Source organism: Gossypium raimondii, chromosome 12 (genome assembly GCF_025698545.1).
Source record: "Gossypium raimondii isolate GPD5lz chromosome 12, ASM2569854v1, whole genome shotgun sequence".
Classification (NCBI taxonomy): Eukaryota; Viridiplantae; Streptophyta; class Magnoliopsida; order Malvales; family Malvaceae; genus Gossypium; species Gossypium raimondii.
This window is the reverse complement of record NC_068576.1, coordinates 55852480-55993712: the sequence shown is the minus strand read 5'-3', so window position 1 is coordinate 55993712 and position 141233 is coordinate 55852480. Positions and strand designations below refer to the sequence as shown.

At 31.9% G+C, this 141233-nt stretch overlaps 16 protein-coding genes and 1 pseudogene across 36 annotated transcripts; 10 read left to right on the top strand and 7 right to left on the bottom strand.

Moving 5' to 3' along the window:
* The first annotated feature begins 1254 nt into the window (after window positions 1-1254).
* On the top strand, window positions 1255-7028 carry LOC105765523 (uncharacterized). 2 transcript variants are annotated; one of them, XM_012584680.2, is made up of 10 exons: window positions 1255-1485; window positions 2809-2982; window positions 3079-3215; window positions 3419-3463; window positions 3553-3606; window positions 3840-3944; window positions 4044-4247; window positions 4456-4541; window positions 5162-6198; window positions 6305-7028. In XM_012584680.2, exons 2-10 carry the CDS (start codon window positions 2844-2846, stop codon window positions 6526-6528), a joined length of 2031 nt encoding a protein of 676 aa, XP_012440134.1. In that variant the 5' UTR covers window positions 1255-1485; window positions 2809-2843; the 3' UTR covers window positions 6529-7028. The 2 variants fall into 2 exon arrangements, with proteins under 2 accessions (XP_012440134.1, XP_012440133.1); XM_012584679.2 differs by having other exon boundaries at window positions 1256-1485; window positions 2756-2982.
* Window positions 7029-11104: 4076 nt separating this feature from the next.
* Window positions 11105-14536, bottom strand: LOC105765522 (uncharacterized). The gene is made up of 2 exons (XM_012584678.2): window positions 14185-14536; window positions 11105-12809 (listed from the first exon to the last, which is right to left on the bottom strand). The coding sequence occupies exons 1-2, from the start codon at window positions 14275-14277 to the stop codon at window positions 11505-11507; spliced, it is 1398 nt and encodes a 465-aa protein (XP_012440132.1). The 5' UTR covers window positions 14278-14536; the 3' UTR covers window positions 11105-11504.
* A 13673-nt stretch (window positions 14537-28209) lies between these two features.
* LOC105765521 (proline--tRNA ligase, chloroplastic/mitochondrial) lies at window positions 28210-33872 on the top strand. The gene is made up of 11 exons (XM_012584677.2): window positions 28210-28721; window positions 28804-28860; window positions 28959-29069; window positions 29274-29360; window positions 29447-29560; window positions 29648-29854; window positions 30550-30687; window positions 31897-32058; window positions 32353-32552; window positions 33238-33321; window positions 33447-33872. The coding sequence occupies exons 1-11, from the start codon at window positions 28368-28370 to the stop codon at window positions 33586-33588; spliced, it is 1656 nt and encodes a 551-aa protein (XP_012440131.1). The 5' UTR covers window positions 28210-28367; the 3' UTR covers window positions 33589-33872.
* Window positions 33873-37102: 3230 nt separating this feature from the next.
* Window positions 37103-40009, top strand: LOC105765520 (probable receptor-like protein kinase At5g24010). Its single transcript, XM_012584676.2, has one exon. It carries the CDS (start codon window positions 37336-37338, stop codon window positions 39874-39876), a length of 2541 nt encoding a protein of 846 aa, XP_012440130.1. The 5' UTR covers window positions 37103-37335; the 3' UTR covers window positions 39877-40009.
* Window positions 40010-40788: 779 nt separating this feature from the next.
* Window positions 40789-43075, bottom strand: LOC105765518 (uncharacterized). 2 transcript variants are annotated; one of them, XM_012584675.2, is made up of 2 exons: window positions 42789-43075; window positions 40789-41992 (listed from the first exon to the last, which is right to left on the bottom strand). In XM_012584675.2, the coding sequence occupies exon 2, from the start codon at window positions 41550-41552 to the stop codon at window positions 40947-40949; it is 606 nt and encodes a 201-aa protein (XP_012440129.1). In that variant the 5' UTR covers window positions 41553-41992; window positions 42789-43075; the 3' UTR covers window positions 40789-40946. The 2 variants fall into 2 exon arrangements, with proteins under 2 accessions (XP_012440129.1, XP_012440128.1); XM_012584674.2 differs by having other exon boundaries at window positions 42886-43075.
* Window positions 43076-44660: 1585 nt separating this feature from the next.
* LOC105765516 (shikimate kinase 1, chloroplastic) lies at window positions 44661-49872 on the bottom strand. Of its 5 annotated transcripts, none has more exons than XM_012584664.2 (12): window positions 49614-49871; window positions 48863-48917; window positions 48478-48715; window positions 47833-47891; window positions 47537-47591; window positions 47375-47447; window positions 46535-46622; window positions 45722-45804; window positions 45487-45619; window positions 45321-45399; window positions 45005-45069; window positions 44661-44926 (listed from the first exon to the last, which is right to left on the bottom strand). In XM_012584664.2, the coding sequence occupies exons 3-12, from the start codon at window positions 48695-48697 to the stop codon at window positions 44864-44866; spliced, it is 918 nt and encodes a 305-aa protein (XP_012440118.1). In that variant the 5' UTR covers window positions 48698-48715; window positions 48863-48917; window positions 49614-49871; the 3' UTR covers window positions 44661-44863. The 5 variants fall into 5 exon arrangements, with proteins under 5 accessions (XP_012440118.1, XP_012440121.1, XP_012440117.1 ...); XM_012584667.2 differs by having other exon boundaries at window positions 48478-48706; XM_012584663.2 differs by lacking the exon at window positions 48863-48917 and having other exon boundaries at window positions 49614-49872.
* A 15734-nt stretch (window positions 49873-65606) lies between these two features.
* LOC105765515 (beta-carotene 3-hydroxylase, chloroplastic) lies at window positions 65607-68010 on the bottom strand. Its single transcript, XM_012584660.2, has 7 exons — window positions 67453-68010; window positions 67297-67356; window positions 67139-67210; window positions 66927-67061; window positions 66607-66732; window positions 66027-66083; window positions 65607-65929 (listed from the first exon to the last, which is right to left on the bottom strand). Exons 1-7 carry the CDS (start codon window positions 67837-67839, stop codon window positions 65852-65854), a joined length of 915 nt encoding a protein of 304 aa, XP_012440114.1. The 5' UTR covers window positions 67840-68010; the 3' UTR covers window positions 65607-65851.
* Window positions 68011-72354: 4344 nt separating this feature from the next.
* LOC105765514 (probable polygalacturonase) lies at window positions 72355-75477 on the top strand. The gene is made up of 5 exons (XM_012584659.2): window positions 72355-72459; window positions 72600-72938; window positions 73964-74084; window positions 74160-74405; window positions 74490-75477. The coding sequence occupies exons 1-5, from the start codon at window positions 72436-72438 to the stop codon at window positions 75182-75184; spliced, it is 1425 nt and encodes a 474-aa protein (XP_012440113.1). The 5' UTR covers window positions 72355-72435; the 3' UTR covers window positions 75185-75477.
* Window positions 75478-76465: 988 nt separating this feature from the next.
* LOC105765508 (heat shock protein 83) lies at window positions 76466-79910 on the top strand. Its single transcript, XM_012584647.2, has 4 exons — window positions 76466-76911; window positions 77552-77693; window positions 77809-78089; window positions 78177-79910. The coding sequence occupies exons 1-4, from the start codon at window positions 76774-76776 to the stop codon at window positions 79725-79727; spliced, it is 2112 nt and encodes a 703-aa protein (XP_012440101.1). The 5' UTR covers window positions 76466-76773; the 3' UTR covers window positions 79728-79910.
* A 1752-nt stretch (window positions 79911-81662) lies between these two features.
* LOC105765509 (protein REVEILLE 6) lies at window positions 81663-86478 on the bottom strand. 10 transcript variants are annotated; one of them, XR_008191947.1, is made up of 9 exons: window positions 86184-86478; window positions 85653-85710; window positions 85153-85276; window positions 84898-85065; window positions 84696-84800; window positions 84501-84610; window positions 84313-84414; window positions 83504-83611; window positions 81663-82047 (listed from the first exon to the last, which is right to left on the bottom strand). XR_008191947.1 is itself a non-coding variant. In XM_052625365.1 (9 exons), exons 1-8 carry the CDS (start codon window positions 86402-86404, stop codon window positions 83534-83536), a joined length of 924 nt encoding a protein of 307 aa, XP_052481325.1. In that variant the 5' UTR covers window positions 86405-86478; the 3' UTR covers window positions 81663-82047; window positions 83504-83533. The 10 variants fall into 10 exon arrangements, 6 of the variants coding, with proteins under 6 accessions (XP_052481325.1, XP_052481324.1, XP_012440106.1 ...); XM_052625365.1 differs by having other exon boundaries at window positions 84355-84414; XR_008191944.1 differs by lacking the exon at window positions 81663-82047 and adding an exon at window positions 83040-83412.
* Window positions 86479-90268: 3790 nt separating this feature from the next.
* LOC105765513 (uncharacterized) lies at window positions 90269-93807 on the bottom strand (annotated as a pseudogene).
* Window positions 93808-102950: 9143 nt separating this feature from the next.
* Window positions 102951-103732, top strand: LOC105765511 (heavy metal-associated isoprenylated plant protein 12). Its single transcript, XM_012584657.2, has 3 exons — window positions 102951-103082; window positions 103180-103255; window positions 103342-103732. Exons 1-3 carry the CDS (start codon window positions 103077-103079, stop codon window positions 103647-103649), a joined length of 390 nt encoding a protein of 129 aa, XP_012440111.1. The 5' UTR covers window positions 102951-103076; the 3' UTR covers window positions 103650-103732.
* A 1540-nt stretch (window positions 103733-105272) lies between these two features.
* Window positions 105273-106236, top strand: LOC105765510 (heavy metal-associated isoprenylated plant protein 12). Its single transcript, XM_012584656.2, has 3 exons — window positions 105273-105441; window positions 105522-105597; window positions 105704-106236. Exons 1-3 carry the CDS (start codon window positions 105436-105438, stop codon window positions 106027-106029), a joined length of 408 nt encoding a protein of 135 aa, XP_012440110.1. The 5' UTR covers window positions 105273-105435; the 3' UTR covers window positions 106030-106236.
* Window positions 106237-112150: 5914 nt separating this feature from the next.
* LOC105765505 (uncharacterized) lies at window positions 112151-117151 on the top strand. Of its 2 annotated transcripts, XM_012584645.2 has the most exons (15): window positions 112151-112379; window positions 112753-112898; window positions 113084-113253; window positions 113385-113531; window positions 113630-113681; window positions 113883-114057; window positions 114245-114327; window positions 114486-114695; window positions 115283-115399; window positions 115647-115791; window positions 115962-116069; window positions 116284-116349; window positions 116427-116555; window positions 116625-116683; window positions 116808-117151. In XM_012584645.2, exons 1-15 carry the CDS (start codon window positions 112298-112300, stop codon window positions 116889-116891), a joined length of 1773 nt encoding a protein of 590 aa, XP_012440099.1. In that variant the 5' UTR covers window positions 112151-112297; the 3' UTR covers window positions 116892-117151. The 2 variants fall into 2 exon arrangements, with proteins under 2 accessions (XP_012440099.1, XP_012440098.1); XM_012584644.2 differs by having other exon boundaries at window positions 112155-112379; window positions 116427-116683.
* Window positions 117152-117462: 311 nt separating this feature from the next.
* LOC105765507 (protein SAR DEFICIENT 4) lies at window positions 117463-118674 on the top strand. Its single transcript, XM_012584646.2, has one exon. The coding sequence runs from the start codon at window positions 117555-117557 to the stop codon at window positions 118542-118544; it is 990 nt and encodes a 329-aa protein (XP_012440100.1). The 5' UTR covers window positions 117463-117554; the 3' UTR covers window positions 118545-118674.
* Window positions 118675-118959: 285 nt separating this feature from the next.
* Window positions 118960-124593, bottom strand: LOC105765504 (dnaJ protein ERDJ2A). 5 transcript variants are annotated; one of them, XM_012584639.2, is made up of 11 exons: window positions 124459-124593; window positions 123733-123994; window positions 123516-123611; window positions 123260-123380; window positions 123043-123149; window positions 122722-122939; window positions 122064-122241; window positions 121841-121960; window positions 121032-121118; window positions 120567-120677; window positions 118960-120002 (listed from the first exon to the last, which is right to left on the bottom strand). In XM_012584639.2, exons 2-11 carry the CDS (start codon window positions 123916-123918, stop codon window positions 119175-119177), a joined length of 2052 nt encoding a protein of 683 aa, XP_012440093.1. In that variant the 5' UTR covers window positions 123919-123994; window positions 124459-124593; the 3' UTR covers window positions 118960-119174. The 5 variants fall into 5 exon arrangements, with proteins under 5 accessions (XP_012440093.1, XP_012440096.1, XP_012440095.1 ...); XM_012584642.2 differs by having other exon boundaries at window positions 123733-123927; window positions 124459-124580; XM_012584641.2 differs by having other exon boundaries at window positions 123733-123943; window positions 124459-124563.
* A 9893-nt stretch (window positions 124594-134486) lies between these two features.
* LOC105765503 (probable WRKY transcription factor 27) lies at window positions 134487-136239 on the top strand. Its single transcript, XM_012584638.2, has 3 exons — window positions 134487-135190; window positions 135291-135404; window positions 135507-136239. The coding sequence occupies exons 1-3, from the start codon at window positions 134682-134684 to the stop codon at window positions 136072-136074; spliced, it is 1191 nt and encodes a 396-aa protein (XP_012440092.1). The 5' UTR covers window positions 134487-134681; the 3' UTR covers window positions 136075-136239.
* The last annotated feature ends 4994 nt before the right edge of the window (window positions 136240-141233 follow it).

The following is a 141233-nucleotide window of genomic DNA, read 5'->3' as shown; positions in this document are numbered from 1 at the left end:
GCCAATTAACGGTTGTTAGATTCTTTAAAATCTCACAAATAAAAATGGTAACAAAAACAACATAAAAAGATTTATGATGGATTAAATTATCACATATAGGAAAGTTACATAAAAATGTAATGGATAAATATTAAATTTATATATGAATTCTTTTTAATGTGTACTTTGACATGAATTTTAATTTGGTGTGTAATTATATATATGAAATTTGAATTGTAGTTCATATGTATATATGAAATTTTGATTTTGATTCAATTGTACACATTAATACATACATTTATTTTCATATTAAATCAATATAATAGTTTGTAGAGGTAATATATTAATGTAAAATAGTGATAATTTGATAATGTTGTTAGTAAATTTTGAAAATTGAATCAAATCAAAATTTCATATCTAAAATTATACAAAATCAAAGATCATGTATGACATTGCAAATTAGATTAAAGTTTAGGTATAACTTTGATATTTGTCCCAAATATATTTATTAGACGTTTATGTAAGAACCAAATACGTTTGCATGTATCTTAAATTTACTATTAAATCACAACTTTATTTTAATTTTAATATTATATATATTTTATGTGTTATTATCATTAAATAATTTTAAATAATATATTTTATTATTTACTAATTATTATTTTTAAATACGTTTCTATTTTTCTAAACACCTAGTTTTTATATGTATACACGTGAAATAGAAATTCTAATAATTATAAATTAAATTTGCTCAAATATTTTATATTTTTTAATTTGAAATCTATGTTGGATATATAATATAGATATGAAGTATAATTTTTAATCTATAGAAAACATAATTTTAAATATATAAAAATTAAAAGTGACCGTATTTATATAAACACGTACATTTATTTGAGATTTACTTCTAATCCAATTCACATAATAATAAATTGAGTTAAAACTACTTTTTTTAGAAATAATAAAGTAATTAAGTTGGGGAATTATTGGATTGCAGAGGTGGTGTTATTAATTATTATTATTATTATTATTATCATTATTATTTGGATGAAGTTTAGTCAAGTAAAAATAAATAATTTTCAAATTGTAGATTTGGCTGGGACCTTATTTCTCAATCTCAGGTTCACGTCCCTCAACCATCGCTTTGCCACCAAAATGTCCCACGTCACCTCTATATTTTTTACTTTCTATAACTATGTTTTCCTCTCTATATGTTTTACCTTTCTTTTTTCATAAATTTACCACACTGTTGAAAAGGGTTCCGGTTCCCACCTTTATATGTTTTTTTTTTCTTTTCTCTGTTACAATTTTGCTGCCTTGAAACTCTTCTTTTTCCTCCGCAACAATTTTCTCGGTCGATCACTTTTTATTTTCTCGGTGATTTTCTCTCCCGCCAAACATTCGCCAATCCTCTATCCTTCGACTTTAAATCCTTGCGATCGCTTTAAGATTCTGTCTCTCCTCTAACCGATCTCTCTTTTGTTTCTCCTTCTCACTCATTCACTGGTACGTTAATTGATCACTTCACTTCTTTATGTATATTGTTTCTTATTTTAAATTAAATAACATGCATTGATTATTGTAGATCACATGAATGGAAGCCCTAACCATGCTTTTTTTTGTTTAATTCGTTTTAGTTGTTTATTATTTTTATGTGGAATTTGATTGTTCCATTGTGGAATCTGTAAAAGAAAATGGAACTTGAAAGTCAGATTTTGAATTTTACTTTAGTTGTTTATTATTTTTATGTGGAATTTGATTGTTCCATTTTGGAATCTGTAAAAGAAAATGGAACTTGAAAGTCAGATTTTGAATTTTACTGGGTGAATAATGGAAAATGGCGGAAAATAAGTTCAATGGTTATATTGTGGCTCAGGAGAAGAAAGTTCTAGAAAAAAATTTCTCTTTTGGAGAAATGAAGGTTTGGAAGGTTACTTAGATTTTAACTTTTGGTATAGGTAGATTAATAGTGTTGATAGGACTCTACTCTTCTGCGATCTTTGATTCTCATTGTTATTGAATTTTGATTTGGTTAATCTTTTCTTGTAATTAAAATTTACATAGCTACCAGCATATGGATTTTGATGTTAATTTCTAGGTTAACTATTTAGTTGTTTTGATGAGAAATATATTGCTATTGGATGAGTAGTCAGTTCCATTGGTGACCTTGGTGGCATATATTACGATGGCTATGGTGCTTGGTTTCGTGCTTGGATGTTACAATCAGATAGTCCTTAGACCTTATTGTTCTCTAGATGCATCCTATGTTTGATCTTTGCGTTGTCTGTCATTTTAGAAATAGTAAGCACGATGATAAAGTTGTTACATTGTTGTCTAGCTTTACCCAATGGCATGCAGGACATACATGTATATTGAGTATTTTAGATGGGATAATGGTTGCAGATCATGCCTCTTGACTTGTTATTTTGATGATCAGGCAGATGTCTGGCGCTATTTTGTTCATTCTTCAGGATGTTTGGTTGCTTCACTAGAATGTGCACACTTAGATTCTAGTGGAGGCACATGATTTTATGTTTATGTTTAGATGCTTACCATAACTAGGTGGCCGGTTGGGGGGGGGGGTAGCACATCAGTTTTAAACATTATCCAGTGTTCCAGATTAGTTAAACTGACTTGGATGCAGAATGGCTATTAGATAGATTGCTTGGAAGCATTCTTTCCTGAATCATTGTCAAAGTACTGTGATTTGATAATGGATGAGTCATGCAATTTAAGCTTCTTTTAGGATCTTAGTTTGTCTTTCTTCCCTTTGCAGTGACACCTCTGAGTTAGTCGTGGTTGTGCTTTGTTTGTATGCATAAATGCCAGTTGCAAAACTCAAGGCAGCCAATTCTGCAAATTTAATGAAATCAGAGGATCTAAATGATTCTTTGGACACCTTCATCAGACAAGCTATTGGAAAAGAACCTTTCCTTCCCTTCTCAAGGACTGGTGACAGCCCGGTTCAATGGATTCAATTGCTCCATGCCTTAGACCAACAAGGTACCTCTAAATTATTCGATGGGTTAAATCGTTGTCCTAGAAAATACTTTATAATGATACATTATTCCTCTATTTTCTTGCCTACATCTATTACAGATATCCCTGGCTGGCCATTACTCTCTCCTCTGAAGGTGCAGGCGCAGAAGTGTGATAAGTGTTCACGAGAATTTTGTTCACCCATTAACTATAGAAGGCATATACGTGTGCACCATAGATTGAAAAAACTTGATAAGGTTTTCAATTCCTTCGAAACATCATTACTCTATTAAGTTGATTTTTTAAAGAGTTCCTCCTGGAATTTGTTTTTCTTCTGCTGCTTCAAGATCCTAGCATCTTGGAAAAATAGATTTGTCTTTTCCTTAGCTACTTTTAATTTTTTTTACTTTTCTCACATCTCTTAGGACTCCTCTAAAAGATGTTGTTTTGCATATCGTAGGATTCTGCTAAAAATAGGGATCTATTAGCAGCATTTTGGGATAAGGTATATCTCAACTGCCCCTCTTCCTCTTTTTTACGTTTTAGGTTTTCCTTTTTCTCTTTTCTATTCTTTCTCATTTATATTATTTCCAGCTATCAGAGGATGAGGCAAAGGAAGTCGTATCATTCAAGGATGTCTTACTGGAGGTAATTGTTTATATTTTCTCACCTGTTTAATTCTTGATACTTCATTTAGTAATATTCAAGTGACATCTGGATCTGGTTTACGGATCGTTGATATTTAACTTGTTAACATTATCTTGTTCCAAATGGTTATTTCTCACTGGGATAAACATGCACATATCACTTGGATCATTGTTTTCAATTGTTCTAGTTTCTGCCTTCTAAACAATTGCTTCCTTGCTAACTATACTTTCTAGGGAGTTCCAGGATCTTCAGTTATAAAATCATTGACTACACATGTAAAGAGGCAGGGGTTTTCTGCTTTGCCACAAGTTTGCTTGAGGGCAGGTTCTGCTCTTCTGGTAAGGGATGTATTCTCTTGTTCATTAAGTGTTGTGTTTAGATCTGAAAGATGCTAATACTTTTTTATCCGATGGATTTCATGTCCTAATTCTTTTCAGGACCTTGTGCAAGCTAGACCTTCAATATTTCCAATATCTTCACAGGAACTATTTAGCATCCTTGATGATGCAAGTGAAAGGACTTTTCTTTGTGGCGCAGCTGTGTCAATGCAAAAATACATTTTTGATGGTGAAGCAGGAAAGATTGGTCTTGAAACCAAAAATTTGGTTGCTTGTACCAGCTTCTTGGTGGAACAGAAATTGGTACATTTTTTGTTTTGTTTTATCTAGGTTTGGTTTACTTAAAAGTTTTCATGCATAGATTTGTAATTTGATGGTGCAAGTATTATGGTAAATCCCTAACAATTGGACAAAGCAGGACCGTTGGATAAGCGCATGAATTTTTGTCTACTTTTTATTTTCTTTTGTATATTATTTCATTATAAATATATATATTTTGTTTGACTTTCAGGTTAAAGAATGGCTTGCGGATAAAGATGCTGAAGCTTTGAGGTGCCAGAAGTTACTGGTGGAGGAGGAAGAAGCTGCCCAGAAGAGGTGCGTATCACTATTTCTCTCTAACAATTTTTTAAAATTCTGATATTTGACTTGCACTTTAAGGTTGGACCATTTTCATTCCTATCTTTCCCCTAATTCTCTATGAATCATCTTTGAATAATTATGTCTAGGAGGAAACAGATCAGAAAAGAATAGAGTAATTTCTTCTTTTTCCGTGAGCGTTAAGAGCAAACCCCACCATGTGGTACAGCTAATAATTTGCTTCCAAAAGATGTAACACAAAAGAGGAAAAAGGAAAGTGAAGATATTGATAAGAAATGTTTTTGTATCTCTTGAAATAAAATGTCCCTATAATTTGTAGGAAAAAAAGTGCACAGCTGGATAAAAAATTAAAATTGCAGAAAAATCTTTAAAGAAACATGCACTGGAGAAGAAAAAATGTCAGCATGTGCCTTTTAGGTTCCTAGATACAAATTACAACCTCGTCATGTGATACAGTTTGGCAGTGGTAACTGGTAGGTCTAACTCCTAGTCCCAAGGTTAGGCTTATTGCTTATCGACTTGCATGTGATTCTTCAGAAATAGTTCTTCAACATCTATTAGAAGGCAAAATTGAAGAAACTTTGCTAACTGATTTATTTCCCGATACATCACTGTAGGCAAGTCGAGCTTCTTGAGAGAAAGAGACAGAAAAAGCTTAGGCAGAAAGAGCAGAAAGCAAAGGAACAAAGACACTGGGAGTTGGAAGAAAGTAAGCCGAACATGGATGACCTGTTGGAGGTTAACACTCTTGCTGAAACATCCAGCCCATCTGCTGTTGATTCTGATGGACAAAATCCCCTCATGTCCACGGATCAAATTATCCCATCTGTGGAGCCCAATCTTTTTTCCAAGCTTGAAGAGAATGTAGATTATGAAATTCAAACGGGGTTCAGCAATGGATATAGTGATCCAGGAATTAGTCAGAATATTGAAAGACGAACGGAACAAGTTGGACATCGGCATATAGTTGTCGCTCGACGACAGACTCCGCCTAATTCACAACGAGGTGTCCTTAATGATTTCCATGCTAGTCAGAATTCTCATGGATTTAAATGCGGAGGCATTAACAAGCATGGAACAAACAGGGAAAGGTTTGCTCCGATAGGTAATGGTAATAAAATCTGGAGCCAAAAACCTAAAGCAGTAAATGAAGGGGAGAGTTTGAAAATTAGAATGGAGAAACAAGCAGCAAATCAACTGAATCAAAATAAGAACCATGAGCTTTTAATTGGTTCTATATCTGTCACGCTTGAAAATTATAGCAATCACGATGGAAACAATCTAGCTGAAGCATGTGACAGGAGCCTGGCTGAATGTCGAATACCAAAGAACAATGTTCAGGAGAAATCCAGCAAACTCGATCCTGTTCAGGGTGTTACGAACCGATCGACTATAAAGTTTTGGAGGCCAGTGAGTCGACATGAAAGCAAAAGTTCATCGCCAGTCCAAAATGGTGCTAGTGAATCTGAAGTGCAAGTGATTGCTGAGAAAGATGGAGCGCGTACCTCTTCCAATGAAACCTGTTTAAGGTCCTGTTCAACAGATGGTATTGATGGTGTGGTAAGCATGGATCTCATTTCAACGTTGAAGGAAAGTGTACAACCAGAGAGCTCGCAGTTCGACAGTCATACTGCCAAGGCCATTCTTGCTCAGAGTAAGTCGGGATGTTTGAACGATTTATCTAATAACTCTATTTCTACGGTTCTGTTGTTACCGAATTAACTTTTTTTCTCTGATAAACAATCTGACTGGCTTTATAGGGTGGAAGGAAGCTCTTGCAGGCGAACACGTGACATTGGTTCTCACCCCGAACCTTGATCCTCCAGGGTGCTCAGAAATTGAAGCTGATTCATCCGAAAAGTTGGTGGTTAAGGCAAGGGCTTTCGAGGCTTCAACTGCCGGACCTGCCCGAGGCAAGTTCAGAAGAAAGCCGGAAAAGGGTGCAAAGATAAAGTACATTCCGAAACAAAGATCCGCCACCTAAGAGGAGGTAACATGGGAATTTTTGTTCTTTTTTGAGGTTATGCACAGTTTAGCGAATCATCTTCATATTCTTACCAGAGGTTCCAGTTTTACCAGTGGTCTTCTGTCGAAAAAAATTAAGAAAATTTTGCTGGAAAATGTTTTATAATTCCCTTTTTTTTTTTCTTAAGGTGGTATAGCAATTTGACTAGTCTTTTAAGTTTTTCTGGTTCTTGCTATTTTTTCCCTTCTCTTAATTGTCCAAATTTTTGCTGTAATAAATTGGGGTTCTTTGCTATTACAAAAGTACATTTTTTTAGGGGGGTCAAAGGTGGATTTTCCATCTTTTCTTTTGTTTTCTTACTTATGTCCTGTGCAGACAGTTTACCATTACTTTTGTTCCATGTCTTCTTTCTGATCTTATAACAGAAAAGCTGCTTAGAACTTAGGACAAACGTGTTATAATGTTTGAGCCCATCAACATTTGTTTATTTTCATGGACTAATGATTTGCTCAACGTAATCTTTTCTTTTTCTTTAATAATTTTCTAATAATATTTTTTTATACAAATTCCTTATGACATTTAGTTAAACTGTTAGGTTTAAATGGGAAAAAAAAAAAAGGATTGTAATTTGCAGTGTTAGTTCTTTATGGCAAGATCACTGGCAGAGCCAACTCTTTTTGGCAAAAGTGAAAAGAAATCACTAATCAAAATTAAGGGTCACGAACAAAACAGCTTCAAGGCATTCCTAAAAAGGAGGATACTTAAAAGTACGATGGAGTTTTTTTTGTGTATTAAAAGTTGAATTATATTATTTTTTTATTAAAAAATGAATAAATTGATCTTTATGCGTTAGATTAAAGAGTAAATTAGTCATTTTGTTAAAAAATTTATTCATTTTTATTGTTAAAAATTATTTTTTGTACGCTAGTATGAGATACTTGTGGTAAGTTACATGTCACTATTTGATTATTTTATTAACTACATTAGTTTTAACAATATAAATAGATGAGTGATTAAAAGAAATAATTAATGCTTTTTTAATTTAACTTATAAAGATTAATTTGTTTATTTTTAATAGAGGAGACAAAATGCAAATTGACTTTTAATATAAGGTCTCCATGATAATTTTACCTCGTTTATATACATCAATGTAGAGAAACAATATTAAGCAAACATGGAATCACTTAAAACTCACCTCCTTGAAATTAATTTACAGCTAAAGGAAGCGTATTTCTTGTTCATAAGGGTGACTTTTATACATTAAAAACAAAGCATGGCCTTGGCTAGTTCAGTAATTGTCGCATTGCTTATAGAATAAGAAACTGGGTAAAATCATGTTAGACAGTTTATGAAATTGAAAGATTAGCAATGTTTTCTATTAATACTAACCACCCACTTAAATAAAGAAAACAAAGAAAAGCTTATGAAAATTTGATATAATATTATCAACAAGCGAATAATGTAATAGCGAATTAAGTTTTGGTTTCTTACCACTTTATAAAAATATTTGACATAATACAGATAAATAAACCTATACCGATTATATTTTTGTCACTCTTAGTTAAGAATTTCTTATGGATCTTATCCTAGATAAAAAGATACCACCTGGGTTCTCCTTTCGATCTTACCTAGGCATATAGATCTCCTCTCGATCTCGTTATTCAGCACAATTATATCAAATTATCTAATGATAAACTCTCCCCTTGGTCTTGTTTATCTAATCTAGATTTTCCACTAAAGACGTCAATTCTAGCCTATTAAGCATTTCGATATAATCAAACAATCAATTAATCAAGAATAAACATTAACTTAAACTAACAATTAACTAATCAACCAACCATTTGCCAATTGTATTTGCATCTTGGAACCGCTGTGGCGGTGTATTGCATCGGTAAAACGAGACGTGGGGTTAGGAACCAAGATTCTTTCTGCTATTCAACTTTCGAAAGGAATCAGAAGGCATGATGAAACTTTTCTTGTAGCTCTAAAGCTTAACGAGCCTTGTGAACCTCACGGGCTCAATGAGTCTATTTCTTTCAAAGTAGTGGATGTCCTAAGGATTTCAAAGACATCATGCCTGAGGAATTGCCCCAAAGGCTACCACCCAAACTTGAAGTGGACCATCGGATTGAGTTGATCACCGATGCTCAGCCTCCAGCTAGAGGCTCGTATCAAATGTTGCCCTCAAAGCTTGAAAAGTGGCAAGGGCAACTTAAGGAGTTATTGGACATTGATTTCATTGGGCCATCCAAGGCTCCATTCGGTGCACCAGTCCTATTCCAAAGGAAGCACGACAAATCATTTCGGATGTGCATGGACTATCGAGCCCTCAACAAGCTCACAATCAAGAACAAGCACCCCATTCCTCTGATTGCCAACTTGTTCAACTAGCTTAGTGGTGCGAGGTGGTTCACCAAGCTAGACTTATGATTGAGGTGCTAGCAAGTAAGGGTCGCCGAAGGGGACAAGCCCAAGATCGCTTGCACCACACGATATGGCTCATATTAGTTCTTGGTGATGCCCTTCGACCTCACTAATGCACTGGCTACCTTTTGCACCCTCATGAACAAGGTATTATAATCTTTCCTTGATGATTTTTTGTTATTTACCTTGATGACACTGTTATCTATAGTCAGATGCTTAAGGAGCATGTGGAACAAAATAATTTTAACACAATATGAACTTGAATTTTGAAATCTAAAAGGTAGAGAGATTAAATTCTTAAAAATCAAAGTATAAGAATTAAATTTTGAATTTACAAAAAATAGAGGGACTTGTGGCGAATTTTGACCTTTTTCTTTTCATTTTAGCACAAGTAATCTAATGTTTTCATCCAAACATGTTTGACCCGAATTTTGATGGACAACCCGGATGTATAATGTATTTGTCTACTCGTAAATTTTGCAATTTTTTTATGCATTTTTGTTTGACCCGAAACCGAATGATATATCATCATCCCATGTCCGGTTCTCAGTTAGGACCAAAAGGGATCATTTCAACAGTTACAAATCGAATTAGCCTGTTTCATTGTTGTTAACATATTATCATGTTAAAATGGGACCAAATTGATAGGTTAAACCAGAAATTAATGATCCAATTGATTTGATCAGTACATTTAAACCACAGAAGCAATGAATCTGCGCAAAATCGATTGAATTGAATAAAAATTCAATTAAAAACCATTTGAATATAATTTAAGCTACTTTTTTATCTTTAAGATTTAAGTTAGTTTAAATATTTAATTTTGTTCTTATAATTTATAATTTTTATGTTTATATTATTATTTATGTTTACTATTTTTTTTTCTTTTTTGAATTATTTTAACAGTTTAATCGAAAATTGATGTTCCTACCGGTTTACCATTGGTCCAATTTTACTTCACTGGAAATTGCTAATCACTGCAGGCACAAATTTAAAGAGGGCACTCAAAAATGAAAAAATTACTACGCAACCCTTTAAAAATGTTTAAAATTGTACTTTAGCCTTCAAGAATAGAAAAAATTCTGTTAAGTCATTATACTTTAATTTTTCCAAAAATTATAATTCGATTCCACCCTTAAAAAAAATTTCGATTGGCCTCTGAATCATTGATTAACTTTGGAAAAAAAAAACAGAGGGACATAAGAAAAGCAACAGAGCAGAAGTGGGCCCCCAAAATCCACCCATTGATCTTACGATTATATGTGATGTGATGAAGCAAAGATTATTTATGTTGGGCACAGCCTGTTTACATCTTTTGTCTTTGATTTTTGTAGACACAAGAAATTAGCTTTGGTTGCTACCTTAGCAAACGTTGTTCTGCTTATCCTTAGCCAGCATACAAATTGCTGGCATCAACCATAAATAAATACCCATTACTTTTATCATCTACTATAAACTTCATTGCATTAATGATCTATATACCCTACAAAAATTTGTCTACTAAAAATCATATAGACTTATCAACTACTATTGTACCAAACTTGTTTTTCTCCGCTTTCAATGCTATGCAGAGCTCTTGTAGTATAGTTCAGTTCTATGCTAACTGGACTCGAGACTCGAGTGTGGTGATCAAAAATGGGATTCCGACTCTTTCCTGGATCACCAAACATACCAGGATTTGGTTTGAGGCAAAAGGATCGACTACCAATTGAGACCAAATTCTGGTACGTGCGGCGATACAAGGAGACATCTGAATCCCGACTATTACATATAGTAGTTACTTAGGAAAAAGTACCAGTACTAATAGTCAGATTGCATCTTGCCCCTATTTTCTAAAAAAGCGGACAAATTAGTTAGACTAAAGAGTAAACGGATCCTTTCTGTTAAAACTTTCATCATTTTTTATTTTTAAAAACTAACATGGTTAACAAAATAATCAAATTGTTACACGTGTACAAGAGCCAGTTTTTAACAATAAAAATAGATAGAATTTGTAACAGAATGACTAGTTTGCTCTTTTGATGTAACATACATGAACTAATTTGCTCATTTTTTTTAGTACAGGGGGCAGAATGCAACCTAACTCCTAGTACGAGGACCTCCATGATTCTTTTACCTAGTTACTTGACAAGAGGAGGATATTAAGCACATAAATCACCAAATGAGCAGCAGATTGCTAGCATGAAAAAAGTTCAGCCTTCTTACTATTACATATTTAAAAGAAGAAAACAATAATACAACACTACATGTAAATACTGGTTTTTTTTATATGGTATAACATTAGGTAAATGAATATTAAAAGAATGCTCTATCAGTACCAACATAATTTGATCCCTATGAAATATTCCCTCACTGGATTACCTTTTAGGTCATAAGGAATAAAGACTCTTTCGACCTCTGAAAACTAGTCTTTTAGTTCACTTCACCATCTAATTATACCAAAGACTATTGAGAGAAAGTACGATCTTCGGATAAAACAACTGAAACGCTACAGGGTTTAGTGTTGCAAACCTATTAAACAAGTTTTCTGACTTTTATGCATGGAGGTGAAACTAAGTTGCATAGTTAAAAAATCAACTGACCTCCGGCTGTAACATAGGGAAGAAAGTCCAATTGTTACCTGGCCTAGCTTCCTTTCCGGCAACCTTTTCGTTAGCCCACCACTCGGACCTGACGGTGGGCTTCTCGGAAGCTTCTCCTTTTCTGTTGTCAAAGTTGAATTCTTTAATTGACCCAAGAGTAACTGAACGATGCTTTTGATAACAATGGTCCTCTTCAGCTTCTCCTGAAACCTTTTCATCTTTTTCTATCCTGCCTTGCGCCACCAAGTCATTTGGATATTCATAATCCGGCATGGTTCTGCTTGATACCAATGATTTGTTTTTCAGACAGCGTGCAACATCTTCGCCGCTCAATTCAAAAGAGACCCTGTGATCAACTATAATCTCATCGTTTTTAGGTCCATTTGGAGGGTTAGAAAGCAACGCAACCTCGGAATTCTGACTCTCTATAGGAAAACCATCTCTTGAGGCAGGACCCAAACCATCAGGTGTCAATGATCCTGAACCCAATCTTGAACCCAACCCCATACCATCTGGAGTTACACATTCAGAACCTAGCCTTGAACCTTGCCCCAGTCCATCTGGTGTCAAAGATCCAGATCCTAACCTTGAACCCCATTTGCGAGTCGTAAAATGTTCGAATCCTAAGGTTTTGGGAGCCTCACCCATGCGGAACTCGAGTATTGGACGTCTATCAGGGAAAGGAGAGGATGTTCCAGAATTAGAGATTACCGACCCAGGTGATATGAGATTACCACCAGGGCTCCCAGGGTATATTTGATAAGATTGGAATTCATAATGGGACAATCCAAACTTCTGGTTGATCCCACTGTTTCTCCGAGCACGCTCCAACGAAGATGTCAACAATTGAGCAAATGGTACTTCAGGGGATGAAGGTGTAGTCAGTTGAACAGATTCAGGAGGGGGTGTAAAAGGAGCAGTGGATGGTTCAGTTGTCAAGGCAGAGAATACAGGTGGTGTGACTAACTGGGTTTCATGTGCATAAGGGCCTATGGCAAAAATGGATGCAGGTCCACGGGGAGAGTAGGCATTAACTGAAAGGGCAGTTAGAGATAGCAATCCAGCCGGTGATTGGGTGGCAGATGGAGGATCCGATTGCAGGAATGATGCAGGAGATGAGGGAGGAGCAATAAAAGGCATTACAATGCCCGTTGGGTTACTTGCATTTTCAGCGGTTGAAACCAAAGCTCCAGGTACCACTGGTTCAGGGACAAGGACAGCATGGCCAATTCGTTTACTGCTCTTATGAGATCCAAAACACCAGTAAAAGCTCCAGCAGCTTCCCCATCTTTTCTTCTGCAGTTAAATGAAAAAAGAGTACGAATCAGCATTCTATAAGACAGTAAGCATTATAGGTAAACCGATTTCAACTCTCGACTGCTAGAATAAGATGTGGATGCAGCACAATAACCCACCCAAATGTTAAGCATCTGCTCTCATGCTGCTGAGTGCATATTTTTTCAAGAATACCATGTCCCACACTATCAACGCAAAACAGTTCAAGTCTATAAATAAACACAATGGCTAAAAGTAAAATCGAGAGTACACTTTACATCTAACGACATCCATGATAATGAGTACACCATGATGATTAAGTCAGCATCAAAAGTCGATAAAATTTTCTCTGCTTGTATTCTATGGTTACATGGCACAGTATAAAACACACAGACAAACAGTAGAAATCAAGCCAAAACTGTTGCTAAGAAAGCAATTTTGAGCAAGCAGTGACTCTGACTTCAATTACTGTTTCAGAATTCTAAGGAAGAGTACATAATAGACTGCAAAGAACACACATTTTGAAAATTACTTTTAGTCCATGAATATACGATGGGTTGGTCAACAATGTTGGCTGATCAAATTGCATTCTTCCCAGGATCTATTTTCATAGGCAGCTCAATAATATAGCAAAAATGACAAAAAAAAACGATATCATTCATATCAAATAACCAATTAAGCTCCTTTTTTTATATATTTTGTTAACCAAATCTACAAATTTTCCACCATAACCTTATATCAGAGACTTCATCGATAAAAGGGCACTATAATGAATAAGAAAGAAGCCACCAACCATCAAAATCGTGAAGGAATTGTCGAAAATTGACCGAACAAACTACCGGAAATATTACTTTTTTACTTAAAAAGAAAAAAAAATAACTTTCTAAACTCAAATCTGCTCCTTAAAGTATAGGCGTAAAGGGGAAAAAATTTTCTTTTTCTTTTTCCTTCTTTTTAATTGAATTCCGATGATAGGATTTTCATTTTTCTGTTTGTTCTTAAGAAGCATGAAAAGTAAAAAAAGGTAAAATAATAACCTTGACTGAACCTAGCTCAGCTAATTCACTTGTCTGATGAGACTAAAACAAGTTTAGAACTCAAGATCCGAGTTTCACTTTTCCCTTAGTTTCTCAGCAACCAACAGAGAACGGAGAAAAAGAAATCTCGATACTGAAAACAGATCACGAATTAATTTCGGACTTTTCAACATCGAGAAAAGCAAGCAAAGAACATAAACCAAAAAAAAAAAAATCCAAAACTGAAGCTCTTCCCCCCTTCGGATTCTCAAATCAAAAGAGAGCTTAAGGAATCTCAAAATCACGAATTTCCAGTACTTTTCTCGGCAACCAATCAGAGAGAAAAAAAAATCAATTGTACTAACAAAAAGTGGATGTACCTGAACGGTGGTGGGCTGAACTCTAGACTCGGCGGAGACGATGGCGGAGGCAGCGGCGTTAACGGTTTCAACGCTGTCGTTTACACTTCTCATCTTCGATTTTTAAGCTTAAATCGATGCGTTAATAACATCAGCTTCATGAAAAAACTTTAAATCTCTCGTTTTTTAACTCTCAAGATTCAAACAAATCTCAACAACGATTTGGAGACGACTTTCAGTGAAATAAAAAATAATAAAACCAAAAAAAAAAATTAAATAAAAACCTTGATTTTTTTCCTTTTAATTAATTCATAATAGATCAAGCTAGCTCAGGTTTGGGGGGTTTTTTTTTTTTTTTTTGCGCCTTCTCTTCCGGTTCAGTTCCCATCCAGTCGTTTTCCTCCAGTTTTCATCCATTTTGCACCGAGTTATTGCCACGTCATCGTAAAAGATGATTGGGACCCACTACTTCTAGTTTTTTCTTTCTTTTTTCGTTTGTTGCTATGCTCTTTTTTTTTTCGGTTGGTCTTTTTTTTTTTTATATTATTGCTTGTTAATATTTAATAATTTATGGACTTATTTGGGAAGTTCATGAATGAACCTCAACCAATAAAAAAAAAGGGAAAAGGAAAACGATATAATGTCTTATATTTTGTTTCAACCTTTTTATGATAAAATGTATCATTTCTTTAGAAATTATGCTCATAATTTATTATGCCCCACTCCCCAAAAAAGGAAATTTTAATTATTTACGAAAATTATGAATATAGAGATTTATTATATGAATAAAATAACTTATATTATTATGATAATTATGAATATTGCCATCTGTATTGTTATTTAAGTATGTGATTAAGTTGGTGTCACGAATCAAGTCAATGACTTGATTAATGAAATTATAAAAATACCCTTACATGTATAAGGTTATTAATTATGCCAATTGAATTATTAGCATGTACCATTAAAGGTATAAAATAATTTCATTAATACCATCGCTATTAGCATGTACCAAAAATCCTAAAACTAATATGTTTTATGTACTAATCATGTTGATTATAATTGAACATTGTATTTTCATACCTGATTGAATTTTAATTAAATTAATATTGTTGTTATTATAACAATTAAAAGGATGTAAATTTAAATGTATTTTAGCATTTTCTAATATCATCTCTAAATTACGAAATAAAATAAAGCTCAATCAACCATCTAATTTTTAAATAATTGAAATTTTAAATTGTACACACATAAAATTTTGAATAAAATATAAACTAAAATCATAATTAAATTGAACCACAACTTGTAATCTATTGACTAAATGTTCATCTTTCATAAGAATAGCACAAGTTTAAATATTCATTTTATAAAAAAACATAATTATTTTTATGACTTAAAAACGTGATTTCACCATAAACTATAACACTTCTCCCATTTTGGTATTTTAGAAAATTACAATTGAATATCACCACTGTTAATCCCATTAGTTGAATTTTATTTTCAAAAGAAAAAAGAAAATTTGTAGAAATTATTTTTTGTAAAAAAACATTTTATAATTATTAAATTTTCTAGAATTTTATTTATTATATGTTTTAATTTTTCTAAATTCAAATGATTTTTCATTTTTAATTTTTAAAATGGTTAGATATATTTTTGTTTTTTGGTAAAAAATTAATTATTGAAATTTTGTCTTTAGAGTTTATGAATATATTAAATTTTGACCTTTTTTTGTGATTCCTAAACTTTAACTTTGTTTTCCTATTTTTACATTTTTCCAAATTTTATTTCTTAATCTATATTTGTATATTTTAATAGTTTCTAAACCTTATAAAATTATTTTTTTTGGAATTTTAGACAGGTTTTTATAAATTTCTAAATTGTCTTGTCAATTTTGTAATTTAACAACTTTTTCAGTTTTGGTATTTATATTGATATATTTTATTATTTCTAAAATTATATTTTACGAAATCAACTTTTTCTATTTTCAAGATTTTTAAAAAATTTATATATTAATTTTATCTACTTAAAAGTTATTTTATAAATCCTCCTTAGTACATTATTCATGATCTCTATCAATTAAAATAGATATATCATCTTCTTTTTTCACATCATCCATGATCTCTTTAACATGAACAATGGAATAAGGAGAGTTTATAAAATAAAATTTTTAAGTGACTCGTTACGCATTTTAATGGTTTGAAAGTTTGTATTTTAGTAGATGCCATGTCTCAACCATTTTTAACATGTTAATTTTATTGGAATCAAACGATTAATAGAATGTAACATTAAATATAAATTTGAAAGAAATAAAAAGTTTTAAAAGAATGGTATAATCAAAAGCTTTTTATTTTTAAATAGTGGAATATAGTCCCACAAGGAAGTTTAACACTGAAGAAACATAACGTTTCGCAAATTTCGTTCCATAGCTAAAAGTTTGACGAAATTACCCTTCGATTTTATTAGAAAATTCACACGATGCCATTCAGTTATTGCAAATAATGCCAGAAGGGTGTGAGAAACTCGTGATTTATTGTAATGTGCTGTTGCTGTGTTGCATTTGCCAACTGTCGCCAATGCCGATGACAAGTTTTGAAACGCTCGTTTTTTAAATTTTAAGCTACTCTGTATATGTATGTATGTATATATATATTTACTTATAATAATATTTTACTTTTTATTAATTTTTAAACAGCGAAAGAGTTTTATGGATAGTCCTGACCTTTAAAAATATTAGAAAACCGGTTACGGCTGGATCCAGTGTATGAACAAATTTACTTATAATAATGGTGTGTTAAAATTTATGATTTTTATTCTAAATTAATTTTAAACTTTAAAATATTTTAATCATATTCTTAAAATATTAATGTTATATTAATAAGATTATTTAATTATTAAAATAGTTAAATGAGGTATTTAATTTTATGTGTTATAATTTGAAATAAAAATAAAAAATATTCTAAAAATATTGATTTTAAGGTTTTTGAAGTTTTTACAAAAGTTATATTTCATTCTCCTTTTTCAGTTTTAATTTTAAAATTATGTAACAATTTTTTAAAATTGTATTATATAAGATTTTATGTGTAATTTAATGATTAAATTAATAGTTTTAATAATATAAGGATGTGATTGATATAATATTGATAATTTAAAAATGTAATTAAATTAATTTAAAATTAATTTAAAATAAGAGCCAATAAAATTAACTCTATTTTAATAAAGAAAAACCAAAAACAAAAATCTTGAAACGGGGACAAAAGACGAGCAACAGTTGGCAGAAAAGCCGCTAAAATTGCTAATATCGGAGAGGAGAGTATTTTTCGATTCATAAGCCCAACAGAAAAAGCAAGCAATTCCGTTACTGAAAAAAAAAATTGCAGTTACATTGGAACAAGGGAACTCTTTTGTCAAAGGTGCGCACGTGTGGTCATCCACTTGTTGTTGAGATTATGGGTTATCGTGAATTACGTAGGACAGTGACCCCCCGTTTTTTTATAACTAAAACTTTGCACGGTTGCTTGCTTTTTGCTTCCCCTTTCTTTCGTTACCCCGTTATCCTATTTTTTTTCTGCATCTCTTATGATAACGATACCTCAACTCCCTTTCTTCTTTTGGCTCTTTCCCCCCCTTTTTCCCTTCTTCATTTCTTTTTTTTCATTATTATTATTTCTTCATTATCAAAATGAAATCATTTTCGATAATGACACTAATTAACACTAATTTTTGTGACCCTCGCCATATATATATATATATATATATGTGACAATATATTTACAAAATAGGTTAAAATATGCAATAAGTCTTTATATTTTTCATAAAATTGAAATTTAGTCCTTATATTTTTCATAAAATTGAAATTTAGTCTCTATTTTTTGATTTCAAAATTTAAGACTAATTGTTAACACTGTTAAAATTATTTTGTTAAATCCAACTTAATTACAATATTATTTTTTAGTTACATGGCTACCAAATGAGATTTTTATATTTCAAAATGTCACGCCAACAAATTTAACAAAAAATTAATGCTTTTAACAATTAGATATAAATTTTGAAATCTGAAAAATAAAGAGTCTAAATTCTTAAAAATAAAAATAAAAATATTAAATTCTTAATTTGTGAAGAGTATAAGAACTTATGGCATGTTTTAACCTGTAAAATATTAATGAAATTTTGGCTTAAATCACAATGTTGATAATTTTAGGTAGGGGTTAATCTGAAAGGGTAGGCAGAGGCTTTGGCCCCCCTCAAATAGAAATTTTTCATAAAAGTCCTTATTAAATTATTAAATTAAATATTAATTTGTAGTAAAATTACATTTTAACTCTTAAAAATAAATAAAATTATGTTTAATCCTTTTAAAATATGAAATCGTAAATTAATACATTGTAAAATTATATTTTGATCTCTCAAAATTTTATTATTCAATTCCAACCCCTAAAAATTATTTAATCCACCCCTAGTTTTAGAAGTTTTATAATTTGAGTTGAAGTATTTTAGGTTTAATTGTTTCCTTATAGTTTTTATTTAATATATATATATATAAACAAACACTCTCATCGCAGTATATTTTATAAATGAATGACAATATAAAAAATTATTTTAGATAATATAAAATTCTAAAATCTGAGAATTTTATATAAAATTATATTTATCTTAGACTTGAAAATAGTAATAAGAGTTAATTTAATGTTTTTAATTTATTATATTATTCATGCACTCTAAAAAACCATGATGTGGTATATTATTATTGAGTGATTAAAATGAGACTTCTTAATATCATCCTATCTAAGATAAATTCTTAAAAATTTCACGTTATAACTTTAATGCCAAATTATAATGTTATCAATTTGCACTTACTAATAATATTAAAAAAACATTATTAAATTATGTCAAACTAAAGTATAAGAATCATATCTTAAGTCTTGATCCGGATTGAGTGATTAAAGCTCTTGACAAACGCTCGTTTGACACAAATTTAAATAATCCCATCATTCAATATTATATAAAATATATATTTTTTAAATCTAAACATAATAAAGGGACTAAACTAAAAATCAGGCCAATTTAATTACAAATGGGTTAAGAAAGAATCATTTTATTATTACTTTTTTACCTACTTTTTACTTTTAATTTTCCTTTTATAACTTTTTACATTGATTTTGTTAGCTTTTACCTAAGACTAAAAGATGATAGTGATGGTGGAAAAGTTGAAATGCACAAGGCAATGATTCATATATCAACTTCTAATCTTATAATATAAGGTTTTTTGTGGATGTGCCTTTTAAATCATGTTTGCCTTTATTCTCTTTCATATATATACATATATATACACATTAATAATGGGCTTATAAAGTTCCAAATTATGATGATTCACTTTCCTAGTTCCCACTCGTGTAGGTTATGAAAAAGGTAAAACTTTTTTTGTTGCAATCAAAAGTAACAAAAGTTTATTTATTATCACTTAAACTAAAATGAAAAAAAAATTTGTATACATAAATCAAAGTTGATAATTGCTTACGAAAATTCATATTTTTCAATATATTTTTGTTATGGTATTCACTTCTACTCGATTCTCAAATTAACTCGATTTTCATACTAATTCACAATCCGGTCAACATGTTTAGTTCATTGATATATAGTTCGTCACCATACAGTTCGCATCACCATATAGGCGAATCCCTTACTCAAGAAACACATATTTACCCTATAACAAGATACATGTTAACCTGCATAAAGTCTATTCAAGCCTAATACATTAAATCATGGAACCGTGCCATATAAATAGGAAATTAGCTTTTACGTTCAACATATTTTTTTTAAGTAAATTCTAAATTTATTTTTTTGGATGAAATAAAACTGATCCCTTTAAAGGGGATGTCACATTTCTATCCATGTGAAATATCATAACATTATGTGATATCTTTGCATTACTCTTAATTAACAAACATCACCTTAAAATAATTTTCACGATAGACGACAAAATTAAAGTTTTGAGTAATAAATTTATTCTTGTGTAAGATTTTAGTTTGAGTTATAGACCAAATTGATTGAACTTAAGGTAATTAAATTATTATTTTAATAGTAATTTATAGTAAAATAATTAATGTTCATTCAATTATTATCTTGCATTAAAATTGGTCACATATAAAATAATGATTTCTTTATAGTTACACACATAAAAATCAACAGAAAAAATGAAGAAGAAAATTTTAATCTATACTCATACTTTTCTTCACCAATGTAATGGTTAACTCCAAATAAATAAATATATATATATTTGCGAAGATAATATTATTTTAAAAATCTTAGAATTTCTATTTATATAACATTAGATTCTGATTTGCATTATATCATGACCTTAAGTCCAAATACGTAAATGGAGGAAGGTGTTGGCCTTGCCCACTTTCAAGGTAAAATTGTCTTGTAGCCCTTCAAACTTTTAAAAGTTATAAACTAATACAATGTTAATTTTACATTTTAATCCCTTAAAAATTTATGAATCATCTCTAGCCTCAATTTTCTAATCGCCTTCCCTAAATAATTAAAAGAAAACAGTTCTTAATATTAGCAAATATTTATTAACAAGAAAAAGAATTATCTTCATTAATTAAAATATTATTTTTATATTTTTTATTTCTATATTAAGTAATTAAGCAAATAAGTCGTTTAAAAGAAAAGTGGGTCCAACGAGAGAGCGCAAAGCAATGGATATTTTAGAAACTGACCCGGAAATTGGGTGGATGCGTGTGGTTATGGGCCTACAAGGCAAAAGCTAAACCGGCACACCACATGTAGAAAGTAGGTGAAAGGGTTTCTATCCAAATTTGTATACAACTTTCAAATAAAAATAAAATCCCAATCCCATCACATATTACAAAAAATCCACTAATTAATTATTTAAATAAAAAGCAAGAGAGGGGATTTATCTCACACCATCGTGCATGGCTTTCTTTTGAAGATAGAATGGAATGTTTTGTGGGGTCTTCTTTTTCTTTTTTCTTTTCAATTTAAACGTTAATGAATTACATTTTGGAAATAAATTATAGAATACATTGAATTTGAATATTATAATGCATGTATTCATGTTATTTTAATATCAAAATAATATTTAATATGCTTTTAAAAATTTCACTTACGAGTAAGATTAAATTCACACAATATATATATATATATTGCAATTGCAGATGATAAGACTCAAAATCGAGTCAACTATGCTAATTATACCGAACTTCATTAGTAAAGTTTCTTTTTGTTTTGTTTTATGTATTAATGATTTGTATTGTATAAATTTTAACATATACAATCAACCTTTTTTATAACAACCACTCGTTATAACGACATTTCGTTGTAAAAATTAAGTTTCTAGAAATTTGATTTTTATGTTTTATTTTAACTCTCTATAATAACTTTTCGCTTATGATAGCAATATTCATAATTATGAAGTACGTTTTTTATTAAATTAGTTATCTATAACAACATATGGTCTAAATTTTTAAGTAAAGTTATAGTTATTTCATACAAGCAAGCATATTAACTTATCATTTGTTAAATGGAAATGATCTTAATTAAAATATTATTTCAATAAAATGATTAAGTTTCACGTGAAGAAATATGTTAATTGTATTTTATTAACTGAAAATAATATTCAACAAGTGGAATTAAAGATACTAAATTCAAGAAGTTATTAAGTTCCCGATTAAATATTTTACTATGAATTTGGAACATCATAAACTTATAAATTGATTACAAACTTGTTAGACTTATGAAGATTATAATTAATCATGTGAAAGAATGTAAAATAATATATGCATAAAACAATAATATATGCACTTGTTATACGTTTTTAATTTTGTTGATTTGATTTTCACATTCTTTCTTAACATAATTCTCGCTTTTTTATTTAATAAAATTCACGATATAAATTCTATAGTAAACTTATAATAATTATCTCTCCACAACAAAAAAAAATATGGGAAACAAATAGGTTATCTAAAACTATGTAATTTATAATCTTTGTTATTTTTTAAACATAATTTCATGTTCAGTTTAAAATGTTAATTATTTCCACTGTGTTATCCAAAACTATCAGATTTAATTTCATTTTATTAAATAGAAACGTTATTTCATATCAAGTACTAGGTTGTGATTTATGAATATGATTTTTATCTATAGAATGGATTATAAATTATTATTTTCTAAATTTAAGTTTAATATTTAATTTAAAGTGTTTATAATTTTTTTAAACTTTAACTTATATCTTTAAATTTACGGAATGAAACTGTTATCATCTCAATCAATGATTGAATGTATTAATCATAAATTTAAAAGAAATTCATTATAAATTAAACCATCAATCTCAACTCTCTCTCTTTTTCATTTTAGGTGAAATAGTACTTATTGTTTTTTTTCTTTATTTTACTATAAATAAAATACATTCAAGAATATAATATCAATATAAAATATATATATTCGAATCATTATAACATAAAATCAAATCAATATAAAAATATAACTGAAATAAATCGAAAAAAATGAATAAAATTTATATATAACATTTACACATGATGGAACTAGATAAATTCATACATCGCAATCAGTAGTGAAACCAAAACCTAGATGCTCAACAACCTATCATAAAAAAAAAAGAATAGAAATGAAAGGAAGCCAAAGATGAACATGATTCCATTGACAGAAGGGGACAAGCAGTTTAGTCCATGTAATTGACAAAAGGGATGTAGCATTTTATTAAGGGGGGAAGACCGACACCAACAAAAACATCTGCTGATGTTTTGTTTTCAAGTCATTTGTTCATTGAACTGCTTGAGAAAAGCCCAATACTTATGCCTGAAATCAAGTCCAGACTCAGTCATGTCTCGGCCCAACCATGTAAACTGAGCCGCACACATCGGCTACCAAGCCTTCAGAGCATGAAGCGCACTAAAGGATTGAAGGCATTCAAAGAAAGCGGATCGGTGCCTGGCTACTCTAATCTATCCTGTCACTTAAAAAAGGCATCAAGAATTTACGTGCTCCTCTATTAAATACTGACTTTTCTAAAGTTGAGTGCTTGGATGCTTAACATGACCGTGTTTTGTTACATTATCTTTACTGCCTTTTATTATGTTATTTTTACTAATGGTGTTTAAACGGTTATTTACACGACGCCGTTGAGGGGTGTCCGGCGTACGTTCGAGGATTGCAACAAGGTGCGAGGGATATTCGAAGACCAACTAAAATAAATTATGAGGTTTCGGATAAAATTAATTAATAATCTAAATTTTAAAAAATATTAATTAATTTTCAACTAAAATAGATTCAATAATCCAACGATTAATCAAATTAATTTGGTTAAGCCTATTAATTTAATCGAAATTTGGACGCGTAATAATGTTTATAGCATAATTTACTCGACGTGTGAGCTGTAAAAAAAAAACACTGCACGCATTTCAACCCACCATTAAGAAAAGCTTGATGTCAATAACAACTGCTTACTGCAAATGTCATGGCCCATGCGCTCCCAAAGACAACATCCATAAAACCAACCCAACAGTGACACGTCATTACATCAAATGTTTTTTTTTTACAATATATTACATTCAATTTGTGACGACATCAATTAATTAACACTAGGTAAAATGTGGAGAGCCGTCTAGAGAATTTAAAAATCATTAGCACCACCAACGCCGTCGTATCCAAGATCATCTTCAACCTTTTTTGCCACCTCATATATGATATGATCCTCCACCGCATCCACACCTTTTGCTAATGCCAGTCCACCCAATGCCCCTGCAACCGCACCCACCGCCAACCTTGTTCCCATCCTTCCAAACTTACTCTTCTTCTCCTCTTGCCCGTAATAAGTATACCCTCCATTTCCCATGCTCAATAGAGCCTGACCATACGGTGGCGGGACGTTGTAATTGTAACCACTGTAGGGATAGCCAGCTGGTGGAGATGCATAGTAAGGATTTCGTGGCAATTGACCGTATGGGTAACCATAAGCTAGCGGAGTTGCCGGTGGTGTTGGAACCTAGTAGAGAGGTGCACGGTACGGATCAGGCTCATGATACCGTAACTCTCTGATCAAAACCTTGACGTCAACTTTGCCTTGCGGCCTCCCGGAGGGATGTTTCAGCTAGAGTGTTTTCTTGTGGCGTTCACCGAAGCCGGCGTCATCGAGAACTTCATGGAGCTTGAACTTAGCTGAGCCGATGAGAGGCTTGGTGTCTTCCTCGGAGTCGGCGTGTACGACGTCGATTAAGAGGGTTGTATCGTCGTCGATGGGAGCAGAGAGAGGGAGGACAAGAGTTTCGTTCTAGGTGGGTTAAATCTATAACGAACAAGACAAAATTACATTGATCATGGAAAATTGGTATTGTATTTCTTCCCTTTACAATCACAGTATTTATAGAGTATATGAGTTAGCTATTGTTCATAACTACTGCTAACAGTTTAACATATTGAAATGAATAACAAACTAACTGTTGAACTAACTCCTAACAATACTAGCAGTTGTTACTTTGTACTTTAACATTCACCCATCTTCCTGACAGGTAAAACCTGAAGAAGACTTTTAAACCGAGCGAAAGATGAAACAGACAAAGGCTTAGTAAGAATGTCAGCAACCTGATCACACGCAGGTACTTCACCCACAACTATAAATATAAAACAAGATTCGCAGCAACTGCGACTGCACTTAAGTTGTCACACCAAACAGTAGGTGAATCATCATATTGGAGTTGTAAATCTTTTAGCAATAAAGTCAGCCAAACAACATCACTTATCGATGCAGCAAGACTTCGATATTCAGCTTCAGTTGTGGATCGAGAAACAACTTGTTGTTTCTTAGAACACCATGATACTGGGTTGTGACCAAAATATATACAGTAGCTAGTTGTGGATCAACGATCATCAAAATCCAGCCCCCAATTTGCATCGACATAACCAAAATATAATCCCATAGTCCAGAGCACCACACAGATATCGCAAGATGCGTTTTAATGCAAGCAAATGTATAGTAGTGGGTGCATGAATAAACTGGCAGATACGAGTTACTGCGTAAGCAATACCAGGCCGAGTTAGAACCACATACTATAGTGCCCCGCAAGACTTCTGTATTCAGTGGGGTCAGGAAGACGTTTCCCGTCCTCTTTAGAAAAAGATGATGAGCTAATCATAGGAGTATGAACACTATTTGCATTAGTCATATGACACCGGTCAAGCAAATCACGAATGTACTTCTACTGGCATAGATGAATACACCCATCAAAGGAACGAGTAACCTCAATTCTATGAAAGTAATGAAGATCACCCATATCTTTAAGTGAAAATTCCTTATGCAATTGTTGAACAAAACTTTCTATACATGTAGGCACGCTTCCAGTAACAATAATATCATCCACATACACAAGAACATATAAAGAGTGAAAGAAGGTGTAACTTGAACAAATAAAGATGCATCAGACTGTGATATAAGAAAACCAGTTGAAAGTAGAAAATACTTTAATTTGTTAAACCAAGCACGCGGAGCCTGTCAGAGCCCATACAATGCCTTCTTTAGACGACACACCAAATAATTGCCATCAGGACTAAACTGAACGTGCCCTAGAGGTTGCTGCATAAACATTTTATAAGTAAGATTGCTATTTAAAAAAGTATTATTGACATCTACCTGGCGAAGCTGCCAACCTTTTGAAACAGCCACTGATAGTATGACTCGAATAGTAACATGTTTGACCATCGGACTAAACATTTCCTTAAAATCACACCCAGGCACCTGAGAACACCTTTTAGCCACTAAACGAGCATTTCGACAGGCAACCGTGCCATTCAAAAGCCATTTACACCCGATCACCTTTCGACCACTTGGTAATGGAACAAGTTCCCAGGTGGAATTGTTAATGAGAGCATCATATTCAGCTTGAGCAATAGCACGCCATTCTGTGGTAGAAGATGATTCCTCAATCGTGTGAGGCTTAATAGCTTCAGCTAACAGTGCCTTAAGTTTAAATATGTCAGCCTTAGTCTGAGTAACCATTGAATGTGTATTAGTTGGGGGTAACGGAGAGGCTTGAGCAGAAGAAGAAGATAGAGGGTTTGTTGATGATGAAGAAGGTAGTGGGTTTGGTGATGATGATGAAGGTAACATAACAGTAGGAAATGATAGAGTGTTAGTAGGTATATTATCATGAAGAGAGCATAACGAAGTACCAGAGTTTAGGTTATCTTGAGGAACTACAGAGGTCAAGGAACTCTGATCATAAGGAGAGGAAACTCAGGAGGTTAAACGAACAAAGGCTTTGTAAGCTGAGAGTTGAAAGGTTGAACAAGTGGAACTTATGTTGGTGAAAAAGGCTGCTCAGACAAGGATGAGGAGCCCCCCAGACTAGACTTAGTAAATAGAAAGCGATGTTCATCAAACACAACATGACGAGAGATAACGATCTTGCCATCTGGTGTGAGACATTGATAACCTTTATGTTGAGAGTTATATCCCAAAAATGTACATGGTTTAGAATGAAAATCCAATTTGTGACGCAAAAAAAGACGCAAATATAGAAAGCAACAACACCCAAACACTTGTAAATGATCATACATTGGATCTTTCCCATGGAGAACCTTGTACGGAGATTGTCCTTTTAACACCGAGGTAGGAAGACGATTGATAAGATTAACAACACAACTGAATGCATAACCCTAGTATTTCATAAAAATATCTACTTTTTATATTTTGTAACTTTTTTTTTTATATTTAATATCTAAAACGTAAATTTATTAATAATTTAATGAGTTGGGTGTGTTTACCAAAAATTTTTTTTGCTCAAATGAGATTGAACATTCAACCTGTTTGCGAATTCAAATATGGACTCAAACATCTAGGGCTCAAAGCCCAATCAAATTGGACACTTCACTCCTGAAAAAAGGAGCTTTGTATTAGATTCGAATGTCAATTAAAAGTGTTCACCGCATTGGATTAGGTTTGAGTTTATATTTTTTTAACTTCGAGTGGCCTAAGTTAATGTCTTTTATTGTCTTGAAATGATAAAAAATATAAAAATAATCTTACATTAATATGTTTATAATTAAATTTATGTAAAAGTAATTTTATGTTTTTAAACAATAAAATCACCATTTAGGCGTGTTGATATCAAGCTTCAATTTTTAAGAATCAAATCACATACTAGCCTATGAATATTTCTAATCATAATGTTATGATGTGCATGAAAGTAAAACTTTTATGTAAAAAATACATTTATAAAAAATTAGTCATTGAATAAATTATTAAGTGGAATGATAAAAGTATTGTACACAAAATATCATCGATATCAAGTTCAACGTTTAGGCTATTGGTTATTTTAATTAATGTTTTTAATTTTTTTAAAAATTATATAAAAATATAAAACACAAGCACCAGTGTAATCATATTTATTATTTATTTAAGAAAAAAAAGCAAATTGTTTTTAATTTTTTTATCTAAGTTGATGCTCATTAAATTCGTGATATTAATTCAATGACACATTCTATATGCGAATAAATTTTTTGTAAATATATATTTATTAAAATTTACAAAATTGAAGGTTTTAAAAACAGTGTCTTAGATTCAATTATCATGGATGAGTTTTTATTTATGAATTTTATATAAAAATCAAATATATTCATAATAATATAATTTAACTAGTTTATTATCCATACAATTTTAATTTTATTTATTTAATATATATAAATTTTAGTTAATTAAGAATTAATTTTTAATATTATAAATAGATAAAATTTTTAATAGAGAATTAATTTACGGGTGTATAATACTTTATTAGTGTAAATTTGGAAGGATGGAAACTAGTAAATTGAAATTAGGGTAATTACACAACGAGATGAATTCATAGAAAAAATCAACAAACCCGAATTAACCCGACGTAAGCAACCCGAATTAATCCGTCAAGTTGACTGGTTTACGCGGACATGTTAAGGTGTTTTTTATGTGTAGGATTTAGCCCCTCTTTGGATCAACCACGGCTATTCAGCCCAGCTACACATGATCTTGTTTGACAAATACTAATTCAGCGACCAAAAAGATCGAACGATCATAATCCTCAATGTACACGGGCGCACCCAATCCCTACCTCTTTAGAAATCTCATCTCTTCGACCATGAAGCAGGCTTCAACACTCGTGAACACTGTAAATTGAAAAACTCCGAAATCCCCAACGGAAATGGTGTCGTCTCTAAGACTACCGGCGCTCACCTCCCTCATCTCTCCTTCCTTTACCCGCCGCTCCACGGTGTCTCTTCGGCGGCGTCTCCATCTCCGTCTGCCTCTGGCTGCTGGGTTCTCCGCCCAAAGCGCGGCTTCGAGTCCAACGGAAACCGAGGACCGAGTTGACAGTAAGAAGAGCGGCCGAGTCCAAGACCGGGGGAGTACTGACCGAGTCATCACGCCTCGGTCTCAGGACTTCAATGCTTGGTATCTTGATGTTATTGCTAATGCTGAGCTAGCTGATTATGGTCCCGTTCGTGGTACCATGGTTATTCGACCCTATGGTTACGCTATGTGGGAAGCAATTCAGGTCGCTTCATTTTCTTCCAAATTACACTAATAATTGCTCTTTTTATCTTTCGAAATTTTAGTTGATTTTGAAAATTTTGCAGGATTATTTGAATGTTAAATTCAAGGAGACTGGGCACAGTAACATGTACTTTCCACAGGTGATTTTTTTTTTTGGATAAGTTTTAAGCTATCATTTTGTATATTTGCTTTACCTACTTTAGCTTAATGGTTTGTGAAATTTACTTTGTGACTGCAGTTTATTCCATACTCATTTATAGAGAAAGAAGCTAGCCATGTTGAGGGATTTAGTCCTGAATTAGCTCTTGTTACGATTGGAGGAGGCAAGGAACTCGAAGAGAAACTTGTGGTACACATTTAGTATTACTTAGCTTAACTCTTTTTGTTTATAGTATTACCGAGTGTTATCAATGCAATTTTATGAATTAGCTTAATTATATTCAGTGGTATACGAACTGAATGACTTTTTAATGAAAATGCTGGTTCATGAGTAACCATGATGACATGACCTGAGTTTTGCCTTTGATTGTTATACTTCCTGAGGTTGTGACAGGTTCGACCTACCAGTGAAACTATAGTAAATCATATGTTTACACAGTGGATTCACAGTTATCGTGATCTCCCTCTAATGATCAATCAGGTATAAGCTTAGTTATATATTTGGCCTGTTTATACAGTTATGCAGGGTTGCCACTTACTGTGTTTCCCTTGTTTTATTCCATTCAGTGGGCAAATGTCACAAGATGGGAGATGCGGACGAAACCATTTGTAAGGACCCTTGAATTTCTTTGGCAGGAAGGTCACACAGCTCATGCCACACTGGAAGAGGCAGAAAAAGAGGTTTATGTCACTTTACCTATGGCTTAGACATGATGAATTTAGATGGTATTGTTTTTATTTAAAGGATTGGATGCTACTGAACTGCAGGCACTGCAAATGATTGATGTCTATACAAAGTTTGCTTATGAGCAAGCTGCAATACCTGTAATTGCAGGTAGAAAATCTAAAGTGGAAACATTTGCTGGTGCTGACAAAACCTATACAATAGAGGCTATGATGGGTGATCGCAAGGCCTTGCAAGCTGGAACCAGCCACAATCTTGGGCAAAACTTCTCCCGTGCTTTTGGGACACAGGTGATTTATACATGGGGTGCTCCTTTTTTTATCTCTTTTTCATTCCTGATATGGATATGCATGCAGGGAGCAAATAATTTGTTTACCGATGAAGTTTAATGTTAAGGAAATTGCTGGCAAGCAATGCACTTCTGTTATTTACTTTCACATAGATGAAATATGTACCTGCTATCTTTTTGTGGTTAACTCTTTAAACCTTCGGTTATTATTGAATATAGGCACTGTCATGGATTTTTTCCACTTAATGACACATTTGTTTTTGGGAGACATTTTCCAGGATTACACAGGCTTCTGTTATTGGTTGTCTAGGGTTGCTTTAGGTTTTTTTTTTTCCTCATGTTCTCGTTGTTGTAGTAATTTATTGTTTTACTGTCTCTGCTCTTGGTCCTAGCAATTTCAGAAAGCCAATCCAAAAGCCAGGCAAGGTTAGTATATATTTTTAAAAAGATTATAACACTGCTTAGACACTGTAGGATGGAGGACATTTTTGTACTTAGCTGTCCGTTTTATTCATTTATGATTGTCCTCCCACAAAGGGCTTGCAGCAATTTTCTTTTCTATTTGTTTCTGGTAGGCATAGGCCTTTCAAATGCTAAAGTGAATGATCGATCCCTTTTGTTGCATATTGTACTGGCCATTGTATTGGTAACTCTATAATTAATAAAGGCTTTTGACTGAAAGTTATGCTTGGGCAGTTCGCTGATGAAAATGGACTAAGGCAACATGTGTGGCAAACATCTTGGGCAATCAGCACAAGGTTTGTTGGTGGTATTATAATGACCCATGGAGATGATGCCGGCCTGATGCTTCCTCCGAGAATTGCACCAATACAGGTATGTAACGATAAACTGTAATAGATGGCCTGAACTGTTGCTGGCATTAGTTGATTGGTCCTTTTCTTATCAAAGGCAATGGTAAATATGCTGGTGATATAAAATTATGGGGCTGAGACTGCTAGTCAATTGTAAGCGATCTTGGGATTCTGTTTGCTGTAGAAGAAGCATGTTATTCTTTTAAGAAGTTACGCAAAATACAATTCAGACCCTTTTGGTAGCTATGGTTCAGCCTGTAAGGTGGAGCGTATAAGTAGAATGATATTTATGGTGGAACTATGTTTGCAAACAACTTTCTGGATATTAGATTATCTTCATGCGATTTATCGATACACAATGTTGTTCTGAAGCTAAATAAATATTGGGAGAACCACTTGTGTAACATGTTTTAATAGTTGAGAGAGAGTATTTTTTTTTTTTGATTTAAAAAAAGTAATAGTGGGTGTTGTTGTTATAGCTGTCTTGACAACAAATTTTGTTGGTTTATTAAACCTGCATATGGTCATTCACTGGGCTTTGGGTAACAAAATGGAGTATCTTTCCCATCTATAAAAGCCTTGTCCTCCTAAGAATTGTACTTGAGATGTCCAAGTTCGAATTACCAGATCCCAACCATCGAGGTGTCCCTTAGAGATACTTCTTTTACCAATAATAATACTCAAAAAAGAAAGAAAAGGGAAGAGGAAAATATGTATATAATTGGAGTCTATATCACCACATCCATTTTTATAAGAACTCAATTATTTTCTTTGAGACAAAACAGTCTCCCTGCGTGGGCTTACCAGTTCCGAAATGATGTCTCAATAGGGCATTAATGAGTCTGATGCTTATCTAGACTTCTTGATCTTAAGGGCAAAGATGCTTGTAAGTATTGAGGTGCTAGTGGTCTATTCTCCTTGCTTTCCTTGTAATTACTGGCTTTTAAACTAATTAGAGTTTTGGCTTTGCATATGATCTTCATTTATATCTTTTACTTGTTCCAGTCAAGTGTATGTGATAATGCCAGCCGTTGTCTGTTCCTACAACACATAATCATCAGAATATACTTATCTTCTTGGTTCAATTGTTCATCTTTCAAGTGGTAATGCTTAATAAATTTAAAAAAAAAAAGAAAAGCCAAAAAGGAAAAAAATGCCTTGAGTCTCTCTTACAATTTTTTATTATTTTTATGATGATTGTCTTTTTGTGTTGTCTACCATACGCTTTCAGGTGGTAATTGTACCTATTTGGAAGAAGGTTGATGAGAAAACAGGAGTTCTAGATGCTGCATCTTCTGTTGCAGAAACTCTGAAAAATGCTGGACTTAAGGTTAAACTTGATGACACAGATCAGAGAACACCAGGATGGAAGTTCAATTTCTGGGAGATGAAGGTATCTTTACCTTAAAATGGGCAGAACTTATGTTGGTTATGCCGAAGTATAAAGCTTATTTCTTAACTCTATGTTCTTCCTCAAGCTAAAAAACCGGGATAAGGAATCTCCTAGGAAGTTCATACAACTTCTGTCCATGATCCAGAAAATGTGTATGGATGAAGTTGTGATCCATCCCTTGAGTTTTTTGGGTGCTTATATTATTTTATCATGTGATGTAGTCTGATCTTATTTGCTTTGCAAAAAATATATTTAACTTTCATCTGCCTCAAGCTTTAGATAATAATTTTGTAGGGAGTGCCTCTGAGGATTGAAATTGGTCCCCGTGATGTTTCGAGTGGGAGTGTTGTCATATCTAGAAGAGATATTCCTGGGAAGCAAGGGAAAGTTTTTGGAATATCAATGGAACCTTCAATATTGGAAGCTTATGTCAAAGACAGATTGGATGAGATCCAATCATCTCTTCTTCAGAGGGCAATATCTTTCCGGGACAGGTTTGTTTTCTTTCTCAAGCAATTATTAAGAGTTTTAACCCAAGGAGAACTTGACTGATAACAAATTTTTTGACCTTTGATGTTCATTATGGCAACCCGGTAGCTATTTGGGTTGAATCAAGCTTATAAATGTACTATGTATGTGTATATGATGAGTTTGTGAAGCTTTAGCATGACCATTGAATTGGCAAACCTGCTCTTTCATTTGTAAACAACAGATAAACTGCATAACTAGCTTCTTGTTTTTAGAGCTTACAAGAATAGCTGCCTTCAGTTCAATGGTAGACCTTGAAGGATTTAGGGATTGGTAGAATTGATGTTTTGATTAAAAGCACATTGTTCTGTAATTCTTACATCTACTTAATTAATTAAACCTGCAAAATCTCTTCAAAGTGTTGCCATTGCAAATTCTTATTATTGGCATTTCTAGAAACTATAAATAATAGGACCGCTTTGGGGATATTCAATTTCTGACAATGTCTTCGCTTTGTCTTAATAGATGTTCATCTGATTGATCGAATGGTTCATGTTTACTAGATGGATGTATTCTTGTATCTATCGCTCTTGGAAGCTTCAACTTCCTTGAGAGCTTCACAGAATTTTTTGAGTTGAACAGAACCCATATGCTTCTCTTCACTCTGGACTTCTTTGCTCTTATTTCTAATGCTTCCTGGACTCTTTGCAGTAACATAGTGGATGTGAGCTCTTATGAAGAACTCAAAGAAGCAATATCTTTGGGCAAATGGGCTAGGGGTCCTTGGTCTGCTAGGTATACTACTCTTTTTCATTGATGATAGCCATATCAGAACTATTTGACTATTGTTCATTTGACTATATATTTACTGAAACATGTGCATTTGTGAGTCCGACAATATATTTCTATTGTGGCTGCAGTGATGCAGATGAGTTACGGATAAAAGAAGAAACAGGGGCAACGATTCGCTGTTTCCCCTTCGAACAGCCTCAGGGGACCAAAGCATGCTTGATGACAGGCAAGCCTGCTGATGAAGTTGCCATTTTTGCAAAATCTTATTAAGACTTGGGTAAAGTTTATTTTCAAGCTCACAAACTATCTAGTTTTGCAGTTATATGTCCTGAATTTTGTCCAGGTTTTTTATACCCTCTTCCTCTCCTATATGAAACACGTAGCTTTGACTACATTCACTGAAACAGCACACATAACTGTTTATACATTTTTAAAGCTGTCATTTGGTCATGTTCTTGCCTTGCTTTGGGGTTGATCTAGGACAACAATTTATACATCCGGTTTGATATGTAGTGATATTTATGTATAATAATTGAGGGACTAATTTAATCAAATTTCTGTAATAGGACTTGGTAGGTACTTTCACTTGCAAAATCATAGAGAAAATGGAGGAGCTAAATTAAGCTCCATGAGGAGCAGAAATTTGCTTTTATTTTATCCTGATGCCCGAGAATGAACAGAACATGACATTATACATATTGAGGTTATTGAAATTTTATGAATTAAAACGTTTAATTAGAAAATAAATAATATAAAAAATATGCAATATCTATCTTTAGATTTGTAAAAACATAGAAATATTTTTAATAATATAAAATATATATTATAGTAAATGAAATGATATTTTGAAGTTTAAATATTTTATTTTATGGCGAGACAATGTGTTAAATGAAATATGATGATGAGAAATTTTGAGTTACTCAAATCTTACTTAAATTTTCTTATAAAATTTAAAAATAATATATTAATAAAAATAATATATATTAAAATTTTTAAACCTCTATAAAACCGAAACTCTATTTTCATGAGCGGGCAGAACAGTGTGGAGAAACGTTGGTAAAAAGAGACGCATTTGTCGGCAGACATAATACAATATATGCCCGCAATCATATCATATAATTTAGGCAGTAGGCAGCGCCGATACAGTGCCTTATAATGAATTTCTTATTTGAAAAATAATAACTAAAATCACTTTGATTCAATAATTGAGTTTAGAAACACTGTTTCAACACATTCTTATATTCATATTATAATAATAAAAGGCAAATTTACGATGTATTTGGAAAGGGATCAATAATAGGCGAAGAATAAAGCACCAACCAACATTAAATTTTCAAACAAATTTGAGCAAATTCCACTACCGTCTTGTTACAACAAAAACAAAATTGGGCAAATTCCACCACCCCCACTGACTTGTTGGCGACAGAGGATTATGCAAGCACAAAGTGCAGGCGAAGAACAAAAATAATTGAACAAAAAGGACATGGTAGTACTTGAATTTGAGTGCTTAAGGATGCTGGGTCTCAACGTTAACCAATCATGCCAAAGTCCCATCGGCATTTGTGCTTTAAATTTTAAATTGATTCTGAATTTTAAATATTCAAAATATCATTTGTATCAATCAAGTCTCATAAACAATTTGAATTCCAAGTGAAAGAAAACATGTAATATGTAAGATCTAATCTATACTTGCAATAGGTATATTAGTATTTATTCATCGTATTTAAATTGTAATTTAATACTTAAATTAACGACTAAATTAAAGAAAACAACTAATTTATGTAATTTTAATAATTTTAATTTTTAATTAGAATGCTTTGAAATGTAGAGATTAAATATAAAATGTAGTCTACAAACTTTTAGTTCGTTTAATATAAAAATAAACCTAAAACTATTATACCAATAAATTCTTGGTTAGGGGTGTTTATGAATCTGACCGGTCTTAGGCCCAACTTCAAAAAGAATTCAAACCCAAGCTCAACTTGTTGAAATAGAACATTTCATTGTTTAAAAAATAATGAAAATATTTTTATTTAAATCTAATTATAAAAACATATGAATATTAATATAACATGAATCGAGCCGACTAGCCCAAGTTGGAAAACTAAATCCAATCCCATCTCAAAATGAATTAGGCCAGTTGGACAAGCTAGCCTTCCCACTCATGAACACTCCAACCTTGATTTAATGACAAGATTAAAGTCTTGTGATCATATATTTAAATTTCACTATATGTAAATAAGTGAATTCTCCTCCAAATTTACTTTAATTAGTTGATTAGAATTGAGTTGATTATACAACCATAATTGTAGAGACTATTAAATTAAAACTGCTATAACTTTTAAATTTTAAAATTATTATAATAAATAATAATAAAGATAGAGCATAGCAATGATTTACTTGGGAAATGTATAGATAAAATGGATGACTAAGTTTGGAATATATAGAAAAATGGTTGCCAGTTGCCAACCATCCACCATGCACATTCTTATTGGGTGTGCACAAGAAGCTATTATAATCATTTTAGGTTTTTAGCTGGCTTGGCCTGGCAAGCACCACCTCGCTTCAATGACGTATTGATTTCGTGTTATTTTAGCCCATCCATGACCACCAACTTCCTTTCCATATTAGCCACCTGTTTGTTCCTGATTTTTGCATCTATTATTTTACAAATTACAACCCACCATTTGACCCTTTTTTTTTAAAAGAATAATGTCAAATGAGAGTAATACAGTATCTATACCGTTGTAAAGGTCCTATACTGAGAAATCTGTACATAAATATATTTCAGTGTATGTTATATGTTTGGTGGGGAAACTTAATTCATACAGTGCCATTTTAGAAAACTCCAAGGGGTCTACATTGAACTAATGCAATAAAAATTTGTAGACATGTGATGCATAAATAAATGCTCCCATGAATAGGGCACAGGTTGCCCTACGCTCCTACCTATACCTAATTTATGATGGTAAATGTCTGGGTGAGTTAAAACAACCCACAATGCTGTCATTACTATAAGGAAGAAAAAGTAAGCTAAAAGTTCCATATTTTCTAATATACGGTTGTTGATGGGAAAATACAGTTTTGGCTGTTGATGGCAGCTCATGGGAGGCCGAGAGCCGTTCATTGTCTTCTAAGGGAAGGGGAAGACTTTTGATGGGGATTTTTTTAAAGGAGCGAGTTTTTCATTTGGGTATTAAAAGACCGAGTTATACAGTCTTTCGAGATAAATGTTAGATCTTTCGAGATAAATGTTGGATACATAAGATCACGTGTAAGTCGTATGTGATCTATGTATACGTAGTCATGTAACACACTGATAAGATCATTTTTGAAATTAATCAAATCAATTTAAAAGTATTATGAAAGTCTTTGTATTAAGAGTTAGATTGTATTTTGCTTCTTTTATTCAAAAATTGATAAATTAGTCCTTATATGTTAGATTAAAGAACAAATGAGTCTTGTTAAAAATTTTATCTATTTTTTACTATTAAAAACTAATCCCTATAGGTTAGTGTAAGGTACATATAACACACCACATGTAATTATCTGATTATTCTGTTAATCATGTCAATTTTTAATAATAAAAATGAATAAAATTAAAAAAAATAATTTAATCTTTAATTTAACATAGATTAATTAAATTATTTTTAATAAAAAAGTAATGTAGTAGTCGGTGAAAACATACAACATAAGTTAAAAGTTAAAACTTATTAAAGTTTAAACATGAGAACTTTGATAAAACGAGCAGCTTTGTGTAGCTTTGTTGTCGTCTCAGCGTCCTTCAGCAAGCAAGCAGTGTGGGAAGACAAAAAAAAAAAAAGAAAAAGGTCAAGTTTCTTGTACATGTTTTTTTCTGACATTGTTTATTGGCATCAACTGAAAATGAGTTTAAAGGTGATTTGTCGATGCTCCACTGGATCATACTAGCCAAAATAAAAAGCACTTTGCACGAATGTGAACGGTTCAAAACAAAAATGCCTTGAAATATTACCAAAAAAAAAAGCATCAACTTCCATGGCCAAATCCAGTTTCTTCAAAACCATTCTCTCTTCTTCTAAACTACCTTCAATGGCTACTCAAAGCCTTTACCTTTTCTCTTTAACTTTGCTTTCACTCCTTTATTTAGCTAAACCTTTCGTCCCCACAAACCAATTTCTCCTCAACTGTGGATCACACGCCAACGCTTCACTTTTCAACCGTGTCTTCGTCTACGATTCGGCTAATCCCAGTTCGGTTTCCCTCTCGGCGGACCGATCCGTTTCAGTAACCGACCGAAACCCATCTCCGAATTCACCCATTTTGTACCGTACGGCCCGAGTTTTCACCGCCGAGTCGAGTTACAAGTTCATCGTCAAGAAAAACGGGACGGGAACTCACTTTGTACGCCTACATTTCTCCCCGTTTCGAGCTCGAAATTTCGACTTGGGTTCTGCTAAGTTCAACGTTGTGGCTAATGGGTTCTTGCTAGTACGTGGTTTTAGTGTTTCCAATACGGTTTTAAAAGAATATATTTTGGAAATCGATGGTGAATTCCTTGAAATTACGTTTAGTCCTGTGAGTGATTCTGGGTTTGCTTTTGTTAATGCAATTGAAGTGTTTACAGCTCCTAAAGATTTCATAATCGATGATGGAGCTAGGTTGGTTAATAATAATGGGATTGAAAACTACAAGAACTTAACATCCCAAGTTTTAGAGACTGTTCATAGGATCAATGTTGGGGGATTAAAATTGACTCCTTTTAATGATACTTTGTGGAGAACTTGGATCCCTGATGATGGGTTCCTTGTGTTTAAAACAGCTGCGAAACAAGCTGTTACTACACATGTACCTAATTATCAAACTGGAGGTGCAAGCCCTGAAATAGCACCAGCTAATGTTTATATGACTGCACAGCAAATGAACAGAGATAATTTAACATTGAATGGTATATTCAATGTCACTTGGGATTTTCCAGTAGGTTCATTTGGTGCTTCATATTTGGTTAGGTTGCATTTTTGTGATATTGTTAGCCCTGCTCTTAATCAGCTCTACTTCAATGTGTATATCAATGATTATGCTGCTTATAGGGATTTGGATTTGTCGATGCTTACGTTTCATGTACTTTCTTCTCCAGTTTATTTAGATTTTGTTGTGGATTCGGAAGATTCCGGGGTCATACGTGTGAGTGTTGGACCTTCAGATTTGAGTACTCCTTCGAGAATTAATGCTATTCTAAATGGAGCAGAGATTATGAGGTTGGTGAATGTTAAAGGCTTGCATGGTGAGTCTAAGAAGGGAAACGTTTGGATTTTCGTGGGTCTCGTTGTTGGCGGGTTCGTTATCGTTTGTTTGGGTGTGGCTGTTGTTTTGCTTATATTTAAGTGCAAGAAGAAGAAACCGAAACCACCGAGACGTGTGGAAAGTGCTGGTTGGACACCGTTACGTGTTTTTGGGGGCAGTTCATATAGTAGAATGTCTGAAGGGACGGCTACTACGTCTCCGGGTCCTAATGGTAGCTTGAGAATCCCGTTTGTTGACATACAAGCATCAACTAACAATTTTGATAAGAGTTTGATTATTGGAATGGGTGGATTCGGTATGGTCTACAAAGGGGTACTTAAAGACAATACTAAGGTTGCTGTGAAGAGAGGTGTCCCGGGGTCAAGGCAGGGTCTTCCGGAGTTTCAGACTGAGATAACTGTTTTCTCAAAGATTCGTCACCGGCATCTTGTTTCACTCGTTGGATATTGTGAAGAACAGTCGGAAATGATACTGGTCTATGAGTACATGGAAAACGGACCATTGAAGAATCATTTATACGGTTTAAAACATCCTCCATTGTCTTGGAAGCAAAGACTTGAAATATGTATTGGCTCGGCTCGAGGTCTTCACTACCTTCATACTGGTTCAGCACAAGGTATCATTCACCGCGACATTAAATCTACCAATATATTGCTTGATGAGAATTTTGAGGCCAAGGTTGCTGACTTTGGTCTCTCGAGATCCGGTCCGTGTCTCAATGAAACACATGTAAGCACCGGAGTAAAGGGTAGCTTCGGTTATCTTGATCCCGAGTATTTCCGGAGACAGCAGCTTACTGATAAATCTGATGTTTATTCATTTGGGGTTGTGCTTTTTGAGGTACTTTGTGCTCGGCCCGCTGTTGACCCATTGCTTGCCAGGGAACAGGTGAACTTAGCTGAGTGGGCAATGCAGTGGCAGAAAAAAGGCATGCTCGGCAAAATCATCGACCCCAACCTCGTGGGACAAATAAAGCCTAGCTGTTTGAAGAAATATGGTGAAACAGCTGAGAAATGCTTGGCTGATTATGGTGTTGATAGACCGACTATGGGTGATGTCTTGTGGAATTTGGAGCATGCACTTCGGCTTCAAGAATCAGGGCCCGACGAACCATGTGATGCCGAAGACGGCAACATGAATGGAATGGATCATCCAACACCTAGCATTATTACTACATCCGGTAATAATGACACAGAGAAAGACGATCCGATTGGTAGTTTAGACTTAACGACAGGCCAAATATTTTCACAATTGATGACAAAGGATGGCAGATAGTTTTAAGTAGTCAATTCTGCAGAGATACAATCAAAGGTCAATTTTTCATTCCCGAAATTTCTAATATACATATGTATATTGTATATGTATGTATCCATATATATAGATTGGAAGCTTCACCTTCTCTCTTCAATATTTTATTCTATTGTAGCAAAGTTGAATCCTAGCTGTCTTTTTTTTTTTTTTTATCGTTCTTATGTAGTAGTCCGAAGTAATTGGTTTAAAATAGTTTATTTGCTTGATTATGCTGATGTTTTATTTGGATACTTGCATGGTTTAATATAGTCCAAAGTTGAACCTGTTTTGTCTGAGAAAAAAGGAAGTTTTGAAATGATGAAACTGAGACAAAAATGACCTGTCTAGCATTGTAGGCACATTCAAATTCATTTGATTATTTTGGCGATGAAAGCGGGACAGTTTTAATATGGTGGCCACTCGATCATTCAAGATCATTTTGCTTTCCTCCATTTAAGTTGGGGCAAGAGCATCAATACGATTAGAGCAAGTTCATTCATGCCTCAAGATGAAGGTTTTTGGAATCATTTGTGTTTTGCTTCTATTACTTTGAAAAATAAGCAAGTTAATTCTTGTACATTAAATCAAACAGTAAATTAATCTTTTAAATTAAAAATTTAATGCCTGCAACATATATCTCATTCCGACATAGAAATAAAATTCGAACCATAAAAAATGTTAAATTTTTTAACAAAAACAGTTTACTCTTTAATCTAAGATGTAATAATTAATTTATCTATTTTTTGAACATAAAAAATAAAATACAATTTGACTCCTAATATAAAACTACTTCCATTGTACTTTTACCCTCAAAAGCATCTTGAAAATCATTCATGTTGGGGAAAATGAAAAGGAGGGAAATTAGAACACTACCAAGAAACAGACCATTTGACAGTATGGTGCAACAAAGTTTAATATTTAAAGAAGCAACAAGAACCAGATGCGTGACAAAGTCATCACATATATATACAGATCCATTATTCAGATTTATGAATAAAAGATAAAAAGACAGCAAGCAACATGGAAAGTGGCAAATACAACAGCAAAATGCTAGGCTAGCCTCTCAACATTCTGTCAAGCACGATGGTGTCTACTACTTCTGCGTCCTCTGTGATTTGCAGCGCTGATACAGCCTGTGCTGCTATAAGACCAGCTGAAAGTTCTTCATTTCCCCAGCCTCTATCCTCAAACCATGGTGCATGTAGATCCCTTCTGCAAGCTCCATACGTGAAGGACCAGTCACTGCTTCCAAACTCAGCCCACTCGCATCCACCACTATACGCATTAGCGACCCACCCTTGAGAGGTTGTGTGAGCCTGATGGGGAAGCCTAGCTCTCCTTCCCCAATCCCAACGGTTGAACCCCTCATCCTTGTTTACCATAATCTCACATGAATCCCCCGAGTCTTCACCAATCAGGACATGCAAAGCAACAGCCTCAGCAATTGCAGCACCATCCTCATCAAGCCTTTGCTGTTCTTCCTTCTTTTTCTGTTTCTTCTTCTCTAGTTCGGAACGGATGGCTGCAGAAGTAGCAAGAGCTTTCTCCAAACGCCTTTTTTTCTTCTCGGCCTGTTTAATACGATCCAACTCATCCTTCACCTGTTTCTTTTTTGCTTTTCTCGCTACTGGTTGCACTTTATTGCATCCCTTGTTATCCATTAAAACTTAAACAGCTTTTAAACCCACACTTCTGTTTACTCAGATTCTTTCTTTTTTCTGTAAAAGAGTTCCTCTAAATCGTATACATTTCCCTATAAACCTATCTGTTTTCCTCTTTCACCTTTTTTTTTCTTTAAAAAAACACTTTGACGGCTACGTATTCCTAATATAAATTATATAAAATCAAGGCTACACAAACTCAGGTCTGCAAGAATATCTCATCTTACGGACAATGCAATCCCAAACAGAAACAACAGGGGAACACAGAAATGCAGAATGGTAAGGATTCACAGGCTCATCCCTTGGTAGAATCCTTCCTAATTTCCCACAACCCTTGCATCTACCCATCTTTGTGCACACTTAGAACAACAATAAGCTTATCCCGTCGAAAAACGTCAACAACAGTATTTCAGTTCAAACAACTCACATGGCCCTCGTCACTGCAGTGAAACAGGAAATCAGAACAAAAAACCAAACTTCATTGCAAATTACACTGACCCTCATGCATGGGAAAAGAGGCATCTTATACACGGAAAAAAAAAAAAGATATACTAAAACAATTATAAAATTGCAATCTTTGATGATTAGCAGCTCAACCATAGAAACTCTTGAAAAGAAGCAATAGATTTGACTTAAAGAACACACCAACAAAACTATCTGGCATCCATAGCCTAATTAAATAGAGATGGACACTTAGATGAACTAGTACTAGTCGGTCACGGACTCATAGTGACTGTATGATAAGCAACAGGTCAACGGTCAAGGCTATGCTGGAAGCATGTAAAAACCAGGCACATAGCTTTCCATTCAGTGTTAACATGTAAAGCCTCAACGGGTAAATAGAGGAGGAAAATGGAAAAGATATATAGTATAACCAAGTGAAATGAAGACAATTCCAGATAACTTACAGATCCCATAGTTTTAAATCTTTGCAAAAGTAAGATGAATTGAATAACCCCCAAAACGATCTATAAAGAGGATTAGACAAATTTATTTAATTAACAATTTTTCTTCCTTTTTACCTCAATTTTCATTTTCAATGCTTCTTTCCCCTAATTTTCTCGCAAAACAAACAGACGCAATAACTGGATCCATCCTATTGTTCGTAATAAAACCCTAAATTCAGATTGAATATACATACAGTTACTTAAATTATGTGCTCTACTTCACCGAGATGCAAAAAAAATACAAAAAAAAAGCACTTTAAAAAATAAAATCAGCATCAGATCCAAATACCCGTTACTAAGAAGCACACAAATCGAGAACCAAAGAAGCGAAAGAAACTTCGCCAGCCAAATAACCAAGAGATAAGATTTTAGATGAAAGTACTAACCTTATCAAGAAAGTTAAAAGGGGGAAATGGATCTCCACCGCTCCTTTAAATTTTGCCAAAATTAGAAAGCCCAAAAGAGATAGGTAGTAACTAAAAAGAAATATATAAGCTGTTTGGATCTAAAGAAAATAAGAGAGAAAGTACAGAAGGGGAGAAGAGGGTTAAAAATAACTGGGGCGGAGCAATCAGTGAGTAGAGAGCGAAGTACGCAGCGGTTGTATTCAGCCAATGACTGTTCGACACGTTGTGAATGAATTTCGACGGTAAGTCTAGAATGTCTTGACTTTTTCTCCCACGGATGTTTCCCGTGCGCTGTCACGGCTGATATCATGCCACGTGGCGACTATTTACGTGAGAGCGTTGCGGGCCAGATTGGGTTAGGATAATAAGAACCGTCCCATGAGATTTCTTTGGGTTCCAACGGATGGGATTATAGATCTGAAACGATTCAGGACACGGAAAGGTTAAGTTCCGTAATGAACGACTCCAAGTCTCTAAGGGTAAAACTGTAAAGATACACGACAAGATTAAAACTGAAAAAAACACACACACAAGATTCCAAATCTTATGCCTTTTATCTTGATTTGGTCTCCTTAGTTCCGATTTCGGGCCATTAGTTTTAAGGGTGAAAGTTGCGGTCAAAACCTGTTTTTCACTAAAATGAAATACAATAGTTGAGCAACAATTATCAAAATATTTTTATTTATATTAATTATTTAAAAGTATATGAAAAATAGATTAATTTATAATTTATGAATCATTATATTACACTATTTAAATATCATATAATTTAACTAATTTCTAATTTTCCACAAAAAGAAATTTTAACTTTCAACTACAATTTTTGACAACAATGAAGAACACCAAAACTTAATAAATCACACTTTTTCACAACACTTTTCTGCCGTACTTTTTAAAATGATTTTTTCTTCTAAAAATCACTTTTCAACCGCAACAACAATGGAGAATTAGACCTTAGTCTTTTTACTTTAATTTGGTCATTTTCAATTTCTATTATTTTTAAAATCTTTTACGGTAAATATGTCAGTTTACTATTTTTACATAACACTTAGATAAAAATCACATTATTTTACTTAATATATTTAGTGACTATCATTTGAGACTTGAGTTATAGTTAAAATTTCAAAATTTGAAAAATATAGAAACCAAAAATTAGAAATTAGAGAACATAAGCTAAACCCACAACTTACTAGACTAATAGCAGAACTTCACCAAACAGAATTAATTGTGGTTTTAGTACTGAAATTTCAAATTTCAGAAAAAAAATACTATTAAAATTGACTAGCTCAAAAAAATGTAAAGATTAATATTCACAACTAAAAGATTAAAGGTTCAATCCATGCACATAAGATTTGAAGAGTATAACGTTTATATGTTTATATATTTTATCAATTTGACGTTAAATTTAATCTTTAATATTTTTAAAAATATTATTTGACCATTAACCTTTCAAAAAAATTTAAATTATTATTTTTAACGAAAATATTTACTAAACATTAAATTTTTAAACATTGATTCCAAGGCATTCATGCCACTATAAAAATTCAGAGCGGATATTATTACAGAGCTGAAAGTCTGAAGCAAGACTTCTTAAACTTCTATCTCTAGTATCTAATCCAATTAAGTCCCTAAGGTCTACCAATTTCGCCATCACCGATTTAAATCTCGAAATAACATGTCTCACTGAAAATACAAACCTTAAAAGACAAAAAGTTGGAAAGAACAATCATAGATCGTACAATGAACATGAAAAATACTAAAACAAAAATGAATTAGGCAAACATATACAAGTGCATCATGTTCATGATACTTAGTGACAATACATTGGGAGTTACACAACTTAGTTGTGGAAACAAACTACAACGGTGCAGAGATGGAAAAAAAAACTGGTCAATTTTGACATGCTATGCCACAAATAAAACGAAATTCAATCACCATATCTATAGCTTTTTCAAAACTATAATCCAGCAATGACCATGCCACCTTCCTCCTTTAGATACCCTTCAATTTGTTGCAATGCCTAACAATACAGTGATACCCTTTAGCCAAACATTGTAATCGGACAAGAGAAAATATAGGACAAAGAGAAAGAAAAGACCTCGATTGCAATCTCTGTTGGAGTAAGATCTGATACATCTCTATAACCTAGTTTGCCTGCAATTTCTGAATTTTTTGGAACACTAGTTTAAACAAAAATCATCCAGAGATAAACGTAAACACAGCAGCAACAAGTCAAGATACAAGGAGAATATGGCGGAAAAAGAAGTAAAGAAGGAAAGACAATGACATCACATGGTATCTCATATCTTTGAAGAATGTAAACAAGCTGAAGGTAAATGAGCATTGATGCATTTCAATTAACCAGCTAACAGAGACTTCACACAATCTCGTCTAAACATAACATAGTCTCATACCTTCCAATGAAACCCGGGCATTTGCTTTAGCATAATTTTTACCCCTCAGTTCCAAAAGGTAAGACAGCCGTTTTAAAGCCTGTAAAGGGTCAGAACGTCAAAAACTTGCTAGACCATGTAAACCAAGTCCACACAAGGAAAGAAAATAAAATCAGCAACAGACTACCTTTGTATAGGGATCGCCATGTTCATAATGCAAAAGGGGACGAGAATGAGTACCTACTGCAGCAATCCTCTGTGCCAAGGCTTCCAAAGGTACATCTAACCAGACAACAACCCCCTTCTTTTGCATATAATCCCTGATAAACCAAATAAAAGGGTTTCAGATTGTTATAGTTTATGCAACAGAAAACCGAACCGATGGAGAGAGAAGTATCTAAACTAATTAAATTCCTGTTTACCAGTTCACATCCCATACAACTGCACCTCCGCCAGTAGAAACAACAAGTTGTTTCTTTGAAGAGAGCCTCTGCAATACCTCAGTCTTGTAGTCAAGAAGAAGAATATAAAAGATTCAGTTCAATTGGAAAAATGCGCAATATATTATAATGACAAGAAGTATGATGACCGAATTGGTCCTACATGCAATCATAAACAATGGTCCTAGAATAAGTGATGATAGAGACTAAAATCAGTTAGCAACTTGTCTAATGCTTTTCTTTTGGAAATTTGCTATCTCCGGCTTACAGTGGCCTCCCCTTTATATTAGTGAAACTCAGCCAAAACCAACTTCTGAATGTTGGTCAACTTCACATGTCTGCAATAATATTCTATCGCAAATGGCTTAATAGAAAGGTTTCTATTGACATAATAAGCTAATTTCATACTTCCAACATGTTAAAAAAAGAAAAAAAAGGGCTGAAAACTCATGTCATCCAATTCTGCATATGACCAGCAGCACACATCCTACTTAAGTGAGATTAATACTGGTTTACAATCTTCGACCATAGCACATAAAGGCAGACATTAACCCTTGTATCTACACTCAGTTTTAGCTAAAGAAGACATTAAAACAAACTTAAAAATAAATAAGTAAAGGCTCAAACCAACTCAACAAAAAAAAATTAAAATAAAAGGCATAATGCCAAAAATATAATTTTAGGAAATCGATGACTTACTTTCTACATGACCATCAACATAAGTAATGATTCAAGTAAGATACACTGAAGAAATGAAAGAATATGTGCATACAGAGAGAGAGTTTGCTAGCTTACCTCCTTTTTTCTGAAGAATCTCTCACCATGAAGCTTAAATATTTCGGCTACAGACATTCCATTCACCTCCTGCTCTATTAACGCGTCACTGAAAATTGTAGAATAAAGATATTCTTGAAACACAGATTAAAAAGTCCATTTAGCAGTCTTACATTGGTAATTGGTAGACATCAACGAAGAAATACCACTTCTAATATTCAAGCAAGACAATTAATGTATCAAAAATAGACCAAGTTCATGGACAGTGGGGTCTAATCTGAGCATACCAATGCCTAAATAATTCAATTAATGCATGATCACCCATCATTAGCTCTTGTGACCAAGACCACTAATTCCAACCTACAAACTATAGAGGACAATATGCCATAAAGAAGAACTAGTAAACTCATGAGGAATGTTTCCATAGCTTCTGCATGTTATTTTCTTCTTTCCAGTATCTTGTTGGAGAATGAAGATGATGAAGGACCTTCTATTTATATTATAATATTTATTTCATGTATTAGATAGACGGCTAGGGTTATTAGTTATATTTACGATTTAAACCTAGGGCCCAATAACTTCACTTGCAAGGAAGAAAGCCTATATAAATAAGTTGTAGGCTTTATAGACGTAATCATTATTCTTATTATTTTTCTTTGAAATAATATAAAGAAACTAAAGGTTTTTTTAAACCCTAAGTTTTCTGGAGTTCTAGCTTCTTCCTTACCTTTTTGTTCAGACCAAATTCTTTTATTGATTCACTGGTGCATTTCCCCCTTAAACCACATCAATTTTGGTATCAAAGCATCAGAAGACTGCAACTATAGGACTCACAACGAACAAACAATTCACAGTACAAACCTGTCACAAAATGAATAACTGAGTACGTTAGACAGAATTTTTCCCACTGTAGTTTTTCCAGAACCCATCAATCCTGCACATTCATGTTCATAAAGTTTAGATACCAAAGAAAGTAAATCTTTGACAATATAAACTTAAAGAACTTGGACAAAAGAAACTGACCAACAAGATATATACTGTGCCCATTTAAATATGGCTCAACCTCTAGTGACTTATTCTGCAAATTTTATTCACATCATGTAAGATACAGTGGCAGAACAAATCTCAGATGCAGCACAAGTTAGCTTCCGTTCTCAGTGGTTGAGGCCTTAACTAAAAACTATATATATTACCAGAAATAGAAGCCAAAACACTAAATGGAAGAGATAAAAGATTAAAAAATAATAAGAGGTATCTAATCACCATATTATAATTTATAACTAAAATTTTTTAAATAATTACAGGGAATTTTATCATACCTTTAACACTAAAGCTTCATCATAAGGTGCATGAACGCTACCAGTTTCAATTGTTGAAGCTGTGAAATAACATTTTAAAACATAACATCATAGGGGTCAATCATATGTGTGGTAAAATTTAAAATTCTCTAGAACAATTTAGCCACCTAGGATCTGAGTTGTACTGCTCTCACTTTGGATAATCTCAATATCAACATAACATGCTAGTTATCCTATGTTAAAACAACATGAAATCCAAGAAAGATTAAACAGTACAACTTAGCAGAAAAGCGAGAACATGAAAGGAGATTTACATTTGACAGAAAGCAGAAACAAAATGAATTCTGATCTATGCTCCAAGTATTACAAATAAAACCTTGCATCATAATCTGTACATAAAAAAAAAAGGACTTTACTACCAGTTCAATAGTAAATTTATAGTGTCGTTTGCAAAGGTATCCATAATTTCTTTCCTGTCTATTTTCTTTTAAAATGTTGTTATTCTTTTATTCCAATATGATACCTTATTTGGCCCATTTAAGAGAACTTGAAATAGATTTAGAAACAGACAGGACTTGAATACTTGAATCAATTGTATAAAATATGATAAATGACATTACAATAATCATAAAACTGGCATATTAATTTTTTTTTCCATTTAAGTACCTGAAAAGTTCTTAGAGGAAGAGCAGGAAACCTCGAAAGAGACCGATCTAAACCGATTAGAAGATGTCAGAACCGGAAAGTGCGCCGAAACAACCAGCCGGGCCTTGTGTTCTTGCTTTGCTATCCGACCGAACCGCAAAGAACCAGTCGAGTTCCTCCCAAACCTTTCTGACTCAATCCATGTCGGATAATTCAACTTGCATGCAACTCCAGCCTCCATTCTCAGCCCCTAACCGCCCTCGATTCAATAGAATTTTCAAAAAAATAAATATTCTCAGTTTTTCTTTTACTGTTTAATTCAAGAGAAATTTTATGCAGAAATTAGTTAATAATAAAGCTAATTAAAATTTAACAATAGGATTTCAAGGAAAACTTATGAACTTACCTTGGATAATTAATAAAGAGAAAATGAATTTTGTGAAGGGCTTTGCTCTCTGACTCTGTGTATTAAGCGGTAAAGGCTCTTTTATCAGTCTATTTATGTAACATTTTAATAAATGCAATTTGCTTTTTTATTGACATTGATGCATTTTAAAGCGGAGACTGAAGAATGGAAACTGAAAACAAATTTTATATACACCTCTATTTAGCAGCTCAACCAAAGAACCTCTTAAAAAGAAGCAATAGATTGAACTTAAATAACACACCAACAAAACTATCCGGCATCCTAGCCTAATTAAACAGAGATGGACACTTAAATGAACTAGTTCAAGTTGGTCATGGACTCATAGTGACTGTATGATAAGCAAAGGGTCAACGTTCTAGGTTATACTATAAGCATATAAAAATTTGGTACATAGCTTTCCATTCGGTGTTAACATGCGAAGCTTCAACGGGTAAATAGAGAAAACAAAAATGGAAAAGATATATAGCATACCCAAGAGAAATGAAGACTATTTCAGATAACTTACAGATCCCATAGTTTTAAATCTTTGCAAAACGGGTTCGGTTCATAATAAAAACCCTAAATTCAGATTGAAGTTGCATGCAATTGCTGAAATTATGTGCTCTACTTCACCAAAAAAAAAAAAAACTGAAAACAAAGCACTTTAAAACATAAAATCAACATCAGATCCAAATAACGGAGAGAAACATCACCAGCCAAATTACCAAGAGATAAAGATGAAAGTACAAACCTTGTCAAGAAAGTTAAAAAGGGGAACCGAATCTCCACCGCTTCTTTAGAATTTGCCAAAACTAGAAAGCCCAAAAGAGATGGTAGTAACTAAAAAAGAAATATATGCTGTCTGGAAATAAAGAAAATCAGAGAAAAAGTACAGATGAAAGAGCAAGAGGGTTAAAAATAACTGGGGCGGAACAAATCAGTGTGTAGAGAGCAAAGTACGGTGGCATTTTTGCCAAAGGGGGTTCGACGCGTGGGGTTAATATGTCTTGGTGCGCTGCCACGGCCGATGTATGCTGTCTACCGTCTAGTAGTTTTGGCGGGAAAGAAACGAGTGCAAAACTCGAGGGACTGATTTGATAATTCAATAACTCTTTAAGTCTTTGGGCCTAAATTGCGGGTCTAATGGGCTGAAGTTGCTTCAAGGAAGTGACAGATTGACCCAAAATATGAATGTTGCTGCAATAGCCCAAAGTCCTAATCTAATCGCAATTTTCGTTTGCAAATTCGAGTCAGTCTGATCAAATACAGGTGATGTTCATCTATATTTATATATCGTAATAATTAATTTTGATTGTAATTTTACAATTTCTTTATGATTTTATTTATAGTTATATGTCGAGGAGGAACGTGCAAAAAATATTCAAACCCAAGTGAACCGAACCAAAAATTATTAGATATATTTTAAAATGTGATTTAATTGGTTAATTCTGTCAGTTTTCAGTTTTAATATTTTAAACGATTAAACCCATAGGGTCATAACTCATTTCAGATCCAAAATTAGACCTTAAACTTAAATATTCAGTAAAACTCATTACTCTTAAAACCAAAATGCATTAAAATTTTAAAACCAAATATCCATTAAATTTTAAAATCCAAATTGAAATGATTATTTTATTTTATTTTATTTTATCATTTAATATATAAGCTAAATACCAAAAAATAAAAGCTAAGACTTTCAAATATTCAGATTAAATTTAAAAGTGATATGATAAAAAAACCTAAAAGAATTAAATTTAAAATTGAAAAAAGACAATAAGGTGAAAATTTAAAGGAAATAAAAATATCAATTAGAAAATATTTTTTCTGTACAACTCAAACATCATTAAAAAAATTCTAAAAATTTAATAAATTGAATCGAAAATTTTGGTTTGGTTTGATTTTTGCTTCCTAAATTGAATACATAGATAATTCGATTTATTTAATTTTCGATATAAAAAATTAAATAGACCGAATACACACCGAGTCATGAGTTTTATTGTATGTGGAAAACCTCACTTTACCCTTTGCATTTTTAATAAGAGGAATACTTATTTGATATACAAATGATCGAATTTTTAACTCCAAAAATAGAGTTAAGAGATACGCATGTGTCTCATTTATATTTTTTAAATATCTATTAGGAAAATGTTTGATACACTATGGTAAAGTTTTTAAACTTCACAAGTAAGGTTAAAGGGTTGATAAATGTTTTATAGGGATATAATAAAATATTTAAAATAGATGTTTAAAAAAGATACACATGTCAAATTTTTAAGGTTGATTGTGGAATAAACAAAGTACACTACTAATGTACCAAATATTCACCCTATCTATTAAGGAAACAACTCGTAATTTGATTGATCCAAATTTAATTAATATTATTGTACTGGAGAATTTTCATAAATTATGAAATTAGTTAGGTAAATTTTGTAAAAAAAAACCTGTAAATAATTTTTAATGCAAATATTATTATGATAAAAAGAAAGGAATTCTTTTAAATTAGATAAAAAATATTGTTCATAAGTTCGTAAATTTTATCTACAATGAACTGATATAGAATCGAGAATAATTAAAGAAGATGTGATGTAATGTTTTTAAAAATATAAAAAAAATTAAAAAGCTAATATTATACCAAATATTGTTATTCTTTATAAATACGAACTATAATCCTAAACAAATATTCAAGTGTCACTCTTATGACTCTATTTTTTTTTTCTCTTCAACTGTTAAAGAAAAAAAAATTCAACCAAAACATAGAAAAATTCAATATATAGCTTGCTTGGGTGCCGGCAACGAGATTGTCAGCACCCAAAAAGATATTTTTTCAAACACAGGTGTTGGAAGATGGAAGGTCGGCACCAAAAAATATTTTATGCACAAAACAACCGGTGTCGGCATGGGAAAGGCTGACACCAAAAAAAATTGTTTTTTTGCTCCAATGCCGGCCACAAGAAACATGGGATCAAAAAAAATAAAAATTTTGAACAGGGGTGCCGACCACCACTGTGTCGACGCCAAAAAATACAGAAAAAAAATTACTAGAGTGTCGGCCACTAGAAACATGGAATCAAAAAATTTTACCTGGTTGACACCAAAAAGTACCGAAAAAAATTAATTTTATTTTTGACAGTGTCAACCACTTGCACGCCATCACCTAATAAAAAATATTTTTTTGGACTGAAAAATGCCTATATTTTTGAAAAAGTACACAAAAAATATGCATACTGGGGCGGGTGACTGCACCGCCGGCACCAAAATTTTTTTTAATCCCCAATTCAATTATGGGATAATTATTGGCAAGTGATTGAGTTGGGTGCCGGTACCGCCCGACGTTGTTCCTTTCAGGTCATTCCTGTCATTATTTTTGAAGTTGGATCATTCTTGTAAATATTTATTTTTGGGGGTTAGTTGAGTAAAAAGACCCATTAATCCATTTATATGCTATTTGTAGTGGTTTTATATTGTAATCTTATAGCAAGAACTTTGAATATAGTTGAACTTTTGGATATGCTTTCAAGTCTTGTGGTCTTTATCCTTTCACTTTAAAGTAGTTTTCTACTTAAAAGGTACATGTCTTGCTTATCTTATTGTTTGTGTTTTATTGTGATTGATTTTGTGTTGATAGGATAAATTGTATCACTTGCTATTTGTCAACTTGTGTTTATTAGGAAAGAAAGAATACTGGTCGTGCTTTCACGGTTTTTTGATGATTTAGTATTTCCCCATCAATATAGATGTAATAATTAGAATTATGATTGTAATTGTAACACTAAAAAAAATTAAAATTGTATCGACAAAAAACATTTAATAATTAAATAATTAAAATTTTAAATAAAATCAATCTTTCCATATCAATTGCCCGGTAGGATATGAAGTTCAAAGTTGTATGTAGTGGTATGTTTTGATTTGTACGGAGCGATAGAGAAGAGTATAAGTCAGTTAAATTAGTTTGAGGATCAGTTAATTTGATCATGTTAGTCGATTATATATTATTGAATTTGATAATCAAACTAACAAACTTAATCGACTAAATGTTTAATATTTATTAATTATTTCAAATATATTTATATTTTATAAAATATAAATTGGTTATGTTGGTTATTTTCATTATTTTAAATATATTTTATAATATAAAATATATTTATTTTAATATATACTTTTTAATCTATAGTATTAACAAAATTCATGACTAAATTGATGTCACGAGTCAATCGGGCATCAACTTAGTTAGAAAATTATAAAAATGATGTTCATTCTTTAAATCAAATTATATTAGAAAGGTGAAAGGTTATAACAACCGGGCATCAATCTTTAAGGTGCGAGCTATATTATATATAGCAACCCTTGTTCTTTTATGCTATCCCACCTAAAAACTTATAACAACGTGAAAAGTTAGGATTAGCGATTAAGTATATTTCAAATTCGAAATTGAGCAAATTGATTCTTTTAAAAAAAATCAGAGTAATTTAATCCCTGTCAATTTCAAAAGTGAACAAATAATCATAATTAGTCACGAGTCAATATTTTCAATCAACTGTACATGATTTTGGTTGGCATAATAACAATTTAGCCCTTAAAATTTAAACATTATATCAACTTGGTCCTAATTTAACAATTTTATCTTGCGACATTTGTGATTAAATGCTAAAGTTACATATTTTATGTAATTAAATTGGTTAATTTATGAAGTGCACCACTAATTTTTCCATGTTTTTATTGAATTTTGTGCAGAGGTGCAAATTGGGCTAAATAGAAGAAAAGGGAAACAATTGGGCTAGATTGAAGAAAGAAGCAAAGAAGGAGGGCCAAAGAAGAATTTTTCCAAGATTAATTAGCTGAATTTTTTGTTGACTTAGTGGGAGATTATTTTGGGATTTATTTTATATCATGGAATATTTTTTCTTGATTTTCTATGTTGGTGGCTCTTAATTTAGCAATGCTATTAGTATAAATAGATGCTACATTGTTCATTTTAATCATCAATTCATCAATTCATGAATCAAGCTTTCAATCAAGTCTTTCATTAAGTGTTTTTCTTTCTTCAAGTATTTTTCATTTAATTCTTTTATCAAATTTTTATTTACCAAGTTTTCTATCAAGTTTTGTAGCAAGTTCTTTTTAAGTTTTTCATCAAGTCTTTTCATAAAATTTTCCATCAAGTTTTTAATCATTTTGTTTTTAAATTAAGCTTTTATCTCTTGCAATTCAATTTTTTCTTTTTCTTTTTTTGTCAGCAATTAATTTCCAACCTTGCGTCACCTTCACCACTCACTTTCATTTTTTTCATTTATTCAATCTTATTTAATTATTCCAATTACAACATGCCTCAAACCTTAGCCAATTAAACCCATTTTTAGCTTTAGGCCGAAATTAGCCTCGTCAAAACCTGTGAGTTACGAACCCGAGCAAATTAACTCCTAAATTCCAGTATTTATTATTTCTCCGGATTAAGAGTATGATTTTGTCAGCTCATAAAGTTAGATCAACACTAAGTCAAAAAAGACGTCGTTTGATTTAGTGTGATTAGACGTACAGACGGAATTCTGAAAGGAACGTTTCTAATCGGTTTTCTGTGAACACATTGGCGTGCCAAGTGGAGATTGTTGTTTGGTTCCGTCAAGAGAAGTAGTAACCGGATTTAAATGTCCCACGCGGTTGAGGGCATTGGTTCGAGCTAGGCTCTTCTAGAACGCAAAGCTGCCGAAGTTCTAAATCACGAACGTTTCGTGGTTGTTCGATCGGTAAGGGTTAGTTATTGGACGTTCCATAACTAATTTACACAATGAAGAGTTGGTGTCTGAGGCGTCCATGGTAGCTATAACTAGCTTATTGGAAAAGAGGAGTTCATCCAGTTTCGAGGATCGGTTCAAAGACGAGAAAAATTTATGCCTAAAGCTGAGCTTATTCTAATTAATTTTTCTTAATATTTATTTCACTATTTTTATTTTCATGTTTTCAACTTTTACTTTTTACGTTATTTTTCTGTTTATTTCAGGTCATCAAATTTTATCCCCCCCGAATTTCTTGGGCACGATAGCTGCCTCGACAAAAATCTGGTCAAGAGAGCAACAATTTAAAGTAAACCAGTCTCCGAGGGCTCCCTATACTGCATAATTTGCAAATTAAGGCGTAGGTTTATATTGGTGGATTCGACACCCATCAGTTTTGGCACCGTTATCGGGGACTGGCAACACTTACAATTGTTTAAACTATCTTCATGACCAGATCTTCATCCGGAGATCTCGAATACGACCCAGAGATCGAGAAATCAGCACGAGCACGACGAAAAGAGACAGAAGCTCTTAAACATGCAAGTAAAACAGAAGTTAAGCTAGGACAAGGGATCCTAGAATCCGACGTCGAAAGGTTGAGCCAAGCAATTCGTGCAGAGGCTTTCGACGTGGGAAAGAAGTCGAAGTGGTTGAACCTGAGACTGAACCACTTTTTGAAACAAAAGAAGCAGAAGTCGTTGAACTAGAAAGGATGGCGAACTGAACCATTCGTCAACTAGCCGCTACTCCCAACGAGCAAACACCGTTATGCATCAACTATCCAGCCGGAGAAACCCCGTTTGAGTTGAAGTCAGACCTTATTCACCTTTTTGCCCACTTTTCGAGGCTTGAAGAACGAAAATCCACATACCCATTTGAGAGAATTCCACATGGTCTACTCAAGCATGAAACCACAGGGAGTAACCGAAGATGAAATCAAACTTCGGGCCTTTCCTTTTTCTTTAGTTGATACAGCAAGAGAATGATTATTTTACTTACCCCCCGGTTCTATTACAATGTTGGATAACTTATCTCGTGTTTTTCTTGACAGATTTTTCCCAGCATCGCGAGCAGCTGAACTTAGGAGAGACATAGTGGGAATTAGCCAAATGGAGAGTGAATCGCTCTACGACTATTGTAAGCGATACAAAAAATTGTGTGCAAGTTGTCCTCAACACGGTTTGACCGAACAATCACTTCTTCAATATTTCTACGAGGGTTTGCTCCCAATGGAAATGAAGATGATTGACGCTGCTAGTGGATGGGCGCTTGTCAATATGACTCCTCAAAGGTAGGGGTGAGCAAAACTCGATTCGACTCGAAAAAATCGTACTCGAGTTAATCGAGTTATTCGAATCAACTCAAATTTTTTTTTCGAATTTCGAGTTCGAATCGAGTTGAGTTTTTGAATTCGAATAATTCGAATATCAAACTATAATATTTTACATTTTTACCCCAAACTCCCAAACTTTTTTACTTTTCCCTCAAAACTTTTACTCCTTCCCACTTTCCCCCCAAAACTTTTACTCCCCTCCCCTCCCAACCCCTCAATCTACCCAAAATTCATTTCCCACCAAAATTTTACTCTCCTATTTATTTTTTCTCAAAATTTTAACTATTTATTTTTTCTCAAAATTTTACTCCCAAAACCCTCAAAACCTTTTATTTTCCCCCAAAATTTTTACTCCCTCCCACATTTCCCCTAAAACTTTTATTCCCTTCCCATCCCACCTCCCATCTATCCCAAACCCTCCCCCCTCCAATTTTTTTTTTAATATTTTCCCTCCAAAATTTTACTTCCCCCTATTTACTTTCCCTCAAACTTTTATTCCCCAAAACTTTTTATTTTTCTCCTAAACTTTTACTTCTCACCTTTTACTCTCAAATAAAAAATCAAAATTATCCAAAAAAATCACATTTTATATTATTTATATTATTGAATTGTTTAGTTATATTGAATATTTATATTAAAATTGAATTATTAATTATGCCATAAAATATTCGTGTTAAAATTTTATATTGGTATCAATTTCACATTTTATTTTTAAAATAACTTTTATTAAAAATCATATTTTTACATTTAATATATTTTTAATTCTAAAATACATAGTGACAAGAATCTAAAGATAATTGAAACAACTAAGCAAGCAAAGAAGCTAACCAAGATATAAAAATTAATAAATAAATTATGAAGTGATGAAAGTTAATAAAAATTTGATTAAGGTGGACAAATTTTATTACGATGGGTGACAATGGTTACAAGGACCCAAAATTATTTTTTAAAATTTAACTCGAACAAATATATTCGATTCGAATTCCATCTAAAGTTACATATTTTATGTAATTAAATTGGTTAATTTATGAAGTGCACCACTAATTTTTCTATGTTTTTATTGAATTTTGTGCAGAGGTGCAAATTGGGCTAAATAGAATAAAAAGGAAACAATTGTGCTAGATTGAATAAAGAAGCAAAGAAGGAGGGCTAAAAAAGAATTTTTCCAAGATTAATTAGCTAAAATTTTTGTTGACTTAGTGGGAGATTATTTTGGGATTTGTTTTATTTCATGGAATATTTTTCCTTGATTTTCTATGTTGGTGGCTCTTAGTTTAGCAAGGTCATTAGTATAAATAGATGCTACATTGTTCATTTTAATCATCAATTCATGAATCAAGCTTTCAATTAAGTCTTTCATTAAGTGTTTTTCTTTCTTCAAGTATTTTTCATTTAGTTCTTTTGTCAAGTTTTTATTTACCAAGTTTTCTATCAAGTTTTGTAGCAAGTTCTTTTTAAGTTTTTCATCAAGTATTTTCATAAAATTTTCCATCAAGTTTTTAATCATTTTGTTTTTAAATTAAGCTTTTATCTCTTGCAATTCAATCTTTTTTTTTTTGTCAGCAATTAATTTCCAACCTTGCGTCACCTTCACCACTCACTTTCATTTTTTTCATTTATTCAATCTTATTCAATTATTCCAATACCAACATACCCCAAACCTTAGCCAACTAAACTCATTTTCAGCTTTAGGCCGAAATTAGCCTCGTCAAAACCCGTGAGTTATAAACCCGAGCAAATTAACTCCTAAATTCTAGTACTTATTATTTCTCCGGATTAAGAGTATGATTTTGTCAACTCATAAAGTCAGATCAACACTAAGTTAAAAAAGACGTCGTTTGATTTAGTGTGATTAGACGTACAGTTGGAATTCCGAAAGGAACGTTTCTAATCGGTTTTCTGTGAACACATTGGCGTGCCAAGTGGAGATTGTTATTTGGTTCTGTCAAGGGAAGTAGTAACCGAATTTAAATGTCCCACGCGGTTGAGGGCATTGGTTCGAGCTAGGCTCTTCTAGAATGCAAAGCTGTCGGAGTTCTAAATCACGAACGTTTCGTGGTTGTTCGATCGGCAAGGGTTAGTTATTGGACGTTCCATAACTAATTTACACAAGGAAGAGTTGGTGTCCGAGGCGTCCATGGTAGCTATAACTAGCTTATTGGAAAAGAGGAGTTCATCCAATTTCGAGGATCGGTTCAAATACGAGGAAAATTCGTGCCTAAAGCTGAGCTTATTCTAATTAATTTTTCTTAATATTTATTTCACTGTTTTTATTATCCTGTTTTCAACTTTTACTTTTTACGTTATTTTTCTGTTTATTTCAAGTCATCAAATTTTATCCCCCTCGAATTTCTTGGGCACGACAGCTGCCCCGACATAAATCTGGTCAAGAGAGCAACAATTTACAGTAAACCAGTCTCTGAGGGGTAGACCCTACTCCCTATACTGCATAATTTGCAAATTAATGCGTAGGTTTATATTGGTGGATTCGACACCCATCAATTTGTGTAGATGTTAGGGCTAAAATTGTCAAATGGTTTAGAATTAAGGCCAAAATGACAAAATATGTAAACATTAAATGCTAAATTTGTTATTACACCAATCAAAATTATGTATAATTAACATAAGATATTAACGTCATAATTAATTATCCTCTGTTACTAACAACTGAAAAAGACGTTTTACCAAATATTTTAAGTTGGAAAGAACTCCCTTATTTGTAGAAACAAAACATGCATTCACCAAATGACTTGCATAAAACGCAACAATAAAAATCATTTTCAAGATTGGGACATTTGCAACAATGAATTTGCTAGTTTCAAGTTTTATCCAACTTTTTTTTATTTAAAAGTAAGTCATAGTGGACTTTACTAAAAAGAAAAAAAGCAAAAAAAAAAAAAAAATCCGCAGAAAAATGGGAGACCGATTGATAGAAAATGGGTCCAAAACATCCCCCACTTTAGTGGGAGGGTGAGGTGTTCGGTAGGGCGGTGGGAAAACTCCACTTTCAACAGCCCAACTTCGTTATATATATACATATATGTGCTAGCCAATTATCTAAAGCCACCTTCATCAACAAAAAGTGTATATATGTTTATAAATCAGTGCTTTGGTTAGGGATATTTTGGTAATATCAGTTTATCTGTGAATTAGTATGAATTGATAGAATTGAGTTTAAATATCGATTAAAGTGGAGTTTGAACCGAATTCTATAATATGTTTTTATTTATGAATTTTTAGTAATTTATTTGAATCAGACGGATTGGTCGGACGAGTTAGACCGAAAACATATGGCTTGACCAGTTCAACTATCGATCTGATTCTAAAAACACTGATATTTTATTCCTAATTAGGTAGATATGTTTTGATATATATTTGATGAGTAAATTTTGATTCAGATGTAATTCATATATCAGTGGATATTTAATGCATTGTTAGTGAACAACGACATGACACCTCTTCACTTATGAAAAAAAAACAGTGGATGATTAATTGTTTTAAACATAAATCTGGAATTCAAAATCTGAATCCCATTAGGAGGGTAAAGCCATAACAGTAACGCAATTAATGTAACTCAAACTTAGGCCACACCTAGAACAATGAACACCCTTACCATCAAACCAACACATAGAATTTATAAATTATGTATAATTGAATCTAAATTAGAATTGTATATGTATACTTTTATTAAATTAAAGTTTATATATGCTACACATTAAACTAAATTTCATAAATTATTTGATATTTAATCTAAAAAATAATATTTTTAGATTAATGAAAGCATATACTTTTATAATTTGTTTCCTAATATATATATATATATTAATATGCTATCAGTGGATTAAACTATAGCGTCATTTTAACTCTCTTTTTAAGTTTCGTTATCATAGTTGACTTATAACCATAAATATATATTCCATCAACTATAATTATTGTTTTTAGAATTAGATTTGAGTGGTTGAGATATTAATCCGAAATAAGAGGTTAGATAGTTAAACTGATTAGATTGACCGAATCGATTTTTTTCTAATTTTTAATATTTATGTTTTTTTTAATAATTTATTCAATCAAATCAGACGATGAATTGAACCAATCAAACTGGTGATTTGGCCGACTTGATCCACTAGTTCGATTCCGAAAACTTTGACTATAACACGAATTCAAACAAATACAAAGTACAATGGAAAGAACAGAACAAAACCCATCCATGACATACAGACATATTAAGACTTAAGACCCACACATCGCAATTACAAATGGTGAGACTCGAACCTGAGTATTTAAAGACCGAAGGCCTCCACTTTAACCAACAATATCAATAAATAAGGGCGGCTGGGGGTGTCTAGTAGGGGCTTTGACCTCCCTAAAATAAGAAATTTTTATTTTTGATTATTTATAATTTATAAAATTTTAAGTTAGTATATATAAAGTACACTTTGACCCCAAAAAATGATAAAATTTTTATTTAATCCTTTAAGAAAATATAAAACACATAAACTATTAAAATAAAGAAATTGCATTCTAATTCTCATAAAGACATACAATTTAATTCCGACCTCAAAAAAAAATTTAGCTTCACCCCGTCAATACATATAATTTTATTATACTAAAATAACATCTGATTTATCTACAATTATAAACTTACAGTACTAACAACATTAAGGATGAAATTGAAATGTTCAACGAATCAACTCAGTGTCAAACTCAATTCCGCATGTGACACAACATAGACCTACAAATATCCATTATTGATTTGGAGTTTTAGGTTATAGTCAATATCAAATGGTCAGTCGATCGACATATATATTATCATATAATTGCAAACTTCGACATTGGACTTTAGCCATCCAATATCATATAGTATATTTTAAATGCCAATCCCAAAAGATGGCTTTTTTTTTTTTTCCTTTGTTGACCTTTTAGGTTTCCACCATTATTAATGACTTAAACGACGTGGTATGTTTTCCAATAACTTGTTTAATTTTAATTGGCATTTTGGTTATGCAAAAACACAGTGCAGATTTATTTAAGGGTTAATTTCACTAAATGTCCTTAGTTTATTATTAGGACTTTATAATTTAATCCATAAATTTTAAAATGTTTTAATCGAGATTTTAAAAGATTAATTTTGTACCAGTTATGTGATTTCCTTAACCTAGCGATCAAACTAAGTGTTAAATGTTAAGATATGTTGTGAAGCGTATTTAAAACATATGGATTAAATTGTTAATATGTGTGTGGGGTTAGAAAAAAATCAAAACCCATGCGAAATGTGGTGTTTGAACAATTTTTATTTAATAATTTAAAATTGATGTTGTTTGAAAACAATGGAATTTTATTTTATTTAATTCATAATTAGTTATCATTTTTATTATGGAAAAATAAATATTTTGTATTTGAAATAGTAAAATAACTTAAAAATATTATGTACATAATTACTTTTTGAAAAATAGTATTTACAAGAGTTATAATTTTTTATTTACTTAAAATATATTTTTTAAATATGAAATTTTACCAAATAATGTCCAAAAATTGTAAAACAAAACCTATATCGTCCAACAAAAAAACCTAAAATCAGTATAAAAAGACCGAGAACCAAATTGAGCCAAGCTGAATTATTATAGATGGTTCGAAAAATTCAATAAAATAATTTGAATCGAACTGAACTCAATTTTACATGTATGTACTTACCTCGTAGATAATCTAGATATGACAAATGAAAAAGAAGGGTTATGTTACTAAAATTTAGGAATTAGAAGGGTATATATTTTCTTCTTTTAAAACACATATTAGATCAAAATTAGACAATATATATATATATAAACATGTTTACAATTTAACCCACATTAATTTTAAGCTGGCACCGGCTAAAGTAATGACTATGCCCATAAAAGAACTTGATTAATATAATATTAATATTTTAAATAAAATATTAGTACTAAATTATTTTAAAATATAAAATTCAGAAGTTGTAGTGCAATTAATCCATAGTAAATAAATTAAAAATGTATTTTGTGGTTACAAAGTTGAGTGCAAAGGCCACTATGCTTACGTTTATCTGCATTATTTAGCTTTGGAGGGGGGTCCTCTAAGTCGGAGATCGGCCGGTGCGCTGCTGAGTTTACACGTCGCCCATGAAATGAAAGCAGGTTTCAAGAAGAAAATCATGACCAATGCCGGTGCAGTCGTGTCACCGCCCACTAGCTATCACTTCCTTTTTTTCTTTTGTCAATAATAAGTTTTACGTTTGGACTCTAATTTTGGACAAATTCAGTCTTGTCGTCGAGTTGTCTTGTTTATGGCCGGCCTGTTTCTCTAATTCCTCAAGGATCAACGTTCTCTCTCTCATACCATCTGCATGAGATTTTTCATCATACAATAAAGATAAAAACAAGCTTACCTTTTCTCTGTAGTTTCATATATGGTTTAAAAACAGTTAAATACCAAAAAATAATAATAACGTAAAATAGTTAATAACCGACAAGTGTTCGGTACAATTTCAATGAGGGACTCATGTTTAAACCCCGACATGATATTGTTGGGAGAGATAATCATAAACCCCGAACATATAACGCGTAAAATAAATTTGAAAAATACAAAAAATATAAAAATAATAGTTTTAATCTCTTATTTATTAATTTAAAATTTATTTAGTTCGATTATTATATAATTAATTTTTTTAAAAATTTTTATTCGTAATATAATTATTAATATTTATTTTGATTATTTCATATAAAAATAAATAAAGAATATATTTATTTTTGCTTTTAAACGTGTTTGTTTATCGTTAATATCGTTAATGACATGTTCATTTAAATGAATAAGTTTATATAGTTTAAATGAACTTATATATATACAAATAATTTTAAATAAAATAAAGGTATAATAATTTTTCAGTCCTCCAACTTTACAAAACAATCAATTCAGTCTTCCATTTAAGTTTTAGTCTCTTTTAATCTTTAAATTTGTATTGTTTATTAAATCATTCTAAAATAGATTAAAAAATTAATATTTGTTAACTTTACTAAATTTTATGGGAAAACGATAAAAGCACAATCCTTGAAAAGTTATAGTAAAAAATAATTATATTACATAAATTTTATGCGAAAATTAAGCAAATGTAGGTAATTATGAAGTTAGGGGTAAGTAAAAAAAATGATGAGAAATTAACTTTAGCTAATAGCTTAATTAGAGAGGCCGACCCTTTTCTAGTAGCCACTCCATTAGTAAGGGCCCCATATCAAGATTTACTGACTCCCTTCCACTACTTTAGTTTTTCCTTGAATCCTAGATGTTAGGAGACGTTAGGATTTCGAGTTTTTTGTTGATCAGGCAACACCCGGTTTTGAACCTTACCGCTCGGCCATGTCGCCAAAAGGCTACAAACAAAAAAAAGGAGAGTATCTCCCTTTTCTTTTTCATTTTTAGATCGGATCCATACCTTCAATTGGTTATAGTATCTAAAGACACACAATATCTAAAAACTTTCCCTTTCCTTTCTATTAAAAAAGAAAATGTGAATTCTCAGTTACAAAAGTTAAAATTCAGGACAAATAAATTGGAATCATTAACTGTTGACTGTAAATTTATGGACAATTCTTCTTCACTTGTCTTTTTCTAATGTATAAGAAAATAAAATTAGATACATAAGTAATAGTTTAACAGTTTGGTCAAAGACATAAAATAGATAATGGCGATGTGATTAACCACCTTTTGAAAAATTAAATATTTCCCAATGATAATATATTAAATTAAAAGTTATTGATTTCTATTTTGGCTTCACTATGATTACTCCAAATAATAATAAAGTCTGTGGGCTTAGCTTTGGCCAATTAAAATAATTTAAGCTTATAAAATTTTAAAATAATTTTTTAAAATAATTTCGTTATAGGTTATGTTATTTATTTTTTACACAATATTTAAATTTATTTATAATTCTTTCTCAACTTATAAATAGGAGGATAATACGTTTCAAAGCACTCGAACTCACGTCTTCTTGTACCATGTCAATCAAGTTAATACAAGGAGGTAAGATGAGTATAATAAAAAACATAACAAGAGTTAGGTGAAGTTAATACTTTCTAAGTCCATGGATTAATTTATATTAATTCGACTATAATGCTATTAATTAGATAATTAAAAAAAGTTAACTTCCTTTCCCAATATCTTTTGGCTCTTACCAAGCCAAACTCGACAACTCATCAAATCAATTCAACACATTGGAAATTAGGGAGTAAAAGATAAAAGATAAAATATTAATCCAAACGAACCGTTTAGTTTGGTTGACAAAGTATATATTATTAGTAATTTAACGAAGTTATAAATGGTTGATTAAGTCTTAGCTCGATTGGTATTGATATTATTGTCAGTATGAGAAGACGTAGGTTCGACTGCACTGAAGCATATTATCCTCTTATTTAATGGTCGGGTTGAGGCTATGTAATTTTAAATATCATATTGAAAAGAACATATATTATAAGAATCTATAATGAAGTTAATTAATGTTCAAAAAAGAAAATAAAGTTATGTAAAACCATTGATAAAATATAATCAATAAACCATTCTATGATAAGGCTTGCCAGGCTCACATATACCTTCTTTTTTGTGTGAAAATAATAATAATGCAGAAATTATATCAAATTAGTTTGGTCTAAAACTCTCTTAGCTTTATTTTGATTCAGAGCTATTAAGGCATCATGAGGACAATTGTCATAGATTTGGAGGCTTGTTTTTCCTTCTAAGCTCAATCTGACCAAATAGTCAGCAATCCAATTTTTTTCTCTAGTAACATGTTGGATTTGGGTCAATTTTAATTTCATAATTATTATCATCAATGGCTTTTATTTCCCACTAAATGAAATACAATAATATTGCAAATCAAGCCTTGAATGTGTTGACAAAGAGATTTTGAGTACTAATATTGGTCAACACTATTTTGAAATTTTGTGTGGGGATAAAGGTGTTGTGGAAGTTTTTGTATTAAGAGTTTAGATTGTATTTTGTCTCATCTATTTAATAAATGGGTAAATTAGTCTTTATACGTCAAATTAAAAAGCACATTGATCCATTCTGTTAAAAATTGCATCCATTTGTATTGTTAAAAACTAGTATGACTGATAGAATAACCAGAATGCGTGCCTCATTCTGATATACAAGAGCTAATTTTTAATAGAAGGACCAGTTTGGTATTTGATCTAATGCACATGGACAAATTTGCCATTTTTTAAAGTAGAGCGGGCAAAATGTAATTCAACTCTTAGTACAAAAGCCTCCGTAGTACTTTTACATGTGAGATAGTTAATTAGTTAAGTTATTTAATTCAAAAATTTGAAATCAAGATTTTACTATGGAGAATGAATCATTAATTGGTGTGAAAAATGATTTAAATTAAATCATTAATTTTCTAGAAGAGACCAAAGATGCAATTATCCATTCATTTAAGTGGTTAAAATGAACTAAATTAAAATATTATATTTTAAGATGGACTAGGAAGGAGTGGTTGAAATAGTTAGTTAATCATTACAACTTAAAAAAAACAATAAAACTAAATCTAATTAGCAAGAGTACTAATTTTGTCAATAAAAGATTTTACAAATAACTGTTTTTTTTAAGGAATTACTTTTAGTGGAAAAATGATATATATGTACAATATATATAGTTATTTGATTGCAAAAGAAAAGAAAATTGTATATATATTTATACATGGGCCCCCTAGTAGGGTATAATAGGAAAACAACAATGATAAAAACAAAGCTATTTTCCATTTTATGATAATGACAAAATATTTTTTCTCTACACTAATATAATTAGTTAGAGCGAGAGAGAGAGAGAGAGAGCCCCTTTTAAAACAGTGGAATTATAATTATAATAATTCCATCATATGATTCATAAACTCTTGCTAGATTTTATTCTTCTATTGATCTCTTTCTCCAATTCTTCAAGTCCACCCACTTCCTCTAGTTCCTGTTGCACATGATCATATAATTAAATTCAAAAAAAAAAAAAAGAGCAAACTTTTTTTTATTATTTATTAAAATTAAAACTTTAGGTAATAGGTTACCTTAGGTCCTAGAAACAGCCCATATGGGACACCTTGGAATTTTTCTGAATGATGGAGCTGAAAAACGCCAAATAAAAACCCAAATAAATAAACTTTTTTATTTAATTTTTAAAAGTTAAAATATGTATATACATATAAAATTGTGTTTTTTTTAATTTAGATTTTACAAAATAGTCACCTAACTATTCAAAATTTTTTTTGTAGTCACTAGCTGGCTAATGTAAAAATAGAAACACCCAAAAATCTAATATAGTTAAGTGACCAAAAAGATAAAATTAAATAATTAAGTAATTATTTTGTAACTTTTTATAGTTGGATGACCAAAAATAAAAAATAGTAATAGTTAGGTAACTATTTTCTAATTATAGTTGAGCGACAAAAAACTATAACTAAGTAACGACTAATGTAGTTTAGCCTAAAATTTACTCGCATCATAACAACCATATAACTAAAAAATAACTTTATATTAAATTTAAATTTAATAGAAAAATTTTAATGTTACTATCAAATCAACTTTTAAAATAGAAAAAAAAAATTAAAATTGAACTTTTTTAAATAAATGTGGTGCATGTTAATTAACCTGGTGAGCCGCCGCAACTTTTCTGAAATAAGGCACGTTGGCAATAGGTCCCACCGGGAATCTCTTGTGCACGAGACCATCGTGGACGAACATGTAAGCCATTCCAAACACAGTAATCCCAAGACCCTGAAAGGGTATTATAGTCTTTTTGTTACTGAATAATAAACATGCAGACAAAAAACAGTTTGCTAATCCCAAGCCATTTTAATCAGGAAGTAAACCGTTAATCAAGGAATAATATAAACATGAAAGATTCAGAAAGATTACGATAATGAAAAAAAGTAATAATTAAAGACCAAAAAAAACACAAACAAACTTACAGCACCAAAACATAGACCAGGTACAAGTCCTTTGTTGAAGAAACCGTAAGACAGAAGGGCTATAGCTGGAACGGCGTTTATAATGGCGAAAACGTCGTTTAGTTCGAACGGACCTTCTCTTGGTCGATGGTGAGACTGCCCAATAAAAACCCTAATTTAGTATTTCATTTATATTGCTTTTTGATGGTCGGGTCGGGTCGGATTCTGTTTACCTCATGCATATGCCATAAGGAAGCATGCCAGAGAGCTCGATGTGCCCACCTAGCCCAAAACTCCATGCCTACCTGAAAACCAAGTGAAACCCATTTTTTTTTTCAAGCAATGAAATAAAAGGTTTATTACAGAGAAAAATGGAAGACATTGAACTTACGGCGGCGCCAACAGATAGGGCAAATGTGCCGAACATTTCAGACAGGGGCACTTCTCCTCCCTTACCAAAAAAAAAAAAAATGAAACAACCTTGTTCAGTAATTTGATCGTGGTATTAAAAATAAAAAAGAGAGGAAAAAGGGAGAAGAAAATGGACCTCCATTTGCCATGAAAATCTATAATAAACAGCCATGATAGCCATGGAAGTGATACCGAAACTAGACATGACAGCAGCGACCAAGTAAGTGAACCTTTCGGATTTTTTTCTAGCTAATTTCTCCGCCACATGTGGAGGTATTAAGATCTGTTTGTTCCCAAAATCCTCGGAACCAGATCCTTCTTCTACGAGATTCACTACGGTCAGGGGTTCAACATGTTTTTGTTCCTCCAACACGAAACAAATGGAAAGCCTTGTCTCCTTTCGAGCACCGTGTGTTAGCTGTGGGAGGCGAAGTAGAGGGTTGAAAACTAGCCTTGGCTTGGGTGAGGGATGAAATGAACGGAAAGTTTTAAGGGGTACGGCAGCGGATAAGCCGGCCGCCATGGGAAATGAACTGCGAGAAGATAAAAAACGGCGAAGCAATTAAGCTCCGGCGGAGGAGATGAAGGAGAAGAGAGATGGGTCGGTGCGGAGAGGGTAGAGGTTTTGGGTCTTTTATAGAGGGAAAGGTTAAGTGCACGAAGACCACAACTTTGTGTGTGATTTTTGGGTATTGGGGAAGTTTATGGAATTAAAACACCCGCTTCCTCGTCATCGCATATATATTTTTTAAAATTTAAACAATAAAGTTTAAAAAGGGTAAAAAATTGTTCTCTTCATTTTTCCTATCATATTGGTCATTACCACTATGATAGTATAATTCCACTCTAAAGGTAACACGTGGAGTATATGTTAACTTATAAACTTATATTACTTATTATAAAATGATTAATTTTCAACCCTCAATAACTTTTTGTATGGCAATTCAACTCACGTCTTTAGTTAGATTATCAATCTAATAAATAATTAAAAAATTAAAATTGCTGATTTAAAGATGGATCCAATCTTTGTTTGGGTTAGTATATTTCTAAGTTCTCGATTCATCTGGCTTCGATAGAGATGTTAATGTGTTGGACCGAATTGAGTCAATTTTTAATATAAAATATAGGGTTAATATATTTTTTTGTCATTAAACTTGACATTTTGCTCTACTTTAGTACCTATATATGTTTTTTCACTTTGCTACTTGAATTTGGCAACTAGATTCATTTTGATTTTTGGATTTTGATTTCGTTAAGATTTGATGATGTGACCAGTGTTCTTGGAACACGACAAATAATTTGGATTGAGAATCGATTGGTATGCTAGTCCGAACAAAGTGGTTGAATTGATTGAATTGGAAACTATATCATGTTTATACTTTCATTTTGGTCACCCAACTTCTAGATCATTTTCGTTTTAGTCACCCTAAAAATATCATTTTTTAAAGTATTTATTAGGACCAAAAAAATTAAGGATTAAAGTGGAAAAGCGGGTGAAACTAAAATAATACATTAAAATTGGTCAAACTATACTTGTTTATCCCCCTGCCAAAAGTTCTATTTTTTTTCAATATTGAAAATTTAAATTTCTAAACATCAAAATCGATTAAATAAATTATTAAAAATTAACTTAATTAATTAAATTAATCTTTTATAAAATTTAAAATTTATTTTATGTTTCCAAACAAAAATAAAGTTAAATAATTCATATTTAATAATTGTCTACAAAATTTCTTTTAATTATATGATCTTGAATCTTCTATGCTAAGCTAAAAGCAAAGAAACAATCTTTGCAATTAATCTAATTATTTAATTTTATCTTACTTGCCGAGCAAAATCTAGAAAAAAATTCATTACTTCTTTACGAACGAAGAACAAGCAATTAATTTAATTAATTACAATAAGTTTTTTATTTGTTTTAGCTTAGTATTGAAGATTCACGACCATATAATCAAAAGAAATTTAAGTTTTATAGACTATTATTAAATATGAGCTAATTGATTTGATTTCATCAAGGATAATCTAGAAATATAGAATAAAACTTTAAAATTTAGAAGAGATTAAATTAATTAATTTCAATATTATAGTAACAAATCGGTTGACATTATCGAGGATAAAATCATTTTCAAAATTTATTTAATTTATTTTGATGTTTTAAAATTAAAATTTTAATACTAAAAAATAAAATTTTCGCTATGTAATAGGTATAATTTAACAAAAGTTTAATGTATTATTTTAATTTCTATTATTTTTACCTTCGATCGATACTTAAAATATTTATATTTTAGTGACAAAAATGAAAGTGTAAATATGATGTGGCATGTATAATTAACAGCTGTTAAAGATTTAACGCTTAGATGACTAAAATGAAAACGGCTTAAAAGTTGAGTGATGAATTTGCAAGGATTTCATTTAGGTGTCCTAAAAGTTGGATGCGCAACTAGTGAATTTACCCTTTACTTAAAAGTGTTTTCTGAATGGAAGGTTAAGCAGGCAGGTAAGGGAAGTGGGGACCATTTCTGTTAAACCAATCAAATGGTAGCCTTTAAAAAAATAATTGACCGCACAACCTGAAGTGAACTTTGTCTTAACTGTCATGCCACGTAGTCAGTAGTACAGTTGCCTACCTATCAGTACCTTTTCGGAGATGTTGTGGTTTCCACGTGGGATTCGTTTATTGGGTATTATTAAAACACGCTTTCTCCTTTTAGCCGTTGAGTCGACCACCTGGCCGTAGGTTCTTCCACCCACAGATTCCCTTTGGATCACGTTATACTGCTAACACTTTTTTTTAGACCAAGCTTGAGCTCAACTTGTTGGCTCAGCTTGTCTTCGGTCCGGTTAGGGTCCTGTCTGCATTCAACAAGTTGTTTGCTGGACTCGGGTTTTTTTTTTCAGTCAATGAATTTTTCAATGGTTGTTTGAATTAGGTTAGATAAAAAATTAATTGGGATAATTTAAAATTTGATTTTTATTTTTTTTATATTTATGATTTTTAATAAATTATTTTATAAAATCAGACGGACCGTTAAAATTGATCAACTAGTAATTTACTAAATCTGACTCTTAAGTAAAATAGGTTATGTGTTGGAATATATTAATATAAATAATACAACTCTTCAATAAAATAAAATAAAAATATTGAAGGAGTTATACATGAATATTCTTAAATTTGTTATATATTTATTTTTCATTTTTTATATCAACAACTATTGGTCTAAAATTTGAAGGTTGTATATAAAATCTTTAGAAAAAATGAAATCAGCTTTGTTTGATTTTTGAAAATATTTTATATTTATATTTTCATTTTAAAAATAATTTTATTTTCGAATTTTAAAAAATTTAAAACATGTTTCATAAATATAATAATAAAAATTTTCAATAGTGGAAACATAAAACATGCTTTGTTACTATTTTTTTATAATAAAAATATGAGAAATAAAATTTAAAAATCACATTTATATGAAATTTTGAATCATTATAATTAATTTTTAATTACATTTAAATAAATTTAGAGATATTTATTTATTAATCTTCAACTCTCTTTTTCACCAATGAGGTGACGGAATATTATTCAATGGCCTAACATTAAATGCAAAATCAAATTAAAACTAGCAATACAATTTTTGATAAAAAGAAGGTTAAATTCTTACTTTATCAAAGTTATAGGTTTATCATTTTTAGTTATTAATTCTTACTAAACGATAACTATTAAATTTATTAATTTAAGTTTTATTATTTCTAAAATTTGATGTGACAAACATTTTATTATATATATCATGTCACTTATTATTTCATTACTCACCAATTAATGGACTAATGATTGTCAATTGCGTCAAAACTGAAATTTTAAAATTCAAAAAGCATAAAGACTTGGAACAATTCAATCAAAAAGTATATACTAAGTCTACTACTGTACATGCAGTAAAAGACTAGTAATTGAATCAGGGGCGGATTCAGGGGGCTGGCAGGGGCCGCAACCCCATAAAATAGAAATTTTTTTATTTAGGTCATTTATAATTTATAAAATTTTAAATTAGTAATGGTAAAATTGTACTTTTACCCCTCAAAAATGATTAAATTTTGATTTAATCCTCTACAAATTATAAAGATATAAGCTATTAAAATGTCAAAATTGTATTTTTACTATCATAAAAATATATAATTTAATTTTGTCCCCCAATTTTTTTTTGACTTCGTCCTTGTCCCCTAAGTCATATTTTTGAATCCACCATTGGATTGAATTAAGCCATGTAAGCATAAAATTACCATCCATTGAAAAAATAGTAACTAAAAGGGTAAACTGCACAGATAGCCATCCAACTATTAGCATGTTTCCTTTTTGGTCCAACTATGAAAAATTACAAAATAGTCATCAAACTATTCGATTTTTTTTTGGGTCACAAATTGTTAAATAACTAATGGGAAGATGAGATGGAAGCTTTCAAAATTAGCATAATAGCAACTTTAACCCTCAGCATTTATATATTAAGTCAATTTAGTTTTGATATTAAAAGTTTAACACTCAATGCTTACACATTGTGTAATCTATTTTTTTTCAATTTTGCTTTTATTTGTGATACTTTCACCTAAAGAGCTAAAAATGTATCTACTAAATTTGATCGGAAATTTACCAAAATTGAAACACCCAAAAATCCAGGATGATAATTTTCATATTTTTTTATTCTTTTAAAATTAACCCTTAATGTTACAAATAAAGTAAACTGCAAAATTAACCCTTAAATTATACAGTGTGTAAATATTGAGGGCTAATTTTTTGAAATCAAGACTGAATTGACACATTTTTTAATTGTTGAGGGTTAATGTTGTTATTATGTCAATTTTAAAAGCTACCAAATTATTTTCTCATTTGTAATTTAATGACTGGTGAGCAAAAAAAAATTCAAATAGTTTGGTGACCAAAAAAAACAAGTCAAATAATTAGATGACCATTTTATAATTTTTCATAATTAGGCGAGAAAGAAAATATTAATGCTTGAGTGACTACCGGTGAAATTTACCTAAAAGAGATTCGCTTAGGCACGCAAATGTAGGCCTCGTCCTTTTTATTCCAATGAACGTTACAAATTGATTCTCACAATAGAGCTCACATCTCAACATGGAGTTTTCAAGAAAATCTCAGGTAATGTATTTCTTTGCAATTTGCACTTCTTTAATTTATCTTTTTCCTTTCTTGAAAATATTGATGTTCTATTATTTAACTTTGATGGTGATCGATAAAATGCGACAAAGAAACTGAAACCTGTTCGTTGATTTGATTAGGTGTTTGAGACACTGATCTCGGCTATATTTTTATTGGAATTACTGAGACCGAATGTAGCAGAATTTCGAGCAGTGGGGCTTGCGACGAGCACCATCACGTTTCCGGCGCTGAATTGCCGCAAACATAGCGCGGTATTGACTGATTTTGGCGGGATCGGCGATGGTAAAACATCTAACACGAAGGCGTTCGAAGCTGCGATTATGAATCTAAGCCAAGTGGCGCCGGACGGTGGTGCACAGCTTATTGTGCCGCCAGGGAAATGGCTAACAGGAAGCTTTAATCTCACCAGCCATTTTACGCTTTTTGTACATAAAGATGCTGTTATTCTTGGATCTCAGGTACCATTTTTGAGCCTTGAATATCTCGCTCACTCATCTCAATACTTTGCTGATTTAATTGCAAGCGTGGCTACTAAACTTTAAACCATTTGAAGTAAGCTTCGTATTTAAAATTTGTGAATTCAAATTATAAACATATTTGTACGTAAGGATAGTTTGGATTTGATTTTTTTTTTTAATTTGTTAGATCTAATTACTCAATATAATAAGTATACGCGTATTTGTTTTAAATATATTATATGTCAAATTTGAATAATCATTTAATGTCTAAGCTAATATTTAGGTCGACAGTAAGACTTGATTAGTACTATGAGCACTTAATTAAACATTTTAAAATTTAAGGCTAATTTAGAATCTGAGCTAAAATTTGAGGATATTTAGTGAAACTAACTCTTTTAAGTTTTTTTAGTTGTTTGCTTTGGCGAAATTTGCCACTTTCAGGTTTAGAAATACTATCTACTTCTTGATGATTTTAAAATTCTATAATTTCTGGTTTTGATTTCAGTTAGGTCATAAAATTATCGGCCTCTTCCGTTAGTCAAAACATTTTAGGCCACTGCTACCGAACATGGCATCAAAAGAGTGTGTGTGGGTCAACAAACTACCAAATTTTCAAGGACCAGAAATTTGGTTTGATCTTGTTGAATTTGCTACTTATGTTAAAAACTGTAAATATTTGAATCAAACCCAATTTTATCATTTATTTTTTGATTAATTTTAAATTTTATATAATGTTTTATTTTTAAATAACAAAAAAAACCTATGTAAGATGATATTTTTTTAAAGGCGCTTTGTGAATAAATAAAAGTTTTATTTAATTTAATAAATATAAAAAAAAATTATTTGTATATTAACAAACATAGCATGATAAAACATTATCACCTTCACTTTTTCTTGATAAGAAATTGAATAACTTTGAAGGAGATACATAATCTAGTTTGATCTTGTTTAAAAGCAATGTGATGGTGATAATCATTAATCCTGCTTGATGCTTGCGTAAACTAATCTTTGAAAATAACAAACAGGATGAATCGGAGTGGCCGCCTGTTGCGCTTTTGCCTTCATACGGTAGGGGAAGGGATGCCCCTAGTGGAAGGCTCAGCAGCCTTATTTTTGGCACCAACCTCACTGATGTTGTCATTACAGGTAACCCAAAAACACATTTAGCTTCTCAAGCTTTTAATCAAGTGGGGGGATTAATTATATGGCTTGTAACACAAGGTAACAACGGCGCCATCGATGGCCAAGGTTCATATTGGTGGAAATTGTTCAGGGACAATAAAATGACTGTAACCAGACCTTACATGATCGAGATCATGTACTCGAAACATGTCCAGATATCGAATCTAACGTTGGTTAACTCCCCATCATGGAACGTTCATCCCATATACAGCAGTGATATAATAATCCAACACTTAACGGTTTTTGCACCGGTTGATTCTCCCAACACTGATGGAATAGACCCAGGTTTGTTTTGTTTTTGGATTCGCAGGTACAACATGTCTGTCATAGTTGATATGATGTTTTGACGGTGTATGTTTTTTGTTTCAGATTCGTGCACGAATACGCGAATCGAAGACAGTTTCGTCGTCTCTGGAGACGATTGCATCGCTGTTAAAAGTGGCTGGGATGAATATGGGATCAAATTCAACATGCCGACCAAACAACTAGTGATCAGAAGGTTCGCTTGCATTTCCCCGAGCAGTGCCACCATTGCTCTTGGGAGCGAGATGTCTGGCGGGATTGAAGATGTAAGAGTCGAGGACGTAACGGCGATCAATACGGAATCTGGTGTGAGGATCAAAACTGGGGTGGGAAGAGGAGCTTACGTCAAAGACGTTTACGTTAGGAACATGACGTTGAATACGATGAAGTATGTGTTTTGGATGACGGGTGACTACGGCTCGCATCCGGATGCGGAGTTCGACCAAAACGCGTTCCCTGTGATCAAAGGGATCAATTATAGAGACATTGTGGCCGATAACGTCACCCAATCGGCACAACTGGACGGAATCGGAAAGCATCCATTCACGGATATTTGCATTTCCAATGTCAATATCAAATTGGCTGCAAAGCCAAAGGGGGTGCAATGGAACTGCAGTGATGTTCAAGGAGTTGCCAATCGTGTGAGCCCTGAACCATGTAACTTGTTGCCTCGAAAGGAAATTGATTGTCCCTTCCCTAAGGATAGACTGCCCATTGAAGATGTCCAGTTAAAAACTTGTTCGATCAGCGGCAACTTTTAATGATTTTATCTAATTTATAGTTTGAAATTAATCTTATTCAAGTGCAGCTAATATTATAAAACTTTTCCGATTGTGATCAGTTCTAGGAACGTTTCAGTTCTTATATTAGGTGCTTAGGCAAAGGGTTGATAGGTGTTTTTTTAAGCTTTAGGTATAGAATATAGTGTGAGTTAAACATATGGGCCGGTAAGCCTAGCTCAAATTCTTCTAATTTTATTTGGTCCAAGATTTCTGCCCGTAAATCGACCTGGGCTAAGTCCAAGCTATAAAATGAATATTATTATATTAACACATTGTATGAGTCCGGAATCCAGATCAACTAGGCTCACGGACAGCTCAGCCCCTGCTCTAAATGAAATAATATATTTATAGATTTAAATCTAAAAATTCTGTTTTTTTATTACTTTGATTAAAATTAGATAGATGTCATATTTCGCACCATTTTTTCCGATTATTTGTATAAAAATAAAATCTTTTAAAATAAATATTTTAATAGAAGCCAAATCTTTTAAAATGATTAAATAAAAGTTAATTTTCATATAAGGCTTCCGAAATGTCGTATATTAAGTCTTAAATTATATTTTTATTTTTAAGTAATATTTTATTCTAAATCCATTAATATTCATTCATGGGCGAATTTAGGGGGCTGGCAGGGGCCTCGGCCCTCCTAAAATGGATTTATTTTAGCTTATAAAATTTTTAAAATTTTAAATTAGTAAATGTAAAATTATACTTTGATCTCCCTAAAAATAATAAAATTTTAATTTAATCCTTTAAAATTTATATTTTTACTATCATAAAAATTACAATTTAATTTCAGCTCCTAAAAAAAGTTTCTGACTTTGATTTTTACTTAAATTGAGTTGAAAAATGTAAACATTTTTATAAAGATTAAACCCTTTTATAATTAATTTATTTAAACCTTACATTTACAACATTCTAAGTTGAATGTTTTGCGGTTAAAATTTAATCCCTCATACAACTCACAATCTTGTGCGAGCTTATACTTTTTTAAAAAAAATTATTTTAGAAGTATATTATTTTTTATCAAAAAATTTAAATTTGAAAATACAACATATGTTTAATACTTATTATTCATATTAAAAACATAAGGATAAATTGAACCAGTGGAGCATACACTAATCAACGATCATCCAAAAAAACGGTTACCTGAATGGGAACATTCGAGATAATCATAGCTGGCGCGAACATTCTCGACTCTCTTCCTAAACCGCCGGTTCACCCAGCCAAACAAAAACGTCACCGCAAAAAACAATTCGAATTCATAAACGACCACCGTTGACTCGCTTACAAACAGAAAGAAAATCACAGAAACGGCATCCTTTCATAGAACCATCCAGAACCCCTCACCCGCCCCCTTCTTTTTCCCTCGCTAAAATAATATACGCTGAGAAGAAGGGACTAGAAGAACTTCATTCAATATATAAATACCTTCAAATTCTTTTCTCTGAAATCAGATCAGTTCTCTGTTATACAAAGCAAAGTATAAAACCCTTAGCTTTCTTTGCTCACCTTTCTTTTTCAAATTTGCTTTGTTTTTCTGTTCTGTTTGGTTGTGTACGAGGGAAATGGCGGACGTGAAGATGGCTGATGTAGAGACCTTTGCCTTCCAGGCTGAGATCAATCAGCTTTTGAGTTTGATCATCAATACTTTTTACAGTAACAAGGAGATTTTCCTTCGTGAGCTTATCAGCAATGCCTCTGACGTACGTATTCTTTATCTCTCTGTTTTTGCGTTTTCTTTTCTGTTTAATAAATATTCCTACGCCTATGTTCTCTTATGTGTGTTAGAATGAAAATCTGTACGCTAAGGTTTGCATTGGGATGCTTGATGTTTGAAATGAACTTTTTTTCTGATTGGCCCAGTGTTTGGCTTCCTTTTTTGTTCAAAGTGGTGATTTGCTCTTTGATAATATTTTGTGGATGGTAAATCAATTTGTTTTACCGAGTATTTAGGGATCGTAATTCGTAGTGGTTAGGTAACTTCATTTTCTGTAGAAGATGCGGATTCATGTATCTGTTTGAAGTTCAGATTCCTTTATTATCTGCAATTTTATTTTGAGTGCTACTACTGGAATTTGAATTAGTGATTTGATAGATATTCGAATAATTTTGATCTTCTGGAAGTTCAATGTATAAACATTTTATAATAGATTTTGATGTTTTAATTGTAATTGCTTTTTTTTAAACTAAAATTTTAATTGTAATTGTTACTCTGGAAATAAAATGGATTTGAATAAGGATATTTCAATCAAAATTATCCCTGATAGATGTGAACTCGATTTGAATTTTGCTATAGATCTTAGAATATTCCGATCTAAGTTTTCTTTATGTGATGGTGTGTAGGCATTGGATAAAATTCGATTCGAAAGCTTGACTGATAAGAGCAAGCTAGATGCTCAACCTGAGCTTTTCATTAGGCTTGTACCAGACAAGGTTAACAAGACCCTCTCCATTATCGACAGTGGTATTGGGATGACTAAAGCAGGTAATATGTCGCTTTATATTCACATTCTTAAAATCGCCTGCCATAGTGTTGATAGTTTGCGGTAATTGGTACTACCATAGATTCTTGACTTGAGCTTTGTTGTTCGTATATGCAGATTTGGTGAATAACTTGGGTACAATTGCAAGGTCTGGTACCAAGGAGTTCATGGAAGCATTGCAAGCTGGAGCTGATGTTAGTATGATTGGACAATTCGGTGTTGGTTTCTACTCTGCTTACCTAGTTGCTGAGAAAGTCATTGTGACCACAAAGCACAATGATGACGAGCAGTACATTTGGGAGTCTCAAGCTGGTGGCTCTTTCACGGTCACCAGGGATGTTAATGGAGAGCAACTCGGTAGGGGTACTAAAATTACCCTTTTCCTTAAGGAGGATCAGGTAAACATTTTGCTTTTTTAATGAAAATGAACTTTAGTGTTTATAATTTAGGAAAGCTAAATGGTTGTTTCTAAATTGAATTTACAGCTTGAGTACTTGGAGGAAAGGAGGATTAAGGACCTTGTGAAGAAGCACTCTGAATTCATTAGCTATCCGATATACCTCTGGACCGAGAAGACAACCGAGAAAGAAATTAGTGACGATGAGGAAGATGAACCCAAGAAAGATGAGGAAGGAAATGTGGAGGATGTTGAAGAGGATGAGTCGAAATCGAAGAAGAAGAAGAAGATCAAGGAAGTTTCTCATGAATGGCAGCTCATCAACAAGCAAAAACCGATCTGGTTGCGAAAACCCGAGGAGATCAGTAAAGAGGAGTATGCCTCTTTCTACAAGAGCTTGACTAATGATTGGGAGGATCATCTTGCTGTCAAGCATTTCTCTGTTGAAGGTCAGCTCGAGTTTAAGGCGATTCTGTTTGTACCGAAGAGGGCTCCATTTGATCTCTTTGATACGAGGAAGAAGATGAACAACATCAAGCTATATGTTAGGAGGGTGTTCATTATGGACAATTGTGAGGAGCTTATCCCTGAATACCTTGGGTTCGTGAAAGGTGTCGTGGATTCTGATGACTTGCCGCTTAACATCTCTCGTGAGATGCTACAACAGAACAAGATTTTGAAGGTGATTAGGAAAAACCTGGTGAAGAAATGTATTGAGATGTTCAACGAGATTGCTGAGAACAAGGAGGACTACAACAAATTTTACGATGCTTTTTCGAAGAATCTGAAGTTGGGTATTCACGAAGACAGCCAAAACCGGGCTAAGTTGGCTGATTTGCTCCGATACCACTCGACGAAGAGCGGTGACGAGTTGACGAGCTTGAAAGACTACGTCACCAGAATGAAGGAGGGCCAGAAGGATATTTATTACATCACTGGTGAAAGCAAGAAGGCCGTTGAGAACTCTCCGTTCTTGGAGAAACTGAAAAAGAGGGGATACGAAGTTCTTTTCATGGTGGATGCCATTGATGAGTATGCGGTCGGACAGTTGAAGGAATACGACGGTAAGAAGCTTGTCTCTGCCACAAAGGAAGGTTTAAATCTCGAGGACGAGACGGAGGAGGAGAAAAAGAAAAAGGAGGAAAAAAAGAAGTCTTTTGAAGACCTCTGCAAGACAATCAAAGATATCTTAGGTGACAAAGTGGAGAAAGTTGTTGTCTCCGACAGGATTGTCGACTCACCTTGCTGTCTGGTCACCGGAGAGTACGGATGGACTGCTAACATGGAAAGGATCATGAAAGCACAAGCTTTGAGAGATAATAGCATGAGTTCTTACATGTCCAGCAAGAAAACAATGGAGATTAATCCCGATAATGGAATAATGGAAGAGCTAAGGAAGAGAGCTGAAGCCGATAAGAATGATAAGTCCGTTAAGGATCTCGTACTGTTGCTGTTCGAGACTGCTCTATTGACCTCTGGGTTCAGCTTGGATGATCCGAACACATTCGCAGGTAGAATCCATAGAATGCTGAAGCTGGGTCTAAGTATTGATGAGGATGAGACCGGTGGTGATGATGCGGACATGCCTACTCTTGAGGAAGATGAAGCTGAGGGAAGCAAGATGGAAGAGGTGGATTAAAAAAATCATAATTAATTTCACTTTTCTGCTTTCTGATGATTTCATGGTTTTGGTTTTTGTCAAAAAATGGAGTCCTACAGGGAGTTGTCTGTGTGTCTTCTCTCGTCTCTTTTTTCTTTTTCTTGCTGTCCAAATGTTATTAATGATCTAAAATATTAAGCAAATTGCTGTTCAGTTTTCGTACTTTTTTCTGTAACTTGCATCATAAATTAGAAGGTTAAAAACGTAGACGATCAAGTCAAGCTCAATGAAAAAAATTTTCAAAATCCTATTAGCATTGTTAAAGATTGGACCAGATGGTACGGTACTATAGCTTCACCCACCGCGTCTAAAGGCCGCCCTTTCACCGAGGATGTTATTATATATTTTTATTTAAAACTATTAAAATCTTGACTATAATAAAATTAAAACTCATAACATTTTAAATATTTAATTTTTCTAATCAAAAAATAATTATTTGATTTTATATCAAATATCATTACAGTGAAACCTGAATTTTCTCAAAACCTCATCATTTTAAATCAAATGATTTCACCGCCTACCCAGATTTCAAAGCAAGGAAAAAGAAATTACAGCCAACATATCGATGGTAAAAGGGAATAAACTGGAGCCCATTTAAGCAGTAAGGCCGATATAACACATGAAATTTACCCTGAAAGCGGGCTGGGAATCTGCTGGGGCACCTCCGTTATCACCATCCCCTCGCCGAGGATCTCCACGATAACCATTTCTATCACCCAACCTCGAATGTTCTTGTTCAAATCGAGGAAGCTCCCTAAACAAGCCAAATACTTCGTTACTGAGAGCAATCACCGGGAACGATAAAAGAGAACTAGAATGATTTACAATCTAAAAGAGATTTTACCAAGGGTTATTTAAATTAAAATTTTCGAATGTCAATTTTGTAATTTTTTAAAAATTGTTTGACCAAAATGTAAATTACTTTTTTTAATTTGAACTACTTGTTCTCTAAATAATTATTTTTCTCAATTTGATACTTAATTTTTTTTTAGCTGCATAACTGCTTTACATAAATAGAGCGCTTGAAATGAACTTTAATGTATCAAAGCATGATGAAAAAATATTTTAAATACTAAATTGAGAAAATCTAGATACTTAGAGGGCAAATATTGCATTAAGCCATATTAGAAATCGAATCAATAAGGCTTTTTTAAGAAAATTTGATCTGTTTATTACGGAAAATAAATTTCAAGTATCAACCTTTCCAATTTAAGACATTAATTTTTTGAATATTTAAATTTGTTAGAAACTGCATTTAGTTAGTTCAAACAAATTAAATTTAAAAATAAAATAAGTTTCTAGTAATATGAGCATCCTAAACTAATATCTGCATCCATCCTGTATCACAAATACTATATCAATCTGTTTTATTTTGAGTAAACTATTAAAATAGTCACTTTTGTTTATTTCGGTTATATTTTAATCACTTATGTTTAAAATATTACGTTTTAGTCACTTATGTTAACATGTAATATTTTAGCCACTGAATCGTTAATTACCATTAACAGTGAAATGGTAAGTTGACATGGTACGATAAATCATCATTTCAAACAAAAATTTAGGTTAAATTATACAATTAGTCCCCATATTTTTTCATTTTGAGCAATTTTAAATTTTTTTTATGTATTTCTGACTTTCCTTCTTCTTCTTTTCGTTCTCTTCTGCTTCTCTCACTGTTTTCCTTCTATCTCCATCTCTTTTAAAGTAGTTTTTCTATGTTTTCTATTTGTTAAAATTAAAGGAAAATAAAAAAACTAAATTGTTTAAAAATAAAAATATAGAGGCTAATTTTAACGAGTAGTATACCAATCTGTTTTATTTTTAGTATGAAGAAATATATAATTGCAAATATCAAAATCCATAAATATCCTTGCAGTAAAAACGTAAAAAGCTTTAAGTGTAAAAACATATATATAGAAATAAATAAAGCGAAGATATTTGTGACTGGAAAAGAATGAGTTATTTACAATATGCAATATATGTTGATGGCAATTATTAAATTCATAAATATCTAACTTAATGTTCAACTAAGTAAAACAAATAAAAATATCTCTGGGCAAAATAAAAATAAAAATTCTTAATGCAAAAAATCTTCTTTCGGGGTCTTCATTCTGAGAGTGGTGAAAATGTTGTCACTGATCTTAAACAATAGAGGGGAGAGATCCCAAAATAATGGGCACTACTCGGAAAAAGCCTCCGACGAGAAAGGCAAAGCCCTGCCCCTAACGCAAAGCTAAACATTATTTTTCTGAAAGCGATTCCCATGACGTCGAAAATACAATCGGAGAGTGGTGAAGAGCTGCCCAACAATCAAAGTAAAGACAAAAAAATAAATGGTATGACTAGTCCAGAAGGTTGCCAGTGACGTTGACAATATCCCAAAGGTGAAGGAAAAATAGAATGAGATACGACTGACACAAACCGACGACGATGCAACCCCCGATTAACCAAATAAAAGCAAAATTCCCGCAAAGAAGTAAAAGTTTATGGGTTTTGGAGACAACAAAGCATTGGATGATCCATTATTTGACCATATTAGGTGACCTTTGCTATTTTCATATCTTAAAATTTCAATCCTGCATTTCTGAACACTTTATTAAGATACACCTTGAATTTACCCTATCAAATAAAATACTAACATTTCCAGTGATTTTTATTATTAACGAATATGTAATTGAATTTATTTTATGTATTCCAAATTAAAAGTTAATGCATTTATCTCACATGATTAAGTATAAAATAAATTTTAAATATTTAATATATATTTGTAATAAAATATAATTTGATTTTGAATTTGACAACATTTTAAATAAATTTGAAATAATTTTTATAATTTTATAGTAAAAACGTATTGTGCAACAAATATGAAAAGCAATTTTGACTAACAATTTATGGTTGCGTGAAAATAATTCCCACAAATATATATATACAAAACCAATCTAAGAAAAAAAGTTTACCCTTCACTCAAAACCCCAAAGAGCCATGCTAAACCCCAAATCTCACCCCCAGAAATTTCTGGGAAGAAAGGAACAGCTTTATACAGCTCTATTCCGCTTAGAGCTGTCCAATGACCGAGCTTGAATAATGTTTTTTCTATCTCACAACCGATTCAGCTCGAATTCAGTCTAAATAATAAAAAATACTATTAAATTTATTTAATATTTTGGATAGTGAAACAAGCTTTTGGGCTGGCCAGGTTGGCCCCAAAACGGGCCTAAGTTTGAAACTTTTTTAAAACCAAACAGCAACTCAACCCGACCCAACTATGGACAGCTCTAATGCAATAAACAATGAAAAAACAGATTTTTGTATATAATATAACCCAAAGCAGCATTAGCGGCAGCTTCTTACATAAATACTATGTGCATATACCAACATAGCATATATATAAAAACAAGCAGTCAAAAAATGAATACACGAGACACTGTATTGTACAAAATACCCCCTTCAAAAAAATAAAAAAAACCAAAAAGATAACCACTGTACACTCTCTTTGCCATTCTTTTTCCTTTCATTCTGCTGCACCCAGTTCTCTCACAGTGTATATACACGACCGCAGAATGGGGGAAATTATTCGGAAAATTTGCAGCCGGTGATCCTAAGAAACAATAAATATACTAACGGAACATCATATAGTATATGTCGCTTTTTGATTCTAGAGCTTCTTGGCATGAAAATAGAGTCCATATTAATTATGTATGAGATAAAAGATGGTATGAACAAAGAAGAAATTAAAAGCAAATGCCATCACCTACCTTATTAAGTAATTTCCAGACAGGTCATTGTCAAGTACCGACAGCTTTACACGCACCACCATGATAATTTGTCTCTGTGTCAATCTCGTAGGAAGAAAGCAGCTTTCTCTGCATCAAAAGATAAAAATGTAACTAACTTCTTTTTTTTTTTAATTATGAAGGGAATGAAAGATTTTAAAAGTCCCACAAAATAAACCAAAGAAAAGACTCCAAGCAAGAACGTTAAAACGAAACTACACCTTTTACCAGATGACAAGCAGGGCTATGCTAAATAGTCATGCTACATCAAGGCAGGGCTATGCTAAATAGTCATGCTACATCAAGACTTCACACTATAACATTAAAAAAGAGAGGCATGCCATTATTCATTCCATTCTATTCCAGCCAAACAGCCGAGCCGTGATGTTTTAACAAAACATTTTGTGTTTTAGAGTATGAGAAAGTATCATGGAACAACTTTGAACAAGCCAAATAAATCATACAACAGAGCATTACACTCGAGATAGATCTATAATATCAAAAGAATTCATCATTTCTTAGTCAAACTGTCAGATTTATAACATAAAACTCATGGCAGTTTACATGGCAGAAAGCACAGGGATGCAAACTGTCGAAACCAAAGATGATGGCCCACTGATTTATGCTAGGCAATAATGCAATTCAAATCATATCTGCCAAAGGAAATATCTTGGTATTCAACCATTTGACCCATTATAAAAAGAGCAACACTACTATGAAGAGATCTACCAAAGCAAAGAAGGATACCAAGTACCAGAGCATTACAAATTTCACTAATCTAGTTGCCTCACCCTGGAGGAAGAAGCAACCATCAGTAAGAGCTAGAAACTCACATGATCCTCAAAATCAGGACTTGTCAGATTGATGGAGAGGTTTCTCATCAACAACAGCACCTGAATAAAAGAATGAAAAATAAGCAATGACAAATGTTGCATGATCAAGCAAGATTGTATAAAATGTCATGGTTACACATATATACCGTTTCAATGTCTATGGGATCCATCTTTTTAAGTTTCTGTAGATGACCGGTAGTGTTTGGATCAAAGACACTGCCAATAAAACTGTATACTTGAACAAAGTCAGGCAACACTGCATCAAGCAAAAAGCCATTTTAAAGGATGTGAGGATAATATAACTTAAAAAATTAAAATATTCAATTAGCACTAACACAAACCTCTTAGTGCATGACCATGATTTCCCTGATTAGTCATCTCTCCAATTTGTCGCCTTTGTGGGGTGCTCATTGAGCTGCCCCTAGATTTATTGGCCATTCCAGAACCTATAATTGAAAGTATACATCAAATAATCAAAACCTTGACTCCTAAGGGGTCACTGCCACCATAAATGAAATGATAGAATTAGGAAGAATAAGAAACCTTTTTTAGCTTCTGAGAAACTGATGGTTTGTTCATTGTGTGTCCAGGAAGACGCAGCAGTAACAGGGTTCATAAGCATCAATGAGGGATCAGATCTGAGAACACATCCAGTGTCAACTAATGCATTTGATGATTGAAGAGACCCTGATGCTTGTGGCTGTACATGAACTGCCAGATGTGACACAGAGAGTCAGGATTTCTTATGCTGAGTTTTTTCTGTGATCACTGATCATACTTTGGATAAAATATTCTCACCATTTTTTGAGGCTTTCTGCGGATATGGATGAGCTGCTTTCCTTTTAGGTCGAGGTGGAGGTAGATGTTCATTTGTTCCATTCTTCTGAACCTTTAGAAAATATTTCTGGGCATGACTACGAATCTGCAAAAAAAAGGGCACGTCATTTTAAATGTTTGTTATAGGCATTGTCGCCCACAGATAATTGTTAAAAACAAACAACCTCTAATTAGAAACTACACTGGTTTTCACATCATCACAAATTTGTTGCCTCTTACCGAAACATTAGAAAGCCTAGGATCCAGGGGAGAGATTACTAACTACGATTGAAAGGAATAAAAGATACCCTTCATTCCTCAACCACCCTCCCGCTTCTTTCCTTTCAAACTGCAAAACGAAACTCGACTGAAAGGAATAAAAGATATCCTTCATTCCTCAACCACCCTCCTGCCTCATTCCTTTCAAACTGCAAAACGGAACTTGTCTAAAGTAATAAAAGGTTAGATACATTACAGCTTACCTGAATAACAGTCTTTGACCCGACAAATGCTTCGATCTTTTTCCAGTCACGGTCAAATCTGAGCATAATCAATCGAACAGCAACAATTAGCAAGAGCAGGAAAATCTTTTCGATGAACAAACTCATGCAAAGTGCATAATTCAAAAACTCAGAACCAATGATACATATTATACTATAACAGTTTTAGCCAGATTTGGTGCATGAATTCAAATATATGCAAAAAAGGCTTTATCAAAATTCAGTGCCTTTTCACTTGTCCATAACAAATTACAGTCATCCAAGTATCCAATTTTCAACTAATAAGTATAAAATTCTTTTCAACAAGAACCGATTTAGAAATTTCAAATCAGCTTCTTAGTAATTAAGGGAGAAAAACAAAAGCCTTCAATATCAATTTCAAGTCAAAAGGTTAAAACCGACGCGCAAAATAACAAACGTAAACAATTTCCAAACGAAAAAGGGAAAAACCCTAATTTGAAAAGAAGCAAAGGAATTTCCTATAATTAGAGAGAGAAAAGATTTAGAATTTACAGCTGGAGAGCCTCGAGGAACTTGTCGTGTTCAGGTTCAGTCCAGCTCTCTCTGGACTTGGTTATGGTGTAGGGCTTTCGGATTTTCTTATTCGGATCCTCGGAAGATGAAACGGTGGACGCCGCCGCATCTGTGGCGGCGAAGGGTCCCAGGCCTGGCAACGCCATTCCGGTAGGATCCAGGTAAAATCCCTCAGCCGGGTTCGGGTTTTTCGATACCATGTAAGATTTTTGGGAGGGTTTCTTTTTTTTTCCCCTTAATTTTAGCTTTTTTGAAGTACAACGAACAATGTGGCGTTTGGAGAAGGCAGTTGAGTTTGTATATAAAGGGCTCTCAGGATGTGGATTAGATGCTACGTGGCCTCCATTCGAGATGTAAATATAGCGAATACCAGTCTGCCACGTGTATGTTGTTATTGTTTATACGTTCTTGTGAGGCATTTCATAATATTACCTTCCATTTTAATTTATAATTAGAAATAATTTATTAATTACTATTAAAAAATATTTAGATGCCTTATAAGCAATATATATGCTCATCAGAAATTATGTTATCTATTGTAATTAAAATTAATTCAGACAATACATTCAATTTTTAAAAATAACTTTTAAATTATTCCAAATAAAACGTTATTAAAGCAGCATCAGCAACGACAACTATGTGTAATTTATTAGTTTAAGAAGACATTCCAACAACCTGCGGCATCTTTGTTTTAAAGTAAATCAGTTATTAAAAGACCCTTTCTGGCCAACTTTATGTTTTACCTTTTCTTCTTTTTTTTTATATCGAACCAAGATTATTTTTAATTAAATAGTTGAACCAAAAAAATTAAATAAATTATTTTTTTATTTTTTAAAGATCATAATATAATTTTACTATATAAATTTACAAGGATGCGAAATTATAATTCTTCGATTTAGGTGTAGGGCCCGCCTGTCCCCTTTAACATTCCTCTGTAAAGATATGGATACACATGATTTCAACTATGTTCGGGCAACAGGATTCAACCATCAGAAAATTCATAGTCTTTGCTTGATAGAATGGAAAAAATAATTTCTCTTTTCATACGTATTGCTTGGTAGAAATAAAATTTTCTTTCCATTCATTATTTTATAAAATTGAAAAATGAGAGTAAACAATAAAGAAAATAAAAAATTTGAACAACGTATCATTTTAAATTAACATGCATTTTCTCTCCTCTTATAATTTTGAAAAATAATCATCCATCATATTTTTTTCCCTCTCACTTTTCTTCTCAACTAAGTACACTCAAAATTCATTATCCTTCTAATTTTCTAATCTTTATCCCGTCTCTCTATTTTTCCATCCAATCAAGCACACCTTTAATGCGAATGCAATGTCATGACTTATTATACAATCGATACTATGCAGGAAACTTGCTAATGTTAAATTGCTCGTTAGTTGTACGTTAACGTGCAATTAAGAAACGATTAGAAACTCAAACACAAACTTGCTGATTGTGCATTTTGAAATTATAAATTGAACATAAAACAGGTTCTTTAATGGTATAGAAACTAAATTATTTCATTTAATAATAGATGGATTAAATTGAGTCGGTTTATGATTTGGATTTGGGCAATGAGGTTTCGGTACACCAGGATGCGTAGGATTTTGTCTACACCAAACTAATCCAAGTGGAGGAGAGGGCCGGCGCTAAGGTGAAAAGGACAAGAAAAGAGATAGGACTGGTTTTCACCAAAGGGCACGTGTCGAAAACAAGAAGCGTAGGAGATGAGATGGATGGTGATGATGAATTCCAATGCGCTAAGTGGCCAGCAGAAAACCACGTGATTTTGCGGCATAAGATATTTTGGTGTGGGACCCAATTTAAGTTGCCCAGTTCTTGCTTTTAATTTATATATTTCTGTCTTGAGATATTTTGGTTCAGCCTTTCAATTCACCCCATTTGGGAAAGCCCGACAATAAATTTTGCTTTGCATTTATCTTTTACTCACGTTTGTGTACAAGGAATATCCCTCTCCATCTCCAAATCATAAAATTTAAAATTTGAAATAAATTAACATTAAAATACAATATAATCATAAATATAAATACATTTCGAACGATTTTCACGTGAAATCAAATCAATAAAAAGTATAATAATAAAAAGATTCAACGAAACTAAATAAAAACCCATCACAATTATATATGAGAGTACAGGGGCTTGACCATGACCAATAATGTCAACATTTTATTGTTAAATTTGAGTTTATTTAATTTAAAAACTTTAAGAGCACGTTTGGTTCGCTGTATTGGAGTAGAGGTGTAATAACAAATCAATTGTTTGGTTGAATGTAATGGAATAGAGGCGTAATAGTATTCTTGTGTTTGGTTGAATGGAATATAGGTGTAATAGCATAATGGAAAAAACTAAAATGACTAGAATACCCTTAGCATAAATTTGTCTGGGTAAATGATTATTGTTATTGTTATTTAAATTTTAATAAGATTATTAAAATCAATAATAAATAATTTAATCATATTTAAACATAATTTACTCAAATCATAATATATGATACTATAAAAGATAATTTAACATAATTATTATTAAACATATATTAATTAAAATATATAATTTAATAAAATTCTTGATAATTAATGTTCTTATATGAATTTACTCAAATCATAATATATGATACTATATTATATAATTTAATAAAATTTGAAATAATTAATATTAAATATATTTTAATTAAAATATATGATTTAATAAAATTTAAAATAATTATAACTAATAAATTTTCTTATATGAATTTGTATAATTTAAAATAATTATTATTACATATAATTTAATAATAATATATAATTTCAAAATATTCTTGAAAATAAATTTTCTTATATGAATTTATACAATTTAAAATAATTAATATTAAATATGATTTAATAATGATATATAATTTCATAAATTTCTTAATAATATAATGTTCTTATATGAATTTACTAAAATCAAAATATAACTTGAAAATTATATTCTGCATAAACATAATTAACTTATATTAAGAAAAGGTTAGATGAAAATGAAACTCTACATCATAATCCATATGTTGTATAGTTTTGCAACATCAACAAGTTTGAACATTGATTTTTAATGGTCAGAAAGAAATCTTCTGACCCATTCCATTCTATAAAACTTGGCACATACAAATGTTGCATTTATCACATAGCTCGGGCCCTTTCATTCTAACATGTAGATGTTTTACCACACACATTAGACATATGCTTATTTAGTTGTGGTGTTTTCCCTGCTTTGATATAAAACTTCCTCTCCCTCTTGTTTTATTTATAAATTCAGACTAGGGGTTACCTTGACATAAGAGACACGGTTCAATGCATGGAACTTGCCATTGCAAATCCAGCAAAACCTGGTGAATTTCGGGTGTTCAATCAATGCACCGAGCAATTTTCCGTCAATGAACTGGCGCCCTTGTAACAAAAAGGTGACGAAGTTTGGACTTGACGTGCAAACCATATCATGCCCAACCCAAGAGTTGAGGCAGAGGAACATTATTACAATGCAAAGCATACTAAACTCATTGAGTGGGACTAAAACCACATCTCCTCTCGGACTCTCTTCTCGACTCATTGCTCAACTTTGCTATCGAGTTCAAGGATCGCATCGACACAAAACAGATTATGCCCAGCGTTTCATGGAAAAAAATTGGGGTGAAGCCACAGACTGTACCAGCTAATTAGGTGGTTGGCAATGAGAGGAACTTCTTGTTTATCCTGTTGTATCTTTCTGCGCTTCGTAGATGGTGCTGCAGTCCTCTCTACTCTTCATGTTAAGCATGGTCTGTATGTGCCATCAAAATCAAAACTCGGTTATGAATCAATTGAACGTGAGAGAGTAATATTACTTGAGCTCCTGAGTCGTGACTTTTTGGTCTAGGAACTACTTGTGAGCTTGTTTTGTATTTATTTGCTTATTATGTACGAAACATAAGCATTTACTATAAGCCGGTGTTCAGTAGTAATAATTTGAAGTACCAAATTTCTGCAACGGTAATGTCTTGCTCATTGTGTATTTCGGAATGGAGTTCAGTTTTTCAAGTACAACGATAGACAACTAGGGAAATAAAAGGGGCTTCAAATGATTAAGATTCAAACTTTAGATTTGCTGAATACTTACATGAACAATTTGAGTTCTATTTTGGATTTAATAGCGTGTACTTTTCAATACAATGTTAAAACCTTTGTGTACAAGTTCCCACAATCTTCAGATTCGAGCTTTGATGAAATTAACTACTCTTTCGCATGATTGCAGAAGTTTAGCTGTGTTTCTGTCTTCACGAACTGCCTTTACAAAATCGAGCACAACTGTAGCTAACTCATCCTGGTGTGCAGATACTCATGATCACCTCCTTCAATTATGTGCGACTTGTGATTTCGTATAAACTGGCAAATTCCGGGCATCTTTGGTGGTACAATTTTATCCATGGATCCATGAATGGTTAATACCACGAATATAATGGCAAACAAGTAAGAAATCAATGCCACTAATCACATATTTAGTGAAAATGCATATTAATAATTCCAAATGCAAACTGCTGAATCTGATATAGAGGATGGGGATCAAATTTAAGTATATCCAGGACATTGCAACCGATCCGGTTGTATCATGAACATCAGAAAAGAAATCAATGCTAGCATTTTTCCTAACCTGCAATTTTGATCAATCGAAAGACATGTTGCACGAGTGTCAGTGGTTAATCGGTCCATCAAACTTTCTTGAGTTACACGATATTCAAACTGTCCTGTAAATGAATGAATGAATGCTTGGTTTCGGGTAAAACGATAACTAGTTTATCACAAAAATTGTCCATTGGAGGGTGACAAAAGAACCTCACATAAAAATATTGGGGAAAAATGAAGCATAATACAGTAGCTACATTTTCTATTCTTAACATCAATAAACCCATTCTGCTTAATTCTTTGTAAAAAATATTTACCCAATCGACCTTCCATGCCTTTCTCCAAATGGAACCGACCAGAAATATTGATGATGGTGGGTACATCATTGTACTTTGAAGCATAGAGAAGCACCACATTCCCCCTACAGGAACCCTATTCATCATTAAAGAAACTTAAAAAATAAATGATAAATGAATCAAAACATCAGATTCTCTCAAAGAACAAGAGAAAAAATATAAGAAAGCATGAAACTCTATCATCAGCAGATTGCATTTACTTTTCAGCAATAACAAAGTAACCCTTCTCTTATGGTTGAGGGGCGAACTTTTGATTTCCTAGAATCAAAGTCCTTCATAGCACTGAGTTCAAAAACTTGACTGAAAATTTTCATGCACACATAAAAAAGAATGGAAATCAACAATTCTCTCCCTTGCTCATTTCATATAAAGTTTGATTACATTGACTCATGTCACAATTATATATATGAAACAAACCTTTACTGTGGCCAAGAATTGCAGTTATTAGATGTTGGTAGTTGCGAAAATGTCGGATGACAGCTCGTAAATCTTCGGCTTCTCTGCGGTAGTTACCATACATAAAGGAACCTTCACTTTCCCTGAAAGCCAACAGCACAAATAACCTTAATAACCATTGTTTGTATCAACAACTTGCAACTTCAGAAATTTCAAAACATTTTATTTTACACCAAGATTTGTTTCCCAATTAACACTGTTCCAGTTATCTTCTTACTGTTCCCAAAGAAAGTCAAAGCGAAAGATCGATTCCTCTCTTCCCAAAGTAGTGGCAAGAGTCACAATGGGTATTTGTTCCTGAAAATGAATAAAAACCCAGAATTATTCTGCAGAAAAGAAAAGAAAATAAACTGGGAGCAAATCGGCAGAAAAAAAAAGAAAATAAATTGGGAGCAAATCGGCTGACGCTAGGAAGAACAGAAGAGAAATAAAGGGGATCGGGGGAGGGTAAAACAGGGAGGGTAAACTGAAGCGGCAGCTAATCTGGGCAAAAGAGAGGGATTAGAAATCGGTGGTTTTCACCGATTAGGAAAGTAATGTATTACACACGTATTAGCAATACATTGAACCAAATGACGGAATAAAGAGGGATTAGGTGGGGCCCACCGATTAGAGGTGTATTGGCATAGCCAATACACCCAACCAAACATGGTGTAAGATTAAATGCATCTTTTTTCGATCATTTTACCATTAAAAGCCAATTTCTAACTTTATTTACGGAAATAGGTTAATTTTTTCATTATTTATCGAAAATGGTTGATTTTAGCAAAACGCATCCTTAGGGGAGCGATTTTACCATGTCATGACAAAATGCGCCCACGTAGACGTGCTTTGCTGACGTGGCAAAATCGCTCCTCCAAGGACGTGTTTTAGCCCGTGTTTTTCTAAGGTTAGGGATTTTTGCATGTTTAGTCCCTATAGGTTTTTAGTTTAGGGTTTTTAGGGTTGTGTTAAAATAATTTAAGGTTTTTGGTAGGTTTAGGGTTTATGGTTTTTAAGAAAATTAATTAAATTTTGGTTTAGTTTTTTTAAATAATTTTGTGTTTAGGGTTTAATGAACATTTGAAAATATAAAAAATTTTATTTTTTTCTACAGTAGTTTCTAAAAAAATAATTTTGAGAAGACGGTTCTGAACAAATAGTGTCAAAAACGCTTCAAACAGGATGCACTGTCAGCAAAATTACTAAAAAAAGTTTCCACATGGACGCTCTTTTTCTACAGTAGTTCATGTTTGACCTTAGACTATAAATGAGCCAAATTTCATTCTCAGGTTGCATAAGTTACAGCAAGAAAAATTGAGGCTAATTAGAATAGAAATTGAAGATGAGTGAACGTATTAGTGTTGTTATTTACTATGATTGTAAGGTTCGTGACACCGAGAACGACGTTTTTTATCAAAGAATACAATGCAACTCGTTTTTAACTAAAACATAGATTTGACAGAACTTCGTAAAAGAATTAGGCGTAAAATCTTCGAAAAGACGCGAATAAGTTTCATTTATTAAGTATCGATTTTGTGCTTCAGTTGAACCCGTGACATATGACTCATTTGATATCAAAGGTTGTCGTAGCTTGGAGGCGATGGTGTAAACTCATCTCGCTAGTGGATCAGTCTATCTTGAGTTATATGTACAATTTTCATCGCCAAATGAAGCATTTGCGACTTCAACATCTACTACTGTTCGAGAGGAATACACGACCCTTGCCCGACACTCCGTCAATGGAAGGTAGAACATAGAAGCGCTCGTGTTTGGTAACAGGATGGAATACACAACCCCTGCACGACACTCGATTAGTAGATGGGACATGCACATCAGTGGGTCGATGTTCGATGCTAGAAATACGTACTGGGAATAACATCAACTACTAGTGGTTGGCAATCCACATCTGATTGGTGACGTTAAGAAACGTCCACAAGAAGGGATGATGTACTCCCTACGACGTCCACCGGCGATGGGACCTTGTACGTTACAGATAATGGTGGGTTGGATGATGAGTCTAATATGGATCCACCTCGAGAGCCTAGCCTCGATGATGCAGAAGTTGCATTATTTTCTGAATCGGAGCCTGTTTTAACCGAACTTGAAGATGTTAAAGGGCGTTCAGATGAAGAAGAAAAAAATTCGCGATTCAAGGCGTACTTACTTTCAGCCCACATGCATAATGTCGATCTATCGGCAGATGATGCATTAGAGTTTCCAGATCTACCACACAGACTGCGTGACCGTACAAGTTAGTCATTGGATTTGAGTGAATTAGAAGTTGGTAAGGAGTTTTCCAATAAGGATAGTTTTGTTGGTTTATTGAAATAACTTAACATCATGAACGGGGTTAACAATAACGTGGTTAAATTTGAATTCGAGAAGTTCGAGGCCAAGTGTGCAGTGCAAGATTGTACATGTTCATGGAAAATCACGGCTTCGGTTAAGAAAAAATAGGCTTGTAGGAAATAAAAAAGTACAAATGTCCACATACATGTGTTGCCGGTACAGTATCACTAGTGTTTAGGGTTTTTAAATAATACTGTTATTATGTAATGTTGCATTATTTAACGTACTTCGTTGATAGGTGTTTCAAAAGATCATCCTAAGATTAATTCAGATATGTTAGCTCACTTAATACTACCGACGGTGAATGCGAATCCCAGAACTTCAGTGTCGGTCTCAATTGCCAATATTCGTATCCAATTGAGGTAAACACCCTCTTACTACAATGCTTGGATAGCTAACCAAAAGGCGTTGAAAAAAATGCATAATGGGTGAGACGCTTTATATAATGAGGTGTGGCAGTGGTGTTAGGTGCTGGAGAGGTATGTCCCAAGTTGTATAATAGACCTTGAAACGACACCTGCGTACTACAATAACCAATTGCTCCGTGGATGCCAAGTGTTCAAGTGTCTATTCTGGAGCTTTAAGCAATGTCGGGACACATTTGTGTACTGCAAGCCATTGGTACAAATTGATGGTGCCTTTATATATGGTAGATATACCCATCGACTATTGCTAGTTGTGGCATAGGATGGCGGTAGGAGAATCCTTCCAATTGTATTTGCAATAACATCAAGGGAGTCAGGTAATGACTGGGATTTCTTTCTTTCTAGGTTAATGAGGCATGTCTGCCTCCAACCTGGTTTCTACGTTATATTAGATCAGGGCATTGGAATACTAGTCGTAATTGAGCGATAGAAAAGCCTATGGGATCACACACACCATCGGTATTGTCTAAGGCACGTTATGTCCAACTACTACGGGTAAATCAGTCTACTATTGAACGACGACAAGTGACCAACATGGGTATTTAATCTCTATTAATATAATTTCGTTTGTAATGTTCAATTTTTTTAGTAGAATAGTGGTATGTAATTTTCGTTATCAACTTATATTAGTAGGGTACGAGATCAATAATGACCATTTCCATGAGATGTTGGCGACTTTGCGTTCAGTTAACGAACAAGGTGCAGACTACCTCTGTAAAATACCTTTCGAACAGTGGACACAAGCATATGACGGTGGCCTACAATATGGTTATATGACTTCAAACCTGGCTGAATACATAAATTTTGTTCTAAAAGGAACGTGTCATTTACCGATAACCTTGGTTGTGCGAGAGACATATTTTTGTTTAGCGGCACTATTTCTAAAGTGAGCAGAGAGTTATAAAAGCCAAATGCAGGGAGGCTATGTATGGTGCCAGGAGGTATTGTAAGAAATTAACAAGGCGAAGTCACGGGCCAACACCATGCACAAAGTGTGTTACAATCGCAACAACCTATGGTGTCGTGTGACGGAGTTTGACGGACCGAACCAAAGTATTACAGGTAGACAATATCGTGTACACTTGAGAAATAGGACTTGCGACTGTGGGACGTTTGACGCACTTCGGTATCCATGCGTTCATGCGATTGTAGCTTGTCAGAATCTCCGTTTGGATCCCATGAGATATGTCGACGAAGTGTACAAAATAAAATATATGTACAATGTGTGGAGACACGTATTCCCACCTATCCCAGATAAACGTAAGTGGTTATCTGTATCGCTTGCTCCATTTAAGTTGTTACCGGATAGAGAATTTCGTCGCAAACTAAAAGATCGACCTTGCTCAAGTAGAATACGTAACAATATAGATATCCGTGAAAGAATTAACCAACAAAAGTTGTGCGGATGGTGTAAGAACCCAGGTCATACAATTTGATCTTGTCCAAATCAAAATAGTTGATAGTTGTTGTAATAAAACTATGTTACATTAATTATATTTTATTAAAAATATAAAAATATTAAAAATATTTTCTTATTCAAAAGAACTTTTATTTTATTAAAATATAAAAATAAATTAATATTAAAATATTAAAATAACTTTTATTTTATTAAATGAAACAATATAAAATAATTTATACAAATATATTAAAAATATAAAAATAAATTACTATTAAAATATAAAAATAAATTACTATTAAAATATTAAAAAACAAATTTTATTTTATTAAATGGAACAATATAAAAATAGTTTGTACAAATATATTAAAAAATTCAATGTTGGTGCGGGTCGGAATTAGTGTCACATGGGGGTCGTCGACGGTTACGCGCTGGATTCCTTATTGGTTCGACTTCCGGCGGGGGTTGTGGTTGTGGGTGTTGGGAGGATGACCCACTTTGATAGGATAAAGAATGCAGAGGTGTTTGCATCACCCACTGCAGAGGTGTTTGAATTTCATAAGGCGATGGGGATTGGTAATAAGAAAAGCTCCTCGACGGCGCCTCGTGCGATCCCTCCTGCGACGGTGGCCAATATATTATCGATTGAGTCGGAGTAATCAAGAAAGGATATGCATCAGCCCATACATTCCAACTTGGCATAGGATTGGGAAAAAGAAACATATATAGGTTAGGATACATATAAGGGCTAGGATACACACCTGGTATAATCTGAAAAGGCTGTGATGTGGGTGTCGTCGGTTGAGGTGCTGGGCACGATTATTATATGGGTGTTGTTGACGAGTCTGTGCCATCATCATTTCTTATTGGATTTAAAGGTCTCTGTCGTTCCCTTTCAATGAGAATTTGCCGACGCCTCTGCTCTTCTGACAGTAAATATAGCTTGCCATGGATCCTAAACCATGACATGTAATCTGGCATGCACGCTAACTCTCGAACGATAAACGGTTCCCAGGTAGGTATACGATCATTCTGATTTTTCCACATTTCGATATATTCCGACCAGAATACCGACCAATTCATATTCGGTTGTCGTAAGTTAATTTTGTACTCATCATTGAACACCTTAGGTGCCACGGGAATTAGTTGTCGAAATCTAAATTACCGCAACACTCTATCCATCTGGTGCATCTCCACGGTCGCATAGTTGACCAATGGGACCTTCATGTGCCAAATGTTCGGATTTTGAAAGAATTCATCCGGAATTATTGCTCGAATTTTCGAATCCTCGTATGGTGTCCATTGAAACTAGATGAACATGATAAAAATATTAGTTATATACATAATACTAAATACTAAATATGAAACGACTATTTTATGTATATATATATTATTTAATACTTACTTGCGCTTCTGACCGTTGGTTTAATAAAAGCCATATATCTTCAAGAGTGGTAAATATTCCAACATAACTCGTCGAATGGTTCCACCTAATTAAATGCATTTTTAGCATACAATTATATTTTAAATCTATGTAATAATTGTAAAATCTAATATAAATTTTACCTCGTTATGAGTGGGAATGTATATGGGTGGTCAACTCGAGGACGTAAAAATAGAAAAAGAAATCGAGCCCATGATTGTAGTAGTGATAGGCAACCTTCGATTTTGGCTTTAGTTGGTGGCGTCGCCCCGCACATCTCCCGATACTATATTGCCAACACGGCAGACCCCCAACTAAATTCGTCAGCTGCTCTAAGATCAACGAGTTTCAATACCCACCTTAGATTTATGAGGTTTCGTGACAAGTCCGACATCAAATAACCTCTAATCATCTCAAGAATGTATGTCCGAGCATATCATATTCTTTCTACTTTAGTCGAATTATTCCCCGGCTCCGGGAATATGTCTCGTAACCAGCCCATCTCGATCTGACCTCCGTAAATATTATCCGAAATCGCACCCAAAATATCGTAACATACGGCTCCCCAATCAGCAGATTGAACGGACCCGGTAAGTGCGGACCCATCCATCGACAATCCTAATCGTAACTGCACGTCCTCCAGAGTGATGGTACACTCTTAGCATGGAAGATGAAATGTGTGCGTCTCAAGTCTCCACATTTCTTTCAACACGCTAATGAGTTTCGGGTCCAACTTGCACCCTCGGTCTATAGTGGCCACGTGCCAAAAACCCGATTCCCGCAAGTAATTCTCTATCAACGATGATGGAAGACCAGATATATTACGAATATAACATTGTAACACCCGATCTATAGGCTATTATAAAAAATTATAAAATAAAAATTCATTAAAATTACACAAATGAAAATAATATTAAATAATATTGCAAAATTAAAATTAACCTTTACCATTTTCATTTGTTCAACGATGATATGTTTATGATCGAGACGAATTAATTCTCCAGTGATTGCTAACACGATCAAATGTTTTTGAAATTATAAAAAAAATACTAGTTCAGGGAAAAAAATTAAAGAGAGCTTTTTTTGCCAAAAATTAAAGAGAGCTTTGAGAAATTTAAGAGAAAATTGAAGAAATAATGTGTGAAAAAATAGGAAGGCGATTTTATAGGTTTTTTTTTTTACCGTTGGACCCCCCAATGGTCAAAAAATCAAATAGTCGTTGGGGAAAAAACACGGGCTAAAACACATCCCTGGAGGAGCAATTTTGCCACGTCAACAAAGCGCGTCCATGTGGGCGCGTTTTGTGCTGACATGGTAAAATCGCTCCCCCAGTGACGCGTTTTGCTAAAATCGGCCCTTTCTGGTAAATAATGAAAAAATTGGCCCATTTTCGTAAATAAAGTTGGAAATGGGCCTTTAATGGTAAAATGGTCTCTTTTTTTATCACCAGTGAAAAGTTCATTGAAAAGAATGTCCATCTGAAAGGAAAAATGTTATATGAAAAGTAAATATTCAAAAATTGAATATTTTGATAGCTAAATCATATATTTTCATAAAAAAATTAGGTAATTATTTTAAGAAAATTTATATATTAAAAAGCTCTTGAGAAATTGCGAAAAATCAATTAAGCGAGTATTAATTTTGCATCTAATTAAGCTCCGCTTATAATTAAAATAATTAATTAAACCTCTTTATTAACAATTTTGTTATTGACCATGTTCGTTATTAAAATAAATTGACGAGCTAATCGATGATGACAGTGATGACTTGAGTTTAATTTAATATTTTCTCAATAAAAATAATTAAAAACATAGAAAATATTTTTAAAATAAGATAATCAGAAAAATATGGAAAAAGTTATAAAAATTATAAAAATATAAAAGTAAAATTTTCTAAAACTTTTAAATTGATATAAATTTATAAAATATAAAATATTATAAATATTACAATATAATATAAAAATATAAAATTAAATAAAACATATTTAAAATTTTATAAGAGCGTATTAAATTTCTATAAAATCATAAAAATATTTAAAATTATCGAAATTGATGTAAACTTATAAATATTATTTAAAAATCATAAAAACTTTAATTGGACTAGATTAGTCAGTTAGATTGAAATCAATAAGGGTATGAGTCCGAAGAAAAATATGAAGACTAGTTGGCCTAAGAACTGAACGGTTGAATCAATTTTTTTATTTTTTAATGTTTTATTTAATTGAATTGGATAGACCAGTCGAACTAGCAAACCATTGGCCTAATCAGTTCGACTACCGATTCAGTTTTGAAAATATTGGTCAGAATATTTCATTTTGGCATATGCTAATAGTTAGATAATGAAATTTTTGTTTGATAAAATATATTGAAAAATAAAAACCAAAACAGTTCAATTGTTTGATTTCTAGGTCAATCGATCTAATTGCTTTCTCCGGGCTGGTTTAACCGGTTCAACCAACTGATCTGATCCAGTTCAAGTTTTTATAATTTTTTAAATAATTTTTATAAGTTTATATCAATTTTAATACATTTTTATAAAAATTTAAATATGTTTTATTAATTTTATAAAAATATGCTTTATTAGAATTTTTATAAATTTATATCAATTTTAATAAAAAATCAATATTTTTTATAATTTTTCTGATTTTTTAATGTTTTTTTAATAAATTTTATGGTTAAAATATTATATTAAACTAGAAGTTATCACATGTCACTATCTGATTGGTTTATCAATTAATTTTAATTGTGAACATGGCCATTGACAAAAATCATTAATGGAAGGGAGTTAATTGATTATTTTAGTTAAAATATGGACTTAATTAATACAATATATTTTTCTTCCTTATGAGCGTAAAAAAAATTATTATTATGGGTAGTTAAATAACAAAAAAAAAGGTCGAGATAAAGGAGAAATCACGGCCAATAAATTTATAAATTAAGATTGAAGGACTCATGGGCCATTAATGGTGAAAAAGTAATTAATTTTTTAAACCAATCAAACATGAAGACTTGCACTCTAATTAGAGCCCAATGAAACAAAAGCAAAAGCAATGCATGTTTTAGATTGGGCTCCCATAATCACATTAGAGAGGCCAGTCCATCTTAACATTTGCCACGCCTTCAAATAATTATAAAAATTAAAACCAAATAAATTAAATAATAATCAATAACTCTTATATAATATTCCTTTTTAAATAATAATCATCAACATCCGCCTTTGAATATATGTATATATATCAAGCAATAAATATTGCTTAAGAAAGAATATCTTTCAAAAAAAGAAATGCTTTGATGGCAATCAAACAAAACGAGACTCAAAAAATTTTACTCAAAACCCGACATGTCTAATTTCTTTTGTTCAAATTAGTTTTCGGCGTTCTCTTTTTAATCAAACTTTGTCATATTTCGAGACGGATCTTTTAAGTTTTGATGTGTAACTCAACTATTGAACAATTCTACTTCAATTTCCAACTCTATTTCATGAATTCAGTTATATTATTTTTAGATTTCATAGATATTATTGAAAATATGATGATGACTCGTTTATTTATATATATTTTTTATTTTGTACTATACACGTATGCCACATCTAGGAGCGAAGCTAGAAATTTTTTTTAAGGGGTCAAAATTAAATTATAATTTTTACGATAGTAAAAATATAATTTCACTATTTTAATAGCCTCTATCTTTATAAATTTTAAATGATTAAATCAGTTTTTATTATTTTTAAAGAGTCAAAATATAAATTTATATTTACTAATTTAAAATTTTAAATATTTAAAAAAAATTTCATTTCGCCCATGACCACTCCCTAGAGATTGGAGACAAAAGGAGGGCTCACAGTCCCTAATTTCTAATTCTAAGTCTACAAAACCCTTACGTTTACAGACAAATTCTCACAGAATAAATTATTAATGAAGCCGAGGCTATTCGGTATGGGTAAGTGTAAACACGTTGACAAAAGGGTTGTAAATGAATTAAAAACATAAAATTACAACTGGAGTAGTTTCCTTGTCGTTGAAGGAGACGATGTTGGAAACCGACAGATCTGTCGAAACAAAACTACTACTTATAATTAAATCTCCAAAACAGCCTTCAACGAACATAGATTGGGAAGACTCTTGTAAGAACAGACCATCTTCTCATCATCTCCGTTTTACTCTATTTATATTCATATTTTAATTAATTATATGTTTTTTAGGTCTTATAATTTTGGTTTTATATATATATATATATATATATTTGCAAGCATTGATGTTTAATTAGAATAATTGATGTGACCGAGTCGTGGTGTCACATGTGAGAAAGGACCTTTTCTAGTAATATCGTTAAAAAGGAGAAAGAAAATAATATTTTGACCCATCCACTACTTCCATCATCGCCTTTGAAAGTTAAAGGCCCAATGGATGATGAAAGATGGAATATTTGAGGAAGGTGTGAGTTTGATATTTAAGTATTTAAATATCATGAATTTGGATATTTTATTTTATTTTGTTTATAATGAAATCTATATATATAATTCGAAATTGAGCCTTAGCTTAATTGATATTATTATTATCATAGTAATAAAAAGGTGTGGGTTCGAGCATATTATAATTATGTATTTTTACTTATATTTATGAGTTGAGAGATTATGGATAAAAATATGTATTATATAAAAACAATTGGTATTGTTAGAAAATATGGCTTCAAGTGCACTTAAGCATGTTTTTTTTTTATGCATGGTATAGAAAAAGGTAAATTATACTAATGCACTAAACTAATAGTAAGCTTACATATTGGCCACTCAACTTTGAAAAGTTACAAAATAGTCATTGAATTATTTGGAATTTTTTATTTAAGTTACTAAGCTATTAAAATCGTCGCTATATAGCTTTTTTGTTCACGCTGTTTACGCCAATTAAAAGTTATCATTCCTCTCTCTATTATAATTCGGTTCTTTTCATGAAATAGCTTCGAATTTTACAAATCTACAAAACCAAATTCCAAATAAACTTTTTCTCCAATCTTCGACACTAACCGTTAGATCGAATTGGATTTAAAATATTTTCTTTCACATGTCGATGTGTACTAGTCCACCGTACTAATTATCGAATCATCACTTAAAGCTCATTAATTAATTTTTAAAAAATACACTTAATAGTACATAAAGTTAAAAACTTAAATAAAATTTTTTAAATAGTATAATGATTATTTTATAATTTTTTTAAGTTAAGTAATCGAAAGTCCTTGCTTTCATCCGAAAAAATGAAACAGAATATTCATGATTACACATGCAGCAGTTCCTTACATTTCTTTAGCTGACACCAATTCTCGACCAGATTTTCCTTTAACACGTGATTGAGAAAGAAGGATGAAGATCAAAACCTACCAAACCCTGTTCTGTTGTTTCAACCCAAATTGTTTATCGATTCACAGAGGAAGAGGAAGAAGAAGTTGGGACTCAAGAAAATAGTATAAGTTGACTAAACTCGTCCACTTGCTGGACCCCCAATAGTGAAAGAAAAGAACGCATAACAGTCACAGTGCCCCACTTGACTTGACCCAGTAAACTGGAAGGTTTTTAGAAACTTCAGGTTTCCTTTTTCTGTATATGTTCTTATTCAAAAGAGTTCAAAAAAAGGGGCTTGAATTTGATTGTACGAAATGACGTCATTTGGATGGACGTATCTTCGAGGAACAAAGCAAGTAATTGGCAACGAAATTGCATTAAATTGGCCGAAATGGTAGTGACTTGACTTAAAGGTTGACTTGGCTCTTTTATAAAGTTTGCTCAACCTTAAGGCTTTTCCATCATTACCCAACCCACTTTACTTCTAATTTCCACCTCTCATTTCCTTCCCAAAGCTCCAAAATGAAGGTTAGATTTTCATGTCTTTAATTTGTTATTAATTTTAATTATCTAGATAAAATATTACGTACTCCTTTCGTTTTCTTAAAGGTTTTGTTTTCGACAGAAAATTGTGTTGAAGTTGGATTTGCACAACGATAAATGCAGACAGAAAGGCATGAAGATGGCCTCTGGTCTTTCAGGTATTATATCTATTAACACAAATTCTACAAACCCTAAATCTTGAACCTTGCCAAAAAACGAACCAACTGTTTTTTTTTTTTTGTAGGGGTTGAGTCGGTTGCAATAGACAAGGACCAAAAATTGACAGTAATAGGAGATGTGGATCCAGTTAAGGCAGCGAAGAAATTAGGCAAGTTATGCCATACTGAAATAGTTTCGGTCGGACCGGCAAAAGAGCCGGAGAAGAAGAAGGAAGAACCCAAGAAACCACCGGAACCAAAGAAAGACCCACCGAAAGAACTTGTAGTACAATACCCGTATCCAATGATATGTCACCCTCCATACTATCCTCCGTTTCCCGATTTTTACTATAAACCTATCGAGGAACATCCACCTGCTTGCATTATCTCTTAATTTTTTTGGTGTTTTAGATATCAAAATTGTAATATTATATAATAATTAATAAATAAGAAAATTAAAAGAAATATTTTTTCTAATTTCTTTAAGTGCTGTCAATGTTCATTTGCAAAAGTTATATAACAAGGAAGTAATATTTTGGATATTTTATGATTGTGATATTTTATGATTTTACATATTTTTGGATATTTTATTAGTAATGGGAAATTAAATTACTATTTTTGGATATTTTATGATTGTGATAGTATTTTTTTAATATAATTTTCATCAATTTTATTAATAACAAATTTAGCTCTTGTAATTTATACATTCTTTCAATTTGGTTATAATAAAATAAATTTAAGACACAATATTTTTTAGAATCAATATCAAATTAATAAAATATATAAATATTGAGAGTTAAATTTATTATTATACCAATCATATTTATGCACAATTGACTAAAGATATTAACTGTATGATTAATCTATGCTTAATTGCTCACTTCCAAATTTGGTAGGGAATAATTTGCTTTAAGTTTTTTCTTTTAAATAAACTAAGTTGCCCAATTCAAAAGTGAGAGAGACTTTAAGGACTTTTTACGTAAAATTTTCCAAGTGTGTATATTTTCATCTTCAAAAAGAAGACAAACGTAATAATAAATTACAGTTTTCATATTTTGTAAATTTAATTCTTATTTTAAAAAATTAAATTTACCCATTAATCTTTAAAAAGAATAAAATCACTTTTTTAACGAAAATATTGATTAAAACATTAAAATCTTAACGATTTTAGTCCTTTCCATATGGTTACAATTAAATCTGTTTGGTTAAGTTTTGCCACTAGTCTTGTATTGTGTGTTAGTTATAGATTTAGTTCACATTCACCAACTAAATCTGTTTGGTTAAGTTTGACACGTCAAATTTTAAAAATAACATAACATAACAAATTTAGTGGTTATCATTTAGTTAGGGCTAAAATTTTTAAATTCTAAAAGTACTAAATCAAAATTCAACCTTAAATCTGCAAAGTAAAAGGTCTAAAGCAGAATTTGACCTTAAATTATTGTTCCATCACTTTCCTCTTAGGTAACAAGGAAGTAAAATTTCAATGCATACAATCATTAAATTTTGAAATTTATAAAATTCATTTTTTTTGGCTGCGCATAATTTATATAATCACGTAAAATTATTAAAATATTTAAATATAAATTTAATTTATTTTAAATTTTAAATCCAATTTATCTCAATAATCTCAAACATTTTTACAATATTACTAGAATGGAATCAGATCAATTGGATTATGAAACTCCGATATATTAATTTAAACAAAAAATGAATAGTTGTCTGAACGAATTGCTTGAAATTAATAAACGATAAATAAATAAAAAATTAAAATTAAATTGATTTAACCAATTTATATTGTTATAATTTTATAGAAACCGAGCAACGTGGAAGGTTTATAGAAACTTCTTCCACTATCAATTTTTCAAAGCGACCTTTTTTTCTTCTTCAAAACTGAAGGCGGCCCTTTTGCTTTCAAAAAGGTTGATTGCGTTAAACGACGTCGTTTTGTCGACGTATCTTCCACGAACCTGAACGAAGTTTTTAAAAAAGGCAAGCACCCATGTGTATAACTTGACTTCAGTTTGACTTGTCTCCTTATATAGTTTGCAAAAACCTTCAGCTATTTCCCGTCAAACCCAAAGCTTCTCCTACTCCTACACTTCTATTTTCCTCTCTCTTTTTTCCCCCTCTATTTCTCTTTCAATCTTTGTTACACAAATTATCCCCAAAGCTTGAAAATGAAGGTTAGATTTCCATTTCTTTAATTTGTTTTCTTACATAATATATATATATGTTTACTGAAACTGGTTCTGTTTTCTTACAGAAAGTGGTGCTGAAATTGGAGCTTCACGACAACAAATGCAGACAGAAAGCCATGAAAACAGCCTCTGGTCTTTCAGGTATTGTATATTTGCATCTGTTATCACCAACTTAAAAGACCCAGATCTTGAAGCCAGACAAAAAAAAAAAAAACTAACTTAACTGAATTTTTTTGGGGGGTTGCAGGGGTTGAATCAGTTGCCCTGGACAAGGACCAAAAACTCACACTCACGGGAGACATTGATGCAGTCGTGGCAGTAAGGAAACTAAGGAAGGTATGTTACACTGAAATAGTCTCGGTCGGACCGGCGAAAGAGCCGGAGAAGAAGAAAGAAGAGCCCAAGAAAGAGGAACCGAAAAAACCGGCGGATACGAGCAAAGATCCGCCCAAAGGCGCGGTGGTACAGTACGTTTATCACCCCTCAATGCCCCAATACTATCCGCCGGTACCCGATTATTACAGTTACGGTAAAAGTGTGGAGGAAGATCCGAATGCTTGTGTTATCTGCTAAAATTTGCGTTCTTTATATATACATATATTAGTTGGAAAACTCAATGAAGAAGAAGATGAAAAAAAATAAAACACATTTTGGATTGGTTTTTTTTCTTTTTAAATTCTGTTTTTGTACAGCATGGTGGATTGATTTTAGTTTTGTTCTCACATATGTTGTATTCTATTTTTATTAGTAATGGAAAATTAAAATTATTAGTTTTGGGTATTTCATTTCGGATTAAGTTTTATCTCGAATAGCATGAGTATTGATTAATATAAAAGAGTGTGAGTTTAAATATATTGAAATATATTATTATTCTATTTATAAATTAAAGAAAACAGAAATGATCAAAACCAATTTCGCGAGGGTAATTATTTTTCTTTCAATTTTAAACTCTTGTTGCATCATTTTCTGCTTAGGTAACCAGGAATTTGCACAAAAGGGTGAGTTTTTAAATTTTATATGTGATGATGCATACAATAATAATTGAATTAGCTGGTTTATTCATTAAATTAGTAAAATCATTATTTAAATCCAATGATTTGTTAAATCGATTAACAAATCAACAATTTGAAGGATGCGTTGAAAGGTGTTGAGATTTGGTCTACGATATATATATAAATATATACTTTTCCGCTTGACACAAAATTTTAAATGGGTAAATTACACCTAAGGTCATTAAATTATTAGTTAATTTATGTTTTAGTTACATAATTTTAAAAAGTTACAAAATAGTCACTAAACTATTCAAAAAGTTTTTATTTAAGTCATTGAAATTTTAAATTCGTTATTGTATGGCCTTTTCTATTCAAACTACCTGCGCCAATCGAAAACTCTAATTCTTCTTATTTTCTACAATTTAGTTTTTTTATGAATAACTTTAAATGTCACTGACCATCGGTTTAACTTAGATTCAAGGTATGTTCCTCTACTTTACAATTGGTACTGATTCACCATACTAGTCGTTGAATCGTCGCTTTGAGCTCGCTAGTCCGACTTAAAAAAAAAAAACTTAACAGTCAGTGACTTAAATAAAAACTTCTAGATAGTTCAGTGACCATTTGTAACTTTTTGAAATTGAATAACCAAAATATAAAATTACTAACAGTTTAATGATATTAGGTGTAGTTTACCTGTTTTAAATTGATCTCTAAACTTTTAAACACTTTAATTAAAGCCTCGAAGAAATATTATTGTACCAATTAAGCCTTTTTATAGTCTTGTCATTAGTTTAAGAATTAAGCATCACCCAAATCTAACCTAAAACACATCGATGGAATTGTAAATAGTGTGTATTTATTATATTGACAACTTAAATATGAAGGCGTTCAAAATATCTTAAAATTTTTAGTCTTATTTAAAAAGAAACCGTAGTACTCAAAATAAACATGTTATAAATTAAAGGTATAATGATAATTTTAGCCTCTAAAATTGATTTATTTTGTCACTGTGGCTCTCTACTGATAAATTTTAGTCAATTTGCTCGGTTTTGGACAGAAAAATTGATTGAACTATTAAAAATTTAACAATATTGATGTGACCACTAGTTTGACAATCCACGTATAATTTATAAAAAGTACTTTAAAAAACGAACAAATTTCAAAAAAGTTAATAAAAACTTTTAGAAAATTTATCCATATTAAGAATGAAGTATATGCAAAATGTCATGTGAGCTGTCATGTCAATATTATTAAAATTTTGATAGTTTAATTAATTTATACCTGAAAAGAGTAAATAATTAGATTCATTTTTAAAGGTCGAGAGCCTAAATAACTCCAAAAATTAAAAATTAAAATGACAAAATAAATAAACTTTATAATATAAATTTATCTGTATATCTAAATTAAACCATGACTATAACTTGCTTTATTTTTTAAGTGTATCTTACGTTAAAACCAAACTGATATGAAAATATGACTAATTAACGAATCGTTTAAAAAATGGAGGGATAGTTTTAGAGGCTTTTTGGGGTTAAATCAATTAATTTTCTTTTAATTTCGTCGATTACGTGTTGATTGGTTCAAAGGCTAAAAAATAGGAAAAGCAAGCGAAATAGAACACGTTTGATGAAAAAGATCTGACAGCGGAACCTTTCCATCTTTATCTTCATTCCCTCCTCTGCTCCACGTGACGTCATAACAATAATTGTGGTTTTTGGTCTTTTATATAGATAGCTCATTTATTGTCTTGTACTATCATTTGGCAAGTCAAATATTGCACAAACATTGCAACCACAGACGGGATAGCACTATGGTGGTAAGAATTACGGTGCGTTTAGTTTACTTTTTTATCTTATATTATAGTATTTAATTTTATCATTATTGTTATTTTTACACTAATAATAGGTAGACTTATCGTCCGTTCAAACTTACACTAAAAGACCCAGGTGAGTCATGATCTCCTAAAATAGTAAAATTTTAATTTAAGTTTTTATAATTTATAAAATTTTAAATCAATAATTATAAATTTACACTTTGCCCCAAAAAGATAAAATTTGATTTAATCTTTTAAAATTATAAAGATATAGACTATTAAAATGATAAAATTATATTTTTGTTATCGTAAAATATACAATTTAATTCGAGAGCCTGAACAACTTTAATGAGATGAAAATATATATCAAGTCACTTTATAAGATTTTATTATTCATATATTCTTTTTTATCTCTTAAGGTATTTACTGGAACGAGTCTAATAATTAATCTTTAATAATCTATAGGCTCATTAAGGGGATAGATACTGGCCACAAGTTTTAAAACTGCTCCATACTCAATGCAAGGATCGAACCTCTAATCACAGGTTAAAATAAAAGAAACTCTTACTATCTTACTTAACTCCTGTAACTTTTTTTATTCGATAATGAAAACGATATACATTTGTTGAATACACTAAAAAAGATGTAAATTTTGTGTTAAAATCACTGAAAAAGGAGCAACGAGACCGATGTTGATTGACCCAATTGGCATTTACTAGTGCCCATTGTTTTCGAAAGTGTCCATAATTTATTTTCTGAATGGGTCGCAATCAATCCCTCGTCTCAGGATTGATGAATGATGGATTAATTTGTTTTAAAATAATAAGTGTAGTAGTCAATAATGGCAGCCAAGTCTTACACAATCTTTTTATTATATTTTGGATTGAATTTTAATTTTTTATTTTTAAAAAATAAATAAATTAATTTCTGTACTTTAAATGTTGGTTTTGCTGTTATACGATAAATTTTATTCTTAACTTTTACATATTTATTCAATTTAATTTTTATTTTTATTTAAACTAATTAATCCATTCAACCAACCTTCCTACTCCTTTGAAATCTAATAAATTTAAAGGTGTGAGGACAATTAGACAATGAAATCATATTGTTGAAGGAAAAAAGTTGAGAGCTTTTTGATATTTTTTTGGGGTCTAAATTTCATCCAAAAGTTAACACTTTAACATTATTTTTCTTTTACACTTTTAAAATATATTATTTTTAAAGTAAACTATTAAAATAATTATTTTTGTTTATCTCAGCTAAAATTTTAGTCACTTATGTTTGAAATGTTACATTTTAGTTACTTACATTATCGTGTTATAATATTTTAGTCACTGAACCCTTAAATGTCATTAATGATGTAACGGTAAGCTGATGGGACACGTTAAATCATCATTTCAAACAAAAAAATTTAAGTTAATTTATTTAATCGGCCCTCGTTTTTTTATTTCGAACAATTTAAATTTTTTTCTTTTATGTTATTTTAACTTTCTTCTTTATCGTTTCCGTTATCTTCTGCTTCTCCCTTTGTTTTCCTCCTTTCTTCATTTCTTTTAATATAATTTCTATATTTTTCATCTGTTAAAACTGGTCCTTATATTCTTATTTTTTTGAACAATTTAATTTTTTGAAATGAAGCGAACCTGTGGACTAATTTTTATATAAAACAACTTTTGGTTATTTAAAATAATAATAAATACGTTCCTAATAGCAATACTGATGCTGTCTAAATCGAATGCACTGCACACTTAACCCTGCATCATTAACATTATTAAATTAAACATCCGATTTTGGCCTAAAAAAAAACTTAAAACAAGAAGCATTGGATCCATCACAACAATTGGGTAATTAACATAATCCAAATATTTATGCATATTATAACTCTTCAGATCCATTAGATTCCAAGATAAAAATATTGTTAGTGATTAGGGAGGGAAAAAGAGAGAGGATTAGGTAGGATTAAAATGGTTTTTTAATTATTTTATTTAATTGCGAACGTGAAAATAAAATCAAATTCTCATGGTCTAATTATAAAGTTAAACTCTCTATTTTATGAAAATTAATAAATTAATTTGTTTCCTTGAATTTGTCAAATTTTAATTATCCTATTTCAAGAAAAATCAAGGCATTCGTCGAGACTTAAACAGAACAATAATTATCAGTGTCAATTTATATTTGATGGTACGGAAAAATAAAAAATTCAGCCATGATATTTTGAACAATTTTGGTTCACAAGTTAAAAGACCATGATTATCTAAAACTAAAAGTGTCTATGAGATTCCAAAATAATTCTAGAACTCGAGTCAGACCCATAAACAAGCATCATCTTATTTTAATTTTTTAGTAAACATATATTTTTATAATTAAATCTAATATAAATATTAAATCGAAATCGGGTTGGATCGATCAATTTGAGCAAACCACCCAACCCATGGATAAAATTACCCAAACTGAAATAAAAATTTTTAGTTTTATGGCTAAAAGTAACACAAAACTTCTTATATTATATCATTGATTGTGTTTTAGTTATTTTATTTTAAAAAATAGGGAAATTAGCTCCTGCATGTTAGATGGGTCGGCAAAACAGTCTCTCCGTTAAGTTGTGTTTATATATAAGGTATAACAAAAAATTTAGCCCTCAACATTTACACATTTATTCAAATTGACCTTACTCTTTTATTGGAGGTAAATTAGAAAATTTTAAAACTAATAAAACTAATGTGTTAAAAGGGCTTAATAACAAATTAAAAAAATCAATTAAGCCCTTTTAAAGTTTAAAATTATTTAAAATTATAAAACTATAAACAAAAGTTATGAAAATTTTAAAATTATAAAAATTTATTAAAAAATAACAATACCGACCCATTAAAATCTAATGATTATAATATTTAAAAAAATCTTCCCTACTCTTTTATCGGGTTGGTATTACTATTTTTAATAAAAAATTATAATTGTAATTTTTTATAATCATTTTTAGCTTGTTTTAAATATAACTATTGTAAATTTCAACCTTCAAAAGTACATTTTAATGCAAATTTTTTAGCTTTGTACCCTACCACCCAAATTTTTTAGTTTTGTCTTGGCCCTCCATCACACAATTCCTAGTTTTACCTCTACATGTGTATGTGTCACAGGTCACACTTTGAAGCCTATGACCAAGGCACAAAGAATGTCTCATGGAGGTCTACATATTAAATAAGACTCATTTGATTCACTTGAACTGACCCAATTTGAGGAACTATTGACAAGACTCATTTACTTGAAACTTTAGTGGCTCGGCTCAATGAGGTAATTATGGGAAATTAATAAATTAACAAATTAATTCATTTATTTGAATTTGTCAAATTTTAATTATCCTATTTCAAGAAAAAAACAAGGTATTCACCATGATTTAAAAAGAACAATAATTATTTGTGTCAAATTATATTTGGTGGCACGGCAAACAAAAAATAATTTCAATCATGGTATTTTGAATAATTTTGGTTCACAAGTTAAAAAATCATGATTAAAAAGTGTCTATGAGATTCCAAAAGAATTCTAGGCTTGAACTCGAGCCAAACCCATAAAAACATCATATTATTTTTAAAAATTTTAACAAACACATATTTCTATATTTTTACAATAAAAATAACAAAAAATTCATAAAACTTCAAACAGATTAGCATGATGTAGATTTGTCGGGTTATTATGTTTAAAATTTTAAAATTTTAGTCAAATTTTCTGTTAAAAATAATAATGTCTCTTTTTAAACATCGCTAATGAAATTTGGTGAAGACAAAATTTAGCTTTTAAAGAAAGAATAAAAGTGAATTTTAGAAAAAATATATTGTAAACTTTAAGTGATACATTCATCTTTAATTTAAATGTACTTAACATTTGGTATAAATTTATGAAGGAAAACAATAAAAAATTCATAAAACAAACTAGCGTTAGGGATTTCCACTAAAGTTAGCAGTGAGATTGAAAAATTAAATTCCCGCTGAGTTAGTAGCAGTGGAGGGAAAAAAGTAAAGGAGAACAAACAGAAAGAGAAATGGGAAAGAAGAGAAATGCGAGCACAATGGACGACGTTGATCGATTGTTCGAATGTTTCAAGTGTGGCATCTCTCCTCCTCGTAAGTTCCTCTCCCTTTTTCCTTAATATTGTGTGTGTGTGTTTTCCCCCAATTTTTTTGTATATTTGTTAAGTGAATTACACTGCAAAATTTGAAATCCGATAGTCGACGATGATTTTCATGAAGCGTGATAGTTTATCAAATCGTTTATGAGAGATTCGTTGTATTTTCATTGAATTTCAAATTTTATTAGTAAAAAAGTTTCAAGTTAGGGCAATATATTGCAATCTTCATCATCATTGGTTATCGAATTAGTGTATGAGTTGGTACCGATTTTAGTCCACTGCAAATTTACGTGATTTTAATGTGTTTGTGCAAATTAAAGAAAAGCAAAAGAGGGAATAATAAAGTGTCTTGATTTATTTTTAACTAGAATCTGCTGTAAGGGAAAGGAAAGGGTGCAGAAGCAAGATGAACCAAGGAAATTCAACCAGAAAGGTCTCCGCGTCACCTTGTTCGCCTTCCCTGTCGGAACAAAGAAAGGCAACTGCAACCAGTGAACAACTCTCTGTCGAGAAGGTATTTTAAGTTGAATTGGCTTTGTTTTGTTTGAACTTACAGTTTACTAGTTATGCAAGATTTGTGTATTTGGGACAAACAGAGTCCTGAAAGGTAGTCTCTTTAACTTAGACTTGTTTGTTGACAAATCCGTTTTTCTTTGCTATATTAATGTAGAAATTGACTTAACTTTATGTTTCCTTTAGTGTGTTTCAACAGCAGTTCAGCCAGGAAAATTTAGCCGTGGGAAACAGTTCTCGCCAGTTATATTTTATGGGTCTCCACATGGCGTTCCTCCAAAAAGACCATTGAGTTTGCTGCGCTTGTTACGTGAAATTCACATTGATCTCAGTGAACAAGAAAAATTGAATTTAAGGTAGTTGTTTGACTCCATTTCAGCACTTCTAGGATTCATGTTACATCAACTATTTTGACTAGAAAGCATTCATTGTCTCTTTCCTTATTATTCTTTTTTTATTGACTTGGCTCTTGTTACTCATTCCTTAGAACACAAGTATGGGCTACATTTCCAAGACAGGATGAAGCAGTAAAGTTTGCTAAAGTACATGCAAATGCACATGTTTTTAGTTATCAAGATCACTATAGTGGACAAAGAAGATATCTTGCTTCTACATATGAGGAGTTCTGGAAGAGGTCTTTAGTATTTTTTCTTGCCTGTTCAGATTTGATTACTTCATGAGAATTATCCTTTTAAACTCTGCTTTTGTTGCTTTGTTATCCTGTCATTCCAGGTACAAAATAATGGAATCAAAACTTCGCCATCACTATGAAGTGATTCAGGAGGTAGAAATCTCTACACATCTGTCCGTAATTGAATGAACATGTGTAATATTATATGATTTCAGTTTTCCATCCTAGCCAATTTCCATTCATACAGTTTGTCTGTGCTTGAGTAGTAAAACCTGAAACTACCATGAGGAGATGTTTGACTCTTCTTTTTTGTCATTGACATTATTTTATTGATTGTGGCTGCATTGTTTCTAGAGTTTCCCGTGCCACTTGTACTTTGATTTGGAGTTCAATAAGAGAGACAATTTGGGAAGGGATGGAGATGAAATGGTTGATCTCTTGATTTCTGTCATTCTAGAGGCCTTACTTGAAAAATACTCTATCAATGGAAATCAGGATTGGGTGGTGGAGCTTGATTCCTCTACTGAAGGTACCGTTCTGGGGTGTCTATGATTTGTGCCCCTTAGAATTTGTGATATCTTTGTACTTCTGATAAGAACAGCGAACATCATAGAAATGTGCATCAAATCATTTATTTTTCAAGACAAATGATTTGTTTTTATACCGGGGTTTGTTTCTTAAAATTATATCGCATTGGTATAAATACTCAAATGCAGAGAAGTTTTCTCGCCATTTGATCATGCGGATGCCAAAGACTGCTTTTAAGGACAACTCACATGTGGGTGCATTTGTTGCAGAGGTATGCCTTACTTAAAAATTAACTGTGTTAATTAGTGTTATATATAGCATTGTTTTGTTGCCACCATCAGGGGAAACCTGCTATAGTTAATTTTCTTTCCTTTTTACTCTTATGCATCAAAATGCTAACCATTATCACTAGTTGTTGACATTTATCAGATATGCTCACGCATAGCAAGTGCAAAGGAAACGGATGAAAGATTTGAAAAGTTATATGTAAAAAAAGATTCAACCTCTGATTCACCTGACCAACTTTTTGTGGACACTGCTGTCTATTCTAGAAATCGTTGCTTTCGCCTGGCTCTATCATCTAAGGCAGGAAAGAATTCCTTCCTCTTACCTACTGGGCGTTTCAAATGTAAGGACATGGTATGCTAATTTACTCGCTTGAATCTTAAAACTTATATTGCAGTGACTTTAATTCTTGACAAGGAATTCTGCTGCCTTTTGTGTGTGTATTCATGCATGTTGGAAAAGATGCTTCATATACAGTACTAGCAAATTTATTAAAATTTTCTAAAAAATTTCTCTGTGACCATTTATATATGTCTTTAGTGCATGATTTATCCTTGCATGCCAGTAGAATGGGCATAAATCATAATTGTTTTCTCAATATCTTAATCAGTATCTTATTTTCCTAATGATGGCATGTCCCATTGGCTTACCAGGGCTTGCTTTTGTTTACTAAGGAGATCTCATTCCCATTTTTATCCTTGCTTATCCTTAAAGAACAACAAAAAAGAAACAACAACTAATGTTCGGTGCAAAAATATGCATTGTTCAGAATTTTACAGCCATGGAAATGTTGAATGAACACCGGTGCTGTAGGATGACACGCCATGAAGAATCGCAAACCAAAATATTCATTTCCTTATCAGAAGCTAACTGCTATAGTTTAAGAGATAGAGCTGCATTCTAACATTAATTTTGAATAAACATATTTCGTTGAACAACAGGGTGAGGAGGACATGTTCATGACATCCTTGATTTGCAAAATGGATGATGACTGTGCGAAGCTTTTGGTCTGCAAAATGGAACTAGATTGTGTGAAGACTCTGCAGTTTGAGACAGAGGTAGTTTGACCTTTGCCTTGGGTTTCATCATTGTACTACATTGTCGTTTATTTTTCTGTCTTAGTATACGTTTTACATTAATTTACTTGCAACTTCCAATATTTTTGGTTTCAAAAGAAAAGCCAAACTTCAAAGCAATCAGCATTTACCCTTACATCTTGACTATACAGAAGCTTTTATGTCCTCTTTATTTTACTATTGTATTGAGACATTGTCTGTTCACCATCCGAATTCTTCTGTTATGCAGGTAACTAGTAATTTTGGAAGATATTGCAGAGCTCCAGAAAACACTGGCATTAGTGATGTTTCTACAACATACCAAACGGGAAAGTCACCCTTCCCTTATTTGGATGAATTTATAGTATCGATTGCCTCCACCGGCAATGTACCAGGTTGTATTATGTACTTTTAACTTAAAGAGCAAATGAATCAAGCATGCTTCAGTAATCTGGGGGGATAGTCTAATCCGTGATTTCACAACGCTTAACAAAAAAAAAATGTTATCTTTTTTCCTTCACAAATCAAATACTGATTACCCCGGTTAAATTTGCTGTGATTATAGGGAAAATACGCTGCTGGTATTGGTTCTCTGAATACGGATTAGTCATCTACAGCATGTTGAGAAATCGATACTGTGAACGAATTGGTAGAGAGCATAAGAGCAATCATGGTATACTTCATTTATTTTAATCTGCAAGATGAGAACCAAATTGTCAATATTAGTTATAATTATTAGGTTCATCAATGCCATACGTTATCATATTTATCTTTTATGTTCTCGGTACCGTCAAACCCGTAGAGTATTAAAAAGTTAATTACCAAAGTATGCTGCAGTTGATATATTTGTGTATGTGACAAAGTTCATCTTTGTTGTACTGCTTCAGTTATGTATGTTGTTGATATGAGAAGGGCAGCTTATTACCAGAAGTGTTACGATCCCGATTGCAAAGGTGCGAGAAACTACTCATTGCCATTAGTTTCCCCTCTATGCATGACTGCCAATTTGCAATGTTGCCGATGATCGCAGGTTACCGATCTCCCCTACGTCCAATCCCGACAGATTGCGTTCCTGATTCTTCATTTTTCTTTGATTCAAGTGATGACGGTTCGTTTACAAGTAACAATCTTGAATACCGATATGTCAACAATGACGAAGGTAGAGTTTTGCTTTACAGTAACGAAGGTGATTTAGACTACTGTACTAAAGATTCATGGTGGCTTGAAGCTATAAAAGTTGCAGACCATATCGAAAGTAAGCCGGAAAGATTAATGCTTGATGACACGGTTAGTTTACTTGATACAAACTAAACTTTCAACTGTTCTTTATGATGATTATGTTGCTGATCTTACCTTATTATAATGAAGCAATGTTATTTACTAATTTTTCCTAAAATCACTTTACCATCAGGAGAATATGAATGACGAAGATGATGAGTGGTGGATGGCAGCGGAAAGGACTGCAACACAGTTTGAACTTACGCACTCGGGTTAATTTAAGGATTAAAAGTACATAGTTGATAAAATATTCATGTCTAACACATTCGAATACATAGCTCGAATTTTACCAAATTGATTGTAAATTGTAATTGTACATACATATTTAGATAGTTATAACACCATCCATAAGAGGTAGAGTCGTGAGACTAAGAAAAGTTCTTTCTTTTTTTCCTTTGATATTTGTAAAATTATGTTGGAAGTGAGATATTTGTGAACTAGATAAGTTGATGCCCATTATTTAAGTGAAATTATATATTTTGAAAGTAAAAAAAGATAATTGTAGGGTAGATTTTTATTTTCAGTATTTAGTTAATCTTAATTTGAATATAATTTAATCAAACAGCCCAAAAACTCGAGAAAAAAGCTAAAAAACAAACTCAATTCGCACGCTGACACCATCTAAATTTGGTGAAGTAGAACCAAACCGGCCAACCCGCGATTCTGAACCGAATTGCATTTTGGCTCTGCTAGCAGTTCGATGAAGGCGGCTGATAGTTGTCGTATCCACAACTGGGTACCACCAATCTTATACACCTGACACGTCTCAACATCATTTTCCCTTTTAAATCGACAAATTGGTGGGATTTCCCCAAGTTTCAACCACTATCTGGTCTTCCCCTCCTCCCCCAATTTTCATCCTTCACCAAAGCTTTCACTAATGGCATCGAATCCTAACCCAATCTTTATTTCCTCCGATTCTCTTCACTCAATCCTTTCCCACAGCACCTTAATCCAACACTTCCATTCTTCTCTCCCCACCGTCTCCTCCGCCATCAACACCCCAATCCGCCAACACTACTCTCTTTCACCTTCCTCCTCTCTCCTCCTCATGCCTTCCTGGTCTTCAGCCCCATCTCTTCCTTACATAGGTGTTAAGCTCGTCACCCATTTCCCTCAAAACTCCACCATCAACTTACCCGGCATCCACGCTAATTACGTCCTCTTCTCCTCCACCACCGGCCAACCTTTAGCTTCAATGGACGGAACCCTTTTAACCCTTTACAGAACAGCTTCCGTTTCAGGCTTAGCTTCCAAAATATTAGCCAAAAAAAACAGCAAAATCCTCATCATGATCGGTGCAGGTGCTTTAGCACCTCATTTGATCAAAGCCCATTTATCATCAAACCCCAGTTTACAAAAAGTGATAATTTGGAACAGAACGATCAAAAAAGCCATCGATTTAGCCGGAACTCTACAAAAAAGCAACGAATTCAAAGGGGTTAGTTTCGAAACCAATGAATCGTTAGATGAAATCGTTCCATTAGGTGATATTATTAGTTGTGCTACGAATGCTGAAACGCCGCTTGTTAAAGGTGAGAGGTTGAAACATGGAGCTCATTTGGATTTAGTGGGCTCGTTCAGGGAAACCATGAAAGAATGTGATGATGAAGCGGTTAAAAGAGGGAGAGTTTATGTTGATAGTGGAGCGGCGCTTGTGGAAGCTGGGGAATTGGTAGGTGCTTTTGAAAGAGGAGTGATCGGGAAAGGAGATGTTGGGGGTAATTTAGTGGAGTTGATTGAAGGGAAGAAAGTTGGGAGGAAGGATTGTGAAGAGATTACAGTGTTTAAATCTGTTGGTTCGGGTGTTGTGGATTTGTTGGCTGCTCAATTGGTGTATGAGACTTGTATGAAGAAGAATAAAGGTTGAAGACATGGTTTTTCTTTTCTGGGCTCTTGGTTTGATTTTTGTTGTTGTGTGTTATGAAAGGTATGGAACCTGTTTTTGTTTTAAGATGGCTATGAATGAAAATAATTCAGCTTTCATGCTTTAGGGTTAATTCGTATCTGCCATTTGCATTTGTTGCATTGCCTCGAATCATTGTTTAAAAGTGGTTGAACCGATGACATCCCTCATTTTCAGTTTAATTGATCAAATTTCGGTTTAATGAGTTTAAGTTCAACCAATTTTATCGGTTTTTGATCCAACGGATGTAATCAACTAATTCAGTCTAATTCCAATCTAAACATTTCCAAATTCAAAATGATATGATAAGCAATCTGGATTATCTAAGCTTGAAGCTATTGCAATCCCCAAAATGTTTGAAATCAATAATCACCGAATCTGAAAAACTTAAATTTTAAACTACTCAACTCAAAATAACACGAATCCGACACATCCAACTAATTTTTTTTAAAAATAATACACTAGTGTCTAATCCCTGTAGTATCCTCCTTGATTTAATCACTATTTAAAAAAAAAAAGTTAAAAGGATATTCTTAAAGAGAGAAAAAAAAGTAGGGTTTTATTCTTCTAAATGAAAATTGGAATTTATTTGTTTCATTCCTCATCTGAGCCTGAACCTTCAGAGCTTGAGCCTTTATTATGCACTGCACCATTAGCAGCAGGGCCCTTCTTTTTCGTATCCTTCTCCTCTTCCTCCTCTTCGCTGTATTCACTCTCATAATCGTCATAGTCCTCTTCGTTCTCCTCTTCTTCTTCGATTCCATCCTCCACAATAGGTCCTTCTTCCGATACGAGACCACCCCGAGTGCCGGCTCTTGTTCTTTTCAGGATTTTAACCTTCAAGTTTGTCTTTTTATCGCAACCTATCCAGGAGTCGCATAAGCAGAAACAAGTCAAGTTGTAGTTTCCTTCAGTTGGGGCAGGGAATTTGCCCATCACCAATCTGGAACCATCTCGAACCTTCTCTATGGTTCTTTTGACAGCTTCGCTTGTCTCCTTGGCACTTACTCCAGAAACCTCCATTGTCTCCTGAATTGTTTTGGAAGCGGCAGTTATTGCTGTAGCTTCGTCCATGAAGCTCACCTTTTGGGAAAACCAAACATTGTTTGAGACAGAATCTGCAAGCAAGAACCAGAAATTTTCTTCCTTGTGGAATGGGAAATAGGGGGCATGGGGAAGAGCACCGATCAAGCCATTGCCGCGCTCAAGGGTTATCCAAGCTTGAACTGTCACAACATCACCCTCTTGTATACCCTCTTCACCCTCGGTCTCACATGTGACTTCAACAGTTAAGGAAGGCATCATTTCCAATACCATCTCAACATCTTGTACTTCAGCGGGAGAAAATCCAGCTACTTGAGTTAGAAGTTGAGCACGATCCTCCATAGTCATGTCTCGAAGGTCTTGAAACGTTCTTACCTTCTGTAACAGAGAATAAATAACTCCTAACCATGAGATCAAAGGAAATAACAAAAAATAAATATGTAAATAAACTGGGGAAGGGGCCTAAGAGAAAGAAAACCTTCAAGCAGTTCTCTCTATTTTGTTCGTACGGATACCCCATTTACGTCTAATTATGGAAAGATTCAGTTGAAGCTCCCAAAATGAGTAGTATCTTCCTATGTATTTATCATTTTGCTACTTTCTAAGAGCCACGAAGATCGGTTACTCTAAGTAATCCACAACTAATACAAAACAAGATCAAACCTCTCTCTAAGTAATCCAACTAATGCAAAACTAGAAATATATGGCAAAGCTTAGCAAAAAAAATGGCATATGGCAAAAACCTAGACTAGAGCACAACTGATATCAAAATTTTGGGTATATTGCCCAAGTCCAAGTCCAACATCAATTTACAATATCTCAACCATAGAGAAAAAGAATGCACGAAAGCTTGTTGAGATCTAGCTCCTTTGACAATTGACAGCTAGACCTAGAAGGTGAAATGTTAAGTAGTAGCATTCCTGCTAAACGTTTCAGACTTACCTTGCGAGCTATCTTTTTTACGACAGCCTCACTAAAATGTGGCAGCTGCAAGAAAGATGCAATGCCTTCACTAGATCCTCCAGTTGCCTTTCTTGCACTGAGTGGAACAGCCTGTGTTGCATCAATCAACATAAATAACTCCAAGCATTAATATGGACTAAAAAATAAGGCAATTGCAGCTTATCTCATAAATTAATTTTTCCGAGCTAGTATATTAAAAAATAAAAACCTTAGAAGGTACAATGCAATTGAGCTTACATTGAGAAAATTAAGAGATTTGAATATGACAATGGAAATGTTTGTTCAAAGCAAAAAGGGGAGGACATACTTAGACCAACTTTAATTATTTCAAAAATAGTTTAAGCTATTATATTGCGCTCAGAATTTTAATAGATGAAAATTAATAACAGGCTTATGCACGACTTAAAAATGATAAGCAGTAGCAAAATTTCCCAAGATAAGCACCTGAATAATACATTGAGAAAGCTCCACAACTCCTACAGCTGGTCTCAGCCATCCATGACCTTGAGCAGTACGAGGTATAAGTGCCATCTGCAATAGAGGATACATAATTAATAACAGAGAAATCGCACATGAAAGATACATATATCTGAGATCAATCTGAACAAAGAAAAAGTCATAAGCATATAAAATACAAGCTAGGAGGCTAAAGCATGACAACTTAGTCCCGTAAGAATGCCTATTTTTATCTTCCAGACGAACTCATACTTAAATTTGATTACTTGTAATACTAATTGTTTGCAGTGGTTTTTCATAGAGCTGCTTATACATTTGTCTATAATTTGATCCTTCGCTCCAGAATCGATCTGCCCATCTGACTCTCTATTTCAGTGAATTTTCTTAAGGTCGTAAATATCCAAAATCCCTAGACAGTGCAAGTTTTGACTTTTCAAATAACACTGTCATCATGCACATAGCCACACATGACTTTATTCAATATGATTAATTTCTTGTGTACTTGAAAATTACTTAACTAAACAGACAGTAGTTTCTATTAGCCAAACACAATCTTACACGTTCTTATTCTGAATATTAAAGATTTTCACAGCATCCACCCATGGAGATGGTTGTGTCTACATAGTAGCAAGAAGAAGCATAAACTGCTTCTTTTATCTTTTCATTTGAGACCTGGGTTTTGCAGAAAGTACATAGAGTATAGAAGGTCTAGAACATATTCACAAGACATGATACTGTATAATAATCAGTCCTGGAAGTCTACTCAGACAGAAATGATAGGAAGGTTTAGATCTGACCTTCTGTAATTCTTCCAGGAGTCGAGGTGCAAGTTCTAGCATGCGCTTGAAATCACCAAGTAGAGCTGGAGATAAGGCAGCTGATTCACGGGTTAATTGTGCCTGAATCAACAGCTCAGTCTAGATAGAAAATGGCACAAAAGAAACCATAAGTAGCTTAGTCAGGAATCAGAATAATTACATTTGATTTTCTCAATACCGATAAATCTCAGCAGATAATTACCTTCACTATAGCAGGATGCTGTTTCCAAAATTTAGCTTGCTCTTGCTTAATGTTCTTAAGATCCAGATTCAACTCACTCCTAACTGACATAAACAGTTTCTGGAGAGGTTCATCATCAGTCCTACGAACTAGTATTTCCATATATTCAGCAGCCTTAATGAAGACTTCCATGACTTTGCTGTAAACCAGGTACCATAATTTATCAAATCATTTTGTAAAGAATTACACAAACAACTCCACAAATCCATACAGTGAGCGGATTAAAAATGGAATTCAACTAGACATCAGAAAAGGTTAAAAACTATAGGTATCAGATTTCAAATTAACATTAAATCAAGGAGGAATTCAGCAGCCTCAGTAATGGTGCCCGATACATATTTTTTAAGATCCTTGAATACACCAATAACTTCATAAAACACAAGGTACAAGATGATTATAATGAAAGCTTCAATGAAGAAGTGCTTATGTAACTAAAAAAAATTAAGAAAGAGGAAGGGACATCACTATTTCCTAACTATAGCGCCCACTCTCCAAAAAAAATCTTGCTGACATGGTTAACACTAACTGCATTTTTTTGGTAACCACCCCATCTGTACTAATTGATTCACTAGAGTTGGGCAATTAGTGATCATAAATATTTTTAATTGCGACAAAGTACCTTGGGGCCAAAGAAGGTTTCATGAAATAATAGTAAGTTGATAGAGTTTGATGCATGACATAGTTTCCGGTATACTTTGATGACCTAGAGAGATATATGACAGCAATCACCAACGGCAAGAGAATACAAACACCAACGATCCAGAGCAAGAGAATGCCCCCAGATGCTCCATCAATGTCCAGCAAGAACTGGGGAAGAGCAATGCCCATTTGAAAACCCTGCACCAAAAAGTTATGGCATTGTCTTAACTCTTAAAGAGGATTAGTTATCTTAATAATTAGAATTAAAATACATAGCTGCTTATTCTAAAAGATAAATTACTTGTCTTCCATCTGGATGTCCATATTTCTCAAAATTTTCACGGGATATAGGATCTGTGAGAGCCTGATAAGCCTTGGCTATGTACTCCACGAAATACTTGTGAGCCTCTGAAAAATTGATATAATTAAATTATTAATGAGTAAATGTTATCATTCAAATGCCTTTTCTTGCTAATCTATAGGAATTCATATAACTACACAACTAAAACACCTTCAACCTGGATCTGGATTTTTATCTGGATGGTATTGAACAGAAAGTCTCCTATATGCTTTCTTTATTTCAGAATCTGTAGCTCCAGGCTGCAACCCAAGTATACTGAAAGGCTCGAAAACTTGAATCTGAATAAAGAAAACAGTGTAGTAGAGATTTAAACTCAATGATTACAGAAGCATAAGACAACCAAAGGAACTCTAACAGCAAGATAAGTGCCAAAGAATCTTACACATGACTCATACTGTACTAATTGCATTTACCTCTTGGCTAATGCTCTTGATGTAATAAACCAAGAATATCATGATGACCCAGAGCAGCACCAGAGTCAAGTTACTACAAGTTGAGAAGTTCGAGATCTGCAAGAATAAGACCAATTAATTCCAAATATGAGGATGTACCATAATGCCAACAAAAAGTTCAAACTCCCCATAAGTTAAATTTTGAATAATGAATTGAAGTGGCAACAGAAGAGCTTACCCGCTTAAATATGGATTTGCGGTATTTCCCTGAGCGAGAGCATTCTGCACACTGGCAATGAATTACCTTTGTTTTCTTGGATGCTGCTCGGCACAACTTCAGTATTGTATACGGCACCAAAGGCAGTGCCATTATTGTTAAAATGAAAATCGGAAACAATGCACTATTCTCTTCTGAAGCAGCCATGGCGATCTTCTACCTTAAACAAGTTCTAATCAGTTACTGGTAAAGTCAGCAACTCTGGCATAATCTACACTTCCTTCTACGACAATTAATTTTAAATGAAATTATCAAAAGAGCAAAAATCAATTACAAAAAAAAATTCGAAAATGTCTCGTTTTAAATTTAACAAAATAGATTCAGCTCGCCAATTATTGGGGAAAAAAACTAAAAAACCCTAATTACTAACTGATAAATCTGGTAGCTAAAAAGAAATCAAGCCAAAGGAGCAGAGCTGCTAGCACCGCCAAAGTCGACCAACAGCTAATTAACTCAAACCAATTAGGATAACAAAATTAACAAAAAAAAAAGGAAACACTAAAAGAACCCTAAAATCTGCAATTGGCACAAAATTTTGAGGAAATTAGCTACAATTCGAATAAAATTTCTAGCTGCAATATATCATTCATGGTTATTGGAAATTTAAAAAAAAAAAACCCCGTAAAATCTCTACATATTTACATAAAACTAAAAGAACAATGAAAGGGATAAAAGAAATTATTTAACCTTCGAAAATTAAATTTCAGATCGCGATCTGCTTCAGAGCCGACTTTGTGTAGGATGGCGTGAGAAAAAATTATAAAAATGTGTGCTAGAGAGCAATGTTCTTGGGCTTTTGTATTGGGCAGGGTTTGGTGTAGTTTTCCCAATTTAGCCTTCGAGAAAATTCATTAACTAAGGTTATTAATTGTCATATTAATTTTTTTTTTTAAATATGGTGACCACCTTTTGATTTAGTACTGAGAGTAGGGTTGTATTTCGGTAAGAGTATTATGGTGACTCGTGTATTATAATAAGGATTCAGATTGTATCTTACTCCTTTTATTAAAAAATAAATAAACTAATCATTATACATTAAATCAAACAGTAACTAGTCTTTTCAGTTAAAATTTCATTCATAACCGATCAGTTACACATGACGTGTACAGAGACACATTTTAATAATAAAATAGATGAAATTTTTAATAGAAAGTCTAGTTTGTGTTTGATCTAATATATATGTACTAATTTACTCATTTTTAAATAAAATAACAAAATACAATTCAATTCTTAATATAATGTCCTCTATAATACTTTTACCTTCGCATTGTATAATATAATAGTTTGATTTCCAAAAATAAAAGGGATATAAATAAGACAGGCAACGTAGTTGTGACCGTAATACATAAACAATTATGGCTAATACTGTCAAAGCTTTGTTGGGAAAAGCTGAGACTTATGTCTTTAAATATACATTCAAGTCTTACTGTACGTAAATGTCACCTGTAAATTTTTGATCTTACCATGTACAGTTACTATAGGTGGATTTTGTCCAATTCTTCATTTGTTTGCACTTTGTTTTGATTTGATTTTATCTTATAACTACTCAACCATGTATTAATAATTACATTGTATGCTTTGTACTCTTAAACTCTCAGCAAATATACTTAAGTGATACTAATTTTCATGATTTAAAATTAAAAACTAATCAACCATAACATATACCGAGTTAATTAAACCAAATATCTCTAACCCGTGGCCCTTATTTTAAATTAGTTCTCAAACTTTAAAACATTCTAATTACATTTTAATCTATCAATGTTATACTAATAAGGTCTTTTTATTACTAAAATTGTTAATTTAATCATTAAACGATATGCCGATATTATGTGACATAATTAAAAATAAAATTCTAAAGAAAATGAATATTATAAAAATAGATGTTATAAAATTTCAAACATTTACAAAAATTATTGCTGATTTTTAAAAAAACTTTTAATTTTAAAAATTATATAACAACATTTTACTTAAAAAAACATTTTAAATTATATGACATAAGATTTTAGGGTGATATCAAATTCGCCCAACTGCTCTGCTACAAATTGGATCCACCTTTATTAAAAAATTTAGGATAGATTTTAAAATATAATTAAAATTATATTAAATTAATATTTTTATTTAAAAATTAAACGTAAGAATATTTTTAAGAGGTGGCTGTGGACTGTGGAGTACGGCCTATGGGTGATCAATTGCAACCGCCTTCAGATGAAAACAAATGAAAAAGAAAAAATCAATCAAGACCATAAATATAATATGTTAACATATTATTTCTGTGAAGAAAATAAATTATATTAGAATCCTCAAAAAAAGTATAATTTTTAAAATAGTATTATATTATTAAATTTTAAAGATGATAGAGTACATTTATTTATATCTAAAATTTTAAAACTTAATTTAATTTTAATTAAATTACTTAAAATAATTAATTTTAAATTATAAACAAATATCTTTTCTTTATTTTTTTACAAATTTTAATCATTTTGTTTCTTTCATAAATTAATTTTTTTTATTTTTGTGCAATTAATTTAAAGAAAAATTAATAATTTTGTATAATTTTTTCATGTCATTGACACGTAATTTTGGTAATTATTTTATCTAAAACCCCGAACCTTGAACTTGAACCTTAAACCTTGAAACTCGAGTTCAGGATTTAAGGTTCAAAATTCGAGTTCAATGGTTTGGGGTTGCGAGTTATGAGCTCGGGATTCCATGTTTTGGATTTAGGGTTCGAATTCTAGATTCAGGGTTCAAGGTAAAAAAAAATTCAAAATTATGTGTCAATAACATAGAAAATTTTGTTGAAATGTAATTAAATATTCAGAAAGTGACCATGAATAATGTGGTGGGAAGGGTCCATAAATAATTTCTCTACGAATAAGTGTATAATAATAATTTCATATATTTAAAATTTAATGGTGTGACAAAATTTTATTAATGCTTAAACACATTAATGATCATCCTAACCTAACTTATTCCCCAATATGAAAATTTATTTATTCTTTTTGCTTATTACTTCACTTTTTGACCTGAAAATAATACATATATTAATATTATATATATTGGTCTTTTTCGTTTTTAGCAAATTGATCATTACTCGATTGGCTTCCGCATAGACTTAAACTGGGTCTGGTACAGTGAAAAGTTTTGGGTATATTATGAAATACATAAAGTTGGGTAATTTATTTCCATTTTTGGTACGTACAAACCGTGATGGACAAAGCACAAACAAAGGCCAAGAATGTTTCGATGTGATTTACTTTACGTGTATACCTCTTCAAACATTCGGTCTTTTTAACCGGTAAAAGTAGTACGAAGGTTATTGTATTAAAAAATAATAAATTAATATTACACGTTAGATTAAAAGTTAAATTAATTTATTTTTTAAAAAAATTTCGTCAACTTATACTATTAAAAACTAACATGATTGACAGAATAATCAGATAATGACTTATGACGTACCACGTGTATTTTATGTTGACATACAAAAACTCAACGACAATAATTGCGTTGGATATGTGTGTTGGCAATTCAAGTTAGCAAGATTAAAAAAATCGTTTTCATAAAATCTAGAGAGATTGATTTTTTGGGGGCACAAGTAATGCTACATTCATGTTGTCCTATATTTGGCTTCCTTTTCTTTTTAGTGACACTTTTAAAGGTCATCCTGCCAAACCCACAAAACTTAAAAGATATACATACATTACCCTTCTTTCCTTTTTCTAGTCTTTTCTTTCACTATCTTCTTTGTTAAATCAATTGCCAAACCCACACAACTTTCTGTGGTTGCATGATCCATGCTAATTTAGTACACATTAGTCAAATCATTCATCTTATCCTACTTCCACAAAAAAAGGGCATATGATAGCTATGTTTTCATAGAGTTTTTCTTCTTTTCTTCTTCTTTTTTCTAAATCTAATCTAAACCCAATTGAAAGTAACTCAAGAAAATTTAGTCAAATAGTGTAGTCTTTGCACATATAATAACATTTTAGTCCAACCCAAATTCTCTCAACTTCTACCACACTAACCCCGAGCAAATCAAGCTAAAACTATGAATTTAGATGGACGAAAAGATTAATTTCGGTGATATTAGAAATAGTAGTGACAGTGAGATTGGCTATTGTAATTACGAGACTAAAATCAGTTGTGCGATATGTACTTAAATTCAAACGTAATTAGGGGTGTTTATTCGGTTAACCGATCAGTTAACCGACCCGAACTAACATTAATCGAATTAACCGACCTTTCAAAATTTTTAACCGTTAACCGAACCGAAAATTTTTCAAAAAAAATAACTGAACCAAAATTTTTTCGGTTAATTCAGTCAGTTAACCGAATTAACCGAAAATTATATATTTTTTATTTTTGGTTAAAAATTAACCGAATTAACCAAATTGAATCACTACATAATTACATTATTTTTAGACTTTTAGACTTTAGTTTTAGTTTTAATTATTTTTATTTATTAAATTATTTGTAATTTTTATGATTGGGTTGGGTTGGGTAATTGGATTAGGTTGGATACTTGGGTTTGGATTGGGTTTAGGTGAATAGTGGGCCTATTTATATATTATAATTTTATTTATTAATTTTTTCGGTTAAACCGAAAAAATTCAGTTAATCGACCGATTTCGAACCGAATTAACCGTTAACCGAAAAATTAAAAAATAATTAACCGACCCTCGACCGAAAAAATTCGGTTAACCGACCGATTAACCGAATCCGGTCAGTTAATCGAATTTTTTCGATTTTACCCGAATTTTGCACACCCCTAAACGTGATTGTAACGGTGATGTAAGAATGAAGGATAATTGTTAAAGACATTAGTCTAAAATTATACGTAGTAGAAGTTTTAAATTATTTCATTTTAATGGAACTATTTAAAATATATCAAATCATAATTTTTCAATAAAATATTTTAAATTTTTTATTATTAATGTAAAATTTTAATTATTTATTTACATTAATTAGATTGTATCGGTCATTATTTACATTATTATTGTGTGTTTTTTTTTTGCAATATTCTTTTTTTTGGCTCTCCAAATTTATAAAAATTATTTTAGCCCTCTATTTAATTTATTTATCTCTTTTAGTCCTAAAATTTAATTTGTTTGTCAAATCACCAAAAATGTATGAAAATTTTAACGTTTGTTAATATATGAATGATATTTTTCTTGTTTATTTGGATTTGTTAAATAACCAATTGTATATTTAAAGTTTACTATTAATAAGCATTTAATATTTAATATTTATTTAATCTCAAAATTTTAATATTTGTAAATATTTTCCATATATTTATATTCAATATATATTTATTAAAATATCGATAAATTTGAAGTAATATGGTTGAACATATAAATACTGGTACTTACTAGTACTAATAGAAAAATGATATGTTGACCTGTAAGAGGTTGTCTATCATTGACAGTAAGATGCTATCTATCATTAGAGGTGTTCATGGGCTGGGTCGGGCCCATAAAAATTGTGGCCCGGGCCCGGCCCGAAATATGGGCCTGAAATTTTGTCCAGGCCCGACCCGGGAAAAATCATAAGCCCGGGTCCGGCCCGGCCCATTTTTTTAATAAAATACCAAAAATTTATTTTAAAAAATTTAAAAAAAGTATTTTAAAAATATTTTAAAATTAAAAAAGTATTTTTAAAATATTTTAAAATTAAAAAAAAAGTATTTTTAAAATTTTTTAAAATATTTTTAAAGTGTTTGAGTAAATGCTTAAAAAATTCTATTACTCTTTAGAATTCAACTTACAATGGATTTGATACAAATGAGGGGAGGCTCTCTATTTATAGTTGAGTTCCCCCAAAACTGATGATCAAGATCAAATTACATCGACGAATGAGATTAGTCTATCCCTTAATTTTAGAGATTTACAAGATTACATCATATCAAATCCAATCTATAAGATATGATTCTCATATTTATTAAAAATAACCTATGTTGTTATATCTTTATTATTGGGCCAACCAGGCTTCAACCTAACAAGCTTCTCTAACAGTTCTTGAAATTGGGTCAGTTATCGTGGGCTAAATGATTCCCGTCTAATCGATAGACCTCCATGGGGCGCATCTTGTGCCATGGTCACGGGCTTTACACTTTGGCCCGTGACACTAGTAGGGACTTCGGCCCTCTCTAAAATAGAAAATATCATTTTTTGTCATTTAAAATTTATGAAAATTTAAATTAGTATATAATAAAATTACACTTAACTTAAAAATGATAAAATATTAATTTAATTTTTTTAATAAAATATATAATTTAATTCTCAAGTTAGAAAAATTTTCTAACTATTGTGTCCACTTCTGCAGTAAAGACTATGTTGATGCCATCCCAATCATAATTTTACTAACCTTTAATACATAGGTGAAATAATTAAATTATATTTTAATATGAAATTTCTACTTCTATAATATTGTTGGTAAACATAAATATTCAATTAAAACACAAACATAATTTTTTTATAAACTTTTATTTAAATAAAAAAAATATGTCAACATAATTACCCCAACATTTTAATCAAAACATTCAAAAGAAATAAAGGAAAAAACCATTAAAATCACGTGTAAATTGGAAAAGAGTCACGTGCTCTGCCACATATGTGGGATGAAGGAAGAGCTGTAAAAACAATGTCAAAAGGCTGAGATTGCCTCAAAACTCAAAGATTCCATAATCTCCATTAGCAAATTTAGTAATGTGAAACAGCTCACACCTGATAATTACCCTCTCAGAAATATGATTTACGTAAAACGACGGGTGGAAGGGGGGAAAAGGATCCAATACTTTTCACTCACACAGTACGTTCGAATCATACACCGTTAAAACTTCTAATATTCCCGACTGAACAAAAAGTAAAGCTTCCCATTAATAAAAAAGGCACACAAAAAAAAGGTATCCAACAAAAAATTAACGGTTCGAGATCTTTCAATAAAAGAAGGTTACACAAAAGGCAAGCAACAAAGGTACAGTTTGATTTTTTATTTTTTATTTCTGAGATTTTGCCTGGGGTATGGGGGACCCACTAAGTCACAACGGAAACGTGCCACGTGGGGTTTGATCGTATGATCATGATTGGCTTACGCTGCTAAGGGGGTTGGTGGACCAGGTCGCACTATGAGGATGATGTGTAGGGTACTAGGGTGCCAAACAACTGCTTTTTCCATTGAATTACTGTCTCATATATAAAGAAGAGAGCCCAGGTCCTGAGTGGTGAGCCGGTGGATCTCGACGCTAAGTCGCCCCAAAACTTTTATATTATGTACGCGCCGCCACGAGAGTAGCATAAAAGGAAAGCAACTGCATCATGCGTAATGGTCACGTGTGAATTTTCAATCTATAACGTTTAACGCTGGTTTAATAGCGCATAAAAAAGCATCCTACAGAAAAAAAAGTTGTGCTAAGCAAATTATTTTTGGCTAAATTTTTAACTTTTGAAGAGAAAAAGTTAAAATTTTTAATTTTTTCTCTTAAAAATACTTTTTGTGCTTAATTATTTTTTACTCTTCCAACAGTATAGTATTTTTCTTTTTTTCTTTTCTTAGTGCTTAATTATAAATGTGTTAAAATAATTAATTAAAATAACAAATTATTTTTAAAATAATACAATTGTGTTAATATCTAATTACAAATATTTAAGGATTATATTTAAATATTTAAAATATAGCTTATATATTCTAATTATTATTTATTGCTTAAAATATTTAAAATTTATATTTCATGTATTAAAATATTAATAGTAAATTATATAATAATTTATTTTTTATATTCTTACTAAAATATAATAATATTAACTAATTTAAACATTATTTAAATACATATTTATTAGTTGATAATATTATATCTAAAATAGATATTTTATTTCTTAAAATCACTTTTTGACAAGCAATACTAAACACCCAAATTTTAAACTAAAATTTTCAAATACATTACTAAACTAACCCTTAGTTGCTATGAGTGGGTTTAATTCGATGAATAAATTTTATTCAAATTATTTACGTGTTTATACTTTATAATAGTTTAATTCTATTGCAACATTATCTGACTATATATTTATACATGTAATTAAGCTTAAGATTTAATTTCACTGCATTTATACCGGTGAGCTCTTAAGAAAGCTACTGTAGCAACTGGTGCCTCCTGGCTCCTACCTCAAGAATCGCACGGTAGAAAACACATGTACATCATCGCACTCCTCCACATTTAAATATGTTGATTTTATACACTAGTAAATACGATAGGTTTAAACTTGTCCGAATAACATAAGTTGATTTCGGTTAAATTGAGAATTGATGATACATTTAATTCAATAAATACGTAAAGATATTATAAAGAAAAAAAGAATCTATATTTATATTTTATTTTGATATATATATATATATATGTGCTTGTTTTGATATATCTAAATTCTAAATCTTTAAAATAAGTTCGAGCAAAGTGTATATTTGTTATAAAGTGGTTTTAGCGGTAAGAACAAGGTTGAGGCGGTGACAAATTTGGTGTAGCGTGTTTAAATATTATTAGGGTGTTCAAACAGTCTGTTTGATTAATATCCGAATTGAATTACCTGAAATGTAAAAAATTTAACCGTTAACCGAATCAAATTTTTTTCAAATACATTAACCGAACCAAAATTTATATGTTTTTGTTTTTTGGTTAAAATAAGTATAAAGCATATAAAAAAAATACATTGCGAATGTTCATTTATTTTATTTAACAGTTCAAAACAAATTTAAATGGAAGTGAAAACAACAAATATTTTGGCTAATTGGTTAATTCGGTTAATTACCCGGTTTTGAACAGAACTAACCGATAATCAAAATTTTAAAAACCCGTTAACCGATCTCTAACCAAACTAAATTCAACCACCGACCAATGAATCAAATTAGATCAGTTCGGTTGGTTAATTTGATGTTAACCGAACTGTGACCACCCCTGAATATTACAACACACAAATATCGTATGTAGATTATTTTTTCAATTTATTCTGGTTTAGGTTTGGACATATTTGAATTTTTAATTTGATTATACCTTATATTAATCGATTTGATTTGATTTATAATTATTTGCACATACGCTTTTTGTGATTGTACTCGTAAACCCTTTAAAATTATCTCGAAAATAATATGATTGGTTTTATTATATATAATTTTGTACAATTATGATTCTAACTTGAACTATTTTAGAAAATATTGGTATTAATATATATTTGTATATATTTTAACGAACTGTTGAATGAATACATGAATACATTTCCAATAAAAGTAAGAAAAGAACTACAAACTCTAATAGCAACTTTATGTAAAATACTAAAAGCTTTCCATTTTCGAGCAGGGTACAATCTAAATGTACCAAAATTATAGGTACTAAAATGAATGCATCTAATTTTCCTTGGGTTATATCAAAATTATAAATTCAATACTACCAAATTATTAAAATTATTGTGGAGAATTTTATATATATATATATATATATATATATATATATATATTGATATTTATATGGCTTTACTTTTGTGCAATGATTTTTTTTCTTCTGACCATTGAATACAACAAATGGTACCTTTAGTCGTAATAGCAATTTGAAGTAGGACTAAAACAAAATTAAATAATATTAATTAGGCATAATAATTTTTGGTCCTTCAACTTTATAGAAAAAATTATTTTAGCCTTCCATTTCATTCAGAACTTGAGCTTGTATTTTTTTGTCAAATCACCCCAAAACGAATGAAAAAGTTAATGCTTGTTAACTTTGCGGACGTGGGATACACGTGGATTGCCCTATAGATGAAATGTTAGCATTTAATTACTTTTTATGCTTTTTAATAGTTTAATTTTTAAAAAAAATAATTTTTATCATTTTATTGAAATATTTAAATTAAAAAATTTAAATGTTGATGTGTCATTCCCGTGGCAATCAACATGTATGTTACATCGGTAAATTTAAAAATATTAAATTTTCATCTATTTTAAAGTGATCGACAAAAAATAAGTTTAAGAATTAACAAAAAACGAAAAATTAAAATGATTTTTTTTTGTCGAATGAGTTATTATGCCCTAGTTTGAAGCTATTTAAAATGGAATGTAGATCAATTATAAGACATGATTTAGCCTTTAAATTTGGACGTGAATGACTATACCGATTGCTCGATCAATATCGTTAAGCAATAATGTTTTTGTTTTAAAGAAAATATTTGAACTATTTTTAAAACATTTATGATAAAAAAGAATAAAAAAAGAATTTCTCAAGAAATTAAACCTTAAAAATTAAATTGAAAAGAAGCTACCGAACTTGAAGACTAATGCAGTCTAACATAAGAAATATTACAACTTCAGGGACTAAAAGACTACTGTAATCTCAAGACAATATTCTTGAAAGACACGCACGTGAAGAGAGCGTGGTGATGATGCCCCAATCCTTTTGTCCATAGATATCCAGTAAGATTTCGAGTACGAAAACAACGAGAGCGATGGCGCGCGTGTATTATAAAAAAAAAAAGAATTTAGAAGCATCGTCCTCACAAATTGCCCCCAGTACTGTGTCCCCCCCCCTTTCCCCACTCCTTTTTGACATTTTCACAAAGTCAAAGAAAAAGCTAAAGTGGAGAAAGATCAAAAACTCATCAATGAACCTCCCTCAAAAAAAAAAAACTACTTCTTTTTCCATTTTTATTTTTTCTTTATAAATAAATTAACAATTATCAAATCAGTGCACCGCCATTTCCTCTCTTTTATGGTCTTTTTTTTATAAATGTTTTCCTTTGTTTCACACCAAAACTAAAGTCAACGCCGTCCTTTCTGCCTGTGTTTCATTGTTTCTTTTTTCTTTTCCCATTTTGCGTATAAGAAAACAAAATCGAACACAGCTGAGGTTTTTATTTTGAATTTGAAAGCTTTCGTTGATGGCTGAGGATTGGGATCTTTATGCGGTGGTGCGGAGTTGTACGTCGGTGGCTAACACCACCAGAGCTGTCGAAAATAATAATAATGAGAATTGCAGTAGTTCCTTTGAGGACCCTTTGGCTTGCTTAGCGTCGTTGACGTTTGAGGAAGACGATGACCCGTTTCCATTTCCCAACCTTTCACAGCTCGCGGAAACCGGTCATCTTCAAGATTCTTATAAACCTTTTTTGCCAAACGCCGACCCCATCGCCGCCGCCGCCGCCATAGATCCCTGCTCGTCAAGTTCACACCACGGAGGATCTAGCAGCCAACTTCATCAGCACCAAAGGCTACAACACCAGCAAGAACAACCCGCCGCCACCGGGATTGGCTCCCCGTTGACTCCCACCTCCGCTCCTCTTTTCACTTTCGCCGGATTCGGAAATCAGAAACAAGTACAACCCCAATCCCACCAGCAGCAGCAGACACGAGCTCAGCCTCCGGTTCAGACCCCAAGATCAAGAAAGAGGTAAACCGGCACAGTATTTGTATTTGTTTGTGTTCATCTTTTACAATACTAAAAAAAAAAAACTCCATTTTTTTTATTTGTTTGGTTTCTGGTTTTGTAGGAAGAACCAGCAAAAAAGAACAGTATGTCATGTAACAGCAGATAAATTGTCGTCAGATCCGTGGGCATGGCGTAAATATGGGCAAAAGCCCATCAAAGGCTCTCCTTATCCAAGGTTCCGTACCTTTTCGACGTTTCTTTCTTTTGTTTTTTAATGTCTTAGAAAAGTGTAAAATTTTTAAAAAAGATGAATTTTGGTTTCTCCTTTTTTTTTCAGAAACTATTACAGGTGCAGCAGCTCAAAAGGTTGTTCAGCTAGAAAACAAGTGGAGCGTAGTAATTTAGATTCCGATATCTTTATAATCACCTACACCGGCGAACACACTCACCCTAAACCCACTCACCGGAATTCCCTCGCCGGCAGTACTCGTAACAAGCTTTCCACCGTTCAAAAACCCACCACAACCAAAGATTCCGCCGCCGAAACCATCCCTACCACCTCCACTGTTTCTTGCTCCTCTCCTCGCTCCGCCACGAGTCTCTCCCCTATCTCTCCCACGACAACGCTTTCGGCACCCGAAGACACCGCCGCCGCCGTCCACAAAACCGGTGATAATGGAGGTGAAGAAGAAAGCGTTTACATGGATGTAGAAAGCGATGAAGACGACGATGATCTTCTTATCCCCAACGTACATGTCGATGAAGATTTATTCAAGGGATTGGAAGAACTGGTTGGAAGTGGTAGTAATGGAGTAGGAATAGTCCCGACCTTTGGTGATAACTTCTCGTCTTGGAGTACCGGTAACTCCGCTGCCGCCGGAGCCGCCGCTAGTGGTGGCTGTTAGATATTGATTTTCATTTTTAATTATTGTCGTCATTTTTTTTTCGGTTTGGGTACAAAGAAATTAAAAATACTTCGATTTTAATTTTTTTTTCCTTTTTGTTATTTCTCCCCAGGGAGATAAATATGTATGATAAAGTGCATATAACATCACAAAATTTATTCTAAATTAATTCTTCTTATATGCAATATGAAAAATTTTATATATATTATAAAAATCAAATTCATAAACTTTACTATGATATTATTAATTTATTAATTGTGTAGAAAATTCTACAATCATTCTTTTTATTAATATATAATGAAATTAATCATCGTAGTTTAATGGTGAGTTTAGATGAGCGACGCATATATTTGCGATTTGTGTAAAAACAGCGGTGACAGTAAAATTAGATATTGTAGTGTAAGACAAAAAGTAAACTAAATGCATCGTATTCAACTGCCCATCCAAATCCACCCTAAATCATAAAACTCCAATAATCAAAAGTATAATTAGGTTGTAATTGCATGGTATTATAGGCAGGGTTTGATATCCCGAGTACATTGTTATTGCCTACTTTAACTAAGGCAACATCCCCGATAATAATAATTAATTTTTTTATCACGGGTTTTCTTTGAAAAGGTAAATAATTAATAATTAAATATAAATCATGAGATAATATAATTATCACTAATTATTAATTATTAATTGTAAAAGTTTTTTTTTCATATCTTTGATTTTCCCTCCTCTATCCTCATCTTCTCTATTATCATAGCTCATCACATCTCCGAAGTCGACACTTCTTTTTTGTTTTTTTGGCATGAGGAGACTTTGTTTTTTTTTCCGAAATAATAATTTTAGCCTCGATGTTAACATGTGATTGTTTCTATGAATGAGGTTTTTGCTCAAGTTGGTGAGCACGTGTGTTTTCTCTAGAGGCAAAGGGTGGGACTGGCAACGACCTAGACTCCTTTTAAAATAAGAAATTATAGTTTATCTCCGAAAATTTATAAAATTTTCAAGTTAATATATGGCAATATTATAGTTTATCTCCGAAAATATTAGAATTTTGATTTTGTCATTTGAAAACTATAAAGATATAAACTAATACAGTGATAAAATTTCATTTTAACTCTCATGAAAATATAAAGTTATATATTTTCGGCCTCTGAAAAATTTTCTAGTTTCGTCCCTAATTTTCTAGGGTCCTTGTAACAACTCGATTTTCTCGAGTTCAAGCCAACTCATTTTTGTCTACATTTAATTTGAAGAATTTAACCTTTTATGAAATTTTACATATAACAAAAGAAAACTAAAATCATCAATATTTGATCCAATATTTTCTTAAAATCAGATTTTTTTCCCCGATATAACTTGAATTTTCATTAAGCACTAATATTGTTTTATATATATATATATATATATATATATATATATATATATATATATATATTACCTACCTTTTAACTTTCATGATAATAATTCACCGAAATAAAGAATGATTTTGATTACGCAAATCAGTAAAATTAACAGCATTTCATGTTTTAATATGTTCATATTATTACATATGATCATATGATGACACTAATGTTTCATAATGATGCCTTTTAATGGAGTAATTATTTTATATACTTTTTCTTTCACGCCTTTTTCTAATTATTTAATAATATTTTAATAATTTTGAATAATTTTTATCCTGAATACTAGAGGTGTTCATGGGCTGGGCCGGGTCCATAAAAAATTTAGCCCGGCTTGAAATATAGGCCTCAAATTTTGCCCAGGCCCGGCCCGGAAAAAAATCATAAGCCCGGTCTGACCCGGCCCATTTTTTAAATAAATACTAAAAATTTATTTTAAAAATTAAAAAAAGTATTTTTAAAATATTTTAAAATTAAAAAATTTTAAAAATATTTTAAAAATATTTTAAAATTTAAAAATAATAAAAAAAAGTATTTTAAAATTAAAAAAATTTTAAAAATAAATATATTTATTATATCGGTCCGGGCCGGGCCGAGTCGAGGCCAAAAAAGTGGTGCCCGGGGCCCGGCCCGTTTTCTAAACGGGCCTCATTTTTTTGCCCAAGCCCATATTTCGGGCCTATATTTTTATCCAAACCCTCCCATATTTCAAGGGGTCGTCGGGTCGGGCCGCCCGGCCCATGAGCACCTCTACTGAATACTGAATTCAGAATTTAGAATTTTATACCTTAAATCTTGACCCCGAATCTAGAATTACAAAAATTATGTATTAATAACATGAAAATTATTAAAATAAATTTTCGTTTTAATGTTGTCATTAACCCATTTTTCCTTCGCTTATATATAGATATAATGGAGCTCTCAAAGTCGATATTAGGTACAAACTAATAAGTTTAAAAATTTTAATTGCAGATAAGGTTTGGGATTAAATTAATACAAAAAATGTATCCACAAAAATAAAAAATAAAAATAAGAACATTTTATATCTCATATCAAAATTAAATTAAAATGGAATGTACAACAACAATACAGCTAGCACTTAGCACCTCCCATGACTAACTATATATAATTAAAAATATAAATGATAAACTGTGTAATCGATAAATGCGATTTAAATATATATAAATTGTAACAATAAAAATTATATACAATTATTAAATGGTTACATTACACCTAAAGTCATTAAACTATTAGTAAATTTATGTTTTGGTCGCTTAATTTTAAAAATTTTATAAAATGGTCCTTAAATTATTCGAAAGTTTTCATTTAAGTCACTGGACTGTTAAAATTGTTGTGTATGCCCTTTGTTCACACCACCTACACATATTAAAAGCTATTCTTTCCCTTCTTTTCTACAATTTATTTTTTTAATAAAACAAATTTGATCATTATGAGTCAATAAACCAAAATTCAAATGGTTTTCTTCTCAAGTTTTTAACTTGGATTTAAAGTATGTTTTTCTACTCATCAGTGGATATTAATCTACCGTACCGATCGTCAAATTGTCGCTTAGAGCTTACTAGCTAATTTTTTTATATAAAAAAAGCCTTAACAACCCAAAAACTTAAATAGAAAACTTTCGAATAATTTAGTGATAATTTTGTAACCTTTTGAAATTAAATGATTAAAACGTAAATTTATTAATAGTTTAGTGACCTTTGAGTAAAATTTACCCATAAATTATATAGAATTATTAAATTGGCCAGCATCTCGGAGCAGTCAAAGTCAAAGTGATAAAATGACGGTTGTTGTAGGAACCGCACAAAATTAAATTAAAAAAAAAAAAAAACAGCTTAAATGTAAATCGACCATGAAACCATGTCCGGTTCGGTCGGGTGTGAAAAAGGATGCCCTTTATGACAAGACAAAAGCCAAGATTCGTTTCCTGTCAGTTCACACGGTGGACTTTGGCTATAATAAATTGGGTTTCCAAGGTCAAATATTTTTTTAATTTATAGATTTTTAGAGTTAGTCAAACTTGTTTTTATTTGGTTTAACTCTACAATTATTCTAATAATAATATTTTTAAATTGATTAGAATATTGCAATATTTTAATTCAATAGGGAAATAAAACAATACGAGGGTTTGTTTGGATCACACAATGTAATTAAATGAGAGTGTAATTACTCTATTGTAATTTTCTAAACGTGTTTGATTGATGAGTATAATTATATTGTAATTCCTTATGTTATGTTTAATTACATAGTTATATAAATTATATTTTAAAAATAATTACTATGATAAAAATAATTTCTAAACAAGTAATAAAATTAAAATCAAATCATCATATGTATTATGTCTAAAAAGTAGTTGATAATACGATCGCTAATAAAAAATAAAAAAAGACATCATATGCTCATTATTTTTTTTTGGTCATTGATCGAGTTCATTATCATATGGATTTGAATCTACATCGTTAAGATTAACGAGTTTCTTTCTTCCATATACTTTATGAAATATGGATCATCTCGATTTCACCTATGCTTGAAGTTATAAAATATAGATATTAATATGATTCAACCTTTTTTTTTTCATGCTATATTACGGTGATGTTAATATCAGAAACATTTTATAGAGCAACGAATGTCTTCTCAAGCACATTTTGAAACCTTGAATGCCTAAAATTAAAGAGTTCATGAGCTGTTTATGGTGTTTGTATCTGACATCATTCTTTCAAATGATATCATACCCTATGACATGGTGTAAGAAAATCTTTTCTATTTGCATAATTAACTTCGCCTTATAATATTTGAATTCACAATCCAAATAAATTGTAACTTTAATTATAAAATTTATATAAACTCAAATTGGACAAAGACTTATGCTAAGTTATATCATTCTTTTATAATACATAAATTAAGTAAAATATTAATATAATCTTTATAAAAAAATTATAAATTGTCGAAAACTTTCATAACGCTTCTCATAAATAATATATATTTTTTGCAATATCTTTAAAAAGTTACTTTTTATAAATAAGTTGTGATAAAATTATAATATTATTTTTTACGAATAAGTATATTATTTTATAATATATAGCATAGATACACAAATAAGTTATGTCCATACTTATTGGCCATAATTTTTATAAATAAATATATTATTAAATGATTTATAACATGTAAAACTTTTGGGCGGTAACTCTACAAAATTTTTAGAATTTAAGTAATATATATTTTAGTTATAACTTTATAAAATCACATATTATTTTTATAATATAAATTTATAATATTTATAATTTAATAATTTTTACCGTAACCATCCTAAAATCTCATACATCTTAATGTTTAAAATATAATTTTATAACTTATATAAAATATTTTTTTTTTGAAATTGGATCAGGGTGTGATTACTTGTAGATTTACTCAAATTCTCACTCACCCCTAATAATTGAAAAGTGTAATTAAGGTACTCCAATTATACCCTAAGTGGGACTCACCCATTACAATTGTTACCCAAACATGTCATCATTGTGTACACCCTAATCTAATTATTAAGTAGCTTTACAAACACTATCTAAATGTTTAACGGGTTTAAAATGTACTAACACTAGTATGGTTCTCGCCCCATTTCAAGTTGGGTTAATTATTTATTTATTTGACTAAATTATAAAATAAAAATTTAAAGGTTATAATATGCTTAAAGATCTTGTACCCTTCAGATATTAGGAATTTAATATCCATTTCTCTACTTTTTAAATTTAA

Excerpts from the sequence above, each read along its gene's own strand:
- LOC105765523 (XM_012584679.2), top strand. The coding sequence starts at position 2,802 with ATGCCAGTTGCAAAACTCAAGGCAGCCAATTCTGCAAATTTAATGAAA. Across the intron at positions 3,216-3,418 it reads GATTGAAAAAACTTGATAAG|GATTCTGCTAAAAATAGGGA; the intron begins GTTTTCAATTCC and ends TGCATATCGTAG. Across the intron at positions 4,542-5,161 it reads GAAGAAGCTGCCCAGAAGAG|GCAAGTCGAGCTTCTTGAGA; the intron begins GTGCGTATCACT and ends ACATCACTGTAG.
- LOC105765522 (XM_012584678.2), bottom strand. The coding sequence starts at position 14,277 with ATGAGAAGTGTAAACGACAGCGTTGAAACCGTTAACGCCGCTGCCTCC. Across the intron at positions 12,810-14,184 it reads TTCAGCCCACCACCGTTCAG|AAGAAAAGATGGGGAAGCTG; the intron begins GTACATCCACTT and ends ATTTAACTGCAG.
- LOC105765521 (XM_012584677.2), top strand. The coding sequence starts at position 28,368 with ATGGTGTCGTCTCTAAGACTACCGGCGCTCACCTCCCTCATCTCTCCT. Across the intron at positions 28,861-28,958 it reads GTAACATGTACTTTCCACAG|TTTATTCCATACTCATTTAT; the intron begins GTGATTTTTTTT and ends TTGTGACTGCAG. Across the intron at positions 29,561-29,647 it reads TGGAAGAGGCAGAAAAAGAG|GCACTGCAAATGATTGATGT; the intron begins GTTTATGTCACT and ends ACTGAACTGCAG.
- LOC105765520 (XM_012584676.2), top strand. The coding sequence starts at position 37,336 with ATGGCCAAATCCAGTTTCTTCAAAACCATTCTCTCTTCTTCTAAACTA.
- LOC105765518 (XM_012584675.2), bottom strand. The coding sequence starts at position 41,552 with ATGGATAACAAGGGATGCAATAAAGTGCAACCAGTAGCGAGAAAAGCA.
- LOC105765516 (XM_012584663.2), bottom strand. The coding sequence starts at position 48,697 with ATGGAGGCTGGAGTTGCATGCAAGTTGAATTATCCGACATGGATTGAG. Across the intron at positions 45,805-46,534 it reads GATTCTTCAGAAAAAAGGAG|ACTGAGGTATTGCAGAGGCT; the intron begins GTAAGCTAGCAA and ends CTTGACTACAAG. Across the intron at positions 44,927-45,004 it reads CAACAGAGATTGCAATCGAG|GCATTGCAACAAATTGAAGG; the intron begins GTCTTTTCTTTC and ends CTGTATTGTTAG.
- LOC105765515 (XM_012584660.2), bottom strand. The coding sequence starts at position 67,839 with ATGGCGGCCGGCTTATCCGCTGCCGTACCCCTTAAAACTTTCCGTTCA. Across the intron at positions 66,733-66,926 it reads CTGGTCTATGTTTTGGTGCT|GGTCTTGGGATTACTGTGTT; the intron begins GTAAGTTTGTTT and ends ATACCCTTTCAG. Across the intron at positions 66,084-66,606 it reads AAGTTGCGGCGGCTCACCAG|CTCCATCATTCAGAAAAATT; the intron begins GTTAATTAACAT and ends GGCGTTTTTCAG.
- LOC105765514 (XM_012584659.2), top strand. The coding sequence starts at position 72,436 with ATGGAGTTTTCAAGAAAATCTCAG. Across the intron at positions 72,460-72,599 it reads AGTTTTCAAGAAAATCTCAG|GTGTTTGAGACACTGATCTC; the intron begins GTAATGTATTTC and ends TGATTTGATTAG. Across the intron at positions 72,939-73,963 it reads CTGTTATTCTTGGATCTCAG|GATGAATCGGAGTGGCCGCC; the intron begins GTACCATTTTTG and ends AATAACAAACAG.
- LOC105765508 (XM_012584647.2), top strand. The coding sequence starts at position 76,774 with ATGGCGGACGTGAAGATGGCTGATGTAGAGACCTTTGCCTTCCAGGCT. Across the intron at positions 76,912-77,551 it reads TTATCAGCAATGCCTCTGAC|GCATTGGATAAAATTCGATT; the intron begins GTACGTATTCTT and ends GATGGTGTGTAG. Across the intron at positions 78,090-78,176 it reads TTTTCCTTAAGGAGGATCAG|CTTGAGTACTTGGAGGAAAG; the intron begins GTAAACATTTTG and ends TTGAATTTACAG.
- LOC105765509 (XM_052625365.1), bottom strand. The coding sequence starts at position 86,404 with ATGGTATCGAAAAACCCGAACCCGGCTGAGGGATTTTACCTGGATCCT. Across the intron at positions 85,711-86,183 it reads TTCCTCGAGGCTCTCCAGCT|ATTTGACCGTGACTGGAAAA; the intron begins GTAAATTCTAAA and ends GATTATGCTCAG. Across the intron at positions 84,611-84,695 it reads TCATGGTCATGCACTAAGAG|TGTTGCCTGACTTTGTTCAA; the intron begins GTTTGTGTTAGT and ends TGCTTGATGCAG.
- LOC105765511 (XM_012584657.2), top strand. Across the intron at positions 103,256-103,341 it reads GATGGCCTCTGGTCTTTCAG|GGGTTGAGTCGGTTGCAATA; the intron begins GTATTATATCTA and ends TTTTTTTTGTAG.
- LOC105765510 (XM_012584656.2), top strand. Across the intron at positions 105,598-105,703 it reads AACAGCCTCTGGTCTTTCAG|GGGTTGAATCAGTTGCCCTG; the intron begins GTATTGTATATT and ends GGGGGGTTGCAG.
- LOC105765505 (XM_012584644.2), top strand. The coding sequence starts at position 112,298 with ATGGGAAAGAAGAGAAATGCGAGCACAATGGACGACGTTGATCGATTG. Across the intron at positions 114,058-114,244 it reads GCTTGATTCCTCTACTGAAG|AGAAGTTTTCTCGCCATTTG; the intron begins GTACCGTTCTGG and ends ACTCAAATGCAG. Across the intron at positions 114,696-115,282 it reads GTTTCAAATGTAAGGACATG|GGTGAGGAGGACATGTTCAT; the intron begins GTATGCTAATTT and ends GTTGAACAACAG.
- LOC105765507 (XM_012584646.2), top strand. The coding sequence starts at position 117,555 with ATGGCATCGAATCCTAACCCAATCTTTATTTCCTCCGATTCTCTTCAC.
- LOC105765504 (XM_012584639.2), bottom strand. The coding sequence starts at position 123,918 with ATGGCTGCTTCAGAAGAGAATAGTGCATTGTTTCCGATTTTCATTTTA. Across the intron at positions 123,612-123,732 it reads GCAAATCCATATTTAAGCGG|ATCTCGAACTTCTCAACTTG; the intron begins GTAAGCTCTTCT and ends TTATTCTTGCAG. Across the intron at positions 123,381-123,515 it reads TCAAGAGCATTAGCCAAGAG|ATTCAAGTTTTCGAGCCTTT; the intron begins GTAAATGCAATT and ends TTCTTTATTCAG.
- LOC105765503 (XM_012584638.2), top strand. The coding sequence starts at position 134,682 with ATGGCTGAGGATTGGGATCTTTATGCGGTGGTGCGGAGTTGTACGTCG. Across the intron at positions 135,191-135,290 it reads ACCCCAAGATCAAGAAAGAG|GAAGAACCAGCAAAAAAGAA; the intron begins GTAAACCGGCAC and ends CTGGTTTTGTAG. Across the intron at positions 135,405-135,506 it reads AAAGGCTCTCCTTATCCAAG|AAACTATTACAGGTGCAGCA; the intron begins GTTCCGTACCTT and ends TTTTTTTTTCAG.